At 38.0% G+C, this 110,735-nt stretch overlaps 8 protein-coding genes and 2 non-coding genes across 21 annotated transcripts; 8 read left to right on the plus strand and 2 right to left on the minus strand.

The window, feature by feature from the left end:
* The first annotated feature begins 9,090 nt into the window (after positions 1–9,090).
* On the plus strand, positions 9,091–13,963 carry ponzr6 (plac8 onzin related protein 6). The gene is made up of 4 exons (XM_055207425.2): positions 9,091–9,240; positions 10,343–10,470; positions 11,248–11,408; positions 13,546–13,963. Exons 2-4 carry the CDS (start codon positions 10,350–10,352, stop codon positions 13,747–13,749), a joined length of 486 nt encoding a protein of 161 aa, XP_055063400.1. The 5' UTR covers positions 9,091–9,240; positions 10,343–10,349; the 3' UTR covers positions 13,750–13,963.
* Positions 13,964–15,378: 1,415 nt separating this feature from the next.
* trnan-guu (transfer RNA asparagine (anticodon GUU)) lies at positions 15,379–15,452 on the minus strand. The gene has a single exon. It is a non-coding gene; the product is annotated as a tRNA-Asn (tRNA).
* Positions 15,453–16,554: 1,102 nt separating this feature from the next.
* On the plus strand, positions 16,555–16,627 carry trnak-cuu (transfer RNA lysine (anticodon CUU)). Its single transcript has one exon. It is a non-coding gene; the product is annotated as a tRNA-Lys (tRNA).
* An 8,869-nt stretch (positions 16,628–25,496) lies between these two features.
* Positions 25,497–27,202, minus strand: tifa (TRAF interacting protein with forkhead associated domain). The gene is made up of 2 exons (XM_055199006.2): positions 26,996–27,202; positions 25,497–26,680 (listed from the first exon to the last, which is right to left on the minus strand). The coding sequence occupies exon 2, from the start codon at positions 26,648–26,650 to the stop codon at positions 26,024–26,026; it is 627 nt and encodes a 208-aa protein (XP_055054981.2). The 5' UTR covers positions 26,651–26,680; positions 26,996–27,202; the 3' UTR covers positions 25,497–26,023.
* Positions 27,203–27,924: 722 nt separating this feature from the next.
* rbm4.3 (RNA binding motif protein 4.3) lies at positions 27,925–30,960 on the plus strand. The gene is made up of 4 exons (XM_055198992.2): positions 27,925–28,057; positions 28,777–29,213; positions 29,305–29,946; positions 30,290–30,960. The coding sequence occupies exons 1-3, from the start codon at positions 27,963–27,965 to the stop codon at positions 29,916–29,918; spliced, it is 1,146 nt and encodes a 381-aa protein (XP_055054967.2). The 5' UTR covers positions 27,925–27,962; the 3' UTR covers positions 29,919–29,946; positions 30,290–30,960.
* A 1,342-nt stretch (positions 30,961–32,302) lies between these two features.
* rbm4.2 (RNA binding motif protein 4.2) lies at positions 32,303–36,208 on the plus strand. Of its 2 annotated transcripts, XM_055198969.2 has the most exons (4): positions 32,305–32,421; positions 33,004–33,434; positions 33,801–34,548; positions 34,799–36,208. In XM_055198969.2, the coding sequence occupies exons 2-3, from the start codon at positions 33,023–33,025 to the stop codon at positions 34,529–34,531; spliced, it is 1,143 nt and encodes a 380-aa protein (XP_055054944.1). In that variant the 5' UTR covers positions 32,305–32,421; positions 33,004–33,022; the 3' UTR covers positions 34,532–34,548; positions 34,799–36,208. The 2 variants fall into 2 exon arrangements, with proteins under 2 accessions (XP_055054954.1, XP_055054944.1); XM_055198979.2 differs by lacking the exon at positions 33,801–34,548 and having other exon boundaries at positions 32,303–32,421.
* rbm4.1 (RNA binding motif protein 4.1) lies at positions 32,326–40,986 on the plus strand. 8 transcript variants are annotated; one of them, XM_073859905.1, is made up of 5 exons: positions 36,308–36,322; positions 36,482–36,550; positions 37,013–37,447; positions 38,584–39,447; positions 40,297–40,986. In XM_073859905.1, the coding sequence occupies exons 3-4, from the start codon at positions 37,036–37,038 to the stop codon at positions 39,423–39,425; spliced, it is 1,254 nt and encodes a 417-aa protein (XP_073716006.1). In that variant the 5' UTR covers positions 36,308–36,322; positions 36,482–36,550; positions 37,013–37,035; the 3' UTR covers positions 39,426–39,447; positions 40,297–40,986. The 8 variants fall into 8 exon arrangements, with proteins under 8 accessions (XP_055054912.1, XP_055054904.1, XP_055054887.1 ...); XM_055198912.2 differs by having other exon boundaries at positions 36,304–36,322; positions 36,486–36,550; positions 38,584–40,986; XM_073859904.1 differs by having other exon boundaries at positions 38,584–40,986.
* A 989-nt stretch (positions 40,987–41,975) lies between these two features.
* On the plus strand, positions 41,976–54,469 carry sf1 (splicing factor 1). 3 transcript variants are annotated; one of them, XM_055198889.2, is made up of 12 exons: positions 41,976–42,393; positions 42,688–42,816; positions 45,786–45,861; positions 49,671–49,823; positions 49,916–50,005; positions 51,278–51,461; positions 51,541–51,656; positions 51,750–51,857; positions 51,972–52,158; positions 52,255–52,468; positions 52,630–52,794; positions 53,444–54,469. In XM_055198889.2, exons 1-12 carry the CDS (start codon positions 42,138–42,140, stop codon positions 53,764–53,766), a joined length of 2,001 nt encoding a protein of 666 aa, XP_055054864.1. In that variant the 5' UTR covers positions 41,976–42,137; the 3' UTR covers positions 53,767–54,469. The 3 variants fall into 3 exon arrangements, with proteins under 3 accessions (XP_055054864.1, XP_055054856.1, XP_055054874.1); XM_055198881.2 differs by having other exon boundaries at positions 41,977–42,393; positions 42,685–42,816; XM_055198899.2 differs by lacking the exons at positions 41,976–42,393; positions 45,786–45,861.
* Positions 54,470–55,011: 542 nt separating this feature from the next.
* Positions 55,012–69,499, plus strand: pygmb (phosphorylase, glycogen, muscle b). Its single transcript, XM_073859903.1, has 20 exons — positions 55,012–55,361; positions 56,597–56,700; positions 59,419–59,497; positions 59,584–59,687; positions 59,800–59,931; positions 60,082–60,193; positions 61,574–61,656; positions 61,759–61,902; positions 62,221–62,313; positions 62,485–62,629; positions 63,450–63,615; positions 63,788–63,902; positions 64,262–64,363; positions 64,441–64,588; positions 64,680–64,738; positions 64,897–65,038; positions 65,130–65,337; positions 67,728–67,862; positions 67,958–68,024; positions 68,179–69,499. The coding sequence occupies exons 1-20, from the start codon at positions 55,121–55,123 to the stop codon at positions 68,326–68,328; spliced, it is 2,529 nt and encodes an 842-aa protein (XP_073716004.1). The 5' UTR covers positions 55,012–55,120; the 3' UTR covers positions 68,329–69,499.
* A 1,082-nt stretch (positions 69,500–70,581) lies between these two features.
* On the plus strand, positions 70,582–102,238 carry clcn5b (chloride channel, voltage-sensitive 5b). 2 transcript variants are annotated; one of them, XM_055199017.2, is made up of 13 exons: positions 70,582–70,842; positions 71,396–71,526; positions 78,933–79,081; positions 79,159–79,258; positions 79,579–79,766; positions 81,274–81,396; positions 87,166–87,372; positions 87,742–87,822; positions 92,522–93,076; positions 93,340–93,526; positions 93,918–94,316; positions 95,898–96,114; positions 100,048–102,238. In XM_055199017.2, exons 1-13 carry the CDS (start codon positions 70,646–70,648, stop codon positions 100,136–100,138), a joined length of 2,625 nt encoding a protein of 874 aa, XP_055054992.2. In that variant the 5' UTR covers positions 70,582–70,645; the 3' UTR covers positions 100,139–102,238. The 2 variants fall into 2 exon arrangements, with proteins under 2 accessions (XP_055054992.2, XP_055055000.2); XM_055199025.2 differs by lacking the exon at positions 70,582–70,842 and adding an exon at positions 71,247–71,268.
* Positions 102,239–110,735: the final 8,497 nt, after the last annotated feature.

Raw genomic sequence — 110,735 nt, forward strand, 5'->3', positions numbered from 1 at the left:
AAGTAAAAGTAAAAAAACCTAGATGTTTAATGTACTTAAAGATTAAATATAAACCAAAAACTTGAAATTATGGAATGTAGTGGAGTAAAAATTAAGATAATATGCCTAGGAATGTATGTTTTCAAAGAAAAACACTGATAAAATACGAATACTTAAAGTATTTTTACTTTCTACATAAAAGTAAATTAAGTAGCCTAGTGTCCGCCTCTGGAGTTGATAGGAAGAGGGGTGGGAGGGGGCCATGATGTCTTTGTGCCCAGGGGCCCAGAATTTGTTAATCCGGCCCTGGCTGGACATCGCTATTGCGTTTGGGATCATGCAGCGCATTTACTCTTGACAACAAATTATATTAATGATAAGATTAAAACTACAAAGTTGTCCTTTTTACAATGCTTTCCTCACAAAAATCAATCTTAGGTAAATGACTGGACAAACAAAAGACATTTTTATTAAAAGTAAATGATCAAAGCAAAATGTAAATCTTTTCGCGTACCCCCTGGAAACTCTTCACGTACCCCCTGGGGTACGCGTACCCCCGGTTGGGAATCACTGCTATATAGCACCAAAAGTGGTTCTTTGCTCGTAATCATAGAAGAACCGTTTTTAGTGCCATATAGCACCTCTGAAGCACCAGTGAAGCGCCTGTGTGGAGCCATATAGTGCTATGTAGAACCATATGTGGTGCTATGTGGCCCCTGTGTGGTTCTGCACAGGTGCTTCACCGGTGCTATATGACACTAGAGGCGGTTCTTCTATGATTGCGAGCGGGGAGCCACTTTTGGTGCTATGTAGCACCGTTTGTTTTTAGAGTGATAAAACATCTCAGAAATGTTCTTAAGAATAGTCTTAAGCTATGACTTAAGTGTCAAAAAATTCTTAGTAAGCAGTAGGACCAGTCTGAGAGTATGAGACGTTTATAAAGAAGCTGAAAGCAACTTTCAGTAAAGTGTAAGACTCATTCTTAAGTGCTGACTTAAGGGCTGCAAACTAAGGACTACAATGATTTCAACTTAAAATGGCCGCCCTTAACCTCTAAATCAGCCAATAGAATGCTGGCAATGTTATACAGTCACAGCAGCATGTGACACCATAAATTCATGAATCATGAAGACATTACAATTATATTAGTATTTTAATTTAAATTTGCTTCAAGAAATGTTTAACAATATTACAAATAAGTACATGCATTTATTTTACACGATTTTGCACTATTTTAATTAAGTTTCAACATGTTAATGCAATATACAAACGTAATGCTTTTTAAAAAGTTAAGATGATGAATCACATCATTTTGATTTCACTCACAAGCTGTTTATAAAGAAAGACTAAAGTTTGCAAACACTTAAAATAAAAATAAAATAAAATAAACTTTGATGATCAAGCCTGATAATGGTAGAAAAGAGACCGCACTCAGAGACTGAGTCAAATACAAAAACTGTATTAAAGTACCAAATAATGTTAACAGGCCATAACAAACACAAGGACAAAAACGTTTCGGGCTTAGCCCATCATCAGTGTCACAACTTCCGAAGTTTCGAAGTTGTGACACTGATGATGATTTTTTTTCCAACATCCCTCATCACAGAACACTCTTGACGAGGTGTAAACTTCAGTGGATGTCCTGGAGATCGCGGAGAGCTTCCCACAAGTCCATGCTTTTTTTATTTTTGGATCACTTTTGTGACAGTATTCAAACTTATTAGAAATGCTTAACTAATTACCTGGAAACATTGACCATTTTGTGCAAAGAAATGATCTTTATTTCTCATCTCTTGAAACATTTTTTACCACGTGGTGCTATTCTGTCACCATTACATGAAAGTGGATTTTCTCTTTTAAATAACACTCTCAATTGCCAGTTATCCTGTGGCCACCTGTGTGATGATTAATTATATTCATCATTTCCTAGTGAATTCCTTTTAATTACACTTTATTTTTTGCTAACATATTCATCAGGGTGTACTCATTTTTGCATCACCCCATTTGATTTAAAGGTGTCAATTTTTGTATCTTAAAGATAGTGACTTCCACTCTTTTTTTAATAAAAATAAATGTTTCATAAAACCGTTTTGTAAAAAAATAAAGCAAATCAGTCTCATATTTACTAACAAATGGAGAAAAATCATAATTTTCAAAGGGGGTGTACTCATTTATGCTGTGCATTGTATATGGTGCCCAATGACTTCCATCGTATTTGTTTTTCCTTCTATGGAAGTCATTGGGTACCGTCAGCTGTCTGCTAACCATCATTTATCAAAATTATCTTCTTTTGTTTGTAAAAAACTAATTAAGGCTCAAAACAACATGAGGGAGAGTAAATGACTGAATTTTCATTTTTGGGTGAACTATCCCTATAAGCTCTTAAACAAGATTATGTTTGCTTTTATCCATAAATTCTAAACTAATTACTAACAACAAATGGTTAAATATGATCCTAGGTTCAGATGTCATTGTCAAAAGGGAACTTGAAATGAAAGTCCACTTAATTCCTGCAGCGTCATTATCACAGTGTGTTTACCTAATTCATCACTATGGATGTTGTGTTGCATTCAACATAAAAGGGCTCCTTTGTTTTTTAAAGCTTTATTCCACTCTGTTCCTGGATACTGGCTTTGTCCCAGGATGTTGCATAAGGGATTACTGTAATGCAGGATCTTATAGATGCTATTTTATTACATTTATATACAACATATGGGTAAAAATCATTGAGCCTTGGTGACATGGGTTTCGCTTTACCCATCAAAATAAATGAACCATGTTTTATGTAACAAGAGTTTCAGCTCGTTTTTTTCATGTCAGTTTAATATAATTTAATTATAGACTTGATAAGAATATAAAATTATATATATATATATATATATATATATATGTGTGTATATATATATATATATATATATATATATATATATATATATATATATATATATATATATATATATATAAAATCTTATATTCTTATCAAGCCTATAATTAAATTATATTAAACTGACATGAAAAAAATTTATCTGTTTGGTATATTTTGGTCTACAAAAGTAATTTCAAGCATTTAACCATACGCCTTCAGAATGTATAACATTTCAGTCAAGTGTTTTAAAAAATTTCAAAATTTTCAAAATTGTATAAAAAGACTTTTTGTCAACAAATGAAGTAAATTTAATTTACGTTCTGACTTACTGCAGGTCAAATCTGTAAAAGGGTTAATGCACAGGATTCTTTCTATATAAAAATTAAATAAATATCTGGGACTTTTCTGTTTATGAACAACTTGTGAAGGTGATTGTGAGGTGGTAATTCAGGCTTGTTGGAGAACACATTCAACATGTTTGAGGTGAGTAAATGTTTATTATATGCTTTTGAAAAAAAATTCTCACCTTTTGGGCTGTGGGCCCACTTGAGGGCCTCAGAATAACTTAATCGTTGGGGCCTTGAAATCAAAAAGGTTGAGATCCACTTTTTTGAGATAAAATTGTTGGGAAAAATGGATTATAATAAAATGTTATTTAGTTCCATTGATATTCTCTTATTTGATATTGCAGAAGGAGGCTTCAACATACAGAGTCAGAGAGCCTGCGAGTACTGGTTGGGTGATTCTCACGAAACTTGGTTTTAAAAATGTCAAGCATGAAAATGTAAAAATTGCTTAAATTTACTTTTTTTCCCACCAGACATTGAAAAACAAAGTCTGGAGTAAATGGGAACATTAATTTAAAAACTTTTACTTATCATTTAACACTTTTTGTAACATAATTTTAAAAATTAGTCCTAAAATATCTAATTACTGCAACAGTCAGAAAACATCAACACTGACATATGTTCAAAATGACATGACAAACCTGAAAGAACGTAATTTGGAGATTCTGCACATGCATTTAAAATCCAAGTATTATGCTTCTATTAATTAAATTAACATTTAATAAGCATCTGTTGCGGTAATGATAATCAAAATGTCGTGTAAGCATTCTGACAAGACAATATTTCAAATTAACTGTAAAAAAATGATCTTACCTGGTAGCCATCTTGAAGTAACTGGTCCATGTGCTTGGTCACTCAAACTCAAACTTTATTCAAATTCTGTATGTGTGCTTAAACTGTTCTCAAAAAGTGTTGCGGATGATGAAAACATCAGGCATGGACACATCATTTTCCTAATTTTTCTTCATTATTATTATACATGAATATTCAGTAAATATTTTTCTGTCATCCAAAGTAGTCTAGCAAAACATCCATTTATTTTTTTTCTTAATATTTTTGTGTTAATTTGATTAAATTACAACATAACACATGTTCAAACACAGCCGGACACATTGCGGTAATGAGAATTTCAGCAGAAAATGAGATAAAATTTCCAATTATAAATTCTTATGTTGAAATCACACATTGTGCAAGGTAGAACACAGTATTGTGTTAATTCTGATGCTTTTTAATGTTACTATATTACACATTTTAAAGCTAAAATCATTAGTGCCGTGGTGTTTCAATGGTTTCGTGAGAATCACCTGGTTACGAAACATCTATTTAATTTTAAAATCCAGTCAGGCGTTAGGTTAACAACTAACACAGTAAAGCGATACTCCAGGCAAATATCAAAATTATTCCAAGATTGATTTACCCTCAAGCAATTTGAGATACATATTTCCAGCATCTTTCAGACTAACACATTTGGAGTTACATTTGAAAGAAAAAGTATGTGAACCCTTTGGGCTTACTTGGATTTCTTCATAAATTGGTCATAAAATGTGTTCTGATCTTCATCTAAGTCACAACAATAGAGAAACACAGTCTGCTTAAACTACTACCGCACAAACATTATACGTTTTCATGTTTTATTGAACACAACATGTAAACATTCATAGTGCAGGGTGGAAAAAGTATGTGAACCTTTGGGTTTAATAACTGGTTGACCCTCCTTTGGCAGCAAATAACCTCAACCAAACGTTTCCTATAGTTGCAGATCAGACCTGCACAACAGTCAGGAGAAATTTTGGACCATTCCTCTTTACAAAAGTGTTTCAGTTCAGCAATATTCTTGGGATGTCTGGTGTGAATTGCTCTCTTGAGGTCATGCCACAGCATCTCAATCGAGTTGAGGTCAGGACTCTGACTGGCCCACTCCAGAAGGCGTATTTTCTTCTGTTGAAGCCATTCTATTGTTGATTTACTTCTATGCTTTGGGTCGTTGTCCTGTTGCATCATCCATACTCTGTTAAGCTTCAGTTGGCGGACAGATGGTCTTAAGTTTTCCTGCAAAATGTCTTGATAAACTTTGGAATTCATTTTTCCATCAATGACAGTAATCCGTCCAGGGCCTGAGGCAGCAAAGCAGCCCCAAACCCTGATGCCCCCTCCACCATATTTCACAGTTGGGATGAGGTTTTGAAGTTGGTGTGGTGTGCCTTTTGTTCTCCACACATGGCGTTGTGTGTTCTTTCCAAACAACTCAATTTTGGTTTCATCTGTCCACAGAATGTTTTGCCAGTAGTGCTGTGGAACATACAGGTGCTCTTTTGCAAACTTCAAACATGCTGCAATGTTTTTTTTTTTTGGATAGCATTGGCTTCCTCCGTGGTTTCCTCCCATGAAGTCTATTCTTGTTTAATGTTTCCTTATTGTAGATTTGTCAACAAAAATGTTAGCATGTGCCAGAGATTTCTGTAAGTCTTTAGCTGACACTCTAGGATTCTTCTTCACCTCATTGAGCATTCTGCGCTGTGCTCTTGCAGTCATCTTTACAGGACGACCACGCCTAGGGAGTGTTGTAACAGTGCTGAACTTTCTCCATTTGTAGACAATCTGTCTTACCATGGACACATGGACATCAAGGCTTTTAGATTTACTTTTGTTGCCCTTTCCAGCTTTATGTAAGTCAACAATTCTTGATCGTATGTCTTCTGAGAGCTCTTTTGTGCGAGGCATGGTTCACATCAGACAATGCTTCTTCAGAACAGCAAACTCAAAACTAGTGTGTGTTTTTTATTGGACAGGGCAGCTTTAATCAACACATCCAATCTCATCACATTGATTGGACCCCAGGTTGGCTGACTCCTGGCTCCAATTAGCTCTTGGAGAAGTCATTAGCCTAGGGTTTCACATACTTTTTCCACCGTGCACTATAAATGTTTACATGTTGTGTTCAATAAAAACATGGAAACGTATAATGTTTGTGCGGTATTAGTTTAAGCAGACTGTGTTTCTCTATTGTTGTGACTTAGATGAAGATCAGAACACATTTTATGACCAATTTATGAAGAAATCCAAGTAAGCCCAAAGGGTTCACATAGTTTTTCTTTCAACTGTATTTTAGTAAATGTCCTTGCTTTTCCAAGCTTATAATGGTAAAAAACAGCGATCAGGGAACAACTTCTGACTAAACCCCAAAAAAGTGAATCCTTCTTCAAAACGGCTCCAAGAGGTTAATAAAGGACTTTGAGTCTTTGCGCAACGTACCCATGGCAACCAACGCTCACTATACGCACAACCGGCGCAACGTCATAGAATGTCTCTGAACAGGTTCACGCCCACTTTTGGGGGAAACAGACTAGACCTTCCATTGACTTCCATTCAAAATAGCGGAACAAAGCAACCTTCGTACACAGCCGGCAGGCGTAAATAACTTATGAAATCACTCAGATTAAACATGTTGAGTAATTATCTGTCCACCCTGCCTGCCATAGAGCGCGAAAGATACATTAACACATTTAATTTGGTCAATATAAAAACATGTCCCTTTCATTCTCAGAGCGTCAAATTTGTGTAACAACGCTCCCTATTGGCCAGAGGTGTCTGACATTTACTCGTACCTCATCGAGTCAACAGGGAAGCAAGTGAATGATTTTACTTCGTATTTGAAAGTTACTTCGTATTTATATATTATTATATTTAGAGTAATGAGTGCACTTTTCCATCAAGCCATACAACTAACTGGCTTAGCGATATTTCCAGCAATCACTGGATGGCGTTGTTACACAAATTTGACGCTGTGAGAATGAAAGGGACATGTTTTTATATTGACCAAATTAAATGTGTTAATGTATTTTTTGTGCTATATGGCAGGCAGGGTGGACAGATAAATACTCAACATGTTTAATCTGAGTGATTTCATAAGTTATTTACGCCTGCCGGCTGTGTACGAAGGTTGCTTTGTTCCGCTATTTTGAATGGAAGTCAATGGAAGGTCCAAAAAGGGGCGGTGACGAAATTTCAAGTCAAGTTCCCGGATGTGCCGGTAGTCCGTATGCTAAAACTTTCTTGTGAATCGCGTTAGTCCAAGATTGCATTGTTACCGAAAGCTAGTTATAATAATTAATAAAGTTTGAAATAAGGATATGTTTCTTACAAAATCACATCAATTAGCCGCAGATGACCTTTATTAAAGAACACCTACATTGCTAAAAACAACTATATTTTGTGTAATTGGTGTAATACAATGTGTTTGTTTTTGTTGTAGAAAACAACAAAAAAACAACAAGAAAAGAGATTTAAGTTGGAAATGATGACACAAGTTTGGGGTTTGTACCTTTTGCATATTGTTAACATGTACTAAGACAAGCTTACACACTAAAGGAAATCAAAAATCCTTAATCATATAATTGGTGCTCTTTAACCCCTTGGCGCTGTGTGGATTACTTCTGTAAAGATAAGGATGGATCCACTTTTTTAGAACATGTTCCCTGATCCCTTTATAAGCTAGGAAGAGCAAGGACATTATATCGTTTTAACTACCTAAAGTCAAGATAAAAAACCATGCAAGCATAAATGTCGCCAGTTTTCTTTGATGTAGTCTTTGGTGAAATCTTTTCTTGTAGTGTAGGAAGTGTTGTTGTTTGTGGTTTAAACACATGACATGTTTGAAAGTAAGAGAATAATAAATGTTCTGTTTTAAAGGAACAGATTGTTTGGCTGTGAGTCTGTGACTAAGGATATTTGCAATTTTGCCTCGTATAGTAATAACAATAACTTTTCATTACAAGACAAAAGGTTTATATGTATTTGCTGTATGTATCATTTTTTTGCTCAAACACATTCATTCCATTATATGCATATACATACAAAGAGCAATCCAGCTTTAGACAAGAATCAAAATGATCATTTAAAATGACTTGACTAACTTAAAAATATAGGACAGCAGTTGAATTTGATTTCTCAAGTATGTGCGGTGGATTTTGGTACCTTTAGGACAGCTTTGCCACTCGATTCTGATAAATGTAGCAGGAAACCACAAGCAGATGAACATTTCCTTCACACCTGACCTCAATAACACATTTTTACTTTTAAACATGTCTGAGGTGCTAACAGACCTTATACTGAATAGGAAGTTAAAGAGAGAGAGAGAGAGAGAGAGAGAGAGAGAGAGAGAGAGAGAGAGAGAGAGAGAGAGAGAGAGAGGGATAACAATAAACAAAAACAAATAAATGTAACATAAGGAATATAAAAATACTGAAACTCAACATAATGCTGACATACCACACCTGCCATGCATTTTGTGGTGTGGGGCCTGGGGTGGGCCCCTGTCTGAATTTCTTAAAAGCATTTAGTTTTTTTTATGTACAGGGGATGAACAAAATTATTTGAAGCCCTGGGAAATATCTGACATCTCTTAATAAGGTGTTAATACGTCACGTTGGGGATAGTTCACCCAAAAATAAAAATTCTGTCATCATTTACTCACTCTCATGTTGTTATAAACCTGTATACATTTCTTTGTTCTGATGAACACAAAGGAAGAGATTTTGAGAAATGTTTGTAACCAAACCGATCAGAGGCCCCATTGACTTCCATTTTAGGAATAAAGAATATTATGGAAGTCAATAAGGCTCATGTTCGGTTTGGGTACAAACATTCCTCAAAATATCTTCTCTTTTTCGCTGTTAACAAATCAGCGAGATCTCTGAAGATTAGATCACAAATCCAGTTTTGAATGCATGTGAGTTTAGGATTTTAGTATGTGCGATATCTGTTTACACAGCGGTGCTTCTGATCCATAATGACATCAGGTTCAGAACTGCCCTTGGTCGCATTATTAAGAATTAAAGTGCACCTGCATATTGTTATTGTGCACAATGGTAATGGGTTGATGTTCAGTTTTGTTTCAGGGCAAACATGTGACGTCTTTCTTGCACTCCCTTGTGCTCAAGCTGACTGCGGCTCCACCTACAACCTGGTACCTTTTGGTCCACGCCCCTGTAAACACACCAGTGTATCTTCACACAACTCTACACACCCTGAAGACCAGGATCCAGGCAGGTTGGTGTTGATAGTTTGCATCAGTTGTTCTAAATCATCTATCTTTGATTTTTCTATTATTTTTCAAATAATGACAAACTTTAATAGGTGTCCTATAAATAAATAAATAAACAAAATAAACTGGTATTTAGTGCATGTAGTACTTGTAAGCGTTTGTAAAGAATGAAATTATGATGTACGAGTTATTTTTTTTTTTTTTTCACTTTTAACTTTCACGGTTCACTACTATCAGCAAAATCTTCAAGCCATCGCCCTTCCTTTTTTTCCGGATTACATCGTCAAATATAGCGATGATATGTTAAGGTTTTCAGCTTTGGTAGGGACAGAAGCTCAATGGTGCATTTACAAGTAAAATTAGGGGAACTATAGGAACAGGAATTTTATTTGTTTTCTGACCACACAGCTTTTATTTGATATTTATCTGTGATCATGGCAACCGAATAGGGTCAAACTTCTCTATTCTTTCCCACCTTTTGCATTGTATGTTTATCAGCCCTGCAGGTGTGTAAGGGAGTTTTCTTTCAAACCAGCTGAAATTTCACCTTGATCTCTGTTTAAATTGGAAAATGTTACATTGTGTGAAATGTAATGTATATAGGAGTGATCTAAAAATTCTTTGTTTAACTCAAACGTTAGTTTACAGTCCTGCCTACATTATATTCATATGTAAAATGCAATAGTGTAATTTTTCTTTCATCATGTTAGTTCATTGTGCATAAAGTATTAACAAGTTAACAATTCATTAATAAATGTTGTAGAAGTATTGTTCATTGTTAGATAATGTTACACTGTAAAAAATTAGCTGTAATCATGCAGCTGGTTGCCAGTAACTTACTGTAGAAGATAAAGACTGAAATGTTTCATGTTCATTTAACTTTGAACAAACTGTTGCCAGTCAATAACATAACTGTAAAATCTACAGTAAGTTACTGGCAGCTAGTTGCCAGTAATACCCAGTAATACTGTAATTTCTACAGAATTTTACCAAATACAACTTTATTGTAAAGTGATACCACAATTTACAGTAAGAGCAATACTGTGCAATATCTCATAGGATGTCAGTGAGTGAATCTTATATTGATGTTGTTAATGTGGACTTCAGGTTACCGATGATCATGATGGCGCATTCAGCTGTAAGCGTACAGCCAGCAATGATGGTGACCACTGACAATCTGAAGATTAACCAGTGGAGCAGTGGAGTGTGTGACTGTTGTGAAGATATGAGCATCTGTAAGTGTATTTGTGTCTGTGTGGTGGGCAAAGGGGTGGAGATAAAGCAAAAAGATTTACAGTGGGGTTCAAAAGTCTAAATCTAAATAAATAAACGCCTCTAAATAAATTTCGCATTGCTCTTATGGGTTTATTTGTAAACAATGTCTAATCAACAAATATTACTTAACAAATAACATTAAACAACTTCAAATTGTTTTCATAAGTTATGTCAACTAATCACAGGTCAGAACTTACAATAGCAGGTTGAATTGGCAAAACCAAGTTGTTTTAACTTCATTCTTCATTCTTTTTAGAAATATGTGCAAAAACGAGAGATTAATTTTAGGATGTAGTTTGTCACTCTTTGCTTTAATAGCAACTGATCTCAAGTTTCTGTGTAAAACCTGACGATCTGTGTTGGCATGATATAAGAATATGTCAAAAAAACATTTTGTGAGCTTCAGCAGGGCAGGGAAATATGATCTGTAAAAACGATTTCTCACCGTCAAGGTCACCAATTTGCATACATTTGAGTAGAGACCTAGGGAAGTACTGCTGAATTTATCATTCACTTTCATTATGACTCAAACTACTTTTTAAATCTTTCAAAAGATTTGGAGTTTATTTCAAAGTTTTCATGTTTTTTATCCTTAATTAAATGTAAATTTGTTAATGCTAATGATGATGAAGGTTACATGTATGTATTTAGTGAGAATAGAAATCTTTCCCTGACATCATCTATGACAGAACGCCAGTCTCAAACATTTGACATCTTTTGTATTGGGTATATGTCAGGTTGCTGTGGTTTCTGGTGTCCCTACTGCCTGATGTGTAAAACCAGCGAGGACTTTGGAGAGTGTCTCTGTCTCCCTCTGCTGGAGATGTGCTTTGGTGGCATGTTACATCCTATCACCCTCTCCATGAGGAGCAGTATGAGAGAGAGATACCACATAAAGGTGCGTGCGGCATCACTTCTTAGGGTGGTGTAAAGGGACACTCCACTTTTTTTGAAAATAGGCTCATTTTTCAGCTCCCCTAGAGTTAAACATTTGATTTTTACCGTTCATCCAGTTGATCTCCGTGTCTGGCGGTACAACTTTTGGCGTGGCTTGGCATGATCCATTGAATCTGATTGGACCATTGGCATCGCGCTCAAAAGTGACCAAAGAGTTTCAATATTTTTCCTAAACTTTCCTAAAAATTAAAAGTTGCGATTTTCTAGGCAGATATGTCTAGGAACTATACTCTCATTCTGGCGTAATAATCAAGGACTTTGCTGCCGAAACATGGCTGCAGGAGGCGCAATGATATTATGCAGTGCCCGAAAATAGTCCCCAGCTATTGAAAAGTTCCAAGAGGACTACTTTGAGGCGCTGCGTAATATCATATATATGTATTCTGACATTATATTTCAAAATATCGAAACTCTTTGGTTATTTTTGAGCGCGATGCTAATGGTCTAATCAGATTCAATTGATTATGCTAAGCTATGCTGAAGGTGGTGCGGCCGGACGCGGAGATCGGCTGAATGGATTCCAAAACGGTAAAAATCAATTCAATTAGCTTTTTTTTAAGTGGACTGTCCCTTTAAACATTAAAGGACAAGTTCGGTATTTTACACTTAAAGCCCTGTTTTCAAATTGTTTATGATGAAATAGAACGGTTTTGACTGAAATTTGGACATATGATGCTGGTGTGAGAATTTGCTCGTGTTTGTTGTATCACCCCACCACCTCTACAATGGGTGTATAGGTGCACTGGAACAATCGTTTCTAAAATGCATTAAACTTTCGTTTACAAAGACGTGAAACTCACCGAGTGGTCAGGGGTGCTCACCGACACGCCCACACAAAAATCGCCGCAAAAGACGCCCTCCAACAGGTGTTTTAGCATTCGTTGTTAACTTGTGGAGCTATTTTTCCAAACGCCTCACACCCGTACATTCTTCTGACGAGAGCTTGAATAATAGACACTCCAGCCCAGGTGGTGGTGCTAATCCAATTGCAAGAATAGAAACAAAGTTCCCGGCGTGGAGTAATACCGTACCTCACAGCACATCTAATGCAAGTCAATGGAGTTGACAAAAACTACGATAAAACCTGTTGGAATGCGTATTTTGCTGCGATTTCCGTGTGAGCACACCAGTGAACACCCCCGACCAATCGGTGAGTTTCACGTCTTTGTGGACGAGGGTTTGGTGCATTTTGGGAAGGATTGTTCCAGTGCACCTGTGGACCCATTGTGGAGGTGGGAGGTGAAACACAAACACCTGAAAATTCTCGGGGCAGCCGCATATGTCGAAATTTCAGTCAAAACCGTTCTATTTCATCAGAAACAATCTGAAAACAGGGCTTTAAGTGTAAAATACCGAACTTGTCCTTTAAGGGGATGTTGCTTTTCCTCTCTATTCAATTTCCATATCACATAAAAGTGATAGACCACACAAAAATAAAACTTCTGTTATTATTTACTCACCCTCATGCTGTATGAGTTTCTTTATTCTGTTGAACACAAAAGAATATATTTTAATAAATGATGGTAAGCACAGAGTTGACAGTACCCATTGACTTATGAAGTAAGAAAAAATATGGAGAGGAACTCATAAAGTTTAAAACAACATGATGACAGAATTTGTTGGTGAACTCTCTCTTTAAAGGGGACATATCATGAAAATTAGACTTTTTCCATATTTAAGTGCTATGATTGGGACCCCAGTGCTTCTATCAACCTAGAAAATGTTTAAAAGGAAAAAGAACAACCCAGTTACATAATTTTGGTAAACTCAGCAAAACAGAAATTTTGCTCGCTTTGTGATGTCAGGAGGGGATAATACCACCCCTTAACCTGCACTATCCAACCACAGCACTGTCATTTAGTGTAGAGATCAGCTCATTTGCATTTAAACAAAACACCCAAAAAATCTACAAAGTGGCAATTTAACATGCTATAATAAATGATCTATATAGTATTTGAGTTAGAACTTCACATATGTAATTTGGGGACACCAAAGATTTATTTTACATCTTAAAAAAGTCTTGCGAAATGTCCCCATTAAGTGCTGGCTCTGATTATTTGCATTTCTATCTCTTAAAGGGTTCAATACAAGATGACTGCTGTGTGGTGGCCTGCTGCACTGTGTGTGTCTGGTGTCAAATGGCGAGAGAGCTGAAGAATCGACGTCGCTCCCTAGTGGTCATTAACCCTGCCATTAACCCAGTGCACCAGCAGCCGCAAGCTTTCAACCACCCGGGTCAAGTCCCCAATATGGCCTACCCACCCATGAATCCTTCATATTAATCTCTGCAGGACATAAGAGCACATTTCTGTGTTCCTCAGTAAGCACCTGGTGATCTATTGGCATTATAGTGCAAAAGAAATCTAATCATCATTTCAAAGTTTATATTACAGTGTGTAAAAGTGCCTTTATATATATGTTTTGCACGACCATTTTAACGACAACATTTTAGCACTTTCTTCTATAGACAGGTTGCCAAAAGTAGTTTATATATATATATATATATATATATATATATATATATATATATATATATATATATATAATATTTCATATGATGCTATGAGTGAACATGTCCTATATTTTAATAAATAAATAATATATATTCTCAAAAGTTTTGGTTTATTAATTGGTGTTTTAAAAATACAAAACTCCATTAATCATAATACATCATTAATTCTGTACATGCTGATGCTATGTGTTATTAATATAATGGTCCAATTTAAATGACAATTTTTAACTTTATTCATATTTTAAGTTTGTTCCACGCTGTGTTTTTTTGTACATTTGCTTTGCAACTATAGAAATGAGTATGAATTGACATGAATCACACGGATTTACATAATCTGTGCTCAGATACCAACTCTGTGGTGTACACTGATATGTTTTATTCTGCGTGTCTGTAATTGGACAGTTAAAGCTGGTCTACACACTATCCAAACAGAAAGAGATTCTGTGTATTGTTTGTGTAATGGGAAACTGAAATTGGACACAAGGGATTTGGGGGCAAATAATCTAACAAGGGATTTGTAGCCAGCCCAACGTGCATAACCACAGCAACAAACAGACTAGTGTGACCACACGTAGCCAAAAGAATAGCAACACTCCTGTGTATTTCTAGGGTAACACTACAAACAGAAAGATGATCTTAGTTTGAGCATCAAAAGACTTTATGTCACAATAAGGTCTGTCTGCAGCAATTGCACATGCACTCTCAGATTTGCATTCAATTACTGATTACTGGGAAAAGATGAGTCAACCCTGTCGGCAGAATGTTTACTGGTTTACTCATCTTTACTGGTTTATGGAGTCACAAAAAGCAGCTGATGTTGATTTGGATTTTTCAAGATGTTTTTAAAAGAATATTTATTATCCACCACAAGGGGGCAGTCAATGATGCTTAGATTGGATTTGTGTGATTTGAATGATAAGATTTTTGTAAATGCATGTCTCTGTGGCGTTTTATCTCTGGAAACTGACTAAAGAAATTTGATAAATGAATGAACAAAGACTTTAGTGAACAAATAATGAACAAAGGCTTTAAAGGGATAGTTCATCCAAAAACAAAAAAATCTATTATAATTTGCTCACCCTCGAGTTGTGTCAAGCCTGTACAAATGTCTTTGTTCTGATAAACACAAGAGAAGATATTTGTAATTAAACAGAAAGCAGAAGCACCACTGACTTCCATAGTAGGAAAATAAAATACTATGGAAGTCAATAGTGATCAAAAACTGTTTGGTTAATATATTTTTATGTTTAGTCAAACAAAGAAATTTATACAGGTTTGGAACAAAGTTAGGGTGAGTAATTGTTGACAGAATCTTTTTTGTATTTGGGTGAACTATCCCTTTAAGGTTTTCGCGCCCAATTGTATCAAAAAAGTGAACAATGTACTAAAAACTGTTCCTCGTCCCTGGGTGGGCTTGAACCACCAACCTTTCGGTTAACAGCCGAACGCGCTAACCGATTGCGCCACAGAGACTTGTGTCGACAGCTTTTTTATGACGTCTGAAAAACGTCACATACTGATATCATAGTGGTTCAAAAAGAAATACAACATGTGGACCGCAAAGGGGCGCCAAAGTCATAGATTTGATATGCAACACAAAGTATGTTTAAAACATGCATTTTACTTGTTTCTTTCTTTTATTATTTTAAAAGATTCGTATGCCTATGTCATGGCTATTATTAGGCAACTCAGAATAAAATACAAGAATAAGAAAAATATTAATATAAAAGTCATTTCAGTAATGTTGCAGCATTCACCTCTGTGGATAACACTACAACATTGGAAATCTTTAAAAAATATATTATAATATTTCACTTTTTAAATATTTCTATTGATCTATTGGGGATGCTGTGAAAATGGAATACAAGTTTTTCAAAGGTCATGAATTCACCTTTGTGAAAGAGACTGTATGTGATTTATGCCCGCTTAATGCCATGCAGATGACATGTTCCCCTGTCTTTATTCTGGAGTGAGCACCCCTGCACGTCTATAGTACATTCCATATTGTGTTTTTGTCTATCATATCTATCTAAAATAAATAAAACACATTTTTATATAATAAGGAGGATTAAATCAATAAATTTAATTAAAATTATAATAATTGAATTAATATATTTACTGGAATAATTGACTATTAAAATATTGTATTAATATATTATAACACAGGTGATTTTTAATACCTCAACATCACACACTGCATGGCTTCAACACAGTGTAGACAGATTACTGAAAGTAAATAAACATACATTCACTTTAGGTTAAAGGAAAACACCACCGTTTTTCTATATTTTACTATGTTTTTACCTCAACTTAGACGAATGAATACATCCCTATCTTTTCTCAATGAGAACACTTAATCTTTGTACAGTGCAACGTGAATGTGTTAGCATTTAGCTTAGCTCCATTCATTCCTTGGGATCCAAACAGGGATTCATTTAGAAGCCACCAAAACTTCCATGTTTTCCCTATTTAAAGACTCTTACATGAGTTACACAAATATAGTGGCACATAATAGTACGTGTTTACTTAGTTATAGAACACAATCATTAACCTATAGGGTAAAACGAGGCACAGCGCCCGGCTAGCTCAGTCGGTAGAGCATGAGACTCTTAATCTCAGGGTCGTGGGTTCGAGCCCCACGTTGGGCGGTTGCTTTTCTTTAACAAGTTTCAAGTCTGTTTTATTGTCAATTCTGCCTCGTGCAGCACATACAGAGAATTAAAATTGTGTTACTCTCACACTCTAGGTTTACACAGACTTTAAACACTACATGGTAAACTATAACGTTAAAGGCTAATGGAGAGTTTTAAACAAATTACAAATAAATACAGTCAATATTTACAGATAAATATAAAAATATAAAATAAAAATACAAAGCACACATGAGATAGAGTGTCAAAGAGTAACAGTGCAAATATAATAATAATATATAATTTAGAAACTAAATTTACTTTACAGTTTAAAGCCTAAAAAAAGCTAAGGCCGGGGCAATTATTGATTTAAACTGAAGATGTAGTTTTGAGTGGATGAGAGAGACACATTTCGTTTACATCTGGGCGTAGTTTTGACTTTGACATTGATGGGGACGTAAATAATGTCATCAGGGCCGCGGCTGGCCAAATGGGTGCAATAAGTGCCCCATTTAGTAAAAAAAAAAAAACCACCACCACCACCACCACAATCACACACAATATATAGTATGTGTGAGAATAGAAGTTTATTAAAATTGTACTGTTATCATTTATAAGTGTATTTTGACAGCAACACAAACTACAATTATACAAATATGCAATTATATATTATAGCCTATATTTCTGCATCTGTACCTGTGTAGTTAATGGACTTTAGCTTAATCTAATGTGACAAAGCTAATCTTACATGTCTGTATAAATCCAAACTAATTTTGAATTATTACTAAATGTCATTTTTGTAAGAAAATTAGAAGTCAGCTCTAAGAAAACAGCAGATGTCTATTAACAAAAGCAAAAGTTGGTATGTATAGTTATGTTTTTAATAATACAGGTGTTCATTTAAAGGGGCCATGGCATGAAAATCTGATTTTTTTCCACGTTTAAGTGCTATGATTGGGTCCCCAGTGCTTCTATCAACCTAGAAAATGTGAAAAAGATCAACCCAGTAACTTAGTTTTGGTAAACCATTCTCTACAAGCACATGAGAAAATAGGTCATTGAAATTTGGCTCTCCTTATGATGTCATAAGGAACTCTTATTATAATAATACCGCCCCTTAATCTGCACTATCCAATCACAGCACTGCCATTTAGAGCAGAGAAAAGGAGAGAGAGAAAATAATTCACAGCACAATTGAGTTTCAATTGCAACAAACTGCTCATTTGCATTTAAAGGACATATCCAAAACGGCATATTTTTCCACAAACCTACAAAGTGGCAATTTTAACATGTTATAATAAACTATCTTTGGGGTATTTTGAGCTAAAACTTCACATATGTGCTCTGGGGACACCAAAGATTTATTTGACATCTTAAAAAAGTGCCATGGCCCCTTTTACACTCAAGCATTCAGTTAAGCAGGTTTTGTTAATATAAATAATAATTAAATGTAGTTATTAGGCTAGCATAAACAACGAATGTCTTTAGCATAGATATATTTACCATGCTTCAACGCAACGTAGCACATTTTCATTTAAACAATGAAGTTACATATAAATTGTTATACTTATTTAAATCAGGCAGATGAGTTGGTGTCAGAAGCCAAAGCTATACATTTTAACAGGCTTGTAAACTGACCTCAATATGATAAACGGGTTTTATTTAGGACTTTTCCATTTAAAGACATAATGTCGTGTCTTCCCGGGCATAGCTGTCCATCAACTGTGACATACCGCTGACTGCTCCGCATGCTTTCTAATCGCCCTCACGGTACTTTTATGTTTGTTTGTTTTATGCTTACCGCAAAATGCTGTATATAACGTCAAATAGTTTGTATGTATGTTGTTGTGATTCATATTTATACAGAATTAAACCTCTTTATTGTCTGAGCAACTGATTGTACCCCCCCCACCCACCACAGGAAGTTGATTCGCAAACTGCTACTTAAGGGATCGAGCGGCAGTTACTGAATGTAATTGTTAATATCAGGTGTCATATTTATCAAGGTTAACTTAGTTGCACGTAGCCTATTTTGTGTATAAATCTTCACACACTTACCGGTAGCCTGCCTGCATAATCATGCACATCGCGTCTTGTTCAGACTACAATGCAACCTACAACGCACGTTAGCGAGTAAAGACAAAACCAATCATGAGTCGGACTCAAGAAAGATAGCCAATCATATAAGCGATGTGAGTTACGGAGGCGGGACTCCTTCCAGAAAATGAGACCTGTTAACCGTTTGGGTACCACAAACAGCGCGGTTTTTACAGAACGTGATTGTAAAAGAGTTTAATCTAATTTAAATGATTCCTGAACGAATTCATGTTAAAATATAGCTGGAAGCAGCAATAAGGCAAATTCAAGCCAAAAAGGGCACAGAATGAGGTAAATTTGAGTTTGGATGAGCATTTTAAAGAAACTAAGGAAGCCTTGATTTCAGATGGAAGAAAATAATAAAAAATTAGTTTGACCATAGGGCTTGCTTGATGTCAGGTTTTGTTCAATTAAAAAGCCAACTAGTGGTGCAGGCATGTCATTTTTTTTCTGCTCATACATCAGCATACCAAATCTGGTAAAAAAAAACATTTCGTTGCGGAGTTATAACCATTTATGTGTAAAAACACAAAAAATGAATGTAACTTTTCATTTTTTCCAATTTTCGTCCATTTCCGATGGAAATTTGAATATAACGCCAATATACTTTTTTGTTCAGAAGCTAATGTAATGTTCTACCTATGGTGGTTTCGAGTCGATCGGAATAACCCTCGGGAGTTATTGTGCGTGTCTTTTAAGTGCTATTTTGCTGCGCAGGGCTAACCGTAAGGCAAATCTCCTCATGTTTGGTATCGTTGGACTTAGCAACGATTCAGGACTCCTATGAAAGAAGTCCCATAAAAATATGTTGACCACAGCCAAAGTTATAGGCATGTAAAATATGCGTTCCAACACTAGGTGGCCCTGCTACGAAACTGTGCAGGCACACTCAGGTCATGACTGCCATCACAAGTATCAAGTATCATGTCATTACGCACACGTTTGGTGAAGATACAACCTTAAATACATGAACAATATATGTAAAATTTTGTTTTTCGCAATTTTCGCCAATTTCTGATTTTAATATAACGCCAATAGAGTTTTTTGTTCAGATGCTAATATAATGTTCTGCCTATGGCGTTTTCGAGTCGATCGGACTAACCCCAATGGAGATATTTGCACAGGTTTTTATGCGCTATTTTGCTGCACATGGCTAACCGAAAAGTGACTTCTGGCATGTTTGGTATCATTGGACTCTGCAACTATTTAGGACTCGTAAGAAACAAGCGGCATGAAAATATATTCACCGCAGCCATGAGGGTCTTTTTGCCGTGAGGGTCTCTAGATGCTACATACCAATTTTCGTGGCAAAAACTCTAGGACAAGTTTGCAAAAGTAGGTTTCACGAATACTTCAAAATGGCAGAAAAAAATTCATGATGGAAAATGACGTCATAGGGTCTAGTCGAATCGTTTTGACCCAAGGAATCAGAGGAAAAGAAAGAATTTCGTTTCTAGGACTTACGGATCAGAAGTTATTAGCAAAAATGTAAGTGCAATTTTGAACTGTTGGTGGCGCTAGCGGGTTTAAGATAGAGACTTCAAATTTGCTGTGGATATTATTTGGACTATCCTCTATCAGTGTGCCAAATTTCATAACTTTTCCTACGTACGGTTCTATGGGCTGCCATATAGCGGAGGAAGAAGAATAATAATAAAAAGAAAACTAATGGATACAATAGGGGTCTTCACCCATTCTGGGCTTGACCCCTAATAAAATAAGTTATGAGTAAAAAACACAAGAAACAGACGGACATCAGTTGTTATAAATTAAGATCAATTGTTGTACAAATCAGTGTTTCCTGAAAAATGTTATAGACATGTCCCTAGTGTCCCTACCCAAACCGACGCCCCTGATTACATTACCTTAGATAAATTAACGGTCTCTTGTGGCTGTTCGAACATATTCAACCATGTGCATTTACATCACAAAAGCAATCTGGTCAAAAGTGTTTTCGACTACCTCTGAATGTGGACGAAAGTGGACGAGCTCAAAAGTTTTACACCTCGTTAACACCTATCTTTAGTGTTGTCCAATTGTGATCCAATCAACGAAACCGCATATTAATACCAGGTGTAAACAGCCCCTAAAGTGACTGGTGCAGGTCAGGGTGTTAGTGTGGGGGTAGTGGAGAAAGTTCAACTACAGCTTAATGGATGAAGCTTGTCTTTTGGCGCTTTTCCATTGCATAGTACCTCACGGTTTAGTTTAGTTTGGGTCGGGTCAGCTCGTGGTTAGCTTTTCCATCGAGTTTAGTATCACTTCGCAGTTGGAGGGATTATAGGCGTGTCATTATATTTGCGCTTCCTACTGCTGTGACATCATACAAGTGAGAGCGTTGTACATTCCCATACATTTATTATTTCTCAGTCCGCCACAAATTAAAATTGGCCACCACAAATAGATGTTTGCACATCGCGTTTATCACTAACGTTACCTCAGTCTCACATGACAGTTTCTGTTCATACACCGCGGAGTCAGTCGACGGCGCTCCACTGAGCTTCATTGAAGTTGCACTGTTATGGTGTCCCTGATTCTCAACCTGTGGATGTTTGTTCGTAAGTTTGGGAACTTATAGCAGAGCACAGATGACAAAATTTTTGCTCGAGAGTCGAGACTAGCACAGGTAAAGCTAATCTACATCGGTGACGCTGCATTGACGAGTCTCTCAGACCAACCAGTGACCTAAAGTGTTTTCGCGTCACGTTTGGTTAAGCTCAGGTCGCTTGGAACCCCAAGCGAGGTGGTACGAAAAAAGTTTCGGGTACTACGTACTGCATCCAATGGAAAAGCTCCCAAAAGTAAGCTGACCCGACCCAAACTAAACCAAACCGTGGAGTACCATGCAATGGAAAAGCGCCATTTGAGTCTGCTGGTCCTGGTCTGAAGACTTTGCAGTCTCCTCCTCCTACTTCCACTATTTTTACAACACTAAGAAGGCACGACACAACATGAAACTTTGCTCGAAATATCACCTGGATCTCTACACATGAACGCGAGCATTGAGAACATTGTTTGTGTACACATAGTTTACTAAAAAGAAAGGTTTTGAACAACTGACTTTGGCTGTTATGGTGTCCGTCTACAGAGCAGGGGTGGTCATTCCTGATCTTGGAGGGCCAGTGTCATACAAAGTTTAGCTTCAACCCTAATCAAACACAACTGAAAATCCTAATCAAAGGCCTTTCAGGTATGTTTAATAAGGGTTGGAGCTAAACTTTGCAGGACAGTGGCCCTTCAAGAATGCCCACCCCTGCCACAGAGTGATGCAGCTGGTCAGGACACTCTTGATGGTGCCACTGTAGAACTAGCACATGACGGGGGCTAGGGCTCTGGCTCTTCTCAGTTTGTGGAGGAAATAGAGTTGCTGGTTTGCTTTTTTGGCCAGTGATGCAGTTCTGTCAGTCCAGTAAAGTTCCTCTGTGATGTGCACACCCAGGAACTTTGTGCTGCCTACTCTCCCTACAGTCGCACGATTGATGGTCAGAGGAGCATGCTGAGTGTGTACTCTCCTGAAGTAAACAATAATCTATTTAATCTTCTCCAAAGAGAAAGATTGGTGTCTTTACATCACCGGGGCAGGCGGCTCACATTGCTCCTGTAGTTTGTCTTATCTCTTCAGCTAATGAAGCCCACCACAGTTGTGTCATCTGAAAACTTAATGAAAATGCTAGAGCTATGTGACGGTGTGCAGTTATGGGTCAGCAGAGTGAAGAGCAGTGAGCTGAGCACGCATCCTTGAGGAGCCCCTGTGTTCAGTGTGATGGTGCTGGATGTGTTACTGCAGGCCCGTACTACCTGAGGTCTTCCAGTCAGGACGTCCAACAGCTAGTTGCATTGTGAGGTGTTAAGCCCCAGTTAAACCATTTTGTAAATGAGACGTTGGGGGATAATTGCGCTAAATGCTGAACTGAAATCTATAAACAGCATTCTAACATATGAGTCTTTTTTGTCCAGATGAGTAAGGGCTGAATGTAGGGTAGTGGCTAGTGATTTAGTACTCGAGTCCGGTCTCGGACTCTTCTCGGACTTGTTCCTTTAAAAATTCGGTCTTGACTCCGTCTCGGACCACAGTGGGAGGAGAAGGACTCGTAATATCAGACCGAGTCCTTGAGACCAACGCATTTTTTTTAAGTTCATAAAAAAACACATAACACATAACAATAATAATAAAATGCAATGTTAACGGGCATTATTTGAAAATGACATCCCATGGTGCAATGCAAATATACTGCCATCAGAGCTGTTTATTTATCTCTAGAAAAATAGGCAGAAGATGATGCATGTGGTAGGGATTTTTTTCATGAAAAGAACATAGTCCATATTAAGATGTTAAGACTGCTCCTCTAAACAATTCCCAATCTAGCTTAGTATGTATGACTAACTGTTGATTATTAACTGGGGTGATATTAAATCATGAATATGAAAACTGATATGTTTTTATGGTCTTGGTCTCGACTCCTAAAGGACTCGGCCTCGACTCAGACTTGCTTCCTCAAAGACTCGGTCTTGACTAGGACTCGACTCTATTTGAAAATCAACGTACTCGGTCTCGACTCGGTCTCGTCCCTTCAAGGACTCAGTCTTGACTTGGACTCGGCATAGGCGGTCTCATTCCCATCACTAGTAGTGGCAATAGTATTGGTCGAGCGGCTGGACTGATACGCAAACTGAAAGGGATCCAGAAAGGGGGGAGGACAGACTTAATGTGGTGCATAATGTCATGAGCTTTGTTCTCTTTATCAACTACTACAATAAATATGACAAATATAGTAGCGAATCAACCGTTTCATATTACAAACAATAAACCCACGCATGGTATATACGTCAGTGTCCGAAATCGCTCACTCATTTTTATTTACTTCTTCCCCATATAGTGGACTCAATTGTCATTTGCTATGTAGGGAATCTAGTGAATGAGGAAGCGTTTTCCGTCACAGCTATGGAGTGTCTCTGACGACCCTTTGGCCACACTTGTATCTGCTTGTGAACCGGTTTGGTGACTTTAACGAGCGATCTGTATGCAGGCATTAGCATGACAGTGATGTGGTCTGTGGCGCCAAGGTGGGGGAGGAGGAGGGCCTTGTAAAAGCTCCCCTTTAGGTGGTGTAAACAAGGTCCAGTGTGTTATTTTCCCGTAGTGGAAAGTCTAGGTGGTGTTTTTTTGGAAACACACTATTTCGGTATACATGGTTGAAATCCCCAGCAAAGATGAGAAAAACATCTTTAGTCTGCTGCTCAGATGTGCTGATACAGTTAATTCAGTGTCTAGCTCCTGTTGTTGTTGGGAGGAATTTACAGCAGAAACTGAGTGTTTCTTTTACAACAAAATCAAGTGTTGGTTCACTATATGTTGGACATGGACAACGTAGTTCATTGCAGTAATAAAAACTGGGAAAAATATCAAGTTCAGTGGAGTAATAAAACGGTAGAAATAGGGAGAGTAAAGGTTATTTTATATGTAAAGTTTATGCAGTCAGTGACAAATGTTTGACAGAGGAAAGAGACGTATGTTTATTTATTATACAGCTTTAATTCTTAGAAACTCAAGAGTTTTAACATAAGCTTTCTGTTTTTAAGGCTCAGTAGAACAATATGAAAACATAATCCTGCTCAAATCAGGATCCTTGTTTTCTTTTCAAAACTAAAAAACTTCTAACAATTAAAAAAAATACCCTATTTATTACTAACCCAAACCTTGACACGTTTGATGGTCCTCTTTTTTTAAGTATTCTTGTCATTCATAGTCAGTGAAATTACTGATTTGCATTCTCCAAGGATTTTTAAACACCAATAACATTAATTTCTCATTATTTCTTTCTTACAGCTACTAACAAAAAGTGGAAAAAGTATACTTACAGTAATACTTGGAGCTTATAATTTTTTTCAATTTGGTCACTGTTTATAAGAAAAAAATAATGTACTATTTTTGCCTGGCACTCATTTCCTGTTATTCCAATATTGTGCAACATCTTGTTTCATATCACATTTTATATCTCATTTAAGGTTAAATGTTTCCTCAACTGAGTCTGACAGCAACCTCCTAAACCAGTGGTGTTGCGAGATGGTGCCGGGGGGCTCCAATTTTATAAAATACATACATTTATCATGAATTCTGTATAATTAAACCTTAGAAAAACAAGGCTATTACCAACAGCACTACATTGCATAATTTAATATGTTTTGATTAATTAAAATTTGAAGTTTTAGAATGTTTTGTCATACTTTTTTGGGGGGTGGGGGGGGGGCAAAGGGATGTACAGTACTTGGAGGGGGGGCACATGCTGAAAAGTGAGAACCATTGTCCTATACATCCAAAACAACAACAACACCCATTGACCACTGGCCAAAGTAAATCTTAATCACATTAATCATTATCATCTTACGTAACCACCATGTTATCACTGATACTGGCTAGGTTTTAAGTATTCTGTTTCAGTATCATTGATCTTTAATCTTCCCTGTATTCATTTCATTGCGCAAGTCCACTACTTAAATCATTTACTGTTAAACATCTATAGATTTACAGTTACACGGAAGTTAAACAGATTGATTATATTTGCATGAGCAAAGACACAGAAAGTGGGTTAATAGTTCAGCTAAAAGGCAAAACAAGATTGTGAGGTGATGCTCAAGCCATACACCCTTTCTTTTAACAAACTAGAGATCCTTAACTACAGTGTTATTCACTCTTTGCCTATAAGTAAATGGATCTTTAGAATGCAAAAATAGTTAACAGGTATATTTTGTAATAAGAAATTAATTCTAGCAACTTTCACACAAACACAGGTACTTTAATATTTTTATTTGAATGTTTTAGTTATCATACCAAACAATGTGTAAAATAACAATAGTTAGGTTTTAAATAAAATAGATATATATAATGTTAAAAGCAGTATGAAAACACTTCAATCATAGGATTTTCACATTTTTCAGAGGCTTATGATTCACATTTCAGTATGTAACAGTCTACAGTATAACACTAACCAAACACATTGATGTGATGGACACTTACAAAAATGGAAAAAAGGCACCAAAGCATTAGTGTGAAAAATATTCAATAATATTTAGTGAAATGTATTACAACATAATACAGTGGAAGTCTACAATCTGTACAAGAGTTGAAAAACAAAAACTGGTAGAGTGACATTCCAAACAAAAGATAAAAATGTGCGCAACGTAAGCATGAATTAGGTTTAAGATAACATTAGTTTGTTTTGATTGCTTAAATAATTTTGTTAACAAGCTCTAGAGTTGCCAATATGTACAGTCTTAAAATGTAGGAATCTCTCTTCTGTGCGCTCTAATTCCAGCCTATTACGGGAATTCCCTGGCGGGATCAGTGGATCCAGGGAAACCACCTATACCCAACATTATAGTCTCATCTGACTCCAGTGGATCTTGACTTGCAGGTCCTCCATTTTGTAAGTTGTTCCATGATCCAGCGGTATCTAAAATGGGTTGCCTGCATGGCACATCTATGCCCATTTCCTGTGAAGGGGGTGTACAGCATGTTTGAAACAGAACTTCATATTTAATGAGCGAGTCTCCTGGTTCCTGAAAAATCAACAGTTCGTATCTTCCAAACCGAAGAAGGACCTTGTCATCGACATCGGTTCTTTCGAGATATTTCAGTTCAGACCCACCAATCATGAGTTTACCCTTCTGGCTCATGTTCTGGATCATGAAACTGAAATTAGAGCTGCCGGTTTTTCTATATGCCTGTATGGAGAGCTGTTTTCTAGAAACGCAGGTGTCATTTATGACAAAGGTACAGGCCTGTCCGTCACGACCAAGTCTTAACGGATCTTCGGCGTCCATAGTGTATGGGGTATTTATGGGCAGGCTGTGAAACAGAGGACGGGAGGCTTGATCGGGGTGGTAGAGATGGACATGAAGGCAGGTGAGCAATTCTTCAGTCTCCAGTTTACTAACGTCATTCATTTTGAATGATGAATGGAGGTGGATTAATTTCTGCAGAGGTAATTTAGTTATTGTTAGTACCAGAACAAATGAATATAACTTGTAACACAAAAAAACAGTGATTTACTATGATAGTTTAATCATGATATGTCTGTAAATTGTGGTAATAACAGTAATCAAACATGGTCGTCAAAAAAAACATGGTTACTTCACTTTTACTATATTCCTAAAAGTATTCATTAAGTCAAACAGTGAAGATGACAGTAAATGTAAAGTACAGATCAAATTATATTATTAACGTTAAATACATTTTATGACACTATAACTTCGCACAAGTTTACCAAAAAAAGCAAAGTTTCATCTCACCTTCACACAGTCTGTTAACTCGGCACGAACATCAACTAACGGGCAGCTTCTACTCTCGAGCTATCGCTAATAATAAACAACCAGCAGCAACAAAGACAGGATTGCATCAGAAGTCCCCGCCCTGCCAGCCTGTGAAATGTGACACTGAGAAATTCCAGAATTGCGCAACAAGCTTTCATTCTTTTACTATTCATTTCTGTCTTCATTTATTTATAATTTTGCCGATACTTGGTACTGATCTGAATATACGATGAAAAGCATTCTGCAGATGAAGCGTGGATAAATGTAATACTGAGCTTTGTACGAATCTAGGCAGACCGCACAGTTAAATGACCGGATGCGAGATTTATAAGTTGAAACATTAGCCTACTGAGAAATTGTTTATGGTCATAGTCATTTTACTTTGTACCACTTCCCAAATGCTGTAACCGCAGTGGTTGAAAAATATTACTGTCGTAACCTTTTGCAGGAAGCTGCATTGCACACTTTTTCGTCACATAAAGAACAGGGTTTACAAAAAAAACTTTCGTTAACACTTTCATATTAATATTTGGCCCGAACTGATATGAGTTGTTCTGTTATTAGTTTCATTTGTAGCTTAGTGCAACTTTATTAACGTAAGTTACTTTCAAATAACACGTATGAAATGTGGACAGACCATTCCAATGGGCACTTCGGGGAGGAAACGCCGCATGCAGGGTCGCCTCACAAAAGTAGAAAGTAACGCTTTTATTACTAATTTTGCCGTTTGATATCAAGTCACAATTCACTAGAGTTAAAACATCAACTGCTCTGCCCACAATAATATGTTCACGGCAGAGCAGACTGGAATTTTCCTTGTATTAAAACGCTCGCCACAAGCTAAAGTTGATTGACTGTCTTTTGTCCAATCGGTGAAAGTGACGTTTATCAAACGCTGCTACGCATGGCTACATTTTCGCGCTGGTCTTACGCACGATACGTTTTGATGCTGATTGGTTCCACCCGCCACATAGGCGGAACTCAGGAAGTATATATAATAAAAGACCCACCTCTTCTTCCTCATTGTGGCGAAACCTGGCGGTAAGTACGTTAAGCTGTTTTTGACCTTCAAAATCTTTATCTTTGTGTGTATCTTTGCAAGTGCTTTTGAACTTTAAGTATTTTAAATCTAAGCAGCGTTGATGTCTTAATGAAGACATTTAAAAAAAAATGTAGTTGTGGGGCACGTAAAGGTCGTAGGAATCGTGTTTTAACTCGACGCACAACGCCTCTTAAGCTAGTAAGCTAATCTTGTTAGCGTATTCAACGGAAATGTGCCGCGCGTCGAGTAAATAGCGTGTAAAACGACCCTTTGTAGTAATCGTAGTTTTATTACGATATCGATTGTGTGTTTTTGCTTAAAAAACAACAACAACGAAGAACTGGCCTCGTATATTAGCAAAACATTATACGCACGTTTTGTAACTAGGCCGTAACGTTTTGTAATGTACGATGAGCGGAAAATACTCATTTTTGTTAGCGCAAACTTGTCTTGAATATTACTCCGACTTGAACATCTTATATTTGCATGTTTTCAAATAAGATTTTAGGGCGTTTAAATAGATAATTTGCATGAAAAACTGGTTTGACTGGATTGGCTTTACAGGAAATCTAAGATGGTGGTATGATTGGTTTCGATTTCACTTCTACTTAAAGTTTTATGGTCTCATTCTAACCGCATTGTTGTTTTTGGTCTAACGTATTGTGCAAGTTATTTGTTAAGAGTGATCAACTTGATGTTCTTTTTCACTTTGTTACAGACTTCAGATCATTAACAACCCAGCCAAGATGGTAAAGATTTTCATTGGGAACCTGCCTCCTCAGGCAGAAGTAGAAGAAATAAAGGCCCTGTTTGCTGAATATGGGACAGTCACTGAGTGCGCCATTATCAAAAACTTTGCTTTCGTCCACATGGATGATCGCAAAAGTGCAACCAAAGCTATCAGAAAGCTTCATTTGCACAAGCTGCACGGAACACCCATCAACGTCGAAGCAAGTACAGGCAAGAACCAGGGTCCGGTGAAGCTTCATGTGGCTAATGTGGAGAAGGGAACCGAAGATGATCTAAGAGCGCTGTTTGAAGAGTATGGTTCAGTTGCTGAGTGCGCCATCATTAAGAACTTTGCCTTTGTGCACATGAACAACTCCGATGAGGCAATGGATGCACTCAGGGGCTTGGACAACACTGAATTTAAAGGTAGGCATGCTTTGTTTTCTTTTTCACAGATTACACAGCTTATTTATACACTTTGTTCCTAATAGCCGATATCCGATGTTTGCGCTTGCAGGAAAAAGAATTCACGTGCAGGTTTCAAAGAGTCGACCAAGAGGAGATGAAGATGAAGGCTATGGCCCCCCAGACAGAGGATATTGGCAGCCCCGTTTTCCCGACCGACCCGAGCCCCCTGGTTATCCCAGAGGTCGCTTTGGGTATCCACCTGGCCCCCCACCACCACCTCCCCCACCCCCCAGACGCCCCCCATACGCAGAGCGTGCACCTGGATACGACCGCGATCGTGGTGTGGTCGACTATTATGAAAAGTACCGTGCCCGCCCTTATGGCGCATCCTCATATGAGGACAGGCGTGCCGGCGGCATTCCCCCACCCCCACCGCCCCCTGCATCTGCCATTATGAGAGAACGAGTGGCTGGCAACGGCCTTGACCCCTATGAGCGACGGCCCCTTCCACCCCCGCCATCCTCATTCTACCCCCGGGATCGCAGTCCCATCAGACGTGCTCCTCCTGCCCCCCCGGCCCCCGCAGGAAATGGTTATTCGTACGAGCGTTCTCGTCTCTCCCCTCTCTCCATGTCTCGTGTCCCGATGTACAGCATGCCTCGGCCCAGAGAGCCCTATGCTGACAGGGTGCCACCACCACCTCCTGCGCGCTACTCGTATTAAAGCGAATCCCTGCGCTTTTGTAACCAAGGTGAGAAGACGATTTCGTGTCCCGCAGCGCTCAAATTAGCTGTAGGCACAATGTTAATATTGAGTTTAGACTTATCTGCTGCGTAATAAATGCGCAAGAAGCAGTAGCGTAAACTTCGTATCAAAATAACTGAATCGTAATGTCAATGACCTTATGGTCTTTTAAAGCATTTTTTTAATCTATGCTTCGCATCGAAGTGTTTAAAATGTAAATGTGGGTGACTGGTCTTGTAAGCTGCAACCTTTTATTTCGCATTTTAAAAAAATGTATATATTTCTAACTAGGCTTCTCGATTCAATAGACACTTCACCCATTTGACTCATGTGGTTTGCTCTCTTTTCAGGTGTAAATTATTCAACCAGATCGTCGTCGTCGTTGTCTCCAGATGCACGTGACGCGATACGTCTTTGTCTGCCAGAGCGCGTTTCGTTCGTCTGCGCATCCTAGTGGAAGAATACGGTTGCTGACTGCACATTCTATAAAACAAAAACGCTTTTACACGCATAAAATTCGTTCTCATGCTAAATTGTTAACTCTTTGCCTTTTTTCCCCTCCCTTATTGTTTTTATTGTTTAGTGTTTAATAGGTGAGTTGAAGCACTAAGCCAGCAAAAGTTACTTAAAATGGTGGTTTGAGCTATTTAAAGAACACAAAACAATTTTACTTTCTAGGAACATTACAATGTATTAACACTGTACTTTTATTTTTTAATCTGGATTAAGGTTTTAGTTTTGTTATTGAACCTCTGTATCAGGCGCTATAGCAAGCCGACAATACATTTGTGTGAATTTAAGTTTGTTTTTGTAGGCATTTGTTGAAGCCTGAAATAAACAGGTACACTCGTGCGACATGCAAGTACGAATCCAACATCCGCAGCAATAAAGTTTTTCAAAGACTGGCTTTATTGAAAGTGTGCTGTAGTTTGAATTAATTTCAGGGCATAGCAATTCAAGGACTGTGTACTTTTTCTTTCCTTAAACACTGATTTAAGTTTTAATAAAGACTGGAACTTAATGCGTCGTTTTTGTTTTCTCTCCAACCTTTAAACTTAATTTGCCCAAGAGGCCATTGAAGTACGATCAAGAGACTTATTAGCACAAGTCGTGTAACATCTGGTAAACTTATGTTTAGAAATTTATTGTAATGTATTATAAACCAGAACTTTGTGCGACAAAATGAGCGCCATCACTTCGTCTTCAAAGCTGTTCTTTAGCCGCTAATGTCTCGGCCCATATATGTCTAAATCGACATGTCTAAATTGCTGATTTCACCAAAGTGGATAGACTACCCCCAATTTTGTCACATTAAACACTGTTTATAATTTTGCATTTAAAGGTTTAAGACAGGTAAGTTGATGTAATGAGTGTTTATCACAGCATGCATTTATTTGATTTTTCCAGAGTAGTTGTATACCTTTACACTATCATAATAAACATTGCATGACCAACAATTTATATTAAACCAAAAAAATCTTTGGTTATACTTTATTCATGAAATATGTATTTGTAATGTAGGCTGTCCTCTGAAACTTTGGGTAAGTTGTAAAATAAAGGTGCACACAGTAATCCTGTTATTGCAGCGGTCTTTGAGTGGAAAGGTTTGGGTTTAGGCGTGATTGATTGGTTTTGAGTGAACACAATGGGTCCAATAAAGGGTGGAATGTAACCACATGTGTGGTGATCCCCCTTCCTGATAGCACACATACATCTCGGAGACGTCTATTTGATGTCTGTGGTTTCATCTACAATATGTATCATTTTGCTTATCTGCAGTACGTCTTTGAGACACTTGCTAAAATATGTCATATAGACATATTGAATACGTTTTTGATTTAGAATGTATGTAAAACAGCTCTAAGACCTTTAGCAGATGGTTTTGCACACCAGATGTACTCCAGATCTTTAGCAGACATCTTACAGACGTACCTGTGCTATCTGTAAATAATAAGTGGTGTAATACAAATTTATAAATTTATGTTAATCTGAAAACATAGTAGGCCTATGTGCGTTTATTGACGAAAATTTACTTTGTGCACCTTTTTAATCTATGGAAAGTCGTCGTCCCTTCAAGCTTGTATAACATTGATAATAAAGTTGATTTACTTGGCAAATATGACTCCTCGTTTACTTTCTTATGAGCCACTTTCAGTGTATATGAATGACAATTGTTGAAATAAAGCTAGGATTTTACGAAATGATGACATTTCACAGCTTTATTATAATAAAAAAGCCGTATAGGCATGCTGTAGCGTTGATACACAAAATATTGCACAAAGACAACATAAGATGTTTCATTTGTTGATGTTGTATTTAGTTAGTACATGATAGAAAATGGTTACCACGCTAAACAAAATAAAAGCTGTTAAAGCTTTGAATAGCGTTTCCGCTCGTGGACCGGAAGTGCTCTTGGTGGCGGCGCATGACGCCATTTTAGCTCATTCATCTTCACAGGCGGTGAGATTTCCTGATCGATACGGTAAGGCAGAGCTTTTTATCTCAAATTTATTTTTTAAGCAATCATTTAAGGTATACTTATTTTATAAGAAAATAGTACGATATTAAAAAGTAATGTGTGTTTAGTTTTGCGTCGGCCAAATCGGATAACACCATGTTGTCGCGCTAACTTGAGTAAGTTAACGTTAAGCTTTCTGTAACGTTAGCCGACGTATCAACAACAAAAGAGGTATCGACGGTCACGGGCCTGTTTTTTATATCGTGTAACGAGCTATAAAAAGTTACAAAATAAAAATTAAACGTGTAATGGGCATTTTCTAAGACATGCGAAGACGCGGCTAAACGAGGCCTAGTAACGCGAGGAAATTCGGCTGCGCCATAAACCGGGTTCCGTGCTTCATCGTCACAATTTTATACACTTTTAGTAGTCCAACGTGTCATTTTAACACTTAGTTGCATTTGAATAATTTTATTCTGAAGCCACACACTTGCTTTAAGTTCTGATGCGGTTTCAAGACAGCAGTAATGTAACGTTACGTTAGCTTAAAGAGATAACTACCATTTGATATAACGTGCATTTCGAAACTATGCTCCTTCTGTCCAGGAAATAAACGGCAATAAAGATGGTTAAGATCTTTGTTGGCAACCTATCCTCGAGCACGACCACGGAAGATCTGCGCTCGCTTTTTTCTCAGTACGGCAAAGTAAAAGAGTGTGACGTCCTGAAAAATTATGGCTTTGTACACATGGACGGTAAGCAGGAGGCCGAAGAGGCTATTCGCAAACTGCACCATCATGAGCTGAAAGGTCAACCTATAAATGTGGAGATGAGCAAAGGAAAACCCAGGGGCTCAACCAAGCTGCACGTGAGCAACATCGGCAGTAACTGCACCAACCAACTGCTCCGGGATTTGTTTGAAAAGTATGGTCCTGTAGTTGAGTGTGACATAGTGAAAGACTATGCCTTTGTACACATGGAGCGAATGGAGGATGCCATGGAGGCCATCAGTGAGCTGGAAAACACAACCTTCCAAGGTGAACATTAATGGAAAGCTGCGAAAACCGTGGTTGCCAAGAGTTGTTTTTGCTTCATTGTTTTTAGCATGGAAAGAATATACAACTACTTTGTAGATTTTTGTAATTGCCAAATTAAAACGGCATTCTAAGAATATTTTAATTTGACATCATATCTGATAAAAGTTCCAATGTATATTGATAAAGTTTTTGCATAAGTTGATAAAATGTGCGTGAGTGTTTTCACCACAAGTTTTGCTTATAGACATTAACTTAATAATATTTAAGTGCACTGTGGCTGTCGCCATACAATTGTTCTCTTTAATACGTGACGTGAGCGGGAGAAAATTTTACATTGTCTTGCGTGTGTTCTCTTCCTTCCACAAGGCAACCTGATCAAAGTGCAACTATCCACGAGTCGCCTCCGCACGATACCCGGCATGGGAGACCAAACTGGCTGTTATGTCTGTGGAGAGCAGGGCCACTGGTCCAAAGATTGCAGACGTGGTCAGAATGGTAGCTATGGTGGTTCGGGGGGATTCCATGGCGGTAGAGGCCCCCCGAGGGGTGGGCCAAGTTATGGCATGAGTGGCCCTGGAGGTCCTCCTAGCCGAGGCTACCCAGCAGGGCCACACCCCCCTCCCCCACCTATGAGCCGGCGTCCCAGCTACGGCGAGTACGGCGCAGATGCTCGAGATCGGTTCCCCAGCAGGCCGCCGAGCACCTATCCAGAGAGGCCGCCCGCATATGACCGAGATCGTTACGGAGGCATCGATTTCTACGAGAAGTATCGGGCTCGTCCGGTTGGCTCTAGCCCTTTTGCGGATAGGCCTCTCTCTATCCCCCCTCCTCCCCCTCCCCCTTCTTCTTCTCTCTCAAGGATTCGGTTGGCTCCTCCCAGCCTTGATCCCTATGAACGACGTCCTCTGGCGCCCCCACCTCCCACAGCATCGGCATACTTCTCGCGGGACCGTAGCCCAATCAGGCGTGTGGGCACGGGTTCAGAAGGCTACTTGTATGAGCGTTCGCGACTTTCCCCGGTCTCGAGGAGCTCATCATCATACCCCGTGCCGCGAACCAGGGACAGCTACACCGAGCGGGTTCGATACGCATACTAAGCCACACACATGCTAAGGTGAGCGAAATCGGGTAGTTAACATTGATGACCCAGATGAGATATCAACCGTGATGTGTTCTAAGCGTAGCGATGTATTACATAAGCATATGAGTGAGTGAAACAGAGCAATGCAGTAAGCCGCTTCGATTACAAAGTGTAGTAAGAACAGCCGCTTGACTCTTCGGAGTTAAAAAGTGAAGTTTAAAATGCTTGTCATTTACCTATCATATGTTTCACCAAGATTTGTTCTTTGTTTTTGTTTTTTTAGGTGTTCAAATGATACAGCTTTCCTTCCACCTATATGACTTTGATCAAAAATGACCCAAGATGCTGCGCTGGATTTAAAAGACGGAGGATTGAAAAGACACTTTGATCACAATTATTCGATCTGCTTCTAAATATTTTACCCATATTACACACATACAGATTGATTTTCCCATTATTAAAGCATATTTTTGTCACCTGTGCATAAGTTAGTGTTTTGTAGATGGGTTTTGCCTCCAGTATCCCAGAGGTAAGGTAAAATATCTGATGTCAGCATCATTTTTAAGATTTATTAATAGCAAATAACCATATTCGAGTGAGGCTTTTTTGTTCTTTAGTGTTCTTGTGATCCATTTTTTTTCTTTGTCAAGATTTTCTCCAGCTGTTAGGTCTGCTTGCCACTAAATATTTTGACTTTAATTAAAAATAAAGGGATAGTTCACCCAAAAACAAACCTGTATTTTTGAGAAATTTTTATAACCAAACTGATCATAGGGCCCCATTGACTTGCATTTTGTTTTTTGTTTTTGGCCCTACTGTGGAAGTCAATTATGCCTCAAAATATCTTTTAGTGTTCATCAAAACAAATAAATTAACACAGGTTTATAACAACGTGAAGGTGAGTAAATTAGGACAGAATTTTCATTTTTGTGTAAACTACCCCTTTAAGTTTTGTAAGGACAATCTGTTTTTTTTCCTTTTGGTGATTTTATTTTTTTATTTGGGGCAGTGGCCATCTGTATTTGAATATTACAGCTGCAAAATGCTTTAATGAAAAATAAATTCAAATCCAACATTCCAACTTCATATCTGCTACAGGTGATTGGTTTTATGGAAATGTAAAAAAAAATCAGAGTTGAGATTCTCATCTGCTCGAAGATGCTTGTCATTCATTTGGTTGTTGTGTCTATTTGGTACAGTTAAAGGTGGGACAACTTGTTATACTTTAAGGTTTTGTGTAAAATTTAGACGTTTGGTTTAATTTGACTTTTTTACTGCTTGTTCTTTTAGATGTGATTTCATCACAACGTAAAAATGTTGGGCAGTTAATGTGGTATGGGTGATCATTTTTGTAGCCCTATCTGGTTTTGGACCTGATTTTTCTGTTTGTGCTTACCAATGACTGTTTGTGGCAAGGGATTTTAAATTGTATGAGGCACCTGAATGTGTGAAGATGGAAATATGGACTGTACGTGAGAGTGAATTAGGAACGTGCAGACCAACTCTCACTCAGGGCTTTATTCACCTTTCGAGACTGCTGACATTTATTAGCGTTTCTTCTTTATGGGTGCCTTGGGAAGCTCTGTGAAAATGTTTATAAATTTGATTTTCTGTAGTTTGTACATTTCCTACAGAAGTCACGAGTGTGTTTTATGAATTATCTTTTGTAATAAACCAATATTTTGGTGACAAACTGCCTCTTTTATTGATGTCGTCACACAGTTGAGTATTTATATTTACGCTTAGGCGTAAGCAGAGGCAAAATAAACCAACGAAGAAGTCCACGCCCTTCAAACGAGTTTATCTGGTATACAAGTTATTAATTCAATGGTTTTGTATTGTATAACATTTATTATGCATTGTTTAGCCATATTTCGGTTTGAAGTAAGATTTTACACGAGGCTTTCCATAGAGAGAGAGAAAAAAGGGGTGGGCAGTGTTCATGCCATGCGTTTGTATTTTCCAGTCAGCTTTGATTTATGCGATGCACGAGTGACGCCATTTAATCTCGCTGCTGCACGCACTGTGTGATAAGGTACGAACTGCATCTTTATGCTCCATCCAAATTATTGCAATGTACGCATAGGCCTATGTTTATGACCAGTCTCGTTTTTGCCTCTTTATGTGATGCAAACGCATATGTTTCGTTATTTCCGATCTGCACATCTTCTCGTGTTACCGATTAGCTAGCTGTTGTTGTAGTGCTGTACGTCTGCTCACTACATGAAATATGAATGCATTGCTGTAATTACAAAAATCCAATTTGACGTACTAATAATTTGGATTTAGATGTTAATAAGACACATATCTAATAAATCAATGGCGGGCGAGTAAGTCACGCGTCTTTTCATTGTCCTTTCGCGCTGATTCGCGTCTCTGCGCATAACAATAACATGATTTAAAAACAACATAATTATATGTATGTCTGCCGCGTTTGTTTTGATATAAAAGTTACAATTACTTATGCACTTACTTTCGTATATATCCCCCACAACAGGGCCTACATTTTGATTTAGTACAATGGTGAAAATCTTCGTTGGGAACCTGTCCCCGGACACTACAGCGGATGAGATTCGCTCTCTCTTCTCTCAGTATGGGAAGATATCCGAGTGTGACACCGTGAAAAACTTCGGCTTTGTGCACATGGATGACAAAGCGGAGGCGGATGAAGCTATAAGAAACCTTCACCATTACGTGCTCAACGGTTTGGCAATGAACGTGGAGATGAGCAAAGGCAAACCCAAGACATCTACGAAACTTCATGTAGGGAACATCAGCAATACCTGCACCAACCAAGAACTCAGGGCTAAGTTTGAAGAGTATGGACCTGTGGTGGAGTGTGACATCGTCAAAGAATATGCTTTTGTACACATGGAGCGGGTTGAAGATGCTATGGAGGCCATCAGTGGTCTGGACAACACAGCCTTCCAAGGTGAACCAATGAATTAGTATGGTACTCAGTGTAGCCAAAAATAATTTGATCATGTCATTTTGTACCCAAAGTGAGCCTCATTACAGGCTGGTAAGTAGAAGATGTGGTAAGTGACCAGTGAAGGGTTTTGAATCTTGTTACTCTACATGGAGGTCACTATTTTTTTTGTGTTTATTAAGTATCCATAAACTGAGACAATCTGGTAGCAATCAAAAATCCATGCTAGTTACTCTTAAAGTCAACATGAAATCATTATTGACCATATTTTGTTTATTATGCACTTTTTGTGTGTGATTAATCTGCGGCATTTTTCCAAAATTTGATAATACACATCCCTTGTTTTAAAATTTTCCTGCCAACCACGTGACCCTATTCTGGTATGTAATGCTCACTTTTTTATGAGATCAGTGTCTTATTGATAAGCATAGATATGTACACTAGATGTTGCCTTGGCTACGGCAGTTCACTGGACCGAATGTGTCAAATAGAGCCGCCATCTTGAAATAGGGGAAACCCGCATCAGCATCATTGTATGCAATGGTGTAACAGAAATAAAACCACCATAAATCGTCATGAATGCGATTTTCTTGGTTTTCTTTTGGTTCGTTTCAACGGTCAGACATGTATTTAGCATTGAGTCCAGAAAAAAATTTAAGTTTTTATATTTTGAAAATCTACTTTTAACTATAATGCATAGTGCTAGTAACCCTAACATCCATACACAGCAAAAAAGTATGGCATCATCCATGAATTCGAAGTACAGGTGGAGATAGCCGCTTTACCTAGCTACTTCCTATGACAATACTTTCCTGTTCCAAGATGGCGGCCGTTTTGTTGCATGCTTAGAACCCCAAGGCGACATCTAGTGTATATATCTATGATTGATAAGTCGCACCCTAAATTTGTTTTATTGAATTTGCTTATTTTTACTTTAGATCATAAAATTTCAATAGCTTGCGAACGGCGTTTCACGTTGACTTTAAAAATGAAACAGATTTTGCGTGGGAAAATGATGTGCGTGTCTTGATGGTTGTGTGTGAGGATTTTTAAAAATCTAAAATTATGATCGTTTGTTCCGTATAAATGCTAAAGTAGTACATTATGGCAAATTTTCTTACGTCTTTCTTTTCCTTAAGGCAAACTGATGAGCGTGAAGCTTTCGACTAGCCGCCTGCGTACCGCGCCGGGAATGGGAGAGAGAACGGGTTGTTATCGGTGCGGGCAGGAAGGCCACTGGTCCAAAGAATGCCCATTGGACCAGAACGGCTCCTACCGAGAGGGCTCAGGCCCGGCAGGATGTGGGCCCCTCAGGTTTGGTGGGGGTGGCGATCGCGGCGGCCGGGGTTTTCACCGCGGCTTCAGTGGCGAGCAAGGCTACAGTGGAAGCTTTGTACCCTCGCATGGCTTCACCAGGGGAGCAGGGTATGGTGTCCCTGGGTATGGAAGGGGTGCAGGTTTTGAGAGCGCAATGAATTACGGTTTGCCAGCGGGCTACGGCATTGGCGCGGATAATAGCATGGCCCCGGCGTACGGAAACGAGGCTGCGTATGGGAGCAGTGGCATGGGCTACGGTGGTTCGTTGCCTGCGTACCCGATAAGGCGACCACCCTTTGAGGAACGAGATCCGTACGGTGTGGTGGACTTCTACGAGAAGTATCGGGCACGTCCGTACGGGACCAGTTATTTCGAAGATAGACACGCGGTTCCACCTCCTGTTCCTCCTCCCCCGTCTTCCTCTGCGATCGCGAGGTCCTCCACTAACCTTGACCCATATGAGAGGCGTCCCCTCCCCCCTCCTCCAGCTCCCACCTCTTCATACTATGTCCGCGACCGAAGCCCAATCCGGCGAGTTCCCATAGAGGCGGAGGGATACGCGTACGATCGCGCGGCCCTCTCCCCTGTCACTTCGCTTCCCAGCAATTCTGTATATGACGTACCGCGGGATCCATACGCCGAGCGAGCTCGCTATGCTTACTAACCTATAAACTGAACACATTCAGGTGAGATCTTTTTAGAAATACAAAAGGTGAGATCAAAATTTGATTTAAATCACAACTGTTGAGGGTTATTGATGTTAAGGTACTTTTATTCTACGATCCATTGTGTCACTCATCATGAGCTGTATTTATGCTCTTAAAGTCTGTGTAAAGTCATTCCAGAGAATTGTTTTTAAAGGCATTATAAATTTTAGAAATGTATTGGTGATACACGTCGTTACAAAGACTGTGAACTATATAGTACCGAATTGTGGAGTTAAACAGTTTTTCCACATTTCTGTGTTTAGAATTATTTGGGCGGGGCTACAACTGTGGGTTCATGAGACCCTGGAGCCAGATAGCATGGCCCTGCCCTTAAACACAATAGCGAGCATCCACTCAGGTTGTAGTGGTATTTGAAAGTGGAGAGAGATGCAAGCTTTCCCGCAAGTGGGCGATGTTTTTAGCACAATCTGCGGAGACGCCCCCAGCGTTTAAATGCAGGGAATCCTGCCTGTTTTTCCAGTATTTTAATAACTTATTTTATTTACTTGCAGTTTTTTTAATCATTCAAATTTGGCACACATTTAATATCAGACTTTACATGGACTTTAAAGTTACAAGTGTAAAGTTGAACCTCACAGAGGATATTTACAGGTCTCATTTGTTCAAAATGACTAATAGACACATGCCCAGAATATGTTGATTTACTTTTTTTTTAAGATTAGTCAAAAATATGACCTTACTATACTTTCTGTTATTTATAAAGGGTATTTTAATAAATTTTATTTGCAACTTGGTGGTATGGATACCTTAACAGAATGAATAACTGACTGAATAACACATTTTTATAATAGATTTCTCTCTTTGCAGGTGTTTCATGGTTTCTCACTGATCATTTTAGAAGTATAAGAAGAACGATGCATTCAATTTTGGCTGGATTAAGGACAGTACAGACAGCCCACGTCTTTACTAAACTACTTCTGTTGTCTTAGCAAATGTGTTGTAGCCCTGTGTTTTTAGGTGCAAAGAACTGTAAATATTTTTTACCATCATTATTAGTTTAAAAAGCATGAAAAGAATTGCGTTCTTTTCTGCAGAAATCATCGCAATTGTATGTTGGATGCAGATTGTGCCTGCAGTTGCTCTGGAGTGAACAGTCTCAGTATTGTCAATATCACCTTTTCAATTGATTTAAACTTGAATTGAACTCTTTTCTCCTAAGGAGAATGTGCCAGAATCAAAATCGACTGTAAAATTCTTTCTGCACAAACATTTTAACCAAATTGCGACACCACATTTTAAATTTTTTAAATGGAAAAATAAGAATACTAATTGTGATGTTCAGCCTACAAAGCTGAGGTAGATAATTTGCATTATTCTACCTCTTGTGGTCTACACTAAAAATAACATTCTCAGATAAGTCATCATGTATTGTAATAAACCAGTCCTTCTTTAACTTGATAAAAAAATCTGAAAAGATGATTTTGCAGTTTTACTTTGGAAATTCAATTCATGTTATAAATGTGCTGTTAAATTCTTAATAAAATAATTCTTCTTAAACGTCTTTCTTCTCAGTATATAAATATTCTGAATATATTTATTCTTAATCAATATGATTATAATAGAATTTAGGTATGTTTTAGCTACTTGCTATCATTCAGTTATCAAATTGATCAAGTCATATGGGGGGTCCCCACAGTAACAAAGCAGCAGACCCAAAATGGTAAAACATTCCTACCTTTACTATCTAACTGGATGATTTATTTAATACGTATGCTGTTTTGTTCCCAAATAGTTGTGTTTAAAGGCTGGAAACTAGTTTATTAAACATTTCAGCATTATTTTTACTAAAATAAAAAATTTGAGAGACACCTAGTAGAATTTTTACTCCGTAAGCTTACCCAACCTGTGGGGTACTATGCAATGGAAAAGCACCAATAGAGAGTCTCTTATGGGAGGGTCCCTGATCCCCCCCCCCCCCCTTAATTCGAGCACTGCTATCATTAATGATAGAAATGGGTTTACAAACCAGGGGGTCACCAGAAAATTTCAAAGAAATCTTTCTAATGTGTTTTTACTTATAGTCCCCTTTATCTCACTTGGGATAATAAGGCAGGGTTCTTTGTAAAGCTGGTTAAACAAGATTAATTGTCAAATTGGAGCAGTACAAATACAATTGAATTAAAATGTTTATTTGTCCAGCATTAAGTGTATGCCATTCGTTATTCGTTTTACACGGACACACACGTTAAGCAGCCTTTCGACTTCATGCGATGCTGCAAGAACCGACAGCCGAATGACGTCAAAGTTCCGCGAGAGCGATTTAAAAGCAAACCCCTCCGTATGATTTCGCGAATCACTCTCGCGGTACTTTGACGTCATCCGGCTGTCGACTTTTCCTGTTTGGAGGTTTGCCTTGTTTATGGAACTACCAATAAGATGCAATCAAAATGTTCTTGACGTATCTACGTCACATCCCAAATGATCCAATGACCAACAGCACACACAGACGGACATTTTAGCCAGCCAATCAGATACTTCTAAAGTGGCGTCAAATCACCTTTGTCAGTTTCACCGGACGCCATCTTAGCTAACGGAAGAAAGAAGAAGGTTGCATGTTAGCCGACATACGTTTATTTTAAAGTATCTAAAAAGGCGATAGACGCATTGTTTGTAGACTTTAAACAGAGTGAAGACTCTTAAGCCCAGAAATGGCAACGGGAGCCAACGCAACCCCGCTGGGGAAGCTACACCCGAGTATCGGCGCCAAGCGAGGCTTCGACTCCGGGCCCGGTGCAGGATTAATGGCTCCACCCGGGCCTCCAGTGTCTTTCCCGCTGCAGAACTTTCAGCCACCGCAGTTGTCCAACCCAGTCTTTTCCCAGTTTCCCGGAGCCGTGAGTTCTGCCCTCTCAAACCCAATCGGAGTCGGGATACAGTCACAGGCGGGAGGAGGAGCAGGAGGAGGTAAAGAACGTGGATGGGGCCTTGTTGTAGCGCTAAGACCGAGGGCCATTGTCTTTTCTAGATGTGGCTTCAGTCATTGTTAGCTTGATGTGTGATTTTTGCCATTATAATTAAGTTACCCTAATAAATAGATACAACGTACACAATGCATTAGACCATATGGTATAAGAGACGTTAGATGTTTGTATAATAAATATATAAGGTAAGCAGTTTCTTAAACTGTATGTGAACTGCGATCCTTTCTGGACACAACGTGCTGCTGACACCTCGCATGTAACTCATCCTTTATAGTAGATTTTGGGCAGAAGAAGCGAAAAAAGAGCCGGTGGAGCAGTGAGACCCCCGATCAGAAGACCGTTATCCCAGGCATGCCCACCGTTATCCCACCCGGGCTGAGTCGCGACCAAGAGCGTGCTTATATAGGTGAATATTTACATACACTCTTACGTACTGTTTCTAAGGTGTTGTCTGTGAAGTTGCAGAATTGTGTTAAGGGGGATATTTTATATGCACCCAAACTACTCACTTTTTGTCTTTGAGACCAAAACCTATATATTTTTCCTCACAGTTTGCACATCACATGCAGGATGTAAATGCTGAATTTCATAAGTTTGACTTCCTTACGGATCTGGTTGAGGTCATTTAAAGGGACACTCAGTAATCATTCGTAATCTAATACAACCAAAATGTTTTGGCATAAGCTCCCTTGAGATTAAAAGTGCGTCCCAAATCACACACTTGCGCATTATTCTACTTTTTATTTTTTACTATTAATCGTTTACACCAGATGCGAGTTCAACGATTTGCGCGAGTAGATTACATACAAAGTCAATGCAAAGACGCGTCCTCGCGTAGGGCGATGCGAATGACGCGATATGGGCGGCGCGTTTACACCTCAAACGCGTCTTCGCCCAAGTTGAAAATATTCATCTCCAGCGAAATATTCGCATGACACAAAGTTAAATCCCACGAGTAATCTAGAGTGGGCAACGCGATGCGATTGCACGCTTCGCGTTTGGTGTAAACCCACAGTAAGTGGTGTGGATCACATTAAAAATTTGCACATCAAGTTTTTGAGTGATGATCTCATTTAACAAAAAAAATAATAATTGTGGAATGCTGCACTTTATGCAACACTTGGCCGTGTCTGAGCTAATATTCGGCAAAACGAATAACACTGACATAAAAAAGAAGACCAAGTTGATTTTCATTAACTTGTATTGTTTTGTGCATAAGACGACATTTGCCCTCGTCTAAGAAACCGGCTTGTACTTCCGGTTGTTATAGTAAAAATCGTTAAGCATTCCATTTGGGACAACTCTACTTTTCTAAAATGAATACACTAGATGGTAAAGTACACAATGCATAGTTTAAGTGCACAGTGTATAGTATGTCATTTGGGACACCGATCAAGTTTTCTGTCATCTTGGTGTGCTAATTTAACCTTGTTTCATTGTTTACATCTTATGAGGCAGACACCATGGCTTCATAAGTTGTGGCAACTATGGCTAAAGTTACTGTGCAAACATTGTTATGGGCACAATTGTGCACATGCCATAAATTATTGCATTAAGTGTCGGCATAAAGGCATAAAATTGCTGAGTGTTCCTTTTTAAAGTATAGACTTTGAGAAGTTTGCTAACCATTGTAGTTCATGTCACTATGCATAGAGAACCGAGACAAATGCAGTGCATTGTCACCATCTCCGTACGTCTGTAATGACCATATAGATATTGTGGTCCATATGGAGACGGTCATTCCATGGAAATTCAGCACTTTGCCTGAATTCACTGAATGTACTAACTCCATCGATGTGCAATGTGAGGACGTTGAAGTGCTAAGGTGTTAGTAACACTGTCAATGTTTGCATTTCATTTGATGTCCATTAGCAAGAACCCACAGTGTTTTACTGATGTTGCTGCTTGCTGTGAACTGTCTCCAGCTGCAGGACTTCATCAATGCTCATTGTTTACGATGCAAAATAAATCGGACCACAAAGCATTGCAGGTCCAACATTGAAATACAAAAGGCATCTTGTTCCTTGGTGTCTAAAAGCTTAACTTGCTAAAATAATCGCTGTCTTGTTTTTTGATGGCATGTGGTGTAATGTGCTCAAAGCTAATGTGATTTAAAGACTATACCTACGTCACCTTAACTAGTTTTCTATTTATACCCGACACATCATGTCTCCTCCTGCCATCAACCTGCATCATATAGACAACATAAACTTTGGGGTCTGATTCTTTTCAGCATGCCATAATGCATGTGTAAACCCATTAAATGCTTCATGAGTGGTGCAAAACACAGGTCACATTTTGGGTTTCTACAGGCTAATTTGGTTGGTATGGCTTGAAGCCTTAATAAATGTAATTTTTTTACTATGTGCATGAGGGAACTGCATTAATTGGTTTACCTAATTTCTAAATATTTGATTTCAGTTCTGGTATGTATTATTATTGATGACTGTTGTGTGTCAATAATTCATTTAAATGTTATTTATTTTTTGTTAGTGAGCGCTTAAAGCTAGTATGTAGATGTTTATTAAGTTACTTTACATTTTATTTCTTGCTTGTTGAAGAAAGTGATAATATAAAGATAAATGCTCATTTTAGGAAGTGCTTAAAATGCATTTATTTAACTTTCTCATCCTTAATGTCAGAAGTTGCACAGGTATGTTTCTTTAAATAACTCTGACAAACTAAGCCTATTGCAGTCTCAATGACCTTAAAATATTTTACTGTACAGTAACAATTGACAGTCTAATTTAAAAAAAAGTATAGTTTAAGTTTAAATCATATACATTTAATTTAGTTTTGTTTTTAATAACTACACATGATTCTAAAAAAAAATTGGAAAAATAAAGAAGGAATGCAGTTGCTCAAGCCAATAACAACTTTTTTTATTTTTATCCACCCAGCAGGCCTTCCTGTTTTGCCACCTGTTTTATGTCAGTTATAAATGTTTTTAATTATTTATTGCCTTTGAATAAATTCATCATAGTAGTTTCTTTCCTCATAGGAGGTGGCAAAAAACCCGAAAGCCTGTTGCAATGATTCTCGTCTTGTGATTTACTTAAATCCTAGCGTTTTGGAACTCGAGTTGGTTTTACATTGACCTCATTTATATTTTTATTGGGAATGTCCACATGGCTCAGGAATAGTTGAGCACAAACATAAACGTGTTTTCCAGAATGAAGTGGGATTTCAGTAAATCCAAACATTTGTTTCAGAGGATCAAATGTCTTAAGTTGACCTTGATTCCTAGTGACCTGACAATTGCCAACTTTAGTCATATTAATTTGACAGTGTACTGTTTCTGCTGTGTGGGTTTTAGCTGTTAACCACATTTCTCTCCATCCTTGTTTTTTTCTTTCCTAACCTGATTTCTTCCAGTCCAACTGCAGATCGAAGACCTGACACGTAAACTGCGTACAGGAGACCTGGGAATCCCTGTTAACCCTGAGGACAGGTCGGAATAACGATTTAAACCCACCAACAGTAACATTTTCTTTACCTTTTCTATGCGTAATTTGAGGCCAGTTTGTGAAACAAGTCATTGTTTAAGCAAGGGGTAAGTCTTAATACCTTGCTCCTTAAAATAAAACCTCATATCTTTGCATCTCTGTGACAAAAATATAGATATTCTATATTCTGATAACAGTGAAACGTAATGAAACGAAAATGCTAAACATTTTTTTTTGTAATTTTTGGATCTTTCTGTTTAGAGAAGCAAAGATATGAGCAAAGCCTAAGAATAGTGTGTGATCATCTAAGATCAGACTTTAATTTGATTAGTTTTACCAGGAAAATGGTACATTAATGCTACATACTCTAAAATTAAAGATAGTTTGCTGTTCATATGTTATACAGTTCATAATACAGTTATTGCGAATTTTAAAGGCCTATTCACACAGAATGCCATGTAAAATAACTTTTGATTTGAAAATGTACAATCCTATAATGCTGTTGCATGCAAACAATTGAATACCAACAATCCAACTTTATCTCTGACTTATGTGCTAGTTTCTCACTAATATTTTACAGACACACTAACACAATTCAGTGTAGCAGCATTAGGCATGAAGCTGCTTGTATTTTCATATGGCTGAAATGTACTAGTTGCAGACCATGTTATCTTTGTACTAGAATCCTATCACTCACTACATCAAGTCTTCAAATAGATTGATTGTAGAGTATAAATACCCTTGCCCTGCATCTCCTCTGTGAACCAGATGTCAAACCAACTTAGAGATACATTGCTCCAGTGAAATGTTCTTGTTGCCTAATGAATATGCATGTCACACTTGGTGTGAATAGACCTTTTGTTTCCCATTCTGTGTGCATAGTCCTTAGAGGGATAGATCACCCAAAAATTAAAATAAAATGAAACCGTGCCTGTTTCTTTATTTTCAGAACCAAAATGGGTAACTTTAAAATACTAACTTTTGTCCTTGTGGTGGCAGTGTATGGTGCCTGTATCTTCTTAAGCTTTAGATGTACACACAAGCTTCATACACTAATTGCATGTGTTGAATATCATTAGTGTTTTGAAGGCTTATTGTTGACTTTGGTGAAAGTCCAACAAACTATAGTCCCTTTCACACATACAGTCTTTTCTGGTTAACAGGTCATGTGTGAACAGAACCTAATCTAACAAAATATAGATCAGGCATTTAGAACCGACGACGTCGACCACACTGACAGCTTTGGGCCAATCATAACATCTTTATACCGATGACGTGTTTACCCCCGCGCTGTTTACGGATGTTTCCACACGCTTCTTAAAAGTCGAGCACACCTGAAGTAAACAAGTTAACGTTCACATTTCTTCACTAAAGTTGTTTAAAACAGCTTACCATCTATTTGCCAAATTGCCGACATCCTTAAGCACACCCTCTGTGAAGCCTAATGTGCAAACGTGGGTTCCGTTTGACGTCGCCTAATGCTGCGTTCACACCAGATGCAGTAGAGGAGTCAAACGCGAGTGATTTCAATGTTAAGTCAATGTGAAGATGAGTTGACGCGTGTCTGGAGGTCTTGCGGCATGAGGCGTTTAGCGTAGACACGATTCCGGCTCATTCGCGCGAATTGAGCATTGCTGCGGGAAACAGCGAGTTGAAAAATTTGAAAATGGGCGGAAAAACGCGCCGCGTTAACCAATCGGGAGCTTGCTCTACTAGTGACGTGATTACAGGAAGCGAGCGGAGTCGCAGAAGCCCCTCCCATGATGAGAATTTCCGCATGAATGAAGCGAGTAAACTCCAAATGTTGAAGCTACAAACTAGACGTGGTAGAAGCGAATTTGACGCCTCAAACGCGGCTGGTGTGAACCCACAGTAACGCAATGTTGTTTGGTCACGAGCGGTGCGTGTACTATTTGATGACGAAATTTGCATGAGAAGCACTGTATGCGGATGCTTGCATATGTGTAAAATGGGACTATTCTTACAGCTTAAGAAACCAAAAAAAGGCTATGCTTGTTTAGGTGCACTTTTGTGGAAATGCACCCAGAGACATAATAAACAAAACTAAAATGTAATCCTTAATTTTTTTCAAAATCATCATCTGTATGCTAACAGAACACTAGAATTATATTGCATAAGTCACATGGAGTTATTTTATGGACTTTTGAAGCTTATGATACAGACACCTTACACTGCCACCACAGTTGGGACATAAAACAGTACAAGACAAAAAAAACTGTTTTGGTTTAGAAGATAAAGGAAAGCTATGGACTATGAACTATGGTTGAGTAAAAAAGGACTACGTATTCACTTTTTACGTGAACTATCCCTTTAACTGTTTGATATTACCCAGCACTTTAGAAGTTGTGAAGGATAGTTAGTGACTGTTTTACGAAAAGGAAAAGTGGCCAACAAAATGATTTCAACACCTTTGAGAGCCTTTAAATAAAAAACCTTACTGATGTAAATTTTATTCTGAACTCTTTTTGTAAGTGTTGATGCATTATTTTTTTTCATGCTTTTTAAAAGTTTTTAAAACATATAAAGTCATGTGCATCAGTTAAGTTGTGTTTCCACCAGTGTAGTTTTGCTAGACTAAGATTTGCTAGTTTGAGCTTGTCAGGCGTTTTATTGGTCTTTTGCTTTTCATTAGATTTATATTTTTAATATAATCCCCCTTCTTGCCAACCTCCAAAATGCAGCGTTGGCGAGCACACCCAAGCACATCCTAAAATATGCATTGTTGGTTGATTGGATGGTCAATAATGGGTTTCCATAATAGGGCAACAACCATTTTTGTCCAGGAATTTCCAGATTTCCGCACTGGAAGACCGCTCGGAGGAGAGACGCATTTCTTTCTGAAATAACCATAACCTTAACATTAATCACCTTGGCCAGACATAGACTTCTTAAGCATTCAACATAGCAGGAAATGTCATGTTTATGACGTGAAAGTGTTTTTGTAGTAGTCACAGCACTTGCTCTCTAAACAGCCATAGGTCCTTCGACAGAATCTTAATCCAAAGTTTTTACAGCGCCAAAGGTTCTTCTTAAAGGTCTATCCACTCCAGGATTTAGGAATGATCGCTCATCAACTCCCAGCTTACAAAACAAAGCTGGGGGGGCTTCAGGTTGTCTGCGCTGGAGAGAGATATCATGCCAAAAGAAAACCAGCAGAAAGTTCTTCCCTCTTTTTCCCCACTTTCTCCTCTTCGAGTTGCCTCTCATATGAACCTTGTGTGGCTCTCTTGTTTGAGAGCTGTTGAAAGTTAACAATGAGTTCAGATTTATTTCTCTAACCCAAATTCCCCCTCTCGTAACTTTTTTCAAGCACAGAGCCTCATTGTGCCGTCTAACAGGTTTTCAGCACCATCTAAGAGAAAGGTAACAGTGGGGGTGCTCTCACGGAGAGTGCAAAAAATTTAGATCAGTGAACGAGTAAAGACACTCTTCAAGTGTGTTGGTTGCCCCATTTGTCTCTCTTCATTTACTTTTTTAGTGCTACCTTAAAGTATTTGAATAATTAGTGGGCTCCCTGACAGGTTCTCCCCCAGTCTGAGCTCTTAGCTCCCTACGTTTTAATTGTTTGAAACACAAGTGGGCCTACACATTTTGTTTTTTTCCATTAGAACGCAAGCACTCTGGGGCATCCCATGCACTTTTTAAATGACAGTAGAGCAAAAGCCAAATACATTATATTAGTCAGGAGTAGGCAAGCTTGTGAATGTTTAAATTGTTGTGACTGCTGAAAGTACTGCTTTAAGGTTTTGACTGTTTGCATCCTACCTTTCTCTTCTTCCCACCCTTGTCACAGGTCTCCGTCTCCTGAGCCCATCTACAACAGCGAGGGGAAAAGGCTTAACACACGTGAATACCGCACGCGCAAGAAACTGGAAGAGGAGAGACATTCTCTCATTACTGAGATGGTGGGACTCAATCCTGAATTCAAACCACCTGCTGACTACAAGTATGAGTTCAACAAATATTATTTTTTCTGATTCTTGCCCCCTCTCTATTGTCTTGTATTAATTGCTTGCTTTATCTCCATTTTTTTTATAGACCACCAGCCACACGGGTTAGTGATAAGGTGATGATTCCTCAGGACGAATATCCAGAGATCAACTTTGTTGGGCTTCTCATTGGGCCACGGTGAGTTTAAAAAATGTTTTAATGCAGGGTTCCCACAGGTCCTTGAAATCCTTGAGCTGTGCAAATACATCCACTGATGCTACTGGACACATCTTCAGTGATGTTCCTGGAATCATTGGGTGTTTCGGGTCTTTCAACATCAGACACCCTCATCCAGGTGACCCAGCTGTGGCTGATCAGACCCCAGCTTGTGTCCAGTTGGCGAATCTAGAATGATTGTTGTCATGGTTTGCAGTTTCCTGTCAATGTCTCCCCTGGTGGTCTCCAGAATCTGGTCGACATCGTTGTCAAACTGCATCCATAATCAGGTCATGTTAGCTGCCGGCCACTTGATCCACCTCCTTTTAGACTTAATGCTAGAGGGATTCTTTTGCAACACTTGGAGGTTCCGGGCACTGTGGGGTGACTCCAGGCTCGGCTCCTCCTGCGTTGTACACCTGTGCGTTGTGTTGGTCCTGTCCCCACCCGACACTTCATCCTTCCTTGGTGAATCTTGTACACTGCTTGAATTTGTCAATCTGGGGGAATAAATTCAAGGCCCTAAATTAAAAATATACATACAAAGATACAGGTCATTGAAAGAGCTTGAATCTATTTTGTGCAAGAAGTTTTCTAGAAAAAAAAAATCCATATTCCCTGTGTAGTGTAGGATAATTTCATAAAAATTCTAGACTTTTTAAGCACATGTGCTAAACAGTTCGCTTTAAATGTTTATATCTTCTGTATGCGAATGTTGATTCAAACCAAAATGCTTTTTTGCATAGTTGTGCTTGCCACATGAAAACATCTCTGGTTACGTATGTAACTGTTGTTCTCTGAGAAGGGAACGAGACGCTGCGTCTCCCTTGCCATACTTTCTGCATCCCTGTAACGCCGTCTTTGGCAATATTTCAGATAGCGATATACTTCCTGGCTCCCGCGTCACCCTGTCTTCGTCGTTAAGCCTCACCATTGGTTGAATTTGATATACACATACACATTCAAATGCACTTATCCCTGGAGGTGTCCCCAAACTGTGTCACCACAGTGACGCAGCACGAGTTCCCTCAAAAGGAACTGTAACAATATATCTTAAAAGGTAACATGATGTTACCTTGCTCTCACTTGAAATGTGTCCCCACATTTAGTCCTTTAATTTGAGGGGGATTTGCACCTTGAAAGGTCCTTGAATTTGAAGTTAACTAAGGTGTGGGAACCCTGTAATGGGATTTCTTTCCTTTGATCTACTTGGCAACGTCGTAACTGAATTTCTGTTTTATTTTGTGTCCTCAGTGGCAACACCCTGAAGAACATCGAGAAGGAGTGCTGTGCTAAGATCATGATTCGTGGGAAAGGCTCGGTGAAGGAAGGGAAAGTGGGCCGCAAAGATGGGCAAATGCTTCCAGGGGAAGACGAACCTCTTCATGCATTAGTCACAGCTAACACCATGGAGAATGTCAAGAAGGCTGTAGATCAGGTGAGACTTGTTCAGACCTGTTCGTGATTTAATTAAAATCATTATCATGCATTATCGCTCATTGTCTGCTTGTCCACAGATCCGTACTATCCTCAAGCAAGGCATTGAGACCCCTGAGGACCAGAATGACTTAAGAAAAATGCAGTTGAGGGAATTGGCACGACTTAATGGCACTCTGAGAGAGGATGACAACAGGTGAGAGAGTGCATGCATTACCTTTGGACCCTTCTCTCAGAGCAGCATGAAATACATAATGTGCATTACATATAATTGTCACATTGTCTTTAGGATCTTGCGTCCATGGCAGAGCACAGAACCTCGCAGCATCACAAACACAACTCTCTGCACAAAGTGTGGTGGAGCAGGTCACATCTCCTCAGACTGCAAGTTCACCAGGTAATCCTAGCCACTTGCCTTCTGCCATTTACAGTTTAGCACCTTGTTATTTGGCGTATGCTAAATTAAGTGGTTTATAAAAACTAATTTTTGTTCTACCTCTTTTATCTGAAGTTCTTTTGCTGCACGGCCTGGTGAACCACCCCAGTCTGCTCAAGATAAGGCACGCATGGATAAAGAGTACCTGTCGCTCATGGCAGAGCTAGGAGAAGCTCCAGTTCCTGCCTCTGGTGGGGGCCACAGCAACCCTCCACCCAGTGGACCTCGTCCAGGAGGACCCACCAACAACCAGCCACTTCAGGTATGACTTGATTTGCACACTTTTCAAGCCAAATTCTTTTAGATTAAATTTTATTTTACAAAAGACGAAGATGTTTAAATTTCCCACACACTTCAGAACCGTCCACCTTGGATGAATTCAAGCCCTACGGATAACAGGAATTTCCATGGCATGCATGGCGCCCCTGGTGGCCCTCACAATTTTCCTCCACCAATGCCAAACATGGGTGGCCCTCCTATGCCACCAAACCCCAGCGGAATGCCTCCACCCTGGATGCAGCCGCCACCGCCTCCAATGGGCCAAGGTCCAGCGCCACCTGGACACCCGATGGGTGAGTGAAACTTGTGTTATGTTCGTTTCAGCGATAGTGTTGTCTAAAGATGTAGTTTAACTTTTTTCTCAACAATAATAAAATGATTTTAGTCTAGTCTGAGATCTAAAGTCCATTCAGAATTTTTCAAAAGTGTTTTCCTGCATGATTTGGGTGTTCAGGTATGATGCCACCACCCATGGGTATGATGCCCCCACCTCCTCCTCCCCCCAACAACCAACCACCACCTCCTCCTTCAGGACCTCTGCCACCATGGCAACAGCAGGCACCGCCCCCACCACCCACCAGCAGCATGGCCACCAGCGCTCCACTTCCATGGCAACAAAGTAAGTTGTATAGTTGTTTAAAGGGACATTACACTTTTTTTAAAAAATATGCTCATTTTACAGCTCCCCTAGAGTTAAACATTAGATTCTTACCATTTTGGAATCTATTCAGCTGATCTCCAGGTCTGGCGCTAGCACTTTTAGCATAGCTTAGCACAATCCATTAATTCTGATTAGACCATTAGCATCGCACTCAAAAATAACCGAAGCGTTTAAATATTTTTCCTATTTAAAACTATTATGCACTGCCCAAAAATAGTCCCGTCATTAAAAGTAACCAAGGCGACTATTTTCGGGCAGTGTGTAATATCATTACGCCTGCTGCAGCCATGTTACATCAGCAAAGTCACTGATTATTACGCCAGAATGAGAGTATAGTTCCTAGCCATATCTGCCTAGAAAATCGTAGCTTTTAATTTTCTGTCAGTCTTAGTACGCGATGTAACTACAGAAGAGTCAAGTTTTAAATAGGAAAAAAAGAATATGGAAACTTTTTGGTTATTTTTGTAGCGCAATGCTAATGGTCTAATTGGATTCAATGGATTGTGCTAAGCTATGCTAAAAGTGCTAGCGCCAGAATGGTATTTTTATTATAAAATTGTAAATAAGTGCTGTTGCTATTGTTTAATTGTGTTGTTTTTTGTTACAGATACAACCACCACATCCACCCCTGCAACTGCAAACCTGCCTCCATGGCAACAGCCTCAGCAGACAGCCACCTCCGGCACTCAGCCCCCTCCACCCATGGGCACGCCTTCTATGGTGCCCCCTCCACCTGGGGTCCAACCTCCACTTCCCCCTGGCGCCCCACCACCTCCACCACCCCCTCCACCTGGCTCAGCAGGCATGATGTACGCACCTCCTCCCCCGCCCCCACCCATGGACCCTAGCTTTGTGACCATGATGGGAATTCCCGGAATGCCACCTTACGGAATGCCCCCAGCACCTCCTCCACCTCCACCCCAAAGTTAAAGGCTCTGTGTAGTCTTATGGTCCTACAGTGATGCCTAAATATGTACACGTAAAAACCACAGGACTATACTTAGTTCTGTTCATTTAACAGCTTGATGTGTTTAGTTAAAGGTTTTTTTCGTGCTTGACCTCGGTTCAAATATTTTGCTCCTTTTCTTGTTTGGACAAGAAAAAATGAGCCAGAGAAAGTATGAGAGGCATGGAGCGGTTAGAATTTGTACATTTGCATTAATTGATAATGATTTTAACTGTAGTATTTTGATCGGTTTTGGTAGAATATTTGTTCATGCTGTTAAAATGTTGATGTGCAGGGAATGTGTGTGTGTGTGTTTAAAAATTATTTTTTTGTTTCTGCCAGCCTGCTTCTTTGTTTTCTTTATGATCCCTCTCCAGTAAGTGAAGATCTGCATATGCTCAACTAGCAACATTCCGACAGATAGAAATCACCATTTATTCATTTAACCAAAACTCTTAATCACATTTGTTGCTGCAAAGTTTAAAAGACATTTGTCTTTACTACACCGAGTAGGTTATTAGCTTACTCATGAGGGTTTTTTTGCGCTTGCCTTGTACCCCAACCCATTTGTTTTTATTTAACAAATGTAAGTTTGCTTTCCATTGCCTTCCACCAAATGTATTTCAATATTTTTGTAATGAAGCATTCAACTAAATAAAAGTTGGCATGGCGTCAGATGTGTTGAAACTTTGTTGAAAAAAGACTCTTTTAATGTTTGTGTTGCATTTATGTATGTAACAAATTTGTAGTTTTTTTTTCTATAGTCCATCCAGACTATAAATAAGACGAAAAGAATTTAAATGAGTATGTAAGGTCATTTAACGTCAACAAAATAACTGTATATGTGTCGCTTTGCAAACGTTGAAGTTTGAAAGAGTAGGCTAATGTTTAAATGCGTCATGCAAGGATCTTGGCATCCTTAAACCTAGTAAACGGGGAGGCACGCACATCCATACACTAGCAGGTGCCAAAAATAGAGAATAAAGCAAAACAAAATAGAATCCGCACACTGAACTTAACATAAACTCATTTAATCACCAAGTTACGTTTCTTTAGATTTAATCCTAAAAGGTTAAAACAATCTTTTTAATGAGTCCTATTGTCTTGGCATTTAAGTGCCATTATAGCAAGGTTGGAATTTAGTCTAAATTTATCTTGACCCGCCCGGCCTGTCAAATATGTACAGTGGTCATGTATCTGAAAGGTGGTGCGCGCCGCCGATGATGAGCGCGCTTGACCCAGAGCATCTGCAAAGCACAGTGACGCGCGTCGCAACACAGCGGGCATCACGCAGCCTAGTAATCCTATTGCACGGGTCCAAATTTTACAGTCGACAAGATGTCCAAGCCACTGACGGACCAAGAGAAGAGGAAACAAATTTCCGTGCGTGGACTCGCCGGCGTTGAAAACGTCGCCGAGCTCAAGACCAATTTTAATCGGCATCTACATTTCACTTTGGTAAAGGACCGTAATGTTTCAACCAAGCGCGACTATTACTTCGCCCTGGCGCACACCGTCCGTGACCATTTGGTTGGAAGATGGATTCGGACGCAGCAACATTATTACGAGAAAGACCCGAAGCGTGAGAAACCGAATGCCGCAATTTTCATCTCGCAGTGTCCGGTGAAGCACGTACACCACTGACAGATGGGAGGAGGGGCCGGATTACAACAACCAGGGATATAACGTTGCGCACTTTAACACTGCAATAATATTACTAAAAACGCATTATGTCCATCCTTGTTGTGAGTGTTACTTCGGTATATGCGGAAAAATGTTTGTGGTTGAGTTTTGACGGTCATTTGTATCAAAAGAGTTACATAATCGCCATGTTTGATGATAGAGATCTCCGGTCATCCCTTTCAAGGTCCTTCGAATGAATGAATAAGGGTTTTGCCCTTGACAAGAATCAACAGGTTAAAATGTTCATTTTTATTTAGCCCAATTTAATGCTAAATAATTTGCTAATATAACACCTACGCAGCTTTGTAACGTACTGACATTTCTATAATGAAAAATTAAAAGCATTACGGTATACAAAAATAAATGTGCGTCTTCACCACAAAAATGTTTTGCATCAATTCCGTCATCTTTTGACTTCATAATATTTGTACTTCAATGAAACGAAAGAATTCTCATAAACAATCCTAAAAAATGTTATTGACAATCGTGACGTCACGCCAGATTAAGATTTGCATACCGTTTTGTGATTGGTCTGCTCTGAAGCATTATTTGCGTATTGCTGTTCCTTAAACAAATTTAAAGAAATCAAATATCGGTCAATATTAATCATCCCTCATGTCCCATTTGTTGTCCAGTAAACAAATTACATTACAAAAATGCTTTTGAAGTTTGTTGAACTTTCAAATGGCTATACCAGTAAGTGTGCGCCTAACCTTTAACACCAACTGCTAATGCAGCTATTTATACATGCAGAACCCATGCCAGCGATAGTGCACACAAATATACTCACACATTCTTCGCTGTTAGCCTTTGTTATCTTTAAAAGTAACTGGTAAAGCTGATTAACTGCAGCCTTCATTGACTTTTATTTTTGCAGTGTAGCTGTGGCTCACAGAATGCAGATCAGTTTGTATCGCATTACCCCTCCTCACCTTTATGTTTCTCTAAATGTTGCTCTGCTGCTGAAGTACATTGTGTTGAAATTGTACAAATTGTTTATTTATTTGTTTATTTTTTAAATTGTTCAAATTGTCCATACAGTGTTAGCAAAGAATTAAATGAGATGTTTGTAGGGCAAAATTATAACGTTACACAAAAAAATCTCTCTTCATGTCTTTCTCCTCCATCTCTAGCGTGTATACTATCTCTCTCTGGAATTCTACATGGGGCGGACCCTTCAAAACACCATGGTAAACTTAGCTTTGGAGACTGCCTGTGATGAAGCAATCTATCAGGTAAGCTTGAACACTGAAACCAGATACCATAAGTGGAAGTTATGCGCCACTAGTGGCACCAAAATGGAACTGCAGTCTGCTTGAACAGGTTGACTGGCCAGTACCCAGCAGCATTTGCTTAACCAGTAGCATTGAATATGGGGTAGGACTGTGACTGCCTATTGGCCAGGATAACAAAAAGATAACTTCGGCTGTCATAGGTGGAGTGTTTATTTTTGTGATTTTGTTTGAGGCACAGATCACTTTATCTTTTTGTTAAAGATAAGAGGCGTAATGCCATCACCAGTCAATATCAGTAATGTTGGGTCAGTGAATAAGTTGATGAGCTGTTGATCTAATGTCAACAGTAAAAGATTGACGCCCACTGTGGTTTAAATGTATACATTAGGATATTAAAGGCAAAAAATAATCCAATATCAGAATGTTAAACACATAATTAAAGGGACACTTTTTTTGAAAATATGCTCATTTTCCAGCTCACCTAGAGTTTTTTTTATCTTATTTATTTTTTATTGCATGTTCACTAAACATTACATAAAAGAAAACATGCAACATTACATAACATATATAACAGGGGGACATGCATAACAGACCTTACTAAATTAATATAGCTTACACAGAGAAAAATAAATAAATAATAATAATAAAAGTATAAAAGAATAAGAATGATACATTTCTATTAAAAGATAACACGAACCAGATTATCAGATTTTTCCCAGTATAAGAAAATATTAAAATCTATTTCTTTTACCTTATTGGGGAGTAAAAAGTATACTCTGACCATATTTTGTCAAAAGACTGTATGTAAAACATCTGTTTCCATCTTGTAATTGCTTTTGGATAGCAACTAAGATGTTGAACAAGAGACTTTCTAATATGGAGATTATTACACTAATTATCCATAATATTAATACCTCCAATAACAATATTTGGAATCTGTCTTGCAACCATGTTATAGCTAAAATGTGTTTTAAAAGGAGAAGGAATTTAATAGAGATGTTTTTTACAACCACATTATATTCTTTAAGGGAAAGCTTCAACCCTGATACAGATAAGAATTGCTAAGTATAAACATCACTATTTCTATTTAATAAATCTGAAACAAAATTAATTCCTTTATCTATCCAATCTTTTTTAAACATGGACTTATTTTTAGACAATACATACTGATTATTCCATAAAATGCAAGAATGTGGGGAAAAGTTGTGCTTGAAAGCTATTTTCCAGGCATCAAAGCATTGTTTATGATAATTGGATAATTTAATGGGAAGTTTACTAGGGAAGTTTACTACATTTAAAGTCACAAGAAAGCAGAATTTTTTACCCACAACATTTCTCAAAAATCAAATTGGGGATATGAAACCACACCTAGTTTCTATGGGCCAGACAATGTTTTATCAAGTTAATTTTAAAAGTGTATTAAAGTCCAGGACATTAAGACCACCTTGTTAAGAAACCCTAATAACAGTCTTTCTTTTTATATATTCAGTTCTATTTCTCCAAATAAACTGAAATACAGCTTTATCAATGAGAGAACACATTTTCGGGTTAACATACAGAGAGAGAGAGAGAGCAGGGTATACAATAATCGATAAACCCTCAGCTTTAGAAAGTAAAACACGTGCATGGATTGTCAGATTCCTTTGCAGCCAACATTTAAAAATAGATTTTGTTTTGGTTAAGCATTTTGAAAAGTTAAGGTCAACTCTTTTATTAGGACATTTGCTAATTAGGATACCAAGATATCGGATTGTTTGTTTAACCTTGATACCAGAAATCAGCTCCCCTAGAGTTAAACATTTGATTTTTACCGATTTGGAATCCATTCAGCCGATCTCTGGGTCTGGCGCATAATCCATTGAATCTGATTAGACCATTAGCATCGCGCTAAAAAATAACCAAAGTGTTTGGATATTTTTCCTATTTAAAACTTGACTGTTTTTTAGTTAAATCGTGTACTAAGAATAACAGAAAATTAAAAGTTGCGATATTCTATCTTGGCAGATATGGCTAGGAACTATACTCTCATTCTGGCGTAATAATCCAGAACTTTGCTGCTGTAACATGGCTGGCTGCAGGAGGCGCAATAATATTACGCAGCAGCCGAAAATAGTCCCTTTAGTAACTTTCAATGGCAGGGGACTATTTTCGGGGCACTGCGTAGTATCATTACGCATCCTGCAGACATGTCACAGCAGCAAAGTCTTGGATTATTATGCCAGAATGAGAGTATAGTTCCTAGCCATATCTGCCAAGAATATCGCAACTTTAAAATTTCCGTCGGTCTTAGTACACGATGTAACTACAAAAGAGTCAAGTTTTAAATATGAAAAATATCCAAACTCTTTGATTAATTTTTAGCGTGATGCTAATGGTCTAATCAGATTCAATGGATTATGCTAAACTATGCTAAAAGTGCTAGCGCCAGACCCGGAGATCGTCTGAATGGATTCCAAAATGGTGAAAATCTAATGTTTAACTCTGGGGGAGCTGGAAGATGAGAATATTTTCAAAAAAGTGGAGTGTCATTTTAAGTGTTCTTGAAGCATTGAACAAAAAAATCGTTAGATCCACAAGGAACAAACATACTATGAAGTGCAGTGTAAATGACTTTGGATAAAAGTGTTTACCAAATGCATAAATGTAAATATCTCAAGTCATGTTAAAATATGAGGTTACATACCTCATCTGGTCTGGTGTTGTTTTGGTTTATTCTAGCTGGGTCTTGATATGGAGGAGCTGCAGGATATTGAGGAGGATGCTGGCCTGGGAAACGGAGGCCTTGGTCGACTGGCAGGTGAACTCTCTTTAAAATAATTTATGTAGGGCCTGTAAAGATACATTAGATTGATGTTTTAATCCACTTTAACTTCTTCTCTGCAGCTTGCTTCCTTGACTCTATGGCAACCTTGGGTTTGGCAGCTTACGGTTATGGAATCCGCTATGAGTTTGGAATCTTCAATCAGAAAATTGTAAATGGTTGGCAGGTAAGAAACACTTTACAGTGTCTCACTAAAATATCTTGTGTTCCGTTAACTCACCTGTGCATTTTTGTTACGAGCAAATGCTGACATGTATTAAATGATTGACATTTGGCAGGTGGAGGAGGCAGACGATTGGCTGCGCTATGGGAATCCTTGGGAAAAGGCTCGTCCTGAGTATATGCGTCCCGTGCATTTCTATGGTCGAGTGGAACACAACCCTGATGGAGTAAAATGGGTGGACACACAGGTGTGAGCAAAGAAAACAGTGTATCTACTCTTGAAAAACAAAAAAAATAATTTTCATAGTTCATACTATAAATACATTTTATTAGGGTGTATTTTTACAGCTACATTTCTACGTTTACTCTAGTAAATCTGTGACTCTTTGACTTGACAGGTCGTTCTTGCACTCCCTTATGATACACCTGTCCCAGGATACAGAAACAATGTTGTTAACACAATGAGGCTCTGGTCTGCCAAAGCTCCATGTGAATTCCACCTTAAAGACTGTGAGTTTATTGTAAGGTCGTTTTGACTATTAATAATCATCAGCCAGCCTTATTAAAAGTGTGTAACTTTGATCCTCTGGATTATCACTTGTAAACAAGACAATAAGCCTGATTAACTAGGCTAAACAAGACTTGACTTTTTACAGGGAATGATGCAAACCAGCACAGGACACCAAACACAAGGGCATTAATTCAATTCAATTAAATTTTATTTATATAGCGCTTTTTACAATTGTTAATTGTTTCAAAGCAGCTTTACATGAGTAGATGTAGGGGAAAACACAGAAAATCAATAGATAATATAAGAAGTAGAATATAGCGGCTAAGGATAAATCGTACTAGCGAGAGTAGTAATAATGTAACGTATACAGTAAAGTGCTAAGTTAAGCCAAAGTTGGATGACTCTCCCGGGGACGAAAAACCCCCCTAGGAGAAAACCCAGTGGGAAAAACTGAACTCCTAGAAGGACAAAAACCCTTGGGAGAGTTTAATATATATTTATATATATAAACACCGTAGGGATAGGAAGCGGGTAAGCGGATGAAACTGGGGATAAATTGGGGATAAACCAAGAGGGCAACAGGTGTTGGGTATAAACCAATAACAAAATAATTAATGAGGGGGCAGGGTTGAGACACGAGAAAGGAGAGCATATGGCACTCAAAAACAAACAATGGCCATGTGCTTTCACACATAACATGTAACTCCTATGATCCTGACACAAAACTCAGTCATTCCAGAAAACAGTTTTTTTGTAATTTCTGCGAGGCAAAAATCCTTAATATCGTGGCACGTTTTCTTTAAAAAAGCGATGGAATATGCAGGATATTTATGCAATTTTATGCAAAAAAATTGCGGGGAACTTGCCAATATTGCGGGAACTTGCAAAAACTGTGTGAACTTGCAAAAACTGTTTGCAGCTTTTGTCGCATAATTACGTCACTTACTAACATTCCCATGACAACAGGGGACATGGCTGCGCATTTGTGTAGTAAATGCAACATTTTTCAACAAGATATATATGACTTTTTGCTACAAAAATGCGGGGATTATGAAATCATGCAAGCCCCACATATTTTGCGAGCAGAAATCTGCCATTTATGCGGCGAAAATGCGGTGTATTTAAAAAATGCGGCCACTGCATAAATATGTGGACTTTGGCTGATTATGCATTGAATCATGCGATCGCATAATCCCGTTTTTCTGGAGGGACTGAAAACTATAAAAAGCAAGAACAAGAGAGGCAAGATCATGACAGGTTCATATGTTTTAAATTAGATTTCCTAGCTGTATTATGTTTATTATATCTAACATTGCATCTGGATTTTATAAAGAGTTCTCTGAAAGATGATCATTACAGACTTTTATCCTTTTAAACAGTTAATGTTGGTGGTTACATCCAGGCTGTGCTGGACAAGAATCTAGCTGAGAACATCTCCCGTGTCCTTTACCCTAATGACAACGTGAGTTTACCTCTCTGTACTCACACTTAACAGAATATTAAAAAGAGATGTTTAAACAATGAGACTCAGATGTTTAAACAAACTATTTTGTTTGTTTGTCAGTTCTTTGAAGGCAAAGAGTTACGTCTCAAGCAGGAATACTTTGTGGTGGCCGCGACTCTTCAGGACATCATCCGCAGGTTCAAGGCCTCAAAGTTTGGCTCAACAGAAGTAGTACGCATGGATCTGACCAAACTTCCAGATAAGGTAGGACAGCACTACAATACAAAAAAGCCACTCTCCCCTACTTTTTCCTGCTGTGGAAGTGAATGGGGCCTCAGTTTGGTTACAAACATTCCTCAAAATATCTTCCTTCGTGTTCATCAGAACAAAGACATTTTAACAGGTTTGTAATAATGTGAGGGTGAAATTAGGACAGAATTTTCATTTGTTGGGTGAACTATTTCTTTAAACACTGTGCTTCAGTAGTAAAAGAAATCATATTGCTTCAAATAGGGTAGCAATGTATAATTTTTCATTGACTAAAAGACCAAGATGTTACAGACATCCTTTTTATGCATCTAGGTGGCCATTCAGTTGAATGACACTCATCCTGCAATGGCGATTCCTGAGCTGATGAGAATTCTGGTGGATGATGAGAAACTGACCTGGGAGGCGGTAAGCGAAAATTCCTATCATTTGACTTGATAAACCATCAAGACTCAAAACAACACACTGCGAAAGATTAGCAATTAGAGTAATATAGGCGACAGAGTTTATCAATTCATTCTCCTGTTCTTTATTCTCCCTCTTTATCTGATTTTGTCTGATGTTATTTATCTTTCTCAGGCTTGGGACATCACTGTGCGCACCTGTGCGTACACTAACCACACTGTCTTACCGGAAGCTCTGGAGCGCTGGCCTGTCGACCTGTTCCAAAACCTTTTGCCCCGTCACCTGCTAATCATCTACGAGATTAACCGTCGTCATATGGAGCGTATGGGAACAAACAATTTCCTCATGACACATTTCAGTCGACCTTTGAGGAAAAATGTATGTTATTTGTATGGGTTGAAAGCATAGACTGTAAAAAAAATATGGACATAGTGTCCGTGACGTCACCAATTGTTTTGTGAAGATGGTTTTTGAAGCTCAAAGTAGGCGTTGCCTGCCGTCGGCATCTTGGCCGTGCGTCAACGCAAATCACTCACTGGAAATGGGTAAATAGGCGGGACATGGATGAAGCTGAGGTGGCTGGTTGCTGAAACCACGCCCACCTAGCTCGATTCTAGTGACAGCAGTGGCCATTCACCCCTCACTTAAGTGGCCACACCCTTAATTATGCAGAACTTTAAGGCTAAATATATAATAAACGGATGAGTTACAAAAAAGTTCACCAAAATTAGATATACAGATAAAAAACACTTTTTGTACCAGGCTGTAAACATATTATTTTCTGCTGTAAATTGGTCATTTTAAAATGGAGGTCTATGGGAATTGACTCCCTTTTGGAGCCAACCTCAAGCGGCCAGTCGATCAATTCCAGTTTAAGTCACTTCCGTATTGGCTTCATCAGAGAGATTGGAAGGTTGCCCCTCGCTTGAAAGTTTAAGATCATGTGACCATTGGTAACTCGCTGCATTAAGATGTAGTCATCTCCTCACCAAACAGGGAATAATTTATGAGTGAGGTTACATAAACAATCTCCCCTGCTCTTCCTGACGCAGTTTGCTATACATTTTAAATGAAGGAAAGAAGTTCCCATGCTATACTTGTTTGTTTATCCTCCCATTACATCTTCTTTCCTGTTTCTTAGCGTATCGCTGCCCTCTACCCTGGCGATTTTGACCGTATGAGACGCATGTCTTTGATTGAGGAGGAAGGTCAGAAGAAGATCAACATGGCCCATCTCTGCATCGTCGGCTCTCACGCAGTCAATGGAGTGGCCCAAATCCACTCCGACATCATCAAGGACACTGTGTATGTCTCCTCACGATTTGCCTGTTAATGCATTTATAAGTGTTATCACAATTCCAAATGTAGGGTTTATTATAATAGCTTGCCTTTACATAATCACAGAAGGTAAAACAGATAACACCGGTTTTGCTGGTAAATCTCAAGATCAATTTGTTGGTGTTTACTCTTTAAACAGGTTTAAAGACTTCTATGAGGTGGACCCACAGAAGTTCCAGAACAAAACCAATGGCATCACACCCCGTCGCTGGCTCATCATGTGTAACCCTGGATTGGCTGACGTCATCGCTGAGGTGAGGAATGTTGAAATAAAGGATAGGAATCTTAACATTTTTATTTTTGAGCCTTTTCGCTTCATTCAGAAAGGACAGCGAAGAAGGTTTCGGAGAGGGTATTTGAATTACGAACTAATAACCTTTTCATTGCCATTAAAGTGAAATTACTGAAAAAAACCCCATAAGTGCCTGATAAAAAATGCTCATTTATAAGAAAACATGTTCGAGCGTTTCACATCTGAACTCTTCATATATAACATGTTATATAAATATGTAACATTTAGCTAATCCCAAATTGAACAGAAACTGATGTTATTAACTTTAATGCGGTTTATGAAGACATTCATGATTTTATTTTGTGATGGTTAATTTGTTAGAGAATTGGTGAGGACTACATCCGTGACCTGGACCAGCTGAAGAAACTCCTGAAGTTTTTAGACGACGACGCATTAATTCGAGATATTGCAAAAGTCAAACAGGTGAAACAATCGGTCTCCTTTCTAATCTTACATGAGCGAGGTGAGCATCTCATTTTATGTCGCTTTGCCATTTTCAGGAGAATAAGATGAAATTTGCTGTGCAACTGGAAGAGCAGTATAAAGTAAAGATCAACCCAAACTCCATGTTTGATGTTCACGTAAAGAGGATCCATGAATACAAAAGACAGCTATTGAACTGTCTACACATTATCACGCTTTATAATCGTAAGTAAAAACATCCTTTCACGGTTTCACGTGAAGCAGATACCTTACCATACAGAGTCTGCTGTAAAATCACCTTTCATTTATCTTCAAGGCATCAAGAAGGAGCCAAACAAGGCCTGGACTCCAAGGACAGTTATGATTGGAGGAAAGGTGAGGCTGATTCACTGACCAATCAGATCTATCTTGGCTGTTGGTACAGCGTTTTTGTAGCTCATCTCTCTAGGGACACATATAAAGATATATGTTTCTTGATTGAACCATACCTTCCGAATGAATACACATAAATGTGGTTGATTTATGTCTTCAAGGCTGCACCTGGGTACCACACAGCTAAGATGATCATCAGACTGATCACGGCAATTGGAGATGTGGTAAATAACGATTGCGTGGTGGGAGATCGCCTGAAAGTCATCTTCCTCGAGAACTACAGGGTCACATTGGCTGAGAAAGGTGATGCAAACCGATCAACGGATGTTATTATTCGATCAGTTTGTCTTCTTTATTCACATTTATTTTTTACTTGTTTCTTACCTTTTCCTAGTCATCCCTGCGGCTGACCTGTCCGAGCAGATCTCCACTGCAGGAACAGAAGCTTCTGGTACTGGCAACATGAAGTTCATGCTGAATGGAGCTTTGACCATCGGCACCATGGATGGAGCTAACGTGGAGATGGCAGAGGAAGCGGGAGAGGAAAACCTCTTCATCTTCGGGATGAGAGTGAAGGATGTGGAGGCTATGGATAAGAAAGGGTGAGTTATAAATATTTTTTAAATTTTGGAATATTTGTCTGCATAATAAAATTTTGTTTCTTAAAGTTATTCTAGTTATTAAAGGGATAGTTCACAAAAAAAAACATTTTGTCTTCATTGACTCACTCTCATGTTGTTACAAACCTGTATAAATTTCTGTTAAAATTTCGGTATAAATTTCTGTTCGCTTCCATAGTATTATTTTTTCCTACTATGGAAGCGAATGGGGCTCACGAGCGGTTTGGTTAAAAACATTTCTCAAAATATCTTCCTTCGTGTTCATCAGAACAAAGTTTATAACAACAAGAGAGTGAGTAAATAATGACAGAATTTTCATTTTTGGGTGAACTATCCCTTTAATGTTAAAGGGACACTCCACTTTTTTGAAAATATTTGATTTTTACTGTTTTGGAATCCATTCAGCTGATCTCCGAGTCTGGCGGTACCACTTTTAGCATTGCTTAGATTCATTGAATCTGATTAGACCATTTAGCATTGTACTCAAAAATAACCAAATAGTTTCAATATTTTTTCTATTTAAAACTTGACTCTTCTGTATTTACATTGTGTACTAAGACCGACGGAAAATTTAAAGTTGCAAGGCTTAAAGACATGGCTAGGCACTACACTCTCATTCTGGCGTAAAATCAAGGACTTCGCTTTCGTACCATGGCTGCAGCAGGCGCAATGATATTATGCAGCACCTGAAAATAGTCCCCTTGGAACTTTTTAATAGGTGGGGACTGTTTTCGGGCACTGCGTAATATAATTGCGCCTTTTGCAGCCATGATACGACAGGAAAGTCCTTGATTGTTACGCCGGAATGAGAGTATAGTTCTTAACCATATCGGCCTAGAAAATTGCAACTTTTAATTTTCCATCGGTCTGAGTACATGATGTAACTACAGAAGAGTCAAGTTTTAAATTATTGTAATAATAATATAAAATAATAACAACAATATTTTAATAAAATTTTTCTAAAAATAAAAAATAAAATAAAAATTGAAACCCTGCTGCTAATAGTCTAATCAGATTCAATGGATTATGCTAAGCTATGCTAAAAGTGGTACTGCCAGACACAGAGATTGGCTAAATGGATTCCAAAATGGTATAAATCAAAGGTTTAACTCTAGGGGAGCTGGAAAATAAGCCTATTTTCAAAATAAGTGGAGTGTCCCTTTAAAGGGGTCATATGATGAAAATGTTAGCATTGCCACTTTGTAGGTGTGAGCAAAAATAGGTCGTTGAAATTTGGCTTTCATTATGATGTCATAAGGATATCTTATTAGAATAATACCGCCTCCTTAATCTGAACTTTCCAACCACTGCACTGCCGTTTAGTGCAGAGAGAAAGAGAGAGAAAATAAGGACTTGACAGCACAATTGAGTTTGAATTACAACAAACCACCATCATTGTGATCAGTGTTTGCACTTCATCCGCTCATTTGCATTTTAAAAAACACACCCAAAACGACACATCCCCGCTCAAACCTACAAAGTGGCAATGCCAACATTTTCATCATATGACCCCTTTAAAGAGCTCAGATGCAAAAGGCGCTAAACAAATGAGATAACGATATTAGGGCTGTCACAATGATTTAATAATTGTCTTATCGTGATTGTTTGACCTCATCGCGATGATTTCAGATCACCGCAATGATTGGACAACTCTCTTAAAAACACAAGGGGGAGCTGTAGCGCCTGTATAAACAAGACCATATTACTTTTAAATGATTTTGACCGAAGGACCTGGCACATATTATACGTTCATCAAAAACTTTTGCTTCAAATCCACTTAATCCTGGCCTTAGGTCATTTAAAAATACTGGTTTGTTGGCAGAATCCATTAAATGCCACGACAGCGAAGTGCATGGAAGAAGATTTGAATAAATGACATGTATGAGTTTTTTCCCAGTTAAAGACGGTTTACTGAATATATTAGGATATTGACTGAATTTTTGCATCTTTTACCTTTATTCAGAAGGACAGTGAAGAGTGACTGGAGATGTTTATAGAAGTGCCAATTTTTGCATATACTAAGAGGGTTTTGCAGCGAAAGACAAATTTGTTCAAGTGACATTTGTGAAAATTAAGGCAATTACATTTCTGACTAATAACTAACCTTTTCATTGACATTAAAGTGAAATTACAGAACCTTTACATAAGAGGCTGATAAAAAACAAACAAGTACAAGTAAACATGTTAGACACACTTAAGAGGGTTTTGTATCTGAGCTCTTCATATGTTACTATGTATGTTATATAAATGCAGGTAATATTAATGTGTTGGATGTTTATACACTAATTATTATATTGAAAAAGTTGATCCATTTCAATCAAGATGTGGATAGAAACTAAACTGACACAAAATCACTTTTGGCTCGTTTTTAGATATGATGCCATGGAGTATTATAACCGGATTCCAGAGCTAAAACAAGTTATCGATCAGATCTCTTCTGGATTCTTCAGTCCTGGAGAGCCTGACCTGTTTAAAGACATTGTCAAATTGCTAATGCAACATGACAGGTAAGAAAAACTGATTTTTTTTGCTTTCTTCCTTTGCTACATAATCATAGTTTATTACTAATACATGTGGATTATCAATGTTGGTGTAATTACAGGTTCAAGGTCTTTGCTGACTATGAGGACTACATTAAATGTCAGGAGAAAGTCAGTGCCCTATATAAGGTTTGTATTAAAGACCTCATTAAAATACACAATTTCTTCCCTAAGTTAACAGTACATGTTTTCATTTGGCAATGGCAACTTTCATTAAGCAAAAATGTATACACACTACGCATTCCTTCCAGTTATTAAAAGCATCTTCATAATTCCTAAACAGAATACTAAAGAATGGACCAAGAAGGTCATCCATAACATTGCCGGTTGTGGCAAATTCTCCAGTGACCGCACCATCACCCAGTATGCCCGTGAGATCTGGGGCATGGAGCCCAGCCTGGAGAAGATCCCGGCCCCCGATGATCCTCGTTAAGTCGTTCTGCAAAATGTAGTGGTTGTTCTCGCATTCGATTTATTTGCCATTGTGAAGATGTATAATAATTTTAGTAATTTTACTGTTGACATGCTATAAGAGGTTACTCTCTCTTACCATCAGACAGCCAGAATACCTCACACAATTCTCTCTTTCCCTGCTCCCGTCAGTGCATCCAGCTTTTTGGCATGTTTATGTATTCATCGATGTAAGAATGTCATTTTATCCGTGGAGTTTTATGAAGAGCTATAATGTATTTGTCCGTCAACGTCGTCTGTTACACTGTGAGGTCAGAGTTCAAGGCAATAGCAAAAGCACACGTACATATATTTTGCCACATATTTGAGCATGATAACGACTGTTACAAAAGGAAATAGAGAAACTACTACGTTTTATTTGTTTGTGTGTGTGATGTGCATTGTAGCATGCTTTTGAATTGAGTTTTATAAATAGAGACTAATACAGGAACTACAGTAATTTAGTTTAGACAGGCAGTTATCAAATGAACAGCCTGGGTTTTTACTTTAGATTCGGTACAGCTGTAATGTCCGTTATACTTTCAGGCCCTCTGACCTTTCTTTCAAAAAGCTGCCTTAATCAAGAGTACTGTTTGTGTATATTTAGGTCTGATTGTCTGTCTGTCATTTGCCTGTTGATGTTCATGTCATACGCTTTCACCTGCTCAGATCAGCACTTTAGAAATGATCTGTCACTTTTGCCCCCATAAAGCATTACGCTCTGGATATTTATTAACTGTATGGCTGTGTTTGAGACATTATGTTGGGTGCTCTACAGAAGATACCTATAGGTAGTTGAAGGCTTCCAGTGAGATAGCATAACTAATACAACACTAAAGTGTATTTCTCCTTAGTTGTGGGGCTTTGTTCAAGACACTGAAAAATATTTACTCTGATTAAATGATTGTTCTGTATTCTTAGATAGGAAACTAGGATGACAGAAGGGTACCGTGAATTGCTTTGGGATAAACAAGAAGTGTCTATTTAGCAGACACTCATGTTTCGTTTAAAGCAACTCCAGAGAGCACAAACTATAGAGGAAGTGCCAGCCCGATCACACAGAAATACTTAAATATTTTACAACGTGGCTAATTTGTATGAATGCCTATGATGTGAAGAGTGACAAAATATGAATTAAATGATAAATTAACCAATTGCTGTTTCTACTTATTCCAAATGGATATACATACACACACACACACACACACATATCTCAAAACTATAAACACATTAGTGTAGCCTTACATATTAATGCATGTGTAAGTGTGACCACAAAATATTGTCATAAAGTTTAAATTTTTATATCAATATTTTTTATATTAAGATTTGCAAATTTTAGATTAGTTTATATTATTTTAGATTATATATTACTTTAATTATGTTAACTAAAATAATTACATGGTGCGCCAAATATTTTTTAAAACTAGACACATTGCATGTGGTCTTGTTAGATGCATTGATTAAATCTGTGAAAAATTATTAAAATGAAAAGGACAGTGATGTCACAACCCTATCAGTCGGATGAATTAGTACAACGTTCAGATTTTTGGTTAGATTTGGGCTCTTTTGTTAGAGATCATATTTTGCCCAGCTTTCAATTTTGTTTTGAAAATATTTTATTTGTTTTTTTTTCTCTTATGCCATTACATAGGGAATATTATTAGGTTAATTTGTTACTTTTTTCTTACTAAATATGGTGATTATAAACCATTATTCAAAATCTTGCTATTAGAAGTTAAGCAATAGCCTGCCTAAAATCTATTTATATTATTTGTTTTTTTTTTCTGTTATGTCATTATATAGGGAATATTATTAGGTTAATTTGTTACTTTTTTCTTACTAAATATGGTGATTATAAACCATTATTCAAAATCTTGCTATTAGAAGTTAAGCAATAGCCTGCCTAAAATCTATTTATAATCTGATAAACAAGAAAGCTGTTAAATGTATTAATGTATGTAAGCATTTCCATGTTTTTATTTAATTTTTCTTTTTTTCATCCAATAGCTAATGTAAATTTTTTTTTTAAATTATTGATTCAATAAAAAAATAGTGGTAAAACGAAAAAAAGTACAACGTTCAGTAACTCCCAAGACGTTGGGTGGCGCTATTGACCTCTGAACGCTTCAGGTTAAACTGAACACTCAATGGAAGGGAACAGTGACATTGAGCTGAAACAACAAAACGAAAGATCCCTACACGGACAAACCAACGTCCTCGACAGACCACGTCCCATGAGAGTGATCCGTGCTATTTAATTTACTACACGCGCGCTGAATAATAAATAGGCTGTGAGATAAATGTGCCTAGTAAGCAGTGACGCAATGGTGACGGAACTGATATCACGTCGACAGTTCTCGCGTGTTCTCGCGATACTGATGTCATATACCAATCGGTTTGCGCAGCGCCGAATGAAGTCGAGACTTAAAAATCCTGATCACAAGACCCCGGCGTCTCAAAAGAAGTCCAGTGCTCCGCTAGGTAAAGCTCTGAAGAGGTATGTATTAAACTGTTTTATTTTTGATCCGTTAAATGATTGTAGTGAACTACAGAGGCTACGTCAAAGTAAGAAATAGTTTGAGATGAGCTAACGACAAAATTTGAGACCGATGACTAAGATGACAACTGACAGGAGACTGTGATGCATTTTCCGATGATAGATTGTTATCATCCACCGTTTGAACTTAAAATAATAGGCATCTGTAAACATTTTAGTCATACTAATAATCGATACATTGCATTCCCGAAATATTGCTTTAAACTGAATAAATTGGATGCAGTCTTTATGGTAGTCGTACGTTTCAGTTTGTTTGAGTTGATTTGTAAAGCGCCTGAAGTGTCAAACACACAGGAAGTGGTACAGTTGTTTGAGCCATGACAATGTTTCAGTTATCATCACATTTCAGTCCTGTCTCTGTAAAAGGTGACTGATTTGTTGGGTCGACCTGTCATCATCGGTCTTTAACATTAGTGTTTCCCATCATTGCGCATTTGAGACCGTCAGACACGAGTGCACCGTTTATTTTCATTTTATTTTATTGTTTACACAGGCGGATAATGGACAACGGGGGATTTTACAATGATAATTATAACAGTGGAAGCAGTGATGACGAGTTGGTGGATATCACAAATGGCACTATTGACTTCGGTGAAGATGTGCCTCCTCTGGACTTCAGCGGGGGTGAGTGTTGATGATACTGGCTCTCGGATCACAGGAACATCTTGTACTCTTTTTGTAAACGTGTTTGGGTTTGTTTTTCAATTATTAATCAGTTTGTTTTACAAACGTTTGATTAAGTAAAGCGTCATTGATAAGTTAAGGTCACTTGATCATATAAACACACACACAGCCATGTAATGATCATGTCAGTGTGGACGATCGGATTATTTTCACTCTGTTTTCTGTCTGCGTAGTTACAGATGATGATGTGTTGATGTCACAAACTGGTTAACTATATTCCAGGAAGTTTTGCTTTCTTTACACTCTGTATTTCACAACTTGTTGTTCTTTCCTCAGTTCACTTTTTCATCGCTTAATTTGGTATAAAGTGCAAAGATAGGAAGTCTGATAAAGAGAAAAGTATCTCTGCATTGCATTATCTTAAAGGCAAAAATCATTGTTTGGTCAGAAAAAGTTTTGTTGTGATGCTATGTTACAGAGATAGTGTGAAATGGTAAACCAGTGTTTTGATCTATATTCCTGTTACTGTATGTGAATGTGATTTCACCAAGTAGGATGTGATCCTGGATCAACATTTTCATTAACCAACCAGATTGCAGAATTAGAGTGCATGTTAGATTTAGGATTGGGTTAGGGGCTTTTAAAGAGCACCAATGGTCTGATTCACGATTTTACATTTCCTTTGGTGTGTAAGTGTGTATTAGTACATGTTAACAATATGCAAAAGGTACAGTCCCCAAAGTAAACGATGGCGAAAGTTTTCGTCTCTAATGTAAATCTCTTCTCTTGGACTACAACAAACACACGGATTGTAGGCAACAGTTTACGTCCTGAGATAGGTGACGTAGAGAAGACCGACATTATCATAATTCCTCACACTTGTAAATTAACTCCTGTCAGAATTGCATTGTGCGCAAATCTTTCAAACATGGTAAGGAGCTTCACATTTCCGGCTGACGTCAGAGGTATTCAGAGCAATCACAACGTACAGATTAGCTGGCCAATCAGAGACAGAGCTTTTTAAATCTGTGCGTTTCAGGAAGAGAGTGAAATCTGGAGCTACAAAAATATACGGTATTTGGAAAATAATGTTTTTTTTTAACCATGAACCACACAAACACATTGTATAATACCAAATACACAAAATAAAGTTTTTTTAGCAATGAAATAGGTGCTCTTTAAAAAAAATCTTCTCAAACTTTTATTTCACACTAATTTAAGGGGTAAAAATGGTTAGGGTTTGAGTTGAGGGTAAGTTGGGGTTTCTTTGATTAAAACGTTTATCCAGGATCAACAGCAAAAAAAATACTTCGTAAAATCACGCCGACCAACTGGAATTTTTATTATCATTTGTGTGATGTCACTACATGCTTGGCTGTCATTTATCACTATCGGACTGCTGTATTTTTCCATTGCTGTATTTTGTAGACCGACAAAACAATGATAAAAGCAGTCGATTGTGTGCCTTAGGCAACATTATGCACTGTGTATGTTTGTGTTGTATTCTTTGGTGCACAAAGAGATAAAGAGAGGGGGGCAGAACAACAACATCGATGATGAAAGTGTTCTGGAAAGTCATGTCAAGATACAGCAGGTCATGTCTTTATATCCGGTACACTGATGAAACAGTGGAGACTTGGGAAGCGTTTGCTATATTCATAACTGTAAATGGAGAATCTCAGATGTAAAATGTCACGTGACCTTGTAGTCAGAATGCTTATTGCGTCAGCAGCACATGAAATACTTTTTCCCATAAGTTGCTGTTTGACTGTTCTGACTTTTCACCCACTCTTCCGAACAGCAGAGTTCCACACGACAGGATGTGATATCTGGATTCAATCACAATTATGTTGTGAGTTGACTATTGTTTCCCAGTGTTGTCTTCATAAAATAGTGCGTTTGTGTCTGTCACACATTCACATTCATTAATAAGAAGATTTTGGAGCAACAGGGATGGTTGGTGGAGAATTGAGAAAAACATATGAGAAGTAGATTCATTTAATTTTAGCACCAGACGTTCTTCTGTTTTTCCATTCTTACTGTCTTTGTTGGTCTTTTCCAAAGTTGAATCACTTTGGAATCAATACCACAGATGTTTCCTTTGTTATATTATTTAATCAGGTATATTATTGTTTTATTAGAGAATCAAATAAATAGGCACATCAAATATTTATTCTACAAAGAGCAATTTAATATGCCTTTAAAAAGCCTTATGTCTTCAGTGAATAAGTTAAATATAGATGCATTCTTATAAAGTAAAACAGTTCTTCAGTCACGAGCAAAGAGTGAATATTATTGACAAATTAATTGGGTAACTGTAGCTTTAAGACATGATGGAGATCTTTGCTCTGTACACGTGCTGAATGACCAGGTTGTGTCTGCGCGCGTCCATCGGGTGTATGCGCTGCGGAAAAGAGCAGCTGCAAGTAAAAATCAAAGTTTAAACTGTAAAAACTTTCAAACACATGAAAATAACAAACTTTCGGCATGATGATGCAATGTCCGCGATATATAAATATGTTGTATATGCTGTTTGATATGGGTTGTGAAGTTGCGTCGCGCTGCATGTTAGGACTGGGGCGCGTCCTCATAGAAAATACACATATCTCTGTAAAGGCAGAGAGAGAAATCCAAATTTCCTGGTAGCACATGAGCAACGGGTTGTAAAAATGCTTGCACTGCGTAAAAATTGTCTCAAATTGCACACGCATTCAGGAACCCTATGATGACAAATGTATATAAAAAAAATTGGTTTTATGAGATGGGCAAATTTAGCAAGTATCGGTCGAGTCATTTAAAGCGATGATTGGTCTGAGCATTCCATATTGTTTGTTTATGTCAAACACTAACAAGTTATTTAAGTTTATTGAATCTGTCTATGTGGCATTATTGGCTGGGCTTCACAGTGTATGTGGTTTTAGGTTTAACTACCAAAAGGCTGTCAATACAGCATCAGCATACCACTATTTATCTCTGTACTGTAAGTGTTGAGCCTAATGTCCAACAAAGAAAGTATTCAAGTCACTTAAGTGTTTCTTTAAATTACAGTAATTTAAGCAACACTATGTAGTTTCCATGTAAAAATGACTTACAGCTCCCCCATGTGGTTGAAAAGCACAACAGTGCTTGGTATCAGACACTCTTCTGCAGGCAGGGGGAGGGGCGGGGCTGTGTGCTCTACTATCCACCGCCACTTTCAGAGTGTGCTTGTAGCAGCTAGGAGGCTGCTCAGGTTGCAGCAACAGTACAATTTGTCCAGTTAAAAGTTGTTCTATCACTGAAATAATTTTAGAGACATTATTTAAAGGTAAAAAAAACTACATAGTGTTGCTTTAAATTCCTTTAAATGTCTTAGCAAAATAATAATGGTATGCAAATTTAATCTCAATGAAAATAATAAATAACAGATGTATGCTTTAGAGGTCGACCGATTTATCGGCCAGCTGATTAATTGGCCGATTTTTGGCATATTTTAAAAAATCGGCGTCGGCCGATTTTGTTGCAAAATTAGGCCGATTAATAGGCAGGCGCATCTGCGGGCACCTAAGCGTTGTTGTAGAACTCGTGACGCTTCCTCTTGCTGCAAGCAGATCGTTCCCGTGTGTGTGCAGCCGTGCCTTGTTCACAAACGGCTTTAGTAACAATGGCGGGATCGCACGAATTAAGCAGCCAGTACAACAGCGCGACAGGTTTATGTCCGTGCAAAGATTAGGCTCATTTCATGTGATTAATGAGTGATGATGATTTTTGTTTGCGTGACAGAGAGAGCAGAGCCGCACGCGCACACTTTCTGTCTTTAAACTGTCTCCCTGCTTTTTTTACTCAAAACAAAACTGAGTCGATGGCGAAAGGTCGGAAGACCAAATCATATCCACAGAGGAAATGTTTTTTGTGTTGTTACAGTAACAGTTTTGCGCTGCTCAGCCTGGATTAGAACACAGCGCGTTCGATTCGCGAACTGACTCCTTTGAGCGGATTCGTTTGAATGAACGGTTGAAACAACAGATCTGTCCCAACACTAAACTCACAAGACGTCACTGTCAGCACAATCAGTCACTTATAGCGCCTCAGAAATGAGAATGTAAATGTGTTTAGAAAGATTTGCCCTAAATAACAGTCTCAACTAAAAAACATAGACATTTACTATGTTAACTTTATGATGAATAAATTATTTATCAGGTCTACCAAAAAGGATTTTATCCTACAAAGCAATAAAAGCCATGATAAAAAACTGATCATAGATGATGACAGCAGAGTGTCAGGTAATATCTGTGTCTGATAAATGCATGGTGCAGAGGAGGTTGTAAAACTCTTCAGAAAGACCAGTCATAATTTTTTTAAATACTTTGACTTAAATAGTGACATTTAAAAATCTGCTAATGATGAGAACATTTTGATTATTATGTACATATAGAAAATCGGCCAAACATATCGGCCATCGGCTGCCCTGATTTCTAAATATCGGCATCGGCCAGAGAAAAGCCATATCGGTCAACCTCTAGTATGCTTAGTAAATGTGGTTTGCTGTTTTAAAGTAGAGTACTTTGGTAACCCACATTTAGGAACTTCATTATGGAATGGAAATTAAATTTGTTTTATTTGAAACAGGGATAGTGCACAAATAAACATTAAGAAGAGAATATGCCTTTGGCCAGGTTATAGCAACAATTGCTAATTTCCACCTGTAGTTCCTGGGCAGGTATGATAAGTTTGATCATAATGTATTGCTTTTCAAAATAAGATATTTTGTCTTTTACTTATACATTACATACTTTAAGCATTTTTCTCTTTATACTTTTCCACCGATCCATAGTTCAGTCCAGACTTACAGAGTTGTTTATGGGTCGAAGTCCATGCTTCTTTCTTAAGTTTGTTTTCCAGCAAGGCCTCATTGTCCATCAATTTTTTTGAGAGTAGGGCTGGGCGATATTGACACAAAATCTTATCACTGCATTTCTTGTTTTATTTAATTTAATGTATTTATGGCGATATATACGTATGTATATCACACGCAAGTCAAAGCCTCATGTGAGATGTCACAATAATCTTTATTAAAACACTATTGATGAAAATAAAATTTAAAAGACAATGTTTTCCTCGCTGTTTGAAAATATACATCTGCACATCATGCGAGCTGGTCGGAAAGCTTACATCTGAGCTTATGCTCATGAACTATATCAGACGATATAGACTGTATTGTCTCATCCTGTATCTCGCTGGGAAAAATACTGATATATTACCAAAACTCGATATCCCACTTAGCTCTATATTCTTAGGTATATTTTAATATTTGAACCTCTCTTCAGAACTTGTATTACTGTTGAGGAAGTCATAAGGGTCAGTTTCAATTTCTTGAAAGCTGAATAAATAAGCTTTCCATTGATGTATGGTTTGTTAGGATAGAACCATTTGGCCGAGATACAACTATTTGAAATCTAGAATCTGAGGATGCAAAAAATTTAAATATTGAGATAATTCCCTTTAAAGTTGTCTAAATGGAGACCTTAGCAACACATATTACTAATGCAAAATAATTAATATATATATATAAGCTAGGAAATGTGTAAAATATTTTCATGGAACGTGATTTTTACATAATATCCTAATGATATTGCACATCACGTCGATAATTTTGACCCACAATGTATTTTTGGCTTTGGCTACAAATATACCAGTGCTACTTATGACTGGTTTTGTGTCCCAGGGTCAACCTCTAAAACAGTGGTGACCAACCCTGTTCCTGGAGATCTACTGTCCTGCAGAGTTATGCATGAGTGTAGATACCCAGGAACAGGGTTGGTCACCCCCACCCTAAAACTACTCATAAAGGGCTCGTTATAGTCGTGCATAGGTCCTACGGCGTAGGTTCTGCGTCGGTTTTCATTTATACTTTTGCGTCGTCCTCCGCGTCGAGGTGCAAACACACGCGCAAACCGCTGGTAGGCAGTATCCACAAGTGTAACCACAGTAGCAGCGCGACCGTCAGAGAAGAAGAAGCTTGGCAAGTTAACCCACAAACAAAGACGAAATAGCAACTTATTGTTTATGATTTGAGAAGACCAGCAATGATGGAAGTAAATAAACAACGACGTTTGATGCAGTTTGAGTTAAATCACTCCTCAACTTGGCTCATCTTTGTTTTCACCGTCACAAACGGAAATACTTATGACTATGTTTTTTTACCTGACGGGAGGGGTTCTGGTGGACCAATCACGGCGCTTGCTGTCCGCGTAGATGTCTGACGCGCTGTTAAAATTTTTGCGAGGTGCACATCAGGCTACGCAGAGCTACCCACAGGCTACGGATAGCCTACGCCGCACGACTTTAAATTCATTCGCCCTTTACTCATTAAAACTAGTGTCAAACCCCAAAAACTACTCATTAGTGTCTTTAAGGAGCACAGCAGACATTTCTCTTTATTGTAAATAATTAGGCTAGGTAAGATGCTTCAGAAAACATTACAGCATTTAGTAAGACCATTGTCTGTATTGGAACAATTTAATGGAACGTAATAAATAAAGAGATTTGGGTAAAATATTAATTTAGTTTTATTCAGATTCAGGCAAAGATTTGGATTAGCATTAAAATAAGCAGCTGTCCTACATGGGAATTTTCATGATGAAAATGTCAACATGCCCGCTTGTAAGATGATACCATCTTACTGTCAGTTGTCTTGTTTTAGGTTCAACCTGAATGTTTCTACCTTTATTATTTTAATTTAAAACTGTCCTGAAGGCCCGATGACATCTGTCAAACCAGATCTACTTGTTTGATTAGAAGCACTTGACCGGGCTGAAAGCCATGTGTTTAACTTTGTGTCATTTGACATACATTTGCATAAAGTTAGTCCATACTCTCATTCTTCATGTTCTTCACAAATAACATATTTTTATTGAATTAATGTATATTAAGTCTATAGTAAAATGTCATGTGCTTCAGATCTTTAATTGTTCTTGAATAATAAATTATTTCCCTAAGAAGACTTCAAGGGTTTAGGTTGTGTGTGTGGTGTAACATTCGTTGTGTATCCGGCTCTGGTATTTTTATTGGATTTTATTAATGGCCTGAATAACTTTGGTGAACTTCATCCACTTTGTTTTGTTAAGTCTGCTTGGCCTTTTGAAAGTGACTGTTTACACCCACAGCGAGCGACAAGCAATGACAAATCGATCGTATGTTGTTTGTTGTCACTGTTTTCTATTAAACAAATAGTTTATATGAAAATTCCCTATAATTGGGTTGCACCAGTGCCATCCCAGATGTGTATGACTTCATTTCTTACACAAACAAAGAAATGTATATTAAAATGCAAAAACAGGCATGTTAGAATGCAGCAACCAATAAGATTTGACAATATAGACCGTGTGCCACATTTGACATGTTTCTGTTGTCTTTTGTCCCTGTAGGGCGCTGTAAAGTGAAGTGGGTACAGAACAGCAGTCCTAAGTTGATGGATCTGCTGGATGAGGCTGTTCCTGGAATTGGTACTTATGAGGACTTCAACACCATCGACTGGGTTAGAGAAAAGTCTAAGGACCGAGACCGGCATAGAGAGGTGTTTGAAGAGTTCACTAACATATGCAGCCATGCACCTTGGTTCTTGTACTAACATCTTGTTGTTGTTTTTTTCAGATCACCAACAAGAGGAAACAGTCTAAGCTAGCATTGCTTTTAAGTGTCAGTGATGCTTTTTCAGGCTGGCTTCTTATGCTCCTCATTGGACTCATGTCAGGTCTGCTCATGTCTTGCCCACTTCCTGTTTACTTTCTCACTTCCTTTTTATATTTTAACCGCTAAATGATACTCATACCTGATTGGTTTCGATCCCATTGTTTCTCTTCATTATAGCACCTTGCCTTAGTAAACTTAAATGCACAAAATATGCTAAAGACTTTTGATTTAATGTAGACCTGTAGTACTGGTACTTGTGATATTTGATAAATGTGTTATTAAAGAATATTTAGTAAGATTTTGCACACACCATGTATTTATTATTACTGTGTTATGGTTTGACCTAAACTTTATTGTGTGTCCCATCTCTGCTCTCACCAGGGGCCTTGGCTGGAGGAATAGACATTGCCGCCCATTGGATGACAGACCTAAAGGAAGGTGTGTGCCTTAACGGGTTCTGGTTTAACCATGAGCATTGTTGCTGGGCATCCAATGAAACCACTTTCCAGGAAAGAGACAAGTGTCCTCAGTGGAGAAGCTGGGCAGAGCTCATGGTTGGAGTCAATGAGGTGAGATGGACGCCCTGCATGGTACAAAAGTTGAAGGACCTTGAAGGATAATTTACATGAAGTAAAATTTCTTTGCTTTACCCAGCAAGCAGAGACATCTAATAGCCACCCAAATACAGCACAGACATCTATGCCTAAAGAAGGCTGTCATTGAAAATTTAATAGACATCTAACTATAAAATAAATGAAGTAAATAAAAAATAATGAAACTGTTGACTTTGCTTACATGATGTAATATCATTTATCTTGCAAGTTATTTTTGCAAAAATGAAATGTAACCAAATTCAAGGTTATTTTGGCTAGATGTGGGTTAGCCATAGCCGGACTATATTGGGTCTATTAACCTAGATGGTGAAATGACTGCTATTGCTTGCTGGGTAAATATCTTATTTAAACGTAACTATTCATTTTATTAATTTCTTCATTGATGCAAGAACGTTGTTTATTGTTTTAATGATCCTTAACCATCATGTTGGATGAAAGACGGGAAGTGGATGTATTTATTGTACTGTGTTTATGATCTGATTCTGGCATTCAGCAGAATCTGTGCTTTACAGGAATGATTGCCTCATCCAGGATTTCCAGATAAATCTATAAGTAAATGTTCTGAGAAGCCGGAATGCAATGAGTTCCAGCTGCCGCACACCCTGTGGATTAAAACCTTGTGTGCTTGTATCAGCTCTGGTCCTCGTGCCTTAGTATAAATGTCGCCACCTCGTGATGTAAAAAAGAAGTTGCAATTATAATTTTTGAAATCTGATTCAAAAAAAGTTTAATTATAAAAAATATTTATTTATCAAAAACCAATTAAAAAATCCCAGATTCGCCATGCTAAGCTTATAATGAAGATTTATAATTTAAGTTTTTGGGTACGAGACGAGTTGTGAGTTTATTTGACTTCAACTCGTGTATAGAAAAATATGCAGTGTAACTTGAAATTATTTTGACTAATAATTGAAAAAAAATTACAATTTATTGTTTCAAACAGAGGTAAAAGTTACGGCTTGCAGCTTTAAATATATGATTATGCTGATCATTTCATTTAGTAAAAGTACTGTGACTAAAATGTGTTAATTCATTGTTAAATATGTGAGTTAATTGCAATGTTAAACAATAACGGTCATGGTGAAAAAGAGGTGATTAAACCAAAAATAAAAGGGTGTCATATACTAATACTCATGTTGTTTAAAACCCATTTAATTTTTATCTTTTAAACACAATAGGAGATTTAAGGCAGAATGTTAGAGACCAATGGCATTTCATAGAAATGTTCCAATAAAGAGAATCATACTGGTGGGAAATAATAACTATTAAATATTATTTAAAATGATACATTTAAATAGTGGGTATAAATATCATCATTATTTATTATTATATAATGCACAAATAATTTTCTTTAAATTACTGTGGTTCAGAAAAATTAGGCTTGTGTTTGGATATGACCTGTAGGGGGTGATGGTGTATAAGACCTCTTACTTATCAGTTTTCTTCTGTGTGTGTCCTGCAGGGAGCCAGTGCATATGTGGTGAATTATCTGATGTATGTGTGCTGGGCCCTGCTCTTTGCTTTCCTGGCAGTGAGTCTAGTCAGATCCTTTGCCCCATACGCATGCGGTTCGGGAATACCTGAGGTGAGACACAAACACATTTTTATCATGCAATTTTCCTCTAGCCATAGTATATTTACAGCTTATTTTCTTTGTTCCAGAAAGTTAATAGTGTAAGAAAGTTGTGCACGGTCCACTATCAATGCAGTCGTGACAGGAGACACTAGGCTATGCATGATTTAGAGCAGTGGTTCCCAAACTTTTTCAGCATGTGGCCCCCCTTGTGTACAGTGCATTTTTTCGCGGCCCCCCGAAACAAAATTTATGACAAAAACTGTTTTAAAATGTAATATTTTAATTAAACAAAACATATAAAATTATACCTAGTAGTGCTGTTGATTAGTTGGCTCATTATTTTTTTAGGTTTAATTACAAAGAATTCATGAAAAATGAATGTATTTTACAAAGGGGCGTTTTCCCGCACAAGGATTAGCTTAAGCCAGGACTAGGCCTTAGTTTAATTAGGAAATATAACTAGTTTTAACAAACATGCCTTACTAAAAACTTTACTTGTGTGCAGTTGGAGGCAAAACAAAGGGCACTGATGTATTTTAAGATATGTCAGTGAAGGTTGTTTTCCATTTGAATTGCTCTTAAATTTATTTTAGTCTAGGACTAGTCTAATCCCTGTCCGGGAAACCGCCCCAAAATGTTATAAAACTGGGGCCCCCCTGGCACCATCTCGCAGCCCCCAGTTTGAAAACCACTGATTTAGAGAACGCCTGTTGAACTATGAACTATGAATTATAGTAAAATTGCAGTACATTTTTGGTATATTGATTATCATTTGTAAAACCATGGTTTTAAAACATGTTTAAACTGGTTACTTTTTCAAAACTATGGTTAATTTTTGTCATGATGCGTAGACACAATACACAGAGAATACACATTATACATATCATTTACAAATACACAATTTGCAGGCATTTATCAAATTAAATATCACATTTTGTCACTTGCAGAGCTACCTTAAAATCTGTGCACAAGCATAGCAAGGACAAAAGCGTTTTTTTTTTTAAGTAAAAGAGCACAGTTTTTCAATATTTTACTATGTTCTTACCTCAACTTAGACAAATTAATACATACCTATCTTTTTTCAATACGTGCACTTAATCTTTGTACAGCGCATTGTGAATGTGTTAGCATTTAGCCTAGCCCCATTCATTCCTTAGGATCCAAACAGGGATGAATTTAGAAGCCACCAAACACTTCCCTGTTTTCCCTATTTAAAGACAGTTACATGAGTAAGTATGTTAGAGTTCTCAACGGGTCGGGCCGGCCCGACGGGACCGGGTTTGGGTCAAAAATCTAAGCAAATGAGTCGGGTCAGACCTCGGGCTTAATCTTTTACACTTAGTGAAAAAAAATATTAATCATCACTGCTGTTCACCGTAAAGAAAGTCTGGTCTGGCTGCTGCGTGCAACGTGCATCACGGAGAGGGGTGGGGGATAGCAATAATCTCCGGGGCGGATCAACAACGGATCCAGACCGGAGCTGCCGGCTTCAGAGCGGACCCGTTGCGGATCCGCCCCAGAGCTTATTGCTATCACTGGCACCCCTGTTGCCTGGAGAAGAAGAGTTGGAGAAAAGTAAACTTGCCGCAGGTGAATTCACCGTTGCTTGCTACTACAGGAGGAGAAGCCGCTGGCTGGGTACATGTTTGAGTTCTTTTTATTTATTATTGTGTGATTGTTATTTAAGGCATATTTATATAGCCTATATTAAAGGTTTATTGTTTCAGTTGTTTGTATTGTTAAAAAGCGTGAACATTAAAGGTTTATTTGAATTCCCGTCTGCTGGTCATGATAATAGCCTACGTGTATGAGAAAAAAGGGTGGGTGGGTCGGCGGCGGTGGGCCACAGGTCGGGTTTGGAGAGATAATTCACGTTAATGTGTAACATCGGGTCCGGGCTTTAAAAGCCATGGGCCGGGTCGGGTTGTAATGTTCAGGCCCGTTGAGAACTCTAAAGTATGGTAGCACAAAATAAAATGTGGCGATTTTTTTAAGGCATGGAAGTGTTTGGTGGCTTCTAAATTCATCACTGTTTGGATCGTAAGGAATGAATGGGGCTAGGCTAAATGCTAACACATTCACGACGCACTGTACAAAGATTAAGTGCACATATTGAAAAAAGATAGACTGGGCAGGAGTAAGAACTGGCAGTTAACATTCTATACTGTGGCTATGCTAGTCAAAATCCACTGAAGATTAATAAAAAGTCCAGTGTAAGGTTTGTAAGGATCTGAAGTTACACAAGCACGTGTGGTCGTCCTGTCTTAAATTGTCTCAACATCCCGCCTGAAGCTCTTTTTTTCTGTAAGCTTGACCCCCCCACACACCGTCTGATCTGAATCGAATGAAACACATGCAGACAGAAACCGAGAAGCTGTGTTGTTGATGAGACTTTTCTGCTGAGAGAGAATGGCAGACTCTCATTCACTCCAAGTATGTTATCTCTTCCGCCCTGCTTTTATTTTATGCCACTAACACCAAACTCAATGGAGAAAGAATAGTGCTTTTCTCACATACCAAATGTCCCTGAGAGGACATGCATCACTATTATTATTTCTCTGTCCGCTTTCTCAAGAGAGCACTTGAGGCAACTTCTTTTATGGCCACTGTGGGCACTCAAGCATGTTTCAAGACCTCTTCTGAGCGCTGCTTGCTTATTAGGGTGTTATGTGTTTCTGTAGCTCAGTTAATAGCATTGCAATAGCAGCACAAAAGGTCATGGGTTCGGCAAACCTGTTGATAAAATGTGCACCCAGTATTGCACTGTAAGTCTGCCCAATGTATAGGACTCTAATGCCTGGTTTCAGAGACAAGTTACCCAGACTAAAATCAATGTTTGAATGAATTAACTGAAAATAATATAATGAATTATATATTTTAAATAAAATATGTCAGTGTCATTGTTTTGTCTCAAGATGCACACCAGTAATGGATTTTTCTAAAGTGACTTAAATATCCAAATTGAACTAAGGCATAGTCCTGGCCAGGGGCGTCATGCACCAATTTTTAATTTTTAAGGGGGCACAGTGTGCACAGTTCACAGAAATTTGTCATACACAGACATCAAACGAAGTATATTATAGAGCTTTCAGTCTTTTCCATGGCACTTACATTTTTAAAAACGCCCCTGCCTTCATGCAAAAACCTCCAAAATAAAAGTGTTGACTAACTTTTACATCAAATACTATGCAATCGGAATAATGACATATTGGTATCATATTTACATCTGAAACATCTGTTTAATTGTGTCATTAATACAACTGCATTATCCTATGAAATGAATGAAAGTTTAAATCCATAAAGTATAAAAACAACGAAAATGACATAAGCTATATCCACGTGATTGATTTTAATGTTCAATAATGATTTAAAAAAATAAGTTTAGATACAATTTTTAGAGGAACAGATTTTTGCATAAAATTTTACCTCATATGTGAGCATGCATGATTCCGCGCCCCTGTGAACTCTGGCGAACTTTAGCGTTGTACCACGAAGATGAATCTAGAAATCTCTACTAATATAATGTTAAGACGGTCAAATTTTAAACTATACATTTTCTACACAGAGGAGGTTAACTGGACATTACCGTACTGGGGTTTGGAAATGTGAGCGTTTCTTACACGTTTTAATTCCTCACATAGCAAAATGCAGCAGCAACAGCAAAGAGCCGTTAGCGCTCAGATGCTGATAACGTCTGCGACTGCGGTGGCTGCAGCGCCTGCCGCCAGAATAAAGAAATGTAACACGATCAAAACACTATAAAAATGGCAAAAATCTCTGAAAAGTGACAAGGATGCAGCACAGAATTAATAATATTTCGCATATTAAACAGATTAAAAGACAAGTAACAGATTAATGGATGCTTCTTTGATTTTGAGGTTGCATGCAAAATCTATTTGGCTCAAAAATCCGAGGGGGCACGTCCTGGCTTAACCTAAGCCTTGTCTGTGAAACCGGGCCTTAGTATAGTACTATAGAACTTAGTATATTCTTAAAGACCCCTTGATATGTGACCCTGCCAGTGATTTATTTATTTTTGTTATTTACTGTTTTCTACATAAAATGATCCAACATAATGTAAAGAACAGAATGATGTCATAAACATTGCTAATGAATATTGCCAAAAGTGAGAGACTGTAAGTTTTGAATGCTTGTATCTTATAAATGCAAATTTCAGCAATGTTTCGGAGTATACTTCTTTATAGATAATGAAAAATTTTCTTATGAAAAAATAACTAATTACTTCCTAAATTAAAAGTTAAAGGTGCAATGTGTAACTTTTAGAAAGATCTCTTAACAGAAATGAAATGTAATATAACTAACTATATTATCAGTGGTGTATAACATAATGAACTTTATTGTTTTTATTACCTCATGCTGCGTTCACACCAGCCACGGTAGAGTGGTCAAGAGCGAGTGATTTCAATGTTAAGTCTATGTAATCTCGCGGTATTGCGGCGCGAATGAGGCGTTTAGCACGGCGCGGTAGACGCAAATCCGCGCTAAATGCCCCAGTCCCACCACGAGACCTCCAGGCGCGCAGAAACGTGTCTTAACATTGACTTAACAATGTTTGATGCCTCTACCTCGCAAACGCGCGAGTTGAAATTTTTTTTAACTTTGGCGGAAAATCAACCGCATTAACCAATCAGGAGCTTGCTCTAGTAGTGACGTGATTACAGGAAGCGAGCGGAGTCGCAGAAGCCCCTCCCACGGCACGAATGACTAGATTTTCACGTGCGGCTTTCACACGCGAATGAAGCAAGCAAACTCAAAATGTTCAAGCGTCCGCCTACGTGCGAAATAGGGCGTTTTTGCCACCTCTACCGCATTAGAATGTGCCCTTTTTATCTACATACACCATGGGTCCTCTTACATGGAAGTCACCATTTTGAGTCGTCATGTTTCTACAGTAGCCCTAAACAGATAAACTGTTCTATAGAGGGCGTTTTGTTACTATGTTGTTTCAGACGATGACGTGTTTGTCCTGTGGCAGCTACCGTAGCTTCACTATGCATTTCGAAAGGGAAGGGTTAGCTGTGTACTGAGCCGTTGGTTGCAATTCACAAACTCAACGCTAGATGCCGCTGAGAGTCCCAAATCGCACCTTTAAGAAACAAGTTTTTTTTTCAAAAATTCTTATTTTTTCCTGAAAGGTTTTTCTTAAGAACATTTTAGAAACTTTACTACCATATAGGACTATTAAGCAACAGTCTAGCAAGCACAACTCACATTTTCATCAGAATGTTTTCTTAAAAAGCATTTTTTCATTCCCTTTGGAGGCACAAAAATGACACACTTCACCTTTTATATGCTTCGGTTTTGTTAAGCACCCAGTAGTGACATTTTTATAGTCTTCATACTATATCACTGTCTGCGTAAAGTGAGAGAGTGTGAGACGGCAGTGAGACAGTTACACTTTTCAACTCTTCTACAGTTTTTTTCTTAAATGCATAAATGTTTTCAGATGTTCAACGACAATGTTTTCTGCTCTCCAAACTTGGCAGGTAGACCAATGTAGGCCACACTGTCTGTTTGGATAAACATTATTGTATTGATTTTACTGACTTAGATTATTATGGATGTGATGTTAGGTCAGATTTATGGCCGGTGTTAATGGCCATTTCAAATCTTCTTTTTTGTGTTTTAAGGAAGTGTGTTTTTAATGGCATGAATATATGTTTCAGTGAATAAAATCTGTTCCATGACTCTGTTTCAGGGAAATGACCAGTTTTGGGCCAATTTGGATCCTTTAAATATATTCCTTCATTCCTACAGATCAAGACCATCCTCGGCGGGTTCATAATCCGAGGATACCTTGGAAAATGGACTCTGATTATAAAGACCATCACGCTGGTGTTGGCCGTCTCTTCTGGCCTCAGTCTGGGGAAGGAAGGCCCGCTGGTCCACGTCGCCTGCTGCTGCGCAAACATCCTCTGCCATTTCTTCACCAAATACCGTCGAAATGAGGCCAAGAGACGAGAGGTGAGGGAGACGGGACCGAGATAAGGAGAGGAGAAATGAAGTGATGTGGAGATACAGTAGGGGGGAGTGTGGGATTGAGTAAAGAAAGATTACAGGGGTAGCAGAGAGAAGGAGAGTGTCTTGGATCAAATCCTTAAAATGAAATTCATTGATATAAACCTCTTGGCTTGTTGGTTGAAGCACTAGAAGTTTGCAGTGCCAGTTTGGTCAGGCCAGATAAAAAATTTACATTTTCTTGGTTGTTTGCCTTATGCATCATGTCATTATTATTCATTGCATATTTTAATTAAGAAGGATAAACAATCCTCTATCTTGAATTTTAGTTGACATAGAGATTGACAATAGTTTATGTGTGTTTATGTGTATCAGGTTTTATCTGCAGCTTCTGCAGTAGGCGTATCAGTTGCATTTGGTGCTCCCATTGGAGGGGTGCTGTTCAGTCTGGAGGAGGTGAGCACTTTTTGTTATTTCTAGTATATAACAAAGTGTAAATTCCACTGTAGTCTCTCTGAGATATCTGTGAAAGCATTTTTTATTTGACATTTAAGTAAAAATGTGTCAAGGGAAAATCAAGGAACAACAATAAACTTGAAATCCAAGTGCATGTTGGTTTTTAAAAAGTATTGATACTGTTTTCAACAAAGGTTATAATTGATTGACTCAATAAAGATGTCAGATAGCTTGTAATAATAATAATTGTAATAAATTGCAAATAACAATACAGAAGTGAAATATGGGTGTGATTGCTGTGCAGTACATAAATTCTCTAATTTATGTGATTAAGCTTTATTGCCATTTGTTTTATCAGATTAATTCAAGCTAATATCTTTAGCAGCGCAAATGACAAATGATGAAAAAAGCCTATAAGAGCGCAGAATAGATGGGAATACGGTTCAATAACTGTTCAATACTACTTAAAAAGCATCTCGGGGTGAAGCCTCATTAACCCTGTGAAATGCCAAGAGTAGATTTTTTCAATTTCTAGTCAAATGGTGAAACACATTCTCAAGGCATGAAATATTTGATTTATTTCCTATTTTTTTCTTGTCAATGAGCACAAATGTTATTTTTTCTAATTAGACTTTATTCTCACCATGAATATAGCTTTAGAAGCTGGCATGGCGTTTAAAAGAAAGAATGAAGGAATGTTTTCATTAAAGCCCGACCGATATATCGGCAGGCCAATATTAGGCATTTTCCAAACTATCGGTATCTGCATTCATAATGGCCGATAAATGAATATTTAAAAAAAGAAAACGGACAAAACAGCCTTCAACCATGTCATGCGTGTTGCCGTTGTATAGTTTGTCCACTAGAGGGCACTCTACAACCTCCCTGTTGGCAACACTCGTGTATAACGCGTCACACATCCTGAATCCTTCTGATCCAGCCAGAGTCGGGCAGAGAGAACAACGGTTAAGTGAGTTCATGGTGAGTTGGTCAAGAGACAAAAAGGGTGTTTTCACATATACACTGTTTAGGTCGGCCCAAATGACGTGTCGCTCCGAGTACGGTGCAATTGGGTCAGTGTGAACACAACAGCCGCACTCGGGTGCGCACTAAACGGCCGCTCCGAGACCGCTCTAAACAGGTGGTCTCGGAGCGGCTGTCGCCGAACTCTGGTGCGACCCACCTGTGGTGTGAACACTGCCGGACCTCGGCCCGAACCAAATACAGGAAGTTCTCCACATGTTTGAGCCACTGGGCTTCCGTTGTGACGTGAGCCGGGTGTTATATTGTGGGTTAACAACAAACAAGCCAATCCTGGTCCGTTGCATAGAGATTCGCTGTCTCCTTTACGTTTGAGCTGATGATTTTATAAATGCATAGCTGTCCTCCACACACAAATAGTGACATTACGGGCTTTTTGGCAAACGGCTCCGTGAGAAAGGCTTTAATAGAACAGCTATGCAATTTCGCGTTAAAGCAAAGAAACTTCGCAAAGACGTGCATCGTTTATCTCCACATCTTGATAGCTGCGCTCTCCCTGGTTGTCGTGGAAACGTGGGGGTGGTCATGAGACGGTAAGAGCTGTCAGAGACCAATGACAGCGCTGACCGTTGTCACATGGTGTACTGTGCGGCATTTCGAGTAAAGTAAAAAATATATATATGTGAACACGGACCGCACTAACTGAAAAATGATACAATGTATTTTGGTGCGCTCCGAGGCCGCACCACGGTGCGCACCAACATATGTGAAAACAAGATAAAAGAAACAAGTTTCTTTTTAAAATGCATTATCATATTATTTTAGATAAAACTCATAAATAACTACAAATAACTAATGTTAGAGAAATCTGTTAATGTTTTGTTGCGCGTTTCTGAAATTGAAAAAAAAAAATATCGGCCGATATATTGGAATATCGGATTTTAAAACCAACAAACATTTGTATTGGTATCGGCATTCAAAATTCAATTATCGGTCGGGCTCTAGTTTTCATGTCATTTTATGTATTGGTTTCTTTTTTTCTGTTTTTGCTATTGTCAATTGGGGTTGGGGTTAAAACGACTTTGTTACATTTCAGACATTCTAACTCAAGCCCCAAATCTAACCCCAAGCATCAATAGTTAAAAAATCTGGGAAACAAATTAGAAACCAATACATAAAATAACATCCAAATTTTAACCCCAAGCAACAATAGTTTAAAAATTGGGAAAAAATTGAGAAACAACTACATAAAATTACACCCTGAACCCCAAATCTAACCCCAAACCCAAGCGACAATAGTTTAAAAATTGGGAAAAAATAGAAACCACTACATACAATGACATCCTAAACCAAACCCCAAATCTAACCCCAAACCCAAGCGACAAATATTTAAAAATTGGAAACCACTTCATAAAATGACATCCTAAACCAAACCTCAAATCTAACCCCAAACCCAAGCGACAATAGTTCAAAAATTGGGGAAAAAATTGGAAACCACTACATAAAATGACATCCTAAACCAGGGGTGGGCATTCCTGGTCCTGGAGCGCCCCCGTTCTGCAAAGTTTAGCTTCAACCCTAATCAAACACACCTGAAAATCGCAATCAAAGGCTTCAGTATGACTTGGAAATGACATTCAGGTGTGTTTGATTAGGGTTGGGGCTAAATTTTGCAGGACAGTGGCCCTCCTGGACCAGGAATGCTCACCCCGTCCTAAACCAAACTCCAAAACTAATCCCAAACTTAAGCGACAATAGTTTAAAAATTGGGAAAAAATTAGAAACCACTACATAAAATGATATCCTAAACCCAACCTCAAATCCAAGCGACAATAGTTCAAAAATTGGGGAAAAAAATTGGTAACCACTACATAAAATGACATCTTAAACCAAACCCCAAATCTAACCCCAAATCCAAGTAACAATAGTTCAAAAATTGGAAAAAAATTGAAAACCACTACATAAAATGACATCCTAAACCAAACGGCAAATTTAACCCCAAACCCAAGCGACAAATGTTTTAAAATTGGGGAAAAAATTAGAAACCACTACATAAAATGACATCCTAAACCAAACCTCAAATCTAACCCCAAGCGACAATAGTTAAAAAATCTGGAAAAAATTGAAACCAATAGATAAAATAACATCCAAATTTTAACCCCAAGCAACAATAGTTTAAAAATTGGGAAAAATTGAGAAACCACTACATAAAATTATACCCTAAACCCCAAATATAACCCCAAACCCAAGCGACAAATGTTTAAAAATTGGGAAAAATTAGAAACCACTACATAAAATGACATCCTAAACCAAACCTCAAATCTAACCCTAAATCCAAGCAACAATAGTTCAAAAATTGGGGAAAAAATTGGAAACCACTACATAAAATGACATCCTAAACCAAACCTCAAATCTAACCCCAAACCCAAGTGACAATAGTTCAAAAATTGGGGAAAAAATTGGAAACCACTACATAAAATGACATCCTAAACCAGGGGTGGGCATTCCTGATCCTGGAAGGCCAATGTTCTGCAAAGTTTAGCTCCAACCCTAATCAAACACACCTAAAAATCCCAATCAAAGGCTTCAGTATGACTTGGAAATGACATTCAGGTGTGTTTGATTAGGTTGGAGCTAAATTTTGTAGGACAGTGGCCCTCCAGGACCAGGAATGCTCACCCCGTCCTAAACCAAACTCCAAAACTAATCCCAAACTTAAGCGACAATAGTTTAAAAATTGGGAAAAAATTTGAAACCACTACATAAAATGACATCCTAAACCAAACCTCAAATCCAAGCGACAATAGTTCAAAAATTGGGGAAAAAAAGGGTAACCACTATATAAAATTACATCCTTAACCCAACCCCAAATCTAACCCGAATCCAAGCGACAATAGTTCAAAAATTGGGAAAAAAATTGGTAACCACTATATAAAATGACATCCTAAACCCAACCCCAAATCTAACCCGAAATCCAAGCGATAATAGTTCAAAAATTGAAAGAAAATTGGAAACCACTACATAAAATGACATCCTAAACCAAACCCCAAATCTAACCCCAAACCCAAGTGAAAATAGTTTAAAAGTTGGGAAAAAATTAGAAACCACTACATAAAATGACATCCTAAACCAAACCCCAAATCTAACCCCAAATCCAAGCAACAATAGTTAAAAAATTGGGGAAAAAAATTGAAAACCACTACATAAAATGACATCTTAAACCAAACCCCAAATCTAACCCCAAATCCAAGCAACAAAAGTTAAAAAATTGGGAAAAAAAATTAAAAACCACTACATAAAATTATACCCTAAACCCCAAATATAACCCCAAACCCAAGCGACAAATGTTTAAAAATTGGGAAAAAATTTGAAACCACTACATAAAATGACATCCTAAACCAAACCTCAAATCTAACCCCAAATCCAAGCGACAATAGTTCAAAAATTGGGTAAAACATGATATCCATTCAACCCCAAGTGACAATGGTTTAAAAATAGAAAAATTATTAAATAAATCAAATATTTCGACTATAAAACAAAATGCCTTGAGATAGGGTTAAATGGTGACTACATGGACAAAATATAACATAGTTTGGATTAATTTAGGTAACAAAATAATTCCCAAAGTTACATTTGTGTTATTCCATAGTTAGTTTTGCACAAGTTAATGAGTAGTGACCTAAGTTTTAAAGTGAACATAATTTATTCTTTCTTTCAGGTCAGCTATTACTTCCCTCTGAAGACTCTCTGGCGTTCGTTCTTCGCCGCTCTAGTTGCAGCCTTTACTCTTCGCTCCATCAATCCCTTCGGCAACAGCCGTTTGGTTCTCTTCTATGTGGAGTTCCACACTCCCTGGCATCTCCTAGAGCTCTTACCTTTTGTACTTCTGGGCATCTTCGGTGGTCTTTGGGGGGCTTTTTTTATACGAGCCAATATTGCCTGGTGTCGTAAGCGGAAGACTACGAGGCTTGGGAACTACTCTGTCCTGGAGGTTATGGTGGTGGCGCTGGCCACAGCGTTGCTTGCGTTCCCAAACGAGTACACGAGGATGAGCAGCAGCGAGCTGATCTCTGAACTCTTCAATGACTGCAGTCTGCTGGACTCCTCGAAGCTGTGTGACTATGTCAGCAACAGCGGAAACGTTAACACTAGTGAAGCCACTAACGTTTTGGCGGATCGACCCGCAGGACCGGGGATCTATACAGCCATGTGGCAGCTATCGCTTGCTCTGGTTTTTAAGATGTTCGTCACTGTGGTTACATTTGGCATGAAGGTAACGGTGTCTTACGATATATTTTAAAGCTCTCATAACACATGCTGTTTCTGCTAATCTCATGTTAATCTTGAGTATCTATCCAAAGAGTCTTTAGTTTTATCAGATTTATAAAGACAGATCCGCTTTAATGTTTTTTTCTGAATAAGCTTCTGGAGGCGTACCGCGGGTGGAGTGAGTCATGAGCAAGCAACAGACACAAAACATTATCCCACAATCTAGATGAATATAAAGTACCTTCTGTCATCCGTTCCTTTCTCCAGGTGCCTTCCGGACTGTTCATTCCCAGTATGGCGGTGGGTGCCATAGCTGGAAGACTTCTTGGTGTGGGCATGGAGCAGCTGGCCATCTACCACCACGACTGGGCGGTTTTCAAAGGCTGGTGCTCTCCGGGGGCGGACTGCATCACGCCAGGCCTGTACGCCATGGTGGGCGCGGCGGCCTGTCTGGGTGAGGGGTGATTCAGATGCATTGTGGGTGTAATTTACAGATTCATTTTCCAGATGGTTTATTTGTTCAGCTCTCAATTGAACCAAATTGCCTTGTGCCGTCTTCCATGAAGAAGCATTTAGAGGTGCTTTTCTGAAACATAGCATGACCTTGCTCTGTGTTTGACTGTATTGCACTTTTAATGAGTTGTTTCCTGTATACATGGCTATCGCTCATAGGGAACACATAGGGCTTGTGTTTCATCCTGTATATTCCGGCTGGTCAGTCCTGCAATGTGTTTGTGTATATAGTAGTGGCCAAAAGTGATGTCCAACTTTGAACAATCATGATCATTCTTTCTCTTTATTTAAACATGTTATTAAAGATGCATTTGTTTCATTGCCCATTCCAGGTGGTGTGACCCGTATGACCGTCTCTCTGGTGGTCATCATGTTTGAGCTGACGGGGGGTTTAGAGTACATTGTGCCCCTCATGGCTGCCACCATGACCAGCAAATGGGTTGCGGATGCTCTGGGTCGCGAGGGCATCTACGAAGCCCACATCCGTCTCAACGGTTACCCCTTCCTGGAGCCAAAAGAGGAATTCCGGCACAAGACTCTAGCCGAAGATGTGATGCGGCCGCGACGAAGCGATCCGCCGCTCTCCGTGTTGACGCAGAGTGAAATGACGGTGGAAGATGTGGAGAGGCTGATCTCAGACACTACATACAGTGGCTTTCCTGTGGTGGTCTCGCAGCAGTCCCCAAGACTGGTGGGCTTTGTATTAAGGAGGGATCTTGTCATATCTTTAGGTATGTGTGTGTGCATATTAGTTGTATGATATTTAGTACTGGCATAAAGTCTGATGGCTGACTCTAAATGTGAGGAGGACGGTAACGGTACATTCACACAGGGCCCAAGTGTTAACGCTTGAAGGAGGGTGTGTTTAAAGCATGGCCAACAGCCAATCACAGTGGCAGCAAAATATGCTCCTCAGTTTCCCGATCTTTCATAAACCTAATTGGCTGGCTCTGCACTATGTTATTTGCATAAGGCGATCTGATTGGCTGACGCACGCGTTGGCGCTTGAAAAATTTAGAAATGTTTAAAGGGACACTCCACCTTTTTTGAAAATATGCTCATTTTCCAGCTCCCCTAGAGTTAAACATTTGATTTTTACCGTTTTGGAATCCATTCAGCTGATCTCTGGGTCTGACGCTACCACTTTTAGCATAGCTTAGCATAATCCATCAAATCGGATTAGACCATTAGCATCGCGTTAAAAAATATAATACTCTCATTCTGGTGTAATAATCAAGGACTTTGCTGCTGTAAGGACTTGGCTCCAGGAGGCTCAATGATATTACACAGTGCCCGAAAATAGTCCCCTGCCATTGAAAGTTACTAAGGGGACTATTTTAGGCTGCTGCGTAATATCATTGCGCCTCCTGCAGTTATGTCACATCAGCAAAATCCTTGATTATTACACCAGAATGAGAGTATAGTTCCTAGACATATCTGCCTAGAAAATCACAACTTTTAATTTTCTGTCAGTCTTAGTACACAATGTAACTACAGAAGAGTTTTTAAATAGGAAAAATATCAAAACTCTTTGGTTATTTTTAGCGGGATGCTAATGGTCTAATCAGATTCAATAGATTATGCTAAGCTATGCTAAAAGTGGTAGCGCCAGACCCGGAGATCGGCTGAATGGATTACAGAGCGGTGGGAATCGAATGTTTGACTCTAGGGGAGCTGAAAAATGAGCATATTTTTAAAAAAGTGGAGTGTCCCTTTAACTTCTGCTGTGAGCAAGGGCAGTGACGTGACGCTGATGTATCCACAATTCAGTTCGGCAATGCATGACATCACCCATTCAAAGTAAATGAGAAGCGTTAATGCTGACGCCCCGTGTGAATGTACCGTAAGTGCTGAGGTGGGCAAATCTTATTATTTAGTGGGCCTGACCCCTTGCGAAACCTACCAACAGTAGAATGAGAACTTGTAAAACTGATCAGCCACAGTTGTGGGAATAGCTTGATATTTAAAAAAGGTCGTGTTTGAGGATATCTTGTTTACTTGCTACTTAATGTCTCAAATGTAAACTCTTAAAAATCCTTCAAAGATGTGACACCACAAATCTTGTATACTTTGTCAGCCCGGCGCCTTTCAAATGCAATTTTGTTTTCTGGCTCGCTGATTAAAACTTCTTCAATGACTCCAGGATGTTTCATAGCAGCCAGCCAATCAGATAGGGCAGTTCAGTCAGTTCTTGTCATATTTGCATTTAATTTCCACCAGACTATGACTTAAGTTTCAGTAATGAACATTTATTGCCTGTACATTTAAACCTCCAGTTTATTCGACTAACTTTCTGCATGTCTTTAATTCAGAAAATGCTCGGCGGCATCAAGACGGCGTTGTCAGCGTGTCTGCCGTCCTCTTTGCTGAACACGATCCGCCCTCGTCACCCAGCGGTCCCCCTGCGGTAAAACTACGCAACATTCTGGACCTCAGTCCCTTTACTGTCACCGTGCACACGCCCATGGAAATTGTTGTGGACATCTTTCGCAAGCTCGGCCTGAGGCAGTGCCTGGTCACACAGAATGGGTAAGTGTGTGGTCTGTATAGATCATGAGATATGTGAACAGCAGATATTTCGTTGTCTCTGCAGCAGGAGGAGGCTTAAATTTATATGGTGATGTCCATTGGATTCTGTACAATCATGCCACTTTGCAGGCCAATTTATTATTGGGGCTTATTACACAGCAGTCTAAAATGCTTGATTCTGATTGGCCAGTTGCGACATTCCAATGTATGTTATTTCAAGATAGCAACTAATAACATGCGGTAACCCAGATGCTGCAAATCATTTTGACAGGTACAGTTTATTATTATAAATTATTATTACTTTTATTATTAATTATTATTATTATTACTTTTATTATTAATTATTATTATTATTAAATTATTATTATTAATATAAATATGTATTTTAATAACATATATGATATCATATTTACAAATGATTAAACCAGTTTATTTGTGACATTTGAACGTCTTGTCTTATCCTAAAATTGAAAGTAAACAGGTTTTCCTCCCGAAAGGTCTGCATTCATTAAAAATTAGCATATAAAATATTTCCAATCAATAAATTATTGTTCCTTACCTTACTTAAGGTATAGGCAGTCAATTGTTATCGCGAAATAAGCCCCTTCAATGTGATACAAGACCCTCTGCTTTGTATCGGGTCCTGGGCTTATTTCACGATAACAACCGGCTGCCTTTACATTAACCCTTACATACAATGTGTTAAAAAAATCAAATCAATTGTGTGGAGATTGCTTGAACAAAACAGCACGTTTAAAGCCAGTCTGAGGACCTTTATTCAATTCAATGATAGAAAGGTCCAATTTTCCCTCAGTATGTTTCTGTCTAATAAAAGTCCTTATAGGGTTTCTGCACTTTTGTTTTGACAAAGGTCCTGGTTTCAAAAGCCCGTACTGCCATATTTGTTCAAAACAGCTGAAGACGATTGTCTGTTCTAGTTCTCTCTCTCTCTGTGTGTGTGTGTGTGCGTGCGTGTGCGCGCGTGTGTTAACCAGGTCCTTATGTTGAGAAGATCAAAATGGACTTTCCCTGTGATCCACCCTTCTTCTATCTGACACAATAAAAGGATGTTATATAAAATCGAAAGAAACAACACAAGCACACAGACAGGTTTATTTCACTGTTTTAGTGAGGAGGTCTCATAGGCGGTTGTTTTCATACCAAGCTCATGATATTTTTTGTCCTCTCGCCCTAAACCAAACCTTCATACAAAACATTATTAGATTTTTAAAGTAAAACACGATTTGGCTCATACATGAGTTTTATTACTGCTGGGGATCGCAATGTTCTCACAAGGTAGATTTTTTTTAACAAATTGAGAATTTCTGTGTGGAAAATCAGGTCTTTCCCTGCCAGCATTAAAAAAAAATCACCCAGCGCAAGCATTTTTTTGATTTTCACAAAAGTTTAATGCCTTGTACAAGATTTTCTTTTTTACAAACATACAATATATCAAATGAAAGATCAGACCCTCTGCCTTTTAAACAAACAAACAAACAAACAAACAAAAAACGGTTTCTTCCTATCTTCATTTATTCTCTTTTATTACCTCTCAAATATGGGTGGGTTTCATCAAAAATACAAAATTTTGAGCAAAAAGCTTAAATAATTGCATTTTTGTAAAGGACATTTGTTAGAGATCATTCAGAATGATGATCAAAACATACACTGAGTTTTTACTGTTTTTTTTTATCCATGGATGCTTTAGTGCTGTGGTCATTTGCGGCCCGCCCTCCCCCTCTCTGCGTCCCACGTCACCTTTCAAAAATATAACATAATCTGGCCCGCAGAAAGATTTTTATTCACTTTGTTTTATATTTATTTGATTTTTGATTTAAACGTTTAAGGGTTTGTTCACATGTCGCGTCTAACAACACGTTAAAACGAGTCGCCCTCCGTTATGTCGAGGATAACGGAATGCAAGGTTTTAATAGGTCTTAGTTAAGATAAGGTTAAGAAAAGATTAACTTACTTTTATAAAATAATGTATATTATTAAAAATTAAACATGACATTTACAGAAATATTGTACTTTTTTGACCGTTAAAACAGCTTTGCGGCCCCCGATGAAATGTCTGTCTTAGAAATGGGCCCCAAGCCCGTTTGAGTTTGAGACCCCTGCTTTAGTGTTTTATAAACGGGGTAAGAGCGCCACCTAGTGCATAATAGCGGAAATATGGATTGGCGTAAAAACTTGTCATTGGCAGGGAAGCGTTACTATGCTTTAATACAAGCCATGTGTAAATTCATCATTCAACACGATTGCTGAGTATTTTCTCCATCAAATTGAAGACAGTCTCATTCCCATGGTTCAAAATCGCCTCCAATGTCACAAGCATGTAACCAATCACATTAACACAGTTGTACGAGTGGATTACTAGTTTAAATCATAGATATTAATTATGGATGCCGCATAGACTCGGCACTGAAACGATCGCAGCGCAGCTGCTTTATCTCTACATCTGTGCTGCTCATACATGCACACCAAAAAATTGGTGCTAAATAGCACTTAAAGCTCGTAATCATAGGGGAACCATTTTTAGTGCTATATAGCACCTATGAAGAACCATACAGAGGTGATATAGCACCACTGTAGCACCAGATATGGTTCTACACAGGTGCTACACAGGTGCTACACAGGTTCACGTATGCATTGTCTGAAACTGCTGAATGGGATCAATGTCTAAATATTAAGTTGCATGAAATAAATCCTGATGTTGGGAAAAAGCATAACTTCTGTTTTGTAAGTCATATATTCAAAATGCAGAATAGGACATTCAAAAAGCACACATCAGTTTTTACTCTCAGAAGAAAATCCTCCAAAATATGAATCTCGTCAGAATTCATTGTCTATTAAACTTTTTCTTCTAGATTGTAATACCTCTGCCCCATAAGAAACTTTTTTCTTTGTTAATAATTTCGAATAAGTTTTTAATCAAGTTAATCCAAACATAGTTCATACGATTTTTACATGAAATTAATTTTAAACATCTTTTCTAGTCTTACTTTCTATAATTAGATTTTTTTCTCACTGTGAATATAGCTTCAGAAACTGGCAGGGCATTTGAAAGTAAAGAAAGAAAGAAACTGCCGAATGTAGCATCTATTTACATATGTCTTTGGTCCGAGGTGGTGCGAAAGAGTGGAGGTGTGAACTCATCCCCATAGAGTATTTATATATCCACATACACTTAATGAGGCAAGGGTGTAGAGCTACATTCAAGCTGTTTATTAAAAGCATAAAGAAGTAACTGTGAAATCTCAAACTTTTACATGTGTTATTATGATGTTTGAAGATGAGTTTTAAGTAATTCAATTATTGATTACATGGAGACTTTAAAGGAGACATATCATGAAAATCTGACTTTTTCCATGTTTAAGTGCTATAAAAAGTCCCCAGTGCTTCTATCAACCTAGAAAATGTGAAAAAGATCAACCCAGTAACTTAGTTTTGGTAAACCATTCTCTGCAAGCATGTGAAAATATAGGTCATTAAAATGTGGCTCCCCTTGTGATGTCAGAAGGGGATAATACTGCACCTTAATTTGCGCTATCCAACCACAGCACTGCCATTTAGTGCATAGATCAGCTCATTTGCATTTTAAAGGACACACCCAAAACGGCACATTTTGCTCACACCAACAAAGTGGCAATTTTAACATGTTATAATAAATTATCTGTATTGTATTTTGAGCTAGAACTTCACATACACACTCTGGGGATACCAAAGATTTATTTTAGACCTTAAGCAGCTAAACTGTGGCCAAAGACACAATAAATACTCTGTACACGTGGCCTGTCATATTCATGCTTTGATATATCTTATGCATACACGAAGTAGGCCGATCTTGTTTCTTTTCTTTTGTGTTGACAGATCAATGATTTATTCACTAACAATAACCATTCTTTCTCTCTCTCTCTTTCTGTATTCCAGACGTTTGTTGGGAATCATTACTAAAAAGGACATTTTGAAACACATGGCACAGATGGCCAACAGAGACCCAGATTCAATCCTTTTCAACTGAAGGCTGTCAAGACTCTTCTGCACACAACATACATGCGCACATACCAAGGAGCGAAATCATCCCATGATGATGATGATGATGATGATGGTAGCTCTGTGTATGTATTTTACTGAGGTACTGCTATTATGCAAAGGTGTGAAAATGGCCTTAGGCAGCGTTTTGCTGCCGTGCATTACGGACGTGTTCGGACTGGAGCTACAGTCTCGGAGGTTCTGAGCACTTTAGCTTATCCTGAGGCTAAAGACACATTTAATGTGAAAATGCCGTTCTCTCATCCCTGGAAATCTCATATTAGGCCTAATAGGAACCGTCAGGAGTGACAAACCTCACAAATCCTGCCTTTTTTGCTCCCAGATGCATTCCATATTTGTTTGTTTGTATGCAGTGCACCTGTCATCCCCGGAGTGACGTCTGAGCTGACGGGAACATCAGAAGGGTGAGAACATTCCTGAGATGATCTTACAACTTACACTGATGATGTCTTGCCCGAACCTGTGCGTGTCAAGCGATCCCTGTGGGAAGATCTGTTGGTCTTTTGTAGAACTGAGTGGGGAAATGATGGAAAATCACACGCATAGTTATTGTGTCACTCATACACACTAACAAAAATCACTTTGCAGACCTGTTCCTCGAGTAAGTTTTGAAGATTTAGGACGCTATTGTGTGCCATAATAAGTATTTAAATGTATCTGTCAGTGTTGATTTTGAAATGTATTTTATTCTCTTTGTTTCTCTTTAATTTGCTCTCACGCAACGGTGAGCTTTAAAAATGAAACAAGCTGCAATTCTCACTTGGAACCACCAGGAGTCAGTATCTCACAAACATAACACGTGCGCCAGGGTGGGATTCGCTGACTTGGGTGGGTTACACCGTGCATTAGGGATTTTGATAACATCTGCGTCTGGACCGTTTTAAGCTCTCTGCGGTGATGTGATGGAAATTGTGCACCTGACTGAGGTTCTCATCCTAAATCCATCATCACCCTCACCATGTTGGCCATGCTGGTGTCCTTACATGACCTCAGTGAAGCATCTCCTCACACCTCCCTTGTTCGGTCATGAGGATCAGATCACGACATGTGTACTGAACGGGCTTAATTCTTGATAGGTACTTCCCCCTTCCTTGGCATTCTTGCTCGATTTTTGTGCTTGTTTACACCCCCCATTTTTTCTCGCATTGGCATTTGTGCTGTTTATGGGCTATTAAATGCATTCTTTTCGTGCCTGCTCTAAACGTTTTCTTTGCCTGCTCGCCGTTATTCCCGTGAGTTAGATTTTGGGCAGGGAGGTCGTAGCTAGGGCCATTGTTCCCGTTCGCTCCTGGTCGTCTGGGCTCCCGGTCGCCAGGATGTCCCCCAAGCGTTTCCCTCCAGCACCGCTGCACAACCTAGACCGCTTGCACTCTTAGAAAGGCAATTTCCGGTCTGTTATAATAGAGGAGGGGAAAAAAGAAATTCTTGCGCTCTGATTACCCAAAGAAAAGGTGTATGTGTGTGTATTTGTATGGGGACAGGAGGGATTATGTCTTTCTTCTCGGTCTCTTATGAAAACATGGGAATATGGGAGGAGGGAGAGGAGAAAAGGTTAATTAAACAGCGTTCAGCGGTCGGTGGAAGGGTCGTTTCACAAAGGCTCCCTTCTGTGTCACACGGAGAGACTTGGCAGGAAGGGCTTCCACTCATTCCTGCAGGCCGGGTGGGTGCTGAGCCTATCTGCTCTGTAACCCAACACCTGATTGGTGTATAAGGAGCCGAGCCAGGACCAAATGAAATGTTGTAATGTATAACAGGACGTGCCATAGACTCCTATGTTCTTATCTACAGAATGATCGCTTCCACCTTCTGTGTGGATTTACTTTTACTTTTAATCGCTGTTGAAACTTCACCTGGTTATAGTATCCCTGACAGCCTGTTTAAACTCAGGAAAGCAAACAAGTAAACAGTTGTTTAGGTGTCGTCTGCTTGAGAATGTGCATGCCTATGCAAATATACAGTACGGTGAGGACAAATGTTGAGCCTGAGAAAACAGATGTCGAGCACTTTTACGATGTAGATCTATAGAAACCTGTGATTTACACAGTTGTTACCAAATTAGGAAATATATAAAATTCCATTAATATGGAATTCATTCCAAAGCAGTCATTAAAAGTTGATGACAATGTGTTCACTTTAATATGTATTTATTTTGCACAAAAAAAATGTATTCTGTCGAAGTATTTGTATTTGACTGTAGTATTTTTGTCTAGATTGTCAAATGAACATTACTATATCTTTGTCGATGTGAATTCCTTAGGAAGGCTGCATTTATCTTACTGTTAAAGGATAAATAATGGTTCCTCACAATAAATTGTTAAAAAAATCGTTACTTTTTTGTTTCATTTTTTTTGCAAGACTTTAGAGCTAAGGTGACCAGACGTCCCGAAAAATTCGGCACAGTCCCGAAATCGAATATATATATATATATATTAATAAAAATATGATTCAGTAACTTCAGTTTAAAATTCATTATCTTTTATTATTAAGTAAAATAAAGAAAACTATTATTGGATGATCTAACAACTATTATTGGATGAAGTATAAAATACTTCTATATGTATTATATCAATTTATTTATATGCATATCGTCGCTGCCCGATGAAACTCACGTATGTCCAAAACGGTTACTTTTCAGGAAGTGAAAAAAACACCGTATTTTAAAAGCAGTTGAACGTAGCGTTGTCATACTTGCTACGGCATCTTTACATGTAACTATATTCTTGCCAGTGTCATGATATAATCCACATTTGACCAAAATTGAGTTTAAATGGACATACGTGCATATTTTACAGTAACGGTAGTGGATAAGCGTTCTTCCGATCATTAATTAGAATGGCCAAGTCGTGTTTCATATTGACAGATGAATAAGCTCAGTTTATTAAATAGCCTACATCTTAGTTAAATACGCTTAGTTTATTTAATACTAATTATACATTTATCAAAAATGTCTCTTGCAAACTATAAAGAGACAATGAAACAATACACTGACATGGTAATGCTAGACAGATACTTTGTTTGCACAGTCCTACCATAATTTTGTCACTCCTAGACGTACGTCTGGCGTCAGGGTGGAAACGTTTACCTCGATGAAGGAAAGTCATTGTCTCAGTAGGCTATGTTTATTCGACTATCCAGTGCTGAGCTTCGATGAAACTTCACGAGACCGGCGAGATACTTCCACAGGGTGGGAGAAACGTGGCGTGATTGACAGCTTTGATACCAAATGGATATACATGAAAATCAGATGACACGATTCACAACTTTTCATTGGCCATTTAGATATGTGAAGCATACTGTATACGGAAATTAACCTGGACATTTAATCCGTCGAAAAATCTCAAAATCGGCAAAATGGACATACGTGGTTTTCATCGGACAGCGACGATATGTACTTATATTAGTATATTAATATGATTGATTCAGTTTAAAATTCATTATTGTTTATTATTAAATAAAATAAATAAATGAAACTATTATTGGATGAATCCCCGGTCCCGAATTTGAGCCAATCTCATCTGGTCACCCTATTTAGTGCAAACATATGAAAATTAAAACTTTAAGGGACACTCCACTTTTTGGAAAATAGGCACATTTTCCAGCACCCCTAGAGTTTAACATTTAGATTTTTGCCGTTTTGGAATCCATTCAGACGATCTTCGTGTCTGGCGGTACCACTTTTAGTATAGCTTAGCACAATCCATTGAATCTGATTAGACCATTAGCATCGCGCAAAAAAAAAAAACTAAAAAGTTTTGATATTTTTCCTATTTAAAACTCTTTTGTAGTTACATCGTGTACTAAGACTGCCGGAAAATTAAAAGTTGTGATTTTCAATAGCAGGGGACTACTTTTGTTCACTGTGTAATATCATTGTTTACTTCCATTCTTTTATCCTACTATGAAAGTGAAAGGGGCTCACGAACGGTTTGATCACAAACATTCCTCAAAATATCTTCATTCGTGTTTATCAGAACAAAGAAATTTATACAGGTTTGTAACAACATGAAAGTGAGTAAATAATGACAGAATTTTCATTTTTGGGTGAACTATCCCTTTAAAACAGGAGTCTTATTTGGTGTCTTTAAAACCTTTTTAGACTTACTCTCCTTTTGAAGGCCATTTTAAACAAATTTTGACTCTTGTAGCTAGATTGGCTAGATTCTTTTCCGTTGCAATAATGTTAACAGTTTTTTTTTTGCAACAGAGGATTTGCAACTGTTAGACATACAGACTCATGGGAACTCCAGACAGGCTCTCAGCCAAGATGATAACTTTCCACTTTCTACATTCTAGATACAGAAACACTTACAGTAACACTTTATAATAACTCCTGTAGTTCAATTGGTTCAATCTTATAAACAAATGTGTTTCACGATGCCAATTCTGTCTAAATGGTTCCATAAAGAACCTTAATTTTTCTTTCACAAAAGGCTTTTATAAAGGTTCTTTAGATTATAAAATAGTATGAGTGAAGAGGTTTTTCTAAGAACCTTTAACTGAATGATTCTTTGAGGAACTGAAAATAGTTCTTCTATGGCATCGCTGTAATAAAACCTTTTAAGTACATTTATTTTAGTACACTCTTAAGAAAAATGGCTCTTCAAAGGTTCTTAAACAACGATAATGGTTCTATATAGAACCATAGCTTACTGAAGAACCCTTTTTTGCTGAAATGGTTCTTTGTCTTGGCAAAAGGATTCTTTCCTTTTTTTATTTTAAATGTAGTCAGTTATTTTCAAGCTGCCTCCTGATTATTTAAAAATGTAAAAGCCCAGAATCATCAGTCCTGCTGAACCGCCTGCGGACTAACAACACAAACAGATAAGAGAGTAAAATAATCATCATTTACTGTTAAAAACATTTTGAAAATTGAAGTTTTGTGTGTTCTACTTTATTTCATTTATAGCAGGTAAACTTTATATACTGTTTTAAATGATATATGGGACTATGCTTTAACCATGACTTAGGATAATGATTTATTAAAGTGTTTAAAAGCAAAAAAGGGTTCTATATAGCGCCAAAAAGGGTGCTGCTATTGTTACAAGCCGAAGAACCTTATTTGGTACTATATAGAACCATTTTTCTTAAGAGTGTACTGCAATGATTGTGGGTTTGATTCCCACACTCTCTGAAATAAAGGTACAAAAGCTGTCACCTGGGTCGAACCCTTGCAAAAATAACACCTTTGTACCTAAATGATGTATAGCCTCCTAAGACCTGAGCTTTGGTTTGCTTTTTTCCAGATTTTTTTCAGCTATTTGGGAAGAACCAATACATATAATAACCAAATATTTTTCTTTGAACATGAAGCAGGGTAATTGACCACGTTTGTGTACAACATGTTCCAGTTACACAGAATTAAGTATTATGGTGCAAACAACAAAAGAATGTGATGTCCACGTATGTGGACATTCAGGTTTTAGGAGGTTTATACATCAAAGGTACATATTGATACGCAAAAGATACATGTCTGTACCACAATGGTACATATTAGGACCTTATAAAAGAGCACTGTACCAGCGACAGCTTCTGTACATTTATTTCTGACAGTGCTTGAATGCACCAAACATCTCTTTGGATAAAAGTGACACCCTAATGCATAACGTAAATGTAACTTATCAGTATTAGCTATTTATTATCAGAACATTCATAATTTAATCATCGTTTAAAATTAAAAGTTATGAAAAGTATTTTGGTAACACTTTACAATGAGGTTGTATTTGTTAACCATTAGTTAATGCATTTGCTAACAATGAACTTTATGGCATTTATTAATCTTAGTTCATGTTAATTTCAATACATTCATAAAATCAAGCGTGGTAACTAGTATTAGTTAATGCAACATGATCTAACATGAATAACTCTATGACATTAACTAACTTTAACAAGAATTTATATATGCTGAAAACTATATTGTTCACTGTTTGTTTATGTTAGGTGCATTTAACTAACTTAATGCATGCAACAAATACTACCTTATCATAAAGTGTTACCAGTATTTTGTATGTTTAATGTAACATTACAGATTTCAGAGTAACATTTTATTAAGAATGTAAATGTACATACCTTTGATCTTTTATCAAATCCATATGATTCAGTTTTTGGCACATGGTACATTTCTACTTTTGGTGTTTTTTATTAGCAAGCATAATTTTTATTGTTCATAAAACAAACCACAAATCCCCAGAATTCAGCTTTATTGCACAAGTCGTCCCACAGCAATTGTGTATTGGGCATGAATGTTACCTGCAAATTATGCAAATTAAAGGTTTTGCCAGATGGATGTTGATTAAAGACCAGAATATCGTGGCGACTTTGGAGGGGGGTTATTTTAATTTAGGCCAATAATTTAGAAACCACCATCATAACCTGAACACCTTATAGCAACTACATATTAACGTCATTGTAGTGAGCATTGCACTATTCATTAAATTTTTTTTAAATGTATAATTTTTAAGGCTAAACAATCACACTGGCCTAATTTATAAGCCTCAGACAGGGGAGAAGACAAATGTTGCCCGAAGAAACGACCATGCATCATCCTGGCCTTTCGTTCTCTGGAGATGATCCAACTGAGCAGAAAGCTCTCCCGTCTCATCGCTCCTCTCGTGCCTCCTGTCCCATTTGTTTGTTTGTGTTTACTTTCCCAGCCCTGCACAAATAAATGAGATAAGCGAGGCCTGCGTTAGTGTGCAGAGATGTTAAACGATTCGGACAGGGCCTGGACAGGATGACATTCCGGTGGATACTGGAAATTTAGGAGGACAAGGATAGGTTTGTGAATAGGAATGCCTGGTGGTCTTAATGAATGGCTAAAAGGTTTAACGATGACACGTGTGACTGATGGATTGCTGGGGAGAGCTGGCCAGTGGAATGTGCCATGAATTGTTTTGGATGTTTTTGGAGGCGGGAACAAGGGCACTTGGGTTGTCTTAATGTGGGTGTGGGTGTATTACAATCAAGCTGAATTTGTGTGGCTATCAAGGGAACTGAATGGATTTGTGTGTGGTCAACACTGAGTGTGTGTGTGTGTGGGCTGTGAGTGTGCTTTGTTTTTGTGAGACATAAAGAGTCTCAGCAGCAGTAATGGTGACTCACGAGTTTGGTTGTCTGCAAGATTTGTGAAAGAAATAAGAATCAGTTTAAGATTTTTCAGCACATCTTACTTTTTTGATAGTGTCCTGAAAGGTGCAACTGATTCCTTGTAAATTGTTCCTACAATTGGTAATACCTAAAAAAGTTTTATAAACTTACATTTCCCCCTTTTAGGCAAAACATTCAAGATGAAAATACAAAAATAAATTTAAACTTCAGATTTTTAGGCACTGATCCAACTTTTACTTTTTACAGTGTAATGCAAATATATGTAGGTATGTGTACATGTATACAGTACTGTGCAAAAGTCTTAGGCCACCACCACCAGACTTGTTGTTTTAGAAGTTTTAATGTCCACCCATATTTATTTTTCAATCTAAGATACAAACAGAAAATACAGGAAATATGTAAAAAAAAAAAAAAAATCAGGACTAAATGTCTTCTTTAGGCATCATCAGTGTTTAATGTGACCTCTCTTGACACTAAAAAAATCTTGAACGTTTTTGAGCAGAATTAAGTAAAAATACTAATTTCTTTAAAATTAGAAATTAGGATAATTTTATTTAGGTTTAGGAGATCCTGCAGTTTCCTGCTATTGTTCAAGTGGAAGGGGAGTTTGACACATCAGTTTACATTTTTATACAGTTTTTAATTCTACACATTTCCTGTATTTTCTGGATATATTCTATTAAAGAGACTGAGAAATAATTATATACAACAAATCTAATTCTGGCATGGTGGCCTAAGACTTTTGCACAGTCCTGTATATGTATGTATATATGTATATTGTTCTCATTAAGGGTACGTTTACACAACAACGTCCTAAATATAGAAAAGTTTTGGTTTGACTTTATTCTGACAGTTTACTTTACACATTCTACAAACTATATCACTTTGCAATTACATGTATACTAATTCTCATTAGAGTATTGATAAACTATAAGGACTAAGAAGTAGTGGGGTCATTACAATAAGGTTAGCAAATATTAAGCAGGCAGTCCACTATCGACAAGTTGACAAAAAGTTGCAAAACTTTTTTACACTGGCTATGTTTACATGCACAATTTTTTTTTAATCCGACTGAATTTAATCTGATTGTAGATTACGACAGTACAGTTTACATATACCCTTAAAATTGCAATCTGATTAAAATGCTTGTTTACCTGTATTCTATATAATTCCAACTGAACGTCTGCCCAAGCGCATAGCCAGGGTTGCCAGATTCGCGTTTTACAAACCAGTCCAACGGACATCCAAAACTAGCCCAAAAGCATCCCAATGACTATTCACAGCCCAAATACCATTAACTAATTAACAAAATCCTTTCATCTTTAACACGCAGAAAAAATTGCGGAAACCGGTTTACAGTAGCCAAATCTGACGTCCGCAAAAAAGCAGAGGACTTGGCAATGCAGCATCTCTTGTCGAGTTCACGCTTTATCTCTGAATAAAAGTCAAAGTAGAGTTGGTAAAAGTTGTTCTTAAGAAGTTTTCAGATATAGGTAAAGAAAACACACTTTTTGAAAGGCACGACGCTATTTTGTAATGTTATGAAAGACAGGAACGCTGCAGAATGTACAGCGCGTGACCCCATTACCTTAATAATGCGTTTTGCCATTGCCTTGCTATTGCATATTTCTGTAACGAGAATAATTTTATACGTAAAAAAGAGGTAAATATAAGACGAGAACTCAAGCGCAATTGTTCTGCGCATGTGAACAATATTTTTGCATCCGATTGAGAAAATACGATTACGAAATACATGCTTTCTCCTGCTGATCGGATCACAGGTCAGACTACAACACCCCTTTCAATACGATCGAAATTTGCAACCGATCGACTTCAAATGTATTGATAAAGGTGTTTACATGAAGGCTTTTTTCGATCCGATTAAGCCATCAATATGATTACAAACTGATTATTTTGTTGCATGTAAACGTACCTATACACTCTTGATTCTGGGACAACACACTAAATGCGTTGTCCCAGAATTCACCCATCGCTGTGTTATTATTGAAACAATACATTTTGTGTTACTTTTAACACAACATGTGTTATATTTTAACACAAAATCAACAAAAAAATGACACCTAATGTGTTAAAATTACACATATTGTGTTAAAAGTTTACCACACCATGATGTGTAAAAAATTAACACATCCTTTCTAAGAGTGTAGTAAATTGTTGGTTCAACTTAAAAAAATAAGTTATCTATTTGCCTTAAAATTTTGTGGGTATTCAACTTTTTGAGTTAACTGCAGCCCAGTCTCATGAAATTTTTTTCTACAGTCACGTATTTTTTGATTCTTTTTTCGTGATATTATCACGAATTTCCGCGTTTTTCGTGATCGTATAACAAATTCCTGTTTTCGTGTGATTATCAGGTATTGGTTACTCAACTGTTTTGTCCTATTTTCTTACCATTGTCTCTTCGGTTTAGGGTTAGATTTACATAAAATGACATCCCTACCCAACCCCAACTCTAACCCTAACGCCAGGCGACATAAAAAAAATAAATCCGAAAAAATATTATAAACCAATGTATAAAGTGACATTCTAATGCAAGCACCAAATCTAACCCTAAACCGAAGCGACAATGCTTTAAAAATAGGAAAAAGCAGTTGAGTAACCAATACGTGATAATCACACGAAAACAGGAATTTGTTATACGATCACGAAAAAACATGGAAATTCGTGATAATATCACAAAAAAAGAATAAAAAAAATATGTGACTATATCACAAAACTTTGTGGGACTGGGTAGTTAACTGATATGTTTAAGTTAAAATACCTCAACATTTTAAGGCAACCAGGTATCTTTTTAAAGGTGCAGTGTGTAAGTCTAGTGGTGAGGATGCGAATTGCAACCAATGGCGTAGTCCACTGCTCACCCCTTGGATTTGAAACACATAGAGAAGCTGCGGTAGCTGCCACCGGACAAACATGTCATCGTCGGAAATAACTTAGTAAAAAAATTGTACGTTAAGGGCTTCTGTAGAAAAATGGCGGCACAAAATGGCGACTTCCATGTAAGGGGACCCTCTTTGTATGTAGATAAAAAGGTCTCGTTCTAAGTTAATACATACATAATGGTTCATTATGAAAGGTCTTTATACATCCCTGATAATATAGTTTTGTATATTATTTTGCATTTCTGTCAAGAGATCCTTCTTAAAATTACACACTGCACCTTTAAGTTAAACCAACAAATCTTTTTTTTTACAGTAAGTTAAAATGTCTTAAGCATTTGATGCATTTTTTGCATTTTTCATGTACAGATGAGTCAACAACATTGTTAAAACAATCCCTGCTCACACAAATCCACCAAAGTGACTTAAAACGGCATATTATGCATGCCAGCACAGTTGGCAATAGTACTCGATGTCCGAACACATAATAGACATGTGCATAATGTCATTGTTTCACAAATTCCTGTTGTTGTACCCATTTTAAAATGTTTGTGTTTT

This window comes from Misgurnus anguillicaudatus, chromosome 21 (genome assembly GCF_027580225.2).
Source record: "Misgurnus anguillicaudatus chromosome 21, ASM2758022v2, whole genome shotgun sequence".
NCBI lineage: Eukaryota > Metazoa > Chordata > Actinopteri > Cypriniformes > Cobitidae > Misgurnus > Misgurnus anguillicaudatus.

Coding starts and splice junctions, on each gene's coding strand:
- ponzr6 (XM_055207425.2), top strand. CDS start 10,350: ATGATCATGATGGCGCATTCAGCTGTAAGCGTACAGCCAGCAATGATG. Junction 10,471..11,247: donor TTGTGAAGATATGAGCATCT/GTAAGTGTATTT, acceptor GGTATATGTCAG/GTTGCTGTGGTTTCTGGTGT. Junction 11,409..13,545: donor GAGAGAGATACCACATAAAG/GTGCGTGCGGCA, acceptor TATCTCTTAAAG/GGTTCAATACAAGATGACTG.
- tifa (XM_055199006.2), bottom strand. CDS start 26,650: ATGAATGACGTTAGTAAACTGGAGACTGAAGAATTGCTCACCTGCCTT.
- rbm4.3 (XM_055198992.2), top strand. CDS start 27,963: ATGCTGATTGGTTCCACCCGCCACATAGGCGGAACTCAGGAAGTATAT. Junction 28,058..28,776: donor CATTGTGGCGAAACCTGGCG/GTAAGTACGTTA, acceptor ACTTTGTTACAG/ACTTCAGATCATTAACAACC. Junction 29,214..29,304: donor GGACAACACTGAATTTAAAG/GTAGGCATGCTT, acceptor TTGCGCTTGCAG/GAAAAAGAATTCACGTGCAG.
- rbm4.2 (XM_055198969.2), top strand. CDS start 33,023: ATGGTTAAGATCTTTGTTGGCAACCTATCCTCGAGCACGACCACGGAA. Junction 33,435..33,800: donor GGAAAACACAACCTTCCAAG/GTGAACATTAAT, acceptor TCCTTCCACAAG/GCAACCTGATCAAAGTGCAA.
- rbm4.1 (XM_055198937.2), top strand. CDS start 37,036: ATGGTGAAAATCTTCGTTGGGAACCTGTCCCCGGACACTACAGCGGAT. Junction 37,448..38,583: donor GGACAACACAGCCTTCCAAG/GTGAACCAATGA, acceptor CTTTTCCTTAAG/GCAAACTGATGAGCGTGAAG.
- sf1 (XM_055198881.2), top strand. CDS start 42,138: ATGGCAACGGGAGCCAACGCAACCCCGCTGGGGAAGCTACACCCGAGT. Junction 51,657..51,749: donor CTGAGAGAGGATGACAACAG/GTGAGAGAGTGC, acceptor CATTGTCTTTAG/GATCTTGCGTCCATGGCAGA. Junction 51,858..51,971: donor TCAGACTGCAAGTTCACCAG/GTAATCCTAGCC, acceptor TTTTATCTGAAG/TTCTTTTGCTGCACGGCCTG.
- pygmb (XM_073859903.1), top strand. CDS start 55,121: ATGTCCAAGCCACTGACGGACCAAGAGAAGAGGAAACAAATTTCCGTG. Junction 56,701..59,418: donor GTGATGAAGCAATCTATCAG/GTAAGCTTGAAC, acceptor GGTTTATTCTAG/CTGGGTCTTGATATGGAGGA. Junction 61,657..61,758: donor TCCTTTACCCTAATGACAAC/GTGAGTTTACCT, acceptor TTTGTTTGTCAG/TTCTTTGAAGGCAAAGAGTT.
- clcn5b (XM_055199017.2), top strand. CDS start 70,646: ATGTGCCTAGTAAGCAGTGACGCAATGGTGACGGAACTGATATCACGT. Junction 79,259..79,578: donor CCTCATTGGACTCATGTCAG/GTCTGCTCATGT, acceptor TGCTCTCACCAG/GGGCCTTGGCTGGAGGAATA. Junction 79,767..81,273: donor TCATGGTTGGAGTCAATGAG/GTGAGATGGACG, acceptor TGTGTCCTGCAG/GGAGCCAGTGCATATGTGGT.